Below are 123,455 nucleotides of genomic sequence, written 5' to 3'. Positions count from 1 at the left end.
CAATTGCGAAACAAGTTACATCAACTTATATTAATCACGCTTGTTGGCGCGGATGGAAGCGCGCGAGGGGTCTTACTGTGGGAGGAAACCGGAGTACCCGGGGAAAACCCACATGGTCGGGTAGGTGACCCCATACCTTTTCACGTCCTGTCGGGGAGCGTTTCTAATCTATCAGAACCCTTTGGTCACTGAAGGTCGCCAGAGCAGTTTTGTTTTCACGGTGCCTATTCCTACACTCGTGATTTGTGAACCGAGGCTTGTCGTCTTTGACGAGATCATTATTGTTCCTTTTATTAGGTAACCCATATGTCCGAGTACAATACCAAACTACAAAAAATGTCAACCATGTCGTCAACGTCACATTCTGATTTTGCGTTTATTTCACAAACCCGTGCTAAAGCCATTGCATTTTCTATTAATTTCGATTTAGTTAATTCACGCTTTCATCATCATTCGATTTGACGATTAATATCGCTTAAAATTCTAGACTAAGTATTTTTTATCCTGTACCCAATATTCGAAGTTTGCTATGTAATATACAATACAGAGGAGTGTGATCGGAAATGGTCGTGACAGAAAAGTCACGTAAATGACTAAAATGTCTGGTTTCTGCTTAAAAGCAGTCAATTGTACAGGTTCCGTTGTTACCACTAAACGTTATAGTATTCCCCTATGACTACCATTGATAATACAGAAATCAGAACCGATACACATAACTGTTGTCGATATTGTTAACATACCTTTACAAACTTCTGAGTGATATCACTAAATGAGAATAAATAGTAAAACGGGGTCAAACACAAACTTTAACATGTCATATTGATACTTACTCAAGATATGATACAAAACTAAAACCCCTATACTGACCTACTCGGCTATGAGTATTATATGTTATGTAGATAGTTCAAGGTCATGACATTCGGATATAACTTGATATTCGAAAATGCTTATATGTTTTTAAGTGATAAAATACAGCACAGGGACGTACATAATATGAATGTCCCTGATTATCATTATTAGAAATGTAATAACAGTAGAACTTATAATTTTTTCTAGTCGGCGATCAGAAAATATCCAAATGATAAGTTCATTGGGAGATCTGTTATCTATCATATATACAACTCTGTATTGAAGGTTATGTATTTCATTACAAAATGGCATTTAAACCTGATATTAGGAATATAAGTTTATGTAGATCCTATAATTAATATGTAAAGTGCAATTTAAGATATGTTTGGCCTAAGAAACAATGTTTATAGTCTAACACCTTTATTACACAAAAATCAACAATAATACATAAAATTCATTGATTGGTTCAGTAACGGACATAAATAAAATATATTGTATATAAATCAATGGTTCAGTTGGAAATCCATTTCAAATGACGACAGACACAGGGGATCATTCTGTTCTTACTTACAGACTTGGAGGACAACTGTAAACTGCAATTTAATGACAAATTCGTTTAGTTAATACACAGTGGTTACGTATCACAAACGCAAATGTTTTAACTTGCTATAACTAGTACTAGTGGGTTTACTCATCTTAAGGTGTTTTAACTTGCTATAACTAGTACGAGTGGTTTTACTCATTTTAAGGTGTTTTAACTTGCTATAACTAGTACGAGTGGTTTTACTCATTTTAAGGTGTTTTAACTTGCTATAACTAGTACGAGTGGTTTTACTCATTTTAAGGTGTTTTAACTTACTATAACTAGTACGAGTGGGTTTACTCATTTTAAGGTGTTTTAACTTGCTATAACTAGTACGAGTGGTTTTACTAATTTTAAGGTGCGACAATGAATGTCTTCAATTTAAAATGGTTTTTACTTTTCCGTAAAATTATATGTTTCGATTGATATTAATAAATGGCACTTAAATACGATAAACTAATTTGTATTTTGATAGTATCAATATTTAGTATTTCATATTAAAAACATGACCACAGGTAAACTCCAGCAAATAGTTAGGTCAGACAAAGAGGCTGAAATCACTGTAACGCCCCGCTGTGAATGAACCCCTGGGGTTAATTTCAAATACATGTACCAGTGTAAAAGTGGAGGGGAGGAGAAACAGTGTCCTAGGCTCGGTTATAACCGGAACAAGGACGTTAAGTCTATCAATTAATCAATCAAAGAGGAGAAACTGGCAGGTGTTACGACTGACACACCTGGTGACTGGTAACCGACACGATGGGTGGGTGGTGGGTTGTTGACTTAGACATACTACATACGGTACCGGTGACAAAAAGAAAAAAAGTGAAAATAAGTTAAAGAATTAATTACTTTGACTATGTATCCACTGCACACGAAAGCCGAGAGAGTAGACCTTTTAACCGTAAAAGTAGTTAAATATGTACCACACAATTTAAGACTGGTACCATAGGCCAAAAAGTGGTCGGTTATCCCCGAGGACGTAAACTGTTCACTAACAAAATATATGTTCCCGATCTTGCCTCAAACTGGTTGTGCACCCGAACAGTATTCCTCGGTAACATTTTGAACATGAATGACGAAATGTTTCTTGTGACAGTTCTTGGAGCAGACCAGTTAACATTCGATAGTGCCAATTGTAAATGTGAGTTCCTATCAAAGTGCCTAGACTTTCCGGACAAAGTATCCCAGGTTGCCATAGAATGAGAACTCCCAAGATGTGAAATTTATGCGACGCATCTTCATGCTTATTTCCATCAATTTAACTCTACCCGATAACTAATTATAAAACGTCCTTTATGCAGACTTTGAACCTGGCGTTTTTAAAGTTTAGATTTTACAACCCAAAATGACCGTCACAGAATGGTCAAAAAATGGAAGTTGATTATCTTTTATTTCAGCACGATAATACTGCACTGATAAGTCTAGGAAAGACATACACTGACATAAAAAAAAACCGCAACATGTCCGCTCGAAGATTTTAGTGAAGAATGAACATGTTTGTCATGTTTACAATATTGGATTGATAAAAACACAGACATAATAAAGAAGTAAAATTTAAAGAGAAAATAAATGTATTTATTAAATACCTTCAAATAATACGTACAGTGTACTGGTACAGGCATCATTACCTGTATGGGGTTTAACACACCTCATTGTCTTTGGTACACCTATGTAGAGTCTAGCTATGCTACCGGTCTATGTGTTAAAGTCTACACTCAACTGTTGATCACGAAATAGCTACTAATAAATTATGTAGAATATATATCACTTATAATTTGTAATTTCTCGGATCCCGGCCGAAACTTTTATTTTATACGGGCATATGTTAGCCGCCACTAGTATCACATGACTCATAATTTTGTAACGCATTCGCTGATTGGTCGTGGCAACTCTGGCTGCATAATTCACACAGCACTGAATAATCTCCGGAAACTGAAGGTTGGGGGAAACGCTGCAGGCCTACAATTGCTGTGTGTATAAGCCAAAGACACCTTGACGAATTCCTTAAAGAAGGTAGGTTGTAAGATAATCAGAAAATGAGGAATGTTCATCCATTATGTCAGTCGGAAACATGTTTCGTTGTTGGCTGCCGATCGAGATATCGAACGCACTCTGATTTGTTGTGTATTGCAATGCACGGGGGTTGTTGTGTATTACCCTGCCTCTGAGCGTATAGCGAGATCAACATAATTATCAGATGATACATTTTATTTCACTGTCAGTGTAATTAGGTCCATTGTTGATACGTGACAAGAATGACTATTTTTGAATTTTGTTATTTTGTTTTTATTGTGTTGACCTCTGGCTGCTAGTCGTACAGTGTGGAAAAAAAGACATTTCAAAAGGGTTTAGTCAAATGGTTCGTCACGATACGATTGTATCGTATTCCAGTGGCAAATGGAAAATGAGTTGACATCGTCTACTGACATATGATACCACATACTGTTATGTAGGCCTATATTATCAGGTTCCCATCTCAATGTAATGATGAATACAACAAATCCGTATGTTGTCTAAGCAACCGTTTCCCAGTTGATCAACTAAAATGTAAACAAACAAGGCAAGGACAGGCTGGGAGAACTGTGGCTTCATTTACCGATATTTGAATTTCATTTATTGCATTTTAAAATTTCGTTACACGGGCTTAATCCCTCCTTAACTGCAGTGTTATGACAGTCATGGTTTTAAATTTTCAAGTCAGTAAGATAATACTAAATACTAAATTATGGGTGTCAGGCTTGTGGAATTGTATAATTCTCCAATCTAGACATAGCATACCATGTGTATATGAAAAGTAGAACTGTGTATGCCAAGGTGGGTAGTGATATGATTCGTATCGTGATACATGGGTCACGATACAATAGTGAATACGTATCGCAATATATGAGAAGCTGATGACTTATCAGATATCTGGTGTAGCGGGACTGGACTGGGTCGATCATCGGTGACCAGGCAGCTCAATTGGTAGAGCATCTAGCTAGTGTTCGGAGGTCCCAGGTTCGAATCCCCGGTCTGGCCGCTACATTTTCTCCTCTCCTGTTACACTGGTATTCCATCATACAGTAGTCATGCTTTGTTTGTAGTATTTCCGGAATATTAGGGTCTTTGTCTACATTAGTTACAAAAAAATATGTTTTGTCCATTCCCCACAAAGCATTCTTGAATTAAGATAATTTGGATGTTCTAACTGAGCTTACTGGTGAAAATCCAGTAGCTGAAATTAGTAAGGAAAGTGTTTGGTGTATACGTTTGACACAATTTTGTAACTTAAGGGACATGCCTAGGAATTTTTTTTATTTTTTTTCTGTTACTATTGAAATTATAATTATAACTACACTGTATACATAGCATGTCGATAATTGGGGCTTTGCAAGCACCTGCTGGCAAATGATTCATTATAGTACTGCCTGTTGAATTGATCTGAAAATTAATCAATCTTTTGCTATAATAACCACTGGTTTTGTTTATAGTGTTGGTCTAGAAGTGTAAGTATTGCATTGGCTCAATTCATAAGCTGTGGTGACAGTGGTATGCCATAGGAATTGATGTAGACATCCATATAGCTGTCATAATCTAATGGACAAACCATCATCAAATGGTATGTGAGCTGCTTAAATGACCTGTTGTCTGTAGTTTCTCCTCCATCAATGCTGAAAAATTCTCGAAAGGGCTAGTTCTTGGAAAAATCTTAATCATATTTTGCTTTACTTACGCCATACTCACTATTTGTGTCTGGTCAAATGCTAAAAGACCTAGCTGACCCAACATTTCTTCGTACCTGTAGTTGCTGTGTCTGTTTCTTCAGGTTTCAGAGAGAAATAATTAGCACTAAAAATACATGTGGTAGTAAGCAACCACATGTTCAATGAGCACTTTACCAGGAAGACATTTTGTCTGAGAGAAAACAGCATGATCCGTATATGCGATGTGGAAATTTCTCCTTTGATGTAAAATTGTTCATTTATTTTTTGTGTGCCAAATTATCACATTCTAGTACAAAGACTTTACAAGTGTACCATAAAATACATAATTTATGCATGAACTCATTATTCACTATTATTCAAATATTCCTTGGCATACTTTACTTTTAACACAACAGATTTGTATCATAGACAATGCATAATCAATGTTACTGTTGACATATACATATGTAGCAGACCGGGTTTTAATTGTAAATACTGTACATAGTTGTATGGTCGCCTTCTAGCTTCGGGCTGGGGGGAATTTCCCTTTAGCTCAGTCGGTAGAGTGGCGGACCAGTAAGCCAAGGGTTGCGGGTTCGATCCCGGCTGGCTGCACACTTCTACTCCTTGAACTATTTAACAAAATTAGATCTAGATGTCAGATTGAACACTCTGAAACGTCCTAGACTCTGATATCTGAAATGCAAATGTAGCAAGTCGCCATATTGTTTACATTAACAACATATTGAGAAAATATCACCTATTACTCTAATGGAAAACACGTAACACAAACGAAATAAAAACGAATTTATCAACCAATATGTTTGTTTCTAAAGTTTTTAACGCATTTTATATGTCATTGCATTGGATAATTTTATATGTCGGTTGATGCTTTCTACAAATCAACACTTTAATAATGTCAACTTAGCCTGTCGACAGTGGGGAAGAGGGAGCCTGTCGACAGTGGGGAAGAGGGAGCTTGAAATTATGTCGACTATAGTCGACAACGGGGAAGAGGGAGCACATTTTTATGTCGACTATAGTCGACAACGGTACTGAAAGAGTTAATAGCAGCCTATATAGCAGTCAAGCATCTCTTTGACCCGAATTTTACAGATGGTAACATGGATGATTTGTACAATCATCCCAGTGCAAATTCTTCAAATGTTTGGCATTACTTTGGGTTCAACAGTTCTTTTATTTCTTGATATAACAAACAGACGTATTAGTGCATGAATTCAGGTATAAACCATTTTAGCTCACCTGGTCCGAAGGGCTTCCTTCTTAACCACTGATCAGAATTTAACCAAATACAGAGCAACCCGCTTATTTGCATAGCCCTTTTTCCATGACAAAATATGCAAATAACCGGAGTATTCGTATAGGCAGAGTTGGGTTTTGGCCCCTCTTATACACATGTAGATCGTCAGGTAGGTACTCAAAATGGCGCTATATGATTGTTTACGTTATTTGCATTAAAAATATATTTAAAAAAAACATTATTTAAAATATAAGAGTAAATACGAAATACATGGGTTGTTATTCTTTGTAAATCATAAAATGTACAAATACAAATATTTGCATACACTTCATTGTTTACTACTTGTCACTCTGGGTCCGATATCGGTCATACAGGCGTGGGTTGGCACTACGATGTACATTGTCATCGTTTCAACATTCATTGTCGTCTCGAGGTGCGTTGTGTTCCTGCTATGAGTATATTAGTTGTTTGATCATAGATGATGAACTGCTGAAGCAATAGACTGTCTTAAATGACCGTGATATGAGTATTGTTGTTTGGGTTTGTTTTGGGAAAATGGTGCACACACACAAAGAGTTGTCGTTCATTACACATATGCCCCACAATGCAACGCGCCTAGTAAACAATCATGGCGATCGCAACCTGCCTCAGCGAGTGTTCAAGTGCACAGAACACAGGTTTTGATCGATCCTATAATAAATAAACAAATCTCATCAAAAGATGAGGCATATAAATATTTTATTCGGTAATTCTTCTGCACAATGCTACTGATATGGTCTGGATAATAACTAAATGTCGATATCGATGCATCGAACGTAACCTGTAATGACGAAGTATGAACCAATGATTACATAACGTTGTACATCGTGTCAAATCAATATGTAAGTTAAAACACATTTCATAAAACTTTTATTACGGGAAAATCACAAAAATACCCTAAAATCAATTAAAATTTTTCAATTTTTTGGAATTTTTATATGCATATAAGCGGGGGTCAGTGTTTTAGTCGATGCAAATACACGGGATTAAAATACAAAGATGAAGAAGAAAATCGGGACCTGAGAATTTTATGCAAATAAGCGATATGCAAATAAGTGGGCTCCTCTGTATAGCAGGAAGCATCCCATGTGGCTGGGATTCAAATTCATACAAATGATGGTTCTGACCTCCCAGGGGCCTGAGGAGTGGGGCCAAAAGGGGTCCATCTTCTTCCCTCGAACAAAGCCATTTATGACATTGATATTTCAGTGGTTACATCCTTATAGATGACGGATTCAAATTCAGAGGGAGCAATTTGACTATATTGCTATAAACAACCTCTTGTATTTTTGAAACTGTTGAGATCCCCACCCCCTAACCATATATAGCATTGCTGAGCATCAAGGGATAAGCACAATCCTGATTAAAAATAGGCCCAGGGGTCTTTCCCCACCCCAAGGGACTTTATTTCTTTAAACACAATTCTGTTGTGTCTGGACTTCAATTCTGGGTTATATCTTTAAAGCAGTTGAGATCACCACCCCATAACCATATATATAACATTGTAAGACATAAAAAATTAAAGCTATTAGTGAATTGTAAATGAAAGTTACAGGCCCTGACCGGGCCTCTTGTTTTGTGTAACATAGCAGTTTTCACAAAATTTTACATCTGATATCAAAATCAGATTATATTCAATAATTGATCGGAAAAGCCTAAAGGTCATCTGATTGTTCAGATTAATCCATTACAAAAATCCTGTCCGATTCCCATCACTTATAAGTACATACTCTGTGATACAAATGAGTATCAACTGGTACTTGATACATTGATTCTTGCTGATCTGACTTGTTAATTCGCCTATATGTAGATGGGCACTTGTTGACAAAATTATCGTAGCAAAAATATGAAGGAATGTGCTGATGAATTTTTAACTGTTTCCTCTGTCATAAATTAAAATGATGAAATGGCTTTATATAAGATAAATGAAGGATTTGTTGGTTAACCAATCTTATTAACATTCCTGTAATTTTACAACTTGTGTAAGAGTGCATGTAAGTGTTAAAGAATTCAATATAGATGGAGTAGTTAGCCACTGATTACTACCAGACAAATGGTCTGAAATTCAATCTTTATAAGCTAATTACATTGAATCATGCTCATAAATAATTCAGATGTAGGTATACTCAACACATGTGAAATACTCAGTTCGGATTGACCAAGTATTTGTAGGAATACTATTTGATCCAAGGAACTGTTCAGTTTCTGCATCTACAATTTACTGAATAAATATGTAGACATCAGAATTGTCTGTCTCCATGTTTCCTTAGTGCAGGTAGACATTTGTTCAGCACAAAAGGTCAAGATAAATGGCTGAATTTAGCTTGACCCATGCATGGATCTGGGAGAATGGAAAAAAGAACATATTAGTCAAGTCATGTTACACAAAAAAGGGATCTGCCACACAATGATAAGAACCATTTTTTATAGCTCACCTGTTCTCATTATGCCATGGTGCAGCGTCTGTTGTCCCAGGTTTGTCGTCCGTCATCAGTCGTCAGTCCGTCCTGTCATCCGTCCTGAAAGCTTGGATGGATTTTGATGAAATTTGTTCTGGAACATTATTGGGCAAAGGAGATCAAACACTGTATAAATGGAAGGTGTGGCTCACCTGGGGAGGGAGGGGCGGAGCCCAATAGGGGAAATTGAGGTAAATTCTTTAAATCTCCACTAGTCCTGAACGCCTGAATGGATTTTGATGAAATTTAGTCTGGAGCACAATTTGGCAAAGGGGATCAAACTTTGTATAAACAGAGGGTCAGGCTACCCTGGGGCTGGAGGGGCGGGGCGGGGCCCAATAGGGGAAATTGAGGTTAATCCTTTAAATCCCTACTGGTCTTGAACAACTGAATGTATTTTGGTCTAGAGCATTACAGGGTAAAGAAAATCTTATGTTGTATAAGTGGAGGATGTGACCCTGCTGGGGTGGGACAAAGAGGGTCCAATAGGGGAATATAGCATAAAAATTTATTTTTCAAAAATCCTTTTCTTTTTCAAGAATAACAGGATTTGGTGCATCTATTGTTTGAACCCATTGTTGGCAGAGTCAGTTCAAAAGTAGGAAAATTTTTAAAATACTGGTATATAACTTAAATTATTTTATTTTGCCATAATTACTGAAATATCCAGGTGAGCAATGCAGGTCCTCTGGGCCTTTTGTTCCTGTTTCACATTAGGGAAAGAACACATGATAAGTCTGATGAATTACTGTTATCTAAGAAAAGAAACTAAGTATATTTCTGGGTAATAAACACTGACATTTTTTCCGGGTACTCCACAGTTACCTCCCGCAATAAGAACCATCGCATGATTTCATCCGAGCTAGCAAGCATGATTAATACAGATTGTTATAAGTTGTTTTGCAAGTGTTGTTAAAGTAAAAAAAAATTCATTTAAGCATTGGCACTAGCTGAAACTGATATCAAATCATTTCATTACTAAGAAAGTTGTAGAACAGATCTGGAAACACTGCCAGTGAAGATCTGATGTCTTGATTACAGTTTTATGTTGACAGTGTTACTGTATAGATTGTTGTGAAAACTGTCTGGTTTGAAAATTATTGGAAGAAATAATGATATTTAGAGTTGCTGAAACAATTGTCATTATAAAGCTTACAACAATTGTTGTATCAACTGACTGAAGCACATCAGAGACAGGGTGTCTACAACAATCTATAACGCTGATATAATGTACAAGTTATCTTCCAGAAGCAAAGCAATCATTTCTCTAATGTTATTTTCCACAAATAATGATGGATGGTGATTGCTATCAGTGGAAAGTTAAGTTTTTGATGATTTTATGGAAGGATGAGGGTCATTCAAATGCCTAATCAATACCCCAAGGGACTCTTACTTAATAGCATATGTATGGTAAACGATCACAAGCCAACTTTGTATTGTAATTGGTAATAGGAGAAGGTGTAGCAGGCTTACTTCTATAGGCAGTTTGAACAGTCTGCCAGACACTCCAACAAGACACGGCAATATTTATAAATGAAAGCCTACAGTACAATTGGATTATTACCAACTTCATTTTTATTTCCTAAATAAGACATTACGTTTTGAAGCATTCATGTCATTTGATTCATGTCTTACTCTTACAGAATATATACACATCTCCCTGAAGTTTTAAACATGACGGTATTGTTAGAGTGATGATGTCATTGCTTTGCATTTATTAGATGGATAAACTCAGTTACATTGAGATGTTGTTTTGTCGTTTTCCGGGGTTCTGAGTCATATCTTCCTCAACTAATGTTATCAAAGAATTTGATTTGATTAAGTGTTGCCATTTCAGCATAAATATCCCAAAGGGTTCCAGTAACATACTTAGTTAACTTGGAGGTCTTGCTTAGCTGTTCTTCGCGGTGACCTTGATGATGACTTTTGTTTGTTTTCACTCCATCATCTGTTTTTTTTTTCAGTAGAACTGCTGTCAGCTACCAATAATTTTATTTCCCCTCTGTTTCACTTTAGCTTCATAATCATATACGCCGGTCAACAGAAGTACTACTATTAATCATATGGCAGTGTACAACTTTTGTTTGTCTAGAGAATTGTCTTTGAAACTTGGTAGGAATTATAAACTTGATATATATTAAATTTTCCTTGAAAGGGACTTTGATTTGACCATTTTTGCAAAAGTTATTACCCTGTTTTTATTTCCGTATTTTAATTTTAGTCCGGAGATTTCAGTGTCTGCTACATTTTTCAACCAATTTCTTTGAATCTTGTTTACTGTCAATGAAACATAGTTAGTTGATTTGCTATCTATCCTCTGGTATCAAGCTAGGGCTCATTATAAAATTACCTATGTGTTTTAGAGCATATGGTGACTGGTCATGTTTATGGAGTATACAAATTGCCAGGTATGGTTTTAAATATTAGGTTCCCAGTGCAAAGATTTTTATCCTTGACAACTCACCATTCTTAATTGTACAGTTTTTGACATGTATTGCATTTTATTTAAATATTGGAATTTAATAACCCGCTTGAAATTGACTGATTTTGATTGTGTTGTCTTTCACCAGTTTAAGTTGTAGTGTTGCCGTAATACACTGAAAGTGACTATGCAATGATTTACACAAGATGGCCACACAAGGCTTGAATGCCAGCCAAAACGATTCAAGTAAAAATCAATGGCAAAAACTGATAAAGAGAAGCATAGTTATCAACTTTTGATTATTCAAGAGTGTAATTATATTTATAAAATTGATCATGTATTAGTAGAATTGATTTTCAAATCTGCCCATCAAGCTCACATTAATTGATATTTCCTATTATTATGAATGAATATCAACTCTGTTAACTAGCTACCAGGAAATGTGTCCGAGGTAGATATCAAAATAGAACCAGGAAGTATCAACACAGTGGTAACTAATACACAGCTTGAAGTGAAGGGTTTAAAAAAATGGCTTTTGAATATCAAACATCTGAATTATTTGTGCAAAAGGTTTCGTCGTATTATGATCTGCATTAATTAATGAAACTGTTGCAGTAATATATAATTAATCTGTTTCTGTCAAAATCCATCAGATTGGAATGTAGATATATATATATAAAGAATGAAGAATGAAAGAGTAAAAACAGTTAAATACAGATAAACTCACTATGTTAGTACAATCTTTTTATCATGTACGGCTAAGACATCTTGACACAGATAAATAGTCTACTGTCGGATTTACATAATGGTTGCTTGCATTGGTATCCAAATTTACTTGAAAAAAGTTTAGTGCTGAGATTGTCTGTTAATGTCTACAAATTTTCTTAACATGAAATTGCAGTTCAGATTGTCTAATGAGACACCTCATGGGACCAAGCAATAATGTGTCACAGGTGTTTAGATGTCATCATGTGGGACTGAGTGGGGTGGGGATGTTGTTGGAGGGCGAGGGCGAGGGGGAGGCAGGGTTTTAATTAATTCTATTATACAGAGGTCATCATATGGGACTGAGTGGGGTGGGGATGTTGTTTGAGGGGGAGGGGGAGGCAGGGTTTTAATTAATTCTACTATACAGAGGTCATCATATGGGACTGAGTGGGGTGGGGATGTTGTTGGAGGGCGAGGGGGAGGCAGGGTTTTAATTAATTCTACTATACAGAGGTCATCATATGGGACTGAGTGGGGTGGGGATGTTGTTGGAGGGGGAGGGGGAGGCAGGGTTTTAATTAATTCTACTATACAGAGGTCATCATATGGGACTGAGTGGGGTGGGGATGTTGTTTGAGGGGAGGAGGGATAGTAATTAATACAGAGGTCATCATGTGGGACTGAGTGGGATGGGGATGTGGTGTGAGGGGGAGGGGGATAGTAATTAATACAGAGGTCATCATGTGGGACTGAGTGGGGAGGGGATGTTGTTGGAGGGTGAGGGTGAGGCAGGGTTTTAATTAATTCTACTATACAGAGGTCATCATATGGGGAGGGGTGGGGTGGGGATGTGGTGTGAGGGGAGGAGGGATAGTAATTAATACAGAGGTCATCATGTGGGGAGGGGTGGGGTGGGGATGTGGTGTGAGGGGAGGAGGGATAGTAATTAATACAGAGGTCATCATGTGGGACCGAGTGGGGTGGGGATGTGGTGTGAGGGGAGGGGGTAGTAATTAATACAGAGGTCATCATGTGGGACCGAGTGGGGTGGGGATGTGAGGGAGGGGAGGGGGTAGTAATTAATACAGAGGTCATCATGTGGGACTGAGTGGGATGGGGATGTTGTTGGAGGGGGAGGGGGAGGCAGGGTTTTAATTAATTCTACTATACAGAGGTCATCATATGGGACTGAGTGGGGTGGGGATGTTGTTTGAGGGGAGGAGGGATAGTAATTAATACAGAGGTCATCATGTGGGACTGAGTGGGATGGGGATGTGGTGTGAGGGGAGGGGGATAGTAATTAATACAGAGGTCATCATGTGGGACTGAGTGGGGAGGGGATGTTGTTGGAGGGTGAGGGTGAGGCAGGGTTTTAATTAATTCTACTATACAGAGGTCATCATATGGGGAGGGGTGGGGTGGGGATGTGGTGTGAGGGGAGGAGGGATAGTAATTAATACAGAGGTCATCATGTGGGACCGAGTGGGGATGGGGATGTGGTGTGAGGGGAGGGGGTAGTAATTAATACAGAGGTCATCATGTGGGACCGAGTGGGGTGGGGATTTGGTGTGAGGGGAGGGGGATAGTAATTAATACAGAGGTCATCATGTGGGAGGAGTGGGGTGGGGATGTTGTTTGAGGGGAGGAGGGATAGTAATTAATACAGAGATCGTCATATGGGGAGGGGTGGGGTGGGGATGTGGTGTGTGGGGGAGGGCGGATATTAATTAATACAGAGGTCGTCATGTGAGAGGTAGGGTGATGTTAATAAATACAGAGGTTGTCATGTGGCAATGATAAGTAGAAATAGATTTCTGATACAATATCAATAAGTTTTGAATTTTAATAATTATCAAGAGAGTGTGTCTATGAGACCAGAGTTGTATGAAATGATTTTGACATAGGCCTGGATAGTTGTCCCCGTGGCAATTCAGGTTTCTTTTGGGAAGGTGGTTCTCCAGTGGTCATTGTCAACATCGACCAATCAGAAGACAGTTTTGAAGACAAATACCATTAAGCAATTTGTTGATGGACACACCCTTGGATGAATACATTAAATTTGATTAAGATTTTAATGACAATTAATGAGACTATGGCAGACAATGACATTGTCAACAATATTAGGCCAATCATAACACTTAAGACTGTAGTGACAGTTGTGTGTGAAACCAACAATCACTAATGTATGGGAGAGCTTAGACTGTTCTGACCTACCCTGATTGTACCCAGGATGTTCTAGATTCCTTATTTGCATGAGTAAGTTCAACATGTTCATGTTCCGATCTAAAATTATGCAATGAAAACAATCTAGTGTAAATTAAAGACTTTTTCTATTGTAAATAAAATCAAACAACATGAGAAATATTTGGGATTTTAAAGTAAATACTGTATATGACCTAATAAGGGCGCAGGGTGTGGGTAATTGACAGTGGGGGCGCCCTTATTAAGGTTTGTTATTCTGAAGTTTTATGAAACAGACTATACCTTATAGCAGAATACCCAAGGCTGTGGAAAGGGTAAAATATTCAATCATAAAAATATTCCAGATGAAGATATCTATTCATTATCATATATTAAGCTTAAACATCACTTGAATTTTCTTGTAAACTTGTAAACCATGCCAGCTGTTCTTCAGACCAGAGAACGTGTGTTCCACCATTTTTGTTCAAATGGAACTCTTTTGTGTTCTATTTATAGACACAGGTGATTTCCCAGATCATATATATCAGACATTGTTTTCTTTGATCTAATAATTGATTTACAATGTCTTTTACTAACTTTCTGTTCTGAACAACAGTTAGTTAATAACATTAATGAAGTCTTTTACTTTATCTTCAAATAAAGATGGTAAGTTATTATTTGTATGTGTGTTTAGTTTTGGGTGCACTTTGCACTGACATCTGTAGGAATAGACAAAATGTGGCGAAAACTTGTGTTCCAGTGACTTAATTTGCTGAAGAAAATTGAACACATAAAGTAGCAAAACATTTCACATTAATTATTACTTTGAACACCATTTTGACACTCAAAGATTTTTTTCTTGGAGAAAAGGTAGGGGTGCCCCTTATTAGGTCATATACAGTAGTTACTGAAGTTAAAATTTTGAATAACGTTGACTAAAGTAAACTGAAATGTAATGTCTAATTACGTAAACATATATCCTTACATGGATGGTACTCATGTATGTAGCAAATGTACTAGAAGTATGATGCAGACTAAATGAGAAGGCTAATAAAGCTCTTGTGTTGTTCCCTGGTTATATTAAAAACTAGTTAAATTTTGCTTTCCCTGAGGGTTTCAATGTAACTGGGTTTGACTGTACAAATTTGAAAATAAGATACAAATTTTGCTGTTGACTTTCATGTTCTCCACATCTAGTATGATCTAGTGTGATCAGTTATGTTAGAGGACTTTTTTGGCAATACTGTTATAGTAGAGATAAGATCAGCAAATGTGTGCTGATCAGAGTAAATAATTCACTGTCTGGAGGCTGCCTCAATGTAACATGTCTGCATTGCAGATCTTGATGCGGTAATACTAATACTTCATGTAAAGATTGAGCACAATATTGACCTGTCTGTACCACCAAAGTATGCTTTATGCGTGGGTGTGGGTTTGAAATTCAGATTTATTCATTAAAATCAGGAACATATGAAGCTCTAATGATAGATTGAAGAGGAAAGTGAAATGGTTTTGCAGTTCTGTTTGTAGTGATTTTATAAACAATGTGACATATTAGTATGTAACTGCATTGTTACTGCCATCGTATGCAGCCATTTTTGGAAGTGTGTGAAATTCTTGAATTTGAATCGATTCCAAAAGCTTTTATCAGTCATTGAAAAACTTATTTCTTGTCCAACCTTGTTGGTTGATGTGAATTGCAAGTTTTCAGCAAATCATGTGTATAAAAATCTGTATAATGCAGATACTGAGAAAAAAAAACTGGATCATCATTCACATTTGTAAGCTAGCTGTTTGCTGAATGAGTGTAGGTGTGGGAATGGTACACCATATACTGACCAAGATACCTGAGCTCAGCACACTGTATTGATTCTGTACCAGTTGACAACTCACACCAGAAATGATTGCTGCCCCACTGTACCATATACTTTTGTGAAGAAACCAGTACAATATTGATCAGTGCAAGCTAGCACTGGTGGAGATCTAATGACGCCTTTTACAGGCATAACTACAAAATGGTGTTAATGTATGTATGTTAAGTTATATCATGATCGGTTCATAGACCATAAAGACCAAATTACACGCCTGTATGAAAATATATCAGTCGGAAATTCAGTCCTTTTGGTTTCCCATGAGATCAATAAGAACACTCCTTCATTGTTGTGTTTATTGACCATATTTTCCATGGAATATTATGAGGCATAAACAGGATTGTAGAAACGATATTATTACACCATTACATAGTTGGCTGCTTTGTGAGCATTTATAGATATTATCAGGTATGGCAAATATAAAATATGTTATAAAGCTTGCAGATAAAAAAATGGAGCACATGTAAAAATCATTGGTTTTTTTTTTTGCTAAAGTTTCTATATATTGACTTTGGTTTGTTTGTTTTTGTTTAACGTCCTATTAACAGCCAGGGTCATTTAAGGACGTGCCAGGTTTTGGAGGTGGAGGAAAGCCGGGGTACCCGGAGAAAAACCACCGGCCTACGGTCAGTACCTGGCAACTGCCCCACGTAGGTTTCGAACTCGCAACCCAGAGGTGGAGGGCTAGTATTAAAGTGTCGGGACACCTTAACCACTCGGCCACCGCGGCCCCATATATATTGACACTAGAAATATCTTTGCTAAAGTCAACTATATATTGACACTAGAAATATCTCAACAGGCAAGGATTTCATCAAGTTATATTGAAAAATTCTCTTCACATAATTAATTCAGATAAACATTTTGTACATTATGGTTTTGCTGTTTCTCACTTAGACTAGTTGTTAGAGCCCTGTATCAGAATGCCATATAGTAATCACTGGCCATCTGTCTACAGATTTTGTTACTGGTTGATAACTTAAATACAGATCATGGTCACTGGGTCAAAGGGCTATAACATTGGGTGCAAAGGTCAAGGGCAAAGTGGATCTCTGTCTATGACCCTGGATCTTAGTGGGGGAGGTATTTAAGGTTCAATAAAGCAAATCAAAGCTAACAAATGAGTTTTATACTAGTTGTTTATCTCACCATCATCATTCATATCGTCTTGTGTCCATGGTCTATGGTCCATCAGTCTGTAAACAATCCTTCTTTAAGTCTTATCAATATTTCTTGAAAAGTACTGTAGGGATATTCCTCAAATTTCATGTGTAGGTTTCCCTTGGTCCCTAGTTGTGTCAATTCAATTTAGATTATTGATCAGTAAAATGTCTGACAGGTGGCCATCTTTGATTTTGATAATTGAAGTTTGTTATCACTATTTTTTAAAAACTACTGGGGGATATTCCTCAAATTTCATGTGTAGGTTCCCTTTGGTACCTAGTTTTGCCAATTTAAATTAGATTTTTATTATGGACAATTGGCCATCTTGGATTTTGAGAATTGAAGTTTATCACTATTTCTACTGGAGGGGTATTTCTCAAGACTTCACATGTAGATTCCACTTGTCCTTTTTATCAGTTCATCAAAAGGAAAAGAAGAAAGAGGGGAAAAGTAGATAGAAGATCAGTCTGAAATAGAACCAATAATGATATCATTCAATGGTGGGTGCCAAGATCTGGGATCTCTTTTCATTTTTGGTTAGCAAAGCAAGTATATGGTGGTAGATTGAAACAAGAGTCACATCATAGTACATGCATAATGTTTATTTCGCTTCCTTGTAACTGTTTCTATGTCCAAATGTCAAACTCAGAAGTATAAAATGCCACATGACTGGCTCCGTGGTGAAGTATTAGTGTTCTAGTTTCTTTTTCTAGCTTCCAAATAATTCCAGATAGCTAGTAAACATTCTGATTGCCTTAAATTTCATTTTGTGAAGGAATTATTTGATATCAAATTGGTTTAAAACATGTTTTCTCCCAATGACCAGACTGTTTGTAGGTGAATTATGGCCAATTGCAAGTGGTTCACATGCAGACAGCCTAGGGTTCCACTCCCATATCCACATTAAATGCTCAGAGAAAAGTCCAAACAGTGTTAAAAATTCAGGTAAAGTATGGTTCAATGTCTTGGGTAGATGTTATGTAAATATTTGCAATAGTATGATCTCCTTTTAAATCTATATTATCAGTGTAAATACCTGTGTACTATTCCTTCTGAAAATTTCTTGTTTTAGCTTGTGCTACATGAACAAGTAGGAGTACTTATAATGTTGTGTAAGAGTAAATAGATAAATGAAATGAAGTTGTTTGATATATATAAAATGTGTTTAAGATTTTAAGTTGCGATAAGAAAATAAGAAAAATATTTTACCAAGAGCACTTCTTCATTATATAATACATTCTATTATACCTAGGCCTGTTAATTTATGTCATTCAACTGCAACATATTTCATGTCCACTAGTTCAAATTTGATACATGTTAAATTAAATCCTGTTTTGAACTTTAGTAATAAACCTTAATATAGATTGTTTATGTTTCGCTGGCACTTTATATGCTTTTGATCAAGCATGGAGATGGAAATAAAAAGGAGGAGTCAAAATTTTCAGGAAACCCCTGGTATGCAACCCTTTCGTTATACTACCAACCTCGCATACCACAATACTTTTTGTGTCGCCTGAAAAAGGCGACATATAGGTATCACTATGTCTGTGTCGGCATCGTCGTCGTCCACACAATGGTTTACTTGTGATAACTTGAGTTCCCTTGGGCCAATCAAACTCAAACTTTGTGCAGTGCTTCCTTACCAAAAGTGCTTGCTTGGGATTGCTTTTCATGTTCAAAGGTCAAAGGTCAAGGTCACTGTTACTATTAATAAAACAATGGTTTCCATGCAATAACTTGAGTTCCCTTGGGCCAATTAAACTCAAACTTTGTATAGTGCTTCCTTATCAAAACTGGTTGCTTGGGATTGCTTTTCAGGTTTGAAGGTCAAAGGTCAAGGTCACTGTTACTATAAATAGAAAGTTTGTTTCAATTTCATAACTGGAATTTTCCTTAACCAATCAGTCTCAAACTTCATACAGTGCTTCCTTACCAAAAGTGCTTGCTTAGATTGCTTCTCAGGTTCGAAGGTCAAAGGTTATTGTTACTATAATTAGAAAAAAATGTTTGCTTGAGATAACTCGTGTTCCCTTGGGCCAATCAAACTCAAACTTTTTATCGTGCTTCCATATCAAAAGTGCGTGCATGGGATTGTTTTCCAGGTTCGAGGATTGTTTTCCAGGTTCGAAGGTCAAGGTCACTGTAAATAAATCGAAAATCTGTCCAGTTCCCTCTGGGTCAATCAACCTAAAACTTCATATAGTGCTTACTGGTTTCTGTATGAAAACCACTTAAATTTTGCATGAAACTTATTTTGATTTGCGGAGATTGAAACATCTTCATATATGTACATTTAATAGCTTACTTTTAGTTATGGAGATGGGAATGCATTAGATTTAGTGGAATAATGTTTCTCTTAACATCACATACCTCTTAATATCATGTTTCTGTCTGACAAATGCAACATGATATAAAGAGGAATGCACTCTATCATTCATGAGTTCATTCATTGCATGGGAATCCATCTGGCAAATCATACAAATTACACTTGGAATAGATACAATGAATATCCAAGCTGTTTTTTAAAATCATCCTTAGTGCTGACATCGGGAAATTAAGCTAATCATTTCACAATACTTAGGAATAGTACTGTAAAACAAATAACTGTTGGGGATATGAAATCACGAAAAAGACTACTCCATCTCTGGGACAATACTTCTGTCCCATTCCCTAATAGAAAACAACAACCTTCAGCGATGCATTAGAAAATGGAGGAGGCCTTGTGTACATGTGGTTTGTTAATACCAGATCACAGAATAGTCATGGATGAAATAGTCAAAGAAAAAGCTTGTTGATATGGCGATGATTTGAATATCAGGGATTTTCAGTGTTCAAGTAAATCACTTTAAATCCTGACATCTCAAGATCTCTGGAGAGAGTTTAGTTGTCAATTAAAATTTGATTAAAGATGGTAAGAAACATTTTACTGCATGATATCTGATTGTTCTTAAGCTACAGCAAATTCTACCAAGGGTATAAAAGTAAAAGACTGTATCCTTTCGCGCTCATGTTCAATGCTTACAGAATAGAAAAGTTAAAACCATTTATCATAGGTAGGATTGCGAACCCTATATACTTCAAATATAATGTTAAGCAGTAATACAGATTAGACAGCAGATAAAAAAACTTAGATGATCTTCATAGAGTACCTACAAAACTTAATGAGCAATGGACAGTCAAAAACAAAGTTCTGCTTATTATGGACAATGAGCCATCCCACACTATACCAAAGTAATCAAATGTCATTGTGCGTTTCCTTCCACCTACAAGCCATCTACAACCATTGGATGCCAGGATTATCGAAGCATTCAAAAACCAATACTGATGATTACAACTCGCTCACTAGGGTGACTGTATGGACAACAAACAATGTGTGAAGCTGGCATGGGACAAACATACTTTGTCAACAATAGTGTTGGCAACACAACCGCCTCGTGCCATGTGACAATGACAGCCAATTGCCTTCTGTGGCCAACGATATGTAGAAGGTCTTGGCAGGTTTTTTTTTTTCAAGTTCAAGTTCAAGTTCTTTATTACTTTAACACCCTTGTTCAATATGACCTAGATTTAGACCCTGACCTATGTTTGAGGATTCAGGAATTCATAAATCTTGATCAGGACATTGAACACAGTGACCATATGTCAGAATATGACATTGTGTATAATCCCCAAGGACAGTCTCTGATAATGCTATAAATGATGACAATGACACAGACACTGATACAGAGGAAAGAGTTCGCCCCCTTCTTGCTATAGTCAAAGCAGCTATATGGAAAAGGTTATCATGTTTTTTCAAATCGAAACATGATATTGCGGAATATGATATGAAATGTTTAAATGATTTTAAAGATAAGCTGACTTTCTATAGTTTCAAGATGAATTGACAATGCTGTGATGATCATGTGTTATATGGGCTGGCCATTCAAAACTAAAATAGATATTGTGGTTAGCTTGCTTCCTTTATAAGTCACATGATCACTAATTGATGGACAGACAGGCCGACATTTTGTCAATACCCAAGTGATTCGGCATGTGAACACTAAAAGCTTTCCATGATGGTTATTCAACATGAATGAGCCAACTTGAGCTTGCAGTTTCTAACCTGATATAAGAGCATCAGACAGGTCCAGCATTGTAACAGACTTGGTTGTAACAGTAATGATAATCACATGTTACATGTAGAGTACAACAGTATCCAGAAAGGTCAAATCTAGACACCAGTCGTGTAGCACAAATCCCTTGCCTGATGTGTATGTACAATATAATTCACAGTGAGGTTGACATCGGATATATTTTTAGCCAACCATCATCAGATGGTGGTTATTCGAATGTGGTCCATCAGTGATCAATCTATCCCTTGTCCCTTTGTCTGTGAACAATCCTTATCTTTTTTCCTTGAAGCACTGGGAGGGTACTTCTCAAAAAAATTGTGCCCATTCACAGAACGATGGTCATTTTCTGCTTATTCTGACCAAGGCCAATTACAGCCATAGTCTGAGCTAAAAATACAAATAAAATATCACATGACCTAAAGTACCAAAATAGAATGCAATGGCCCATTGGTACATTGTACATTGTGAACAAATTATGAAAACATTGCTTATATGTAGTTTGCAATCAATGCAATATGAACACAGTGAAATTGGCATATAAAGTAGTAATTTAACTCTACCCCTGATTTACACTACCCCTGATCGAGGTAAGTCTCTTGTTGAATCTGCAGTTTACATATATGATAATTTGGAAGTAAATTGGTTATTTTAATCTTACTTTTATCCAAGTGAAATTTTTATATCTCAAGATTTTGATTTTTTTTACAAAATACTTCATATTAGATATACTTTAAATGTTGAAAACATTTTTCAAATATGATAAAGAAAAATTAAATAGTATGAAGAAACAAAATATATGAAAAAGATACATCTTTTTATCAAATTATTCAAATTCTGTACCTTCAGGTTGCTAAGCCATGGCTTTACCATATAAGCTATGCAGACTTGTTAGAAAAATAAAGTTTATATTATCATTTATAGTCATTCTAGCCATAATGCTAAAATTAAAATATTTCATCAACAGCATTGTTTGAATTTTTAGATACCAGCACATGTCAGAGGACCACTTTTTGTAAATAGGATTTTAGTTGTCTTTTGGTGCATAGAATGAAATGACATTGTAAAAATTGATTTTGAATTTGGAAAAAAAAAAAAAATTAAAAGTTCTCTTCAACCGAAACTAGGGATATTAATTTGGGTCTGTCTGTCAGGCTTTGTTTCCGTGCAAAACTGCAACACATGTTAGCGTGTTAGCCTCGAACTTGGTAACAAGATTTAAAACCTTAAAGGCTCGAACAAATTTGATTGTCATGTACATTTGCAGTACTTTATTAGTCCCTACCAGTGAAACTTGGGAGACTTTCGGTTTCCTCAGGCCCCTGTGTCCGTCTTTCTGTCTGTCTGTCCGCCTACTTAGTTTCCTGCACTTTACTCAGCCAATGCTTCAAGGTATGTGGTGAAAGTTGGTATGTAACTTTAGTATGAGTTGCTTCAGATAAAGTTAGAGTTTCAAGGTTTTTTGGTCAAGGTCACTGTTACTATTTTTAACGGAGGCCGATAGGGGACATATTTAGGTGAAATTTGAGAAAGTGATTTTGGAAATCTTTGATCATCATATTTACACATGTTCCTAACTATAAGCTACACAGGGTGTTAACATACTACCTCTTTATGAACAGAGTATTTTTTTAGTTGTTTTTGGAAAATATACAGAGATTTAAGTGAATTTTTCAAAACGCAACAGGTGAGACAAACAAGTAATTGTTCAAAATATTTTTCAATGATGTATACTATGTAACATATATATTCATAAAAGAGTAGATGAATTAATCAGACCCAAAGGCATCTTCCAAAATATAATTGTTGTTCCGTCTCATCAGAATTCAGATGTTATATAGCTAGCTCAATGATATTCTAATTCAAAAGTACATAATCTTTGTAATTTAATAGTCATAATCCAATTGAACATTGATATCAAGGAAACAATTATTTAATAAAACCTTATTGATTTCTTGTGTGAAGCCAAAATCAGTGGTAGACTGCAGCTAATGTGGATTTGATTTTAAGATTTCCAATCACCTAAGGCTTAAACAATGTACAGATCAATGTTTTAGCAACAGCCATGCAATCAGTGGTCTCTTAACACAACTGTCAACATGGTTTAGAAAACATTGCTACATATCAGATTACAAGAACATTCTATAGGCTCCAGGCATACTAAGAAATTGCTTTTTGTAATTTTTGATAGTATTGCCTAGCCTTGCAGACTCTTTGAAGATACAGATCATTGCAAGGATTCACCATTTCATCTGAAGTATTTCTGTTTGTTTCATGCATGAATCATCAATAGTGTAAATAAGTTAATCTATAATAATCATTATTAGGGGGTCGATATGACATGAATAAGGTTGCGTATGATAATTATGATTATGAGCTGGGGTCAATATGACATGAATAAGGCTGCATATGAGGATTATGCTTATGATCCAGGGTCGATATGACATGAATAAGGCTGCATATGATAATCATGATTATGATCTGGGGTCAATATGACATAAATAAGGCTGCACATATGATATAGTAAAACACAGTTATAACGAATCCCAGGGGACCAACTGTATCTGTTCGTTATATTGATAGTTTGTAATATGTTATATTGATAGTTCGTATTACAAATTTTATAATTTTTTCCTAAAAACTTCACTGTATGAAAATATTAAAATAAAATTACAAGCAAGTACAAATTAAAAACGATGCAATTATTTTAAGTCAGTTATAACTTTCTGCTGAAAATTTTTCGCATGAGGCAAGTGTGTACAAAGTACTAAAAGCATCTGACGTAACATTTTGAGACTCCAGAAAACGGCTTATCCCGTGTAAATAATCACTTGCGGTAGCACCACTGATTACGGAATGTTCATCCTCCGTCTCTTTTTTCTCCTTGTCTTCACTGTCCGAAACGTTCATAACGTCTTTTACAACATCTGCATCAGTCATCTCCGTAGTTTTACTGACGAAATCGGTCGCAGTGACCTTTACCCCAGATGCCTCGTTTTCACTAGCTCTCAGTCACTTGATGATAAAGCCATTGCAAAACATACATGTACAGTGTACATACTAAGACATCTAAGAATGAATTAACCACTCGACATATACATCGATAAAACAACTCGCTTTATTCAGAAGTCATCGAAAACACAACTCACCTATTCAATAGCCATACAAATATATACCCTGAAATATGCCCTCGGGCGCCTCTCGGTGACGCGGTGGTGATCACCAGGGCAAGACTTTCCGACTTCGGAAGATTGGTTCGTACTATAGTGTTAAAATAACACAGAATTACAGCCGACGGGCCCGCTAAATTGGTTCGTTATAGACAATATTTTGCTATGTGAAATTCACAATAGAATTACAGAATTGCATAGAAGTAAGAGAGAGAATAGCTGGGGAATCGGAATCAGTTCGCAATATCTATAAAATCGCTATAAGCGTGTTCATACTAAATGTGTTTTACTGTAATTATGATTATGATCTGGGGTCGATATGACATGTATAGTTTGCATATGATAATTATAACTTTAATGATTAAGGGTTGATATGAATAAGGCTGCATATAAATATAAAGTGTTTTTTAGCCATTGTTACTGGCGACATATGTATGTGTAGGTTCAGGTACATCGATGATCATGCCTGGTGCTGCCAATTGTTTCAGGTAACAGACCACTTGTAGAGAGAATTGTTTGAGAACTCTTTGAAGTGTTAAAACTACAGGTCTTCTAAGAGGTAGGGAAGGGACAATTTACCAAATCACTCAGGAAAGTTTCCAAAAATGTCCAAATGATTAATGGGCAGTGACAGCACTGACCCTCAGTTTGACTCTGGTCAACAACTGTGATCAGCAACTGAAGTCTGATTACATTACGATCTGTAGGCCAAAACAATATCCTATTCTTACTGACTACAGTACTAGTGTCCAAAGAAGTCTGTCAGCAGTTCTCTTCAGTCAGAATATCTGCACTGAATAGTTAATGTATCAAATTGAAATACCTAGAAGTACAAACTCAAAAGTAGATTTGACAAAATGATAAATATATATGTGAACTACGAGTTGCCACATGCCATAGTATGTACCCAGAGTATGATAGTTGATACCATAAGGCATTTTTCATTGGCAGTGTGATTAGTGTTAATGTTGACATGGCGAGGAGACATTTTCACAAAAACTTGATAGACAAATGCTTTGATGCATTACGTTTTACTGTACCTATAGGCAGTGAAATATTTGATGTGTTACGGTATGTAGCAGGCTAATGTATATAAACAGCAGTGAAGTTTGGGGAAGCATTTGGATACATCTTGGAGCCATCATTATCCTCTGTCACCAGTGAGAGGCAGCCTTATTTCACCATTTTACTGGTCTTGATGCCCATTTATAAAGAAAGTACTTTGTCAAGACACATTTCATTTATGAGAATCCATATGTCATCACTAATACGGTTATCATGTTTTACATTCCAAAGCCTATATTATCCCATACAGTATAGCCTTTATATAGAAGTGTTATATGCCACTGTCTGCTGCTGCTTATACAATGATATTGGCTACAATAGTACACCTGCTGTGTCATTGAGCTGAAGAATTTTACTTAACATGCAGATTATCAGACTGATATGTTTCAATTGGTCAATTACATAAAATAGGTAGGCTTATCTTCCCGAGATGGACAGCTATCCATTACTCAGTCCTAAGCTTACCCATAACCCCCTTCTTTCATTCAGCTTCCTGCCTTTCTTTTACAACATAAAGAAAGTCCTGTATATCTTTTTTTCAGTTAGATTACTTTATTTAGATTCCCTATTGTTAAAGATGTACTTTATTGTGTATATGACTTCATCAGTTTTCATATGTACGTTCGTATTGGCCCTTAATTTTGAGTCTGATCAGAAAAACAAAATGGACAACAGGTAATTATAAACACAGCAAGATAAGACAAGGTTGCAGTGGAAATTGCCATCATTGAGAAAGCCATGAGGGATTTGGACAGTTTAAATCTGTTATCACTATTTCTCAAATGTACTCTTTTGGATCTATAATTTCATTTGTATATGCAGGTTCTTCCTTGCCCTTTAAGTTATAATTATGCATGTTAAGTTTTGAAACTGATCAGAGAAGAAAATACAGTACGGTCATATTCTGTCAATATAGCATGGCATTTGAAAAGGTTACATTCAGAGGAAAGACAAGAAAAGTAGCGAAATGCTCGAACTAATTACTTAAACATAGTGGGTGCCAAGTTTCCTTTGTGACGTACATGTCTTGCTGCAATTTCATAAGCATTTTCAAACAAACTCCTAGCTTTAGTTAAACAACAGAAATGTTCACTGCAATAAAAGCAACAGTATTGTATCAAATGCAGATGTGACATCAACAGGACTAGTATTGAGTTATAGATAAAGAATCACCTGTTTTATTGTCTCGCCTGCATCCAAGTCACGAAGTGGGTCTGTGGTGTTACTTGTCTGTCAGCAATGCTGATAAAAAAAATGCCTGATATCCTTATAAACATTTCATTTTTTAAAGTTTTGCATCTTGATCCATTGCTCAAGGAGTAGATACCTTCATTCCAACTTTAACCAGACTTTGTATATATAGTTAGATCACATAGACATCTGAATACATACTTTGTTTACGGAATATTGTGAAGAATTTATGGTCCAGAGGCTCTGGAAATAAGGGATGCTGGAAATAGGGACTTTCAAGATTTTGTGTTTAGGTTTTTCAAAAAGGATCAATGTTATTCCAACAAAATATATTCGTGTTGTTGTATGGACATCTCAACACACCCTACAGATTATGTGAATTTTATTTTTTTGTTTGTATTATATATTTAATGTATGTTCAGTTTGTGTTTTATCATGCAATGGTATTAATATTTTTCAAGTTCTATTTTTTTTTTATCAAGGTTTAAATTTTCAGTTTACATCAGGCCTATATGACTGAGGTCAGGTTTATGGAAAGGCATAATAAATTTTTGTTTTTATCAAACACAATGGAAAACTTTTCAGAAATAAACAGCAATAGCTTCAGTAATAGCCAAGGGATTTTCTAAAATTGTACAGCAAATGCCAAACCTGTAAGGAAGACTAGATTATCCACTGTTTATAGGTCTATAAAGTAACAAAGTGACTACAAAACTTCAGACCGATGCAAATGAAATGAGCCTTACAAGTTATTCCTAGCCGACATTTCATCGTGTAACCAGTTTTCATGGCTTATCTTTTTGGGACCAGCAAAGATTGTTCTCTATATAGTTTTCAATATTTTCTGATGTTAAAACCAATGAAGTCACAAATAAGATATTGAAATATATTCAGGATATACTTTTGATTTTAGCATTTAAATTGTTTATACTTAGAAACACATGGACGTAATCTGAGGAGAAACACAGATTAAATGGCATCATATGGGTCCTAGCATGCATTGAAAATCAGCAGAACAAAGAAATATTGTTCTTATTTTGTTGTATCATATCGTGGCAAGTTGCTAGACTATCGTCGTATCGACTATAAATAACAATTAGGTAATTCAGCTTGTTTATTAAGCCTACTGTGTGGCTTCAGTTCTTCCTTCAATATTTGCGGAGTGTGAAAGCGAGTCCTTCTTGTCTTAGCAATGTGACCACGAGCAAACGTAAGTTTCACTTCTACTTCAGATAATTAAATAAAGAAATGATTGAATAGGATTTCTTTTTGCTATAAGTACTATTGTTTGCACTCACGCAGTGTGTACGTCTCACTTTCATTCATTGCGAACTGAAATCAGATATAATATCTAGATACATTTGTTGTATCTTACAACATAAAGAAGAAAAATAGAATAATAAGCCAGTAATAGGTTTGTAAGGATAAAATTGATTTGATATTTTTGCACCTCTTTAACTGCGGACTGAATTGGGCTTATAGGTCATCAAAACAAAACAGCGACTCCTTGCATATACGAGGTTTGTGTCCAAATTTTATGACATCAGAATGCAAACAAAATACCTGGTATGCATGCCCTCTGAGTATTTTACTACTGGTCATTACGCGCGATGTAAACAAAAGACTTGTCTAGTAGATATACTGCTCTACGTGTGTCACCAGGTTATTTCATCACTGGCTACTCAATAATCTCCTTTTAGCAATAAGAACTATCAAGTGAAGGTTTTTTTGTATTGTTTTTGAATTATTACTTTGCTTAAAACTGAGCTATACTGACAAAGTGTGGCAGGCCAAAGGCAAGACATATAAATATATGTACTCCTTGTTTTCCTAATGAGTCAATATTATAAGATAATTACATGATCATTATCTAAACATTGAATTGTCTATTTATTTACTTGCTGCAAAACTTGCTGGTACTGCAGTTTGGTTTGCCTGCAGTTTGAACCATTTGACACTAATATGTACATGTAGTTGCACCATACACTGACTTGTAAAACAGTAATTTCATACATTTTCCTCTTGGGATAACCATTGATGGACATTTTGCATGTCAGCATTCAACTTCTGTGATGTGTTCATATAAAAATTTAGATAAATAAACAAATAAAAAATATTATGGTTGGAAAGATACCATTGGACATGTGCCAATTGCTCTGTTGTGTTTCTGTACACATTGTTTGATTAGTGCATAAAGCTACTCTAAGTGTCAACACAAGATCTTAATAGTCTTTTCCGTATGAAAAAATACACATCAAACTGAAAGGAAAGCAAGAAGTCGTGCAACTTGAAAATATAGACTAGTGTTAATAACTATGTCACGATTTGTGTGGTAGACATCATGAAACAGATAAGTGGAGCCTCAAACAGCATTTTTCTATTACAGGGAATGGAAAACTGATAATCAACAACAGATGGTATAGAACATTGGATCATTGTAAGTACAACTGGTTTATATTAAGATATTTCTGTAACATATTTACATCACTTAAGGATTTCAGCTACTGGCATCTATCAGAGTAATGCTCCAGATGTATATCATAACTGAGAGTGTCATTGTAAATTTCTAATTCCATTTGAAAGGGTTGACAAAGGTCTACCATGGTGTTGTCAAAACAAAAAAACACTGGATTAGTGTATAGCACTTACACTGGTATGGATGTCTGTAGACTTAGTGTAGCACTTACACTGGTATGGATGTCTATAGACTTAGTGTAGCAGTTACACTAGAACAGATGTTTGTAGACCTAGTGTAGCACTTACACTAGAACAGATGTCAGTAGACTTAGTGTAGCACTTACACTAGTACAAATGTCTATAGACCTTGTGTAGCACTTACACTAGAACAGATGTCTGTAGACTTAGTGTAGCACTTACACTAGAACAGATGTCAGTAGACCTAGTGTAGCACTTCCCACACCGAAATAAAGTACAAAAAAAGTATGGGAAAAAAGTACTAAAAAAGCATAGAAAAAGTATGCTTTTTTTGACTCAATTTGGAACCGATATTCCAACACGGTTCCAAATTGAGTCAAAAAAAGTACTAAAGTACAAAAAAAGTCTAACAAAAGTATACCTTTAGTACATTTTATTGTTTTCATTAAGTACAGAAAAAGCACAAATATAGTACAGAAAAAGTACATTAAAAGTACAATAATAGTATAAAGTGCACAGGGCCAAATTGATGGTGTACTTTTTTTGTGCTTTTATACTTTTTTAGTACTTTTACAGGTAAGTCCATAAAGTACAAAAAAAGTACAAAAGTACAAAAAAAGTATGAAAATGGTACAGAAAAAGCAGGAAATTAGTACTGAAAAAGTAGGAAAAAAGTACCAATAAGGTAGGAAATTAGTACTGAAAAAGTAGTGGAAAAGTAGGAAAAAAGTACTAGAAAAGTAGGAAAATAGTACTAAAAAAGTAGGAAATTTGTACTGAAAAAGTATCAAAAAAGTAGGGAAATGGTATTGAAAAGAAGGAAATTAGGACTGAAAAAGTAGGAAAAAAGTACCAATAAGGTAGGAAATTAGTACTGAAAAAGTAGTGTAAAAGTAGGAAAAAAGTACTAGAAAAGTAGGAAAATAGTACTAAAAAAGTAGGAAATTTGTACTGAAAAAGTATAAAAAAAGTACTGAAAAAGTAGGAAAAAATTACCAAAAAAAGGGACTTAATTTAATGGTGTAGGAAATTAGTTCTGAAAATATAGGAGATAAGCTTAAATGAGAATACTGCATGCTTAAACAATACATACATCAGTCCCATTCCTAAGAGAAATGCACAATTGTATCAAGTGAAAACAAACATTGAAATACAAGATTAGTTATCCAATCACAATTCCACTGAGTATAATTTCATGCCATAGCAAAGTCTTGATCTAATAAGCTCGAAATTTGTTTAAGGGTGAGGTTAAGGATTTACAGATGGACATCTATGTATAAGGGCAATAACTTTTGATAAATTATTCTAATATTTTTTTCAAGCAGGAAAACACAATTTTATATCATGTGTATGTAGGAGATCCAGACAAAAAAAATATACTATTCTAAATAAAAAGGGCAATAACATTTGTAAAAATTGTCGAATCATAATTCCTCTTGAGGAAACACAACAAAAAAATGTAAATAAAAAACAATGCATAAATGCATACTGAATACAATGAAGTATGGTATATGCATAATGTTGCTTGCTTAAACTGGTCAAATCCAAGTAAGTGTGAATTCGAAAAATAAAATGTCTGATTCTCTTCATTCCTTTTTTGCTTTATGCGAATCAGTGCCCTCAATTCGGACCACAATGCAATATCTTCAAGCTTTCGGTCACTTCAGAATGTACTGCATAATCTGTTGGAAGAAAGAGAAAATTTTAAGATATTTTTTATATCAAAACTTAGAATAATTGTGAAGATTTGTTCAATATAAAAATGTAGATAATTTTCCTTATATATGCACCTGATCACTTTACTGTCATTTATTACATGCATGTCTGCTTGGAAGTCTTTTTATCAAAAAAAGCTAGCCACAGGTATACAAGTTTAAAGCTACAACATAAAACTTTTAATTATAAGGATAAGTACTTTAATAAAAATCAAGCTACTCCAGAATTCTCTGACAGTTTGTTTCATCTTAAATTATGCAACTAACTATCAAAATACTCCAAAACACAGATTTTTTTTTATTCAATCATTTCTTGAGATCATTTTTTTGTGAATTGATCATGATCATGACATACAACAAATTTTCAATGGATTTTATTGACTTCGTTTTTGAAAGTATTTTCTTCAAATTCCATATACTATAGTAGACAATTATTAGCTCATTTACCGATATTTTTACATATATTCCCTAAAATAGATATACACATGTTGCCCAAAATGTGACGTTACTTTCGTTCTTAGGCTATATTCTAACTTAAAAATGTCATTGCTATTTTTTTAAAATTTTATGCAATATCTCTTGAAATCAACTACAAAAAATTCTGTAAATATAATCAGATGAATAAGCAAATAATTCTTTACATGTAAGTGAAATTTCAATAAATTCCATTGAAAAACGAAGTCATAAAAATTAAAAGATATTACGAATTTACCGTTACGTGACAGATAAAAATGCAATATAACTACGTCGAAGTTCGTCAATAAAGAAATAAAATTCTTCTTGTTCTCAATATTTGGGTGCTATCAATCAGGATGCTTATAAAATCCCAGGCGTATGGTAGCATAAATCTGTAAATTGAATACTTACGATTGAAACACACGTGGATCTAGCAGTTCTTTGTTAATTAAACTCGGGCCGTGTAAACTGTAATCGGTGATGAATTCATTATGAAAACCCTGAAACACGAAGTAATCAAGTATTAATACTAACATGTGTATGCCCCTATTCACCTATATAATGTGAAACGATGTAGGAACGTGCAGAAGACGAAATAGATTTAAATAATAAAATTGTAAACTTACCTGGTCGCGATATCTGTGATATTTTCGGGTGAAAATGAGCATTTGTCGCCAAAAACAACAAGAAAGCTGATATTCTTTGGCCACTTACTGACAGATAGTCGATCTTCTTCAGTTAGGCAAGAAAATGAATTTCGTTTTTAGGCTATTCTATATCAAAATCGTGTTTGTTTATGTTTCTTCCGTTGATAAACATCCGGTGAAATTCAAACATGGCTATCAGACTTCCCGCTAAAATCTCGCTGTTTGTTGCGGTGCATCATGGGATAAAAAAAAAGTTTTGTCGGAGATCTATTGTATCGATTTCATTCTTTTATTACTTGTTTTTTTTATATTCTACTTCCTTAACCTCTATTGTTTCATACTTTTGGTATTACTACTTCAGCATTTAAAGCTTGCACATTGCACAAAATGATCGCACGAAGCGAACTCGTCAAATCTCGGTAGATTCCGTAAACCGAAGTAAACAAACGAGATCACGGCCCCGAGGTCATAGGTGAACCGACCGATGGCAATCTGACACAGGTATAAGCCTCGTCAGTACCTGTTATGTAATCCGGATGTTTTGTTTAAATGAGGGTAGGCACCTGTGATCTGATCGTAGTGAAAGGCAGTCAAGCTTGACAATATAAATTGTTATAATTAACGCCGCGGGCATAAGACTTAGTCTAAGAGGGGCAATATGTGTACAGGTGAGACGGGAGGTACACAGGTAACTCCAATAAACAATAAAGCTAGGAGGTATGATTTGCCATTACAGTCGACTGTCGCTTATATTAATTAACACCACGGGTGAAATTAACTTTCGGTACATCGTTAAGCATATATCCTGATCGCTTTGTTAGCTTAACACACAGGTTTCAAGATTTAGTTTAAAACAGTTGAAATATTTTTGATCGATCTTGGTGTTGCAGTTATTCAAGCCGTCTACTATATCAATTAAAATATTTATGATAGATCTTGGTATTGATCTTGATTTCTGTATACAATAGAGTATTTTATTTGTACACACAACACTCCTACGAGATCATTCTACAACAGATTAGAGTACAGCTACATTGTGTCGTTGTCCGAATTATCGTACGATCTTGCTAAATAAATATCAGACAAATTAAAGTTTTCTTTTTGTGTTCACTTTCACCATTTCAATGAATGCGATGTAATTCTGATTTAAATACCGGAATATTGTTCCTTGATCATGCCTGTTTGTTGTCAGTCAAGCCATATCGAGATCGAGATCATCACAGCGCTTGACTTCAATATACGTTTTACAAAGAAGCGTCCGAGTGACTATATCAGTATTACACATGTTTATATGAGTATATCGGTGAATATTTTGACAGAACACGACGTGATTTCGGGTGCAATTATCAGATGTAATCTTAAAACCACGTATATCCAGCAAGTATATGATATGCAGACAAAGAGCAGGTGATTTTAATTTCATTTGAATGAATTAAAAGCGTATTACAGGCACGGGCACATGTGTGTTCGTAGAGTGATCCCCGATCTGGTAGAGGTTAACGTTTGGATAAACGAAATGTTTTAAACTCCGTTAAAGAGTTTATAATTAAAGCCAAAATACTGTAACTTCAAAGAACGATCTGGAACAAAATTTTTATAGAGCTAAGTTTTGACGTTCGTCACATGAACGTATAGTAACATTCATCAATGTGAAGTTTATTACTTCTGAGATGCATATGGAAATACAAACGAAAAGTGACAAAGAAATCACCGTTAAAATGTGTGAACCTTACTAACAAAGTACATTGAAGTGAAATACTTATGATAATAATTGTTGAATTTTAATTATTTTTAGATAAATTTCTGTGGTACTGATCAAAGTATGAAAAGTATTTTTTAGAACATAAAAAAGACCAAAAAAAAAACAACAAAAAACGAGATCAAAAACATTTAATATTACCAAATGATAATTTTCTGTATCTTATTTGATAGATATTTGTTGTGGTTAATCCTGGGTATTATTTTTTTAGTCTTAGATTTGTAGTCGACTGAAAAAGTCAGATTTAATTTTGAAAATATTAATATGCTATAACCCCTCGCAATGTCTGAAAATATTCTAAGTCCATAATAAGTACAAAAAAAGCACAATGGCATTAGCTGAAAAATTCTAAGTCCCAAAAAAGTAGGAAAAAAGTACATCCATATTTTCACAATCTTTCAAAAAAATTCTAAGTCAGATTTTAGCACAAAAAAAGTACTCTGAAAAATTTCAGAGTCCAAATAAAGTACAGAAAAAGTACCCTGAAAAATGTCAAAGTCCAGAATAAGTACAAAAAAAGTACTCTGAAAAATTTCAGAGTCCAAATAAAGTACAGAAAAAGTACCCTGAAAAGTTTCTAAGTCCAGAAAAGTACAAAAAAAGTACTCTGAGAAATTTCAGAGTCCAAATTTAGTACAGAAAAAGTACTCTGAAAAATTTCTAAGTCCAGAAAAGTACAAAAAAAGTATACTTTTTTGGTACTTTTTCAAAAAAGTAGGAAAAAGTGTATACTTAAAGTAGCATAAAAGTATACTTTAGTGTGCTTTATTTCGGTATGGGTTACACTAGTACAAATGTCTATAGACCTTGTGTAGCACTTACACTAGTACAGATGTCAGTAGACTTAGTGTAGCACTTACACTAGAACAGATGTCAGTAGACCTAGTGTAGCACTTACACTAGAACAGATGTCTGTAGACCTTGTGTAGCACTTACACTAGAACAGATGTCAGTAGACTTAGTGTAGCACTTACACTAGTACAGATGTATGTAGACCTAGTGTAGCACTTACACTAGTACAGATGTCAGTAGACTTAGTGTAGCACTTACACTGGTATGGATGTCTATAGACTTAGTGTAGCACTTACACTAGAACAGATGTCTATAGACTTAGTGTAGCACTTACACTAGAACAGATGTCAGTAGACCTTGTGTAGCACTTACACTAGAACAGATGTCAGTAGACTTAGTGTAGCACTTACACTAGTACAGATGTCAGTAGACTTAGTGTAGCACTTACACTAGAACAGATGTCTGTAGACCTAGTGTAGCACTTACACTAGTACAGATGTCTGTAGACTTAGTGTAGCACTTACACTAGTACAGATGTATGTAGACCTAGTGTAGCACTTACACTAGTACAGATGTCTGTAGACCTAGTGTAGCACTTACACTAGAACAGATGTATGTAGACCTAGTGTAGCACTTACACTAGAAAAGATGTCTATAGACTTAGTGTAGCACTTACACTAGAAAAGATGTCTATAGACTTAGTGTAGCACTTACACTTGAACAGATGTCTGTAGACCTAGTGTAGCACTTACACTAGTACAGATGTCTGCTGACCGTTTGCCATAGACATCAGCATAATCTAAATATGCCGAAATGATCCTTATGTAATCTGTAATCAGGGTTGTTTTATGTAAATCAGTGACAAAAAGTGGGCCAAGGGCATATACATAGTTAATCAACTTGGTAAGGCATAAAAAGTACATGTAATTAGACATTAATATCCTGTATACTTTGATATTTCTCCTGTGTTCGGGTTATATTGCTCTATTACTGCAGCTTGACTGTGTCCTTAGTCACCAATTTAACACATTACTACATAAAGCCGATCAACAGTTTCATGCCAGATATCATGGATTACTAATGTACTACTTGTTCACACAATTATGGTTAAAGGTTAAAGGGAGAGTCAACTTTTGATCATGAATGGGATTATAAAGATCATTCAGGATTCATGCAATAAGTTTCAAATTATCAAACATTACAACCTAGCTTTCACATTTATGGAATATTTAACTTTGTTGCCACTATCTTACTAGTTGGTATAGGTATAGTTTCCAGAAGATGATGAATTGAAGGTATGCTCTCACCATGTTTTCCAGATGATAATGAAGGTACTATGACCACTTTGTGCATTCTTACATAATAAACTTTTACCTTATATAAGCTCCCATAGAGTTTAATGCCAGTCAAGGTTTTTGAATAACTAATGAAACTGCTACAAACAAGTAGGTTTCTATACATCTTTTGAGGTTAATATCAAATTTTCAGGCAAATTATCTGCCATTAACTTTCCATCTGAGGTAGTTGATTGGACTAATTGCGGGATAAAAGTCATCATGTCCAATCATTTCCCTCGTCCCATCCCCCAATATTCCATGCAAACTTACTTGATTGGTGATATATAAAATTGTTTAACCAATCAACCATCTTATTAATAATACAAAAATAGGTAATACATTTTATTACCAGTACTAATTTCTTGCAAAAATCACAGTTTTAGCTATTATTCATTCTGAGTGGACTGGTGGCATATTTCTGTAAAATTCTTGTTAAAAGCAAGCAATAAATTATCTTGTCCTACGTTACATTCACGGGAGTAGAATGTGTTGAAAACATCCAATGATTTCTTGTAGAGTTCTTAGTTCATACATCATTAATACTGTGTTTAAAACTTCAATTGACTTCTAATGGACCGAAGGGTTTAGAGTGAGTATTTGGCCCATATAGATTGCAAATTTGCAAATTACCTTGAACGACATTGAAGGTCGCACAGACAAAAGGTGTTAAAGTTTTAAATAATATTTTCATATAAACAACAATGACTGTTTGGTTTAGAGCTTGGCATATGATGAAGACCTATGAGTTTAGAAACTTAGGCCTTGTGTAAAATTAGTCTGTAGCTTGGTAATTCATGGCCATGGGATAAAAGGCTGTCGTGTCCTTGGGGTAGATATTCACACAATTGTGCATTGCTCTGATTACATTTATTTGTTTTAGTAGATCAATATTATATATATTGCTGGGAGATGGAAGAGAGGGATTGTAAATAGATATATGTGTTAATATCATGTAGGTAGAACTGCCATTTATCAGCTGAGTAATTTTTATTGCAAAAGTCCTGTTTTTGCATTTCATTACTGCCATAAATGTCACAGTTCCACTTCATTAATCAATTATTTAACAACTCAAAACCATTAAAGTTGCAATGTCATGTTTCATGTACAAACCATTCAGGCAATATTGTTTAATTTTTACCACCGTTGTAACACAAGTTGAAACGGCTGAGGTTGACAAGTTCCCACGGATGTCCCTGATGTACCTTCGTTCAGTCAGTCGGTTCAGTCAGTCGGTACATACGCTAGTTGACGGTACCCAACTTCAGGCTCATCCCCTGATCTTTTATTAGACAATAAATACAAGTTCCAGTCCTCAGTTATATATATGTATTCAAGTCGATGGTTGGAGAACTGAGTTTCGTGCTTGTTCCTGATTGGCTTCTGAATTAATGCTCCAGGTGTTCTTGTATGTGCCACAATTGTCTGTAATTTGATAACTGACGTGTGTGCACGAAGTAAACTATCAATTTTTTCAAAACACAGCTGATTGCTGCTATTTATAGACTTTTCAAAACTCTTCTTTCTTAAACATGTTTCAAAAACTGTTGTCAGTCCTCTTTAAACTGAACTCATTGATTTTGAATGTTCCGCTGCAACTGTATATATAATACAGGTCAATGTCAAGGATATAGGATATATGTATCGGCAAAACAAGTATGTTTGCGTTGTCAAGTAAATATAAAGGGCCAAGCATAATATAATGTTGTTTCCATTTTTCAACAAATTTGGGTTGCTGAAAACCGAAGTAACAGTTCTGTCAATCATACAATTTTGCCGTTCTTTTGGCTTTCACATATCAGTCCTTTCATTGATAATCAAGGACGAACATGTTCCTTTTTCTGGCTTTTGTAACAATCACTTTGTGAATGTATTTTCTATTGATCATGCGAAAGAGACCATCTGTTCCATCTGTTCTGGTTGTATTGGTTTAATGTTTTTGTTTTTGTTTTTGTTTTTTGTTTGTTTTTTTTTCTATAGAACCATGCACTTCTCAGACTTTTCCAAGTCTTTGTACCTGAACTTTATAAATTACCGATATTCCATCGGTTATTAGAGTATCACACATCACAATTCAGAATCTCATTAAGGCAAAACTTATATGTTCAATGAAATATTGATAGCATTAACTTCTTTTAATTAATTTAATTTCCTTTGATTATTAAAATATTTGTCACCAGTTAACAGAGTGCTTTAAATGTTCATGACCTACTCAAGTGCACGGTCAGCATGACGTACATCTGTACCATGCATGAAAGATTAAACTAATTCCTTTTTTCAAATATCAAACTGTGGTCAAGTATTATGAAAATAAGAACAAGATATTTCTGATGTTGCTGATTTCATGTTATATTTTGAATGAATTTGATATTTGCAAAGTGTTCTTCCCGTTCTGGCAACACAAGTGTACAGGAAATGATATCGCCACGACTTGGATATGTTTCATAATACAATGTATTGAACTAAACCTTCATATTTTGCTGAATTATAAACATTGAAACAGCATTGTTAATGATGGCTGTCATTTTTTTCAGAATTTTTAATGATACAGTATTTTATGAAGACATTTAAACATTGTCATCTTATCGAACACAAACAGAGTAATATATTAAACGGGAAACCATTCAATTTTCTTTTTATTGCATTTTATATACTTAAAAACAATTTAAAAACATGGAAAAATTAATAGTGTCAAGAAGTGCGGGAATCAGTAACATAATTCATGATGTCATAGCTCTTTGTGACATTACTCCACATCAACTTGACAGCGCCATGTTGAAAGGACTTTTGCTTCAATTGGAAAAATCAGCAAGTTTCAATGAGGTGAATACAAAGGCTCGTTCTGATTGGTCAGAAAAGAAAAACTTATATTTTCACTGCCTACAGCTGCAATGAAAATTTAAGTTTTATTTTAAACTAATTTTTTTGATTTGTAGAAAGTGTAGAACTATCATCGGTTTTGATATCATTGAGCCGTGGTAATTAGTACACCCTCTCCTGCGGTGCCGGATCATTGATTTATTAGTTAGTTGCATTACCAGCTTGTTATATTAATTAGATAATTTCATTTAGAGCTTTCATTTCTAGCTGTTAAGCTTTGTTGAACTATTGCATTAGTGTATTTTCTCTCATAACCTATACCTGCAAAATGTATTTGAGAACATGTGTACTGGCTGTAGTATTCCAGAGCTGGAAGCCATACATTAATTAAGACTGTTCATTGGATGATAGCAAGGATATGATGGTAGAATGTACACAAAGTGACTTTGTTGGTGTCAAACCTCTGCCAGCTAGTGTTATAGGTAGTATTGCATGGTCTTATCCTCTCTTGAGATCACAGGCAAGTCTTAATGATTGGACAGGTTGTAAAAATGGCTAAGTACCCATTTCTATCAAGGTCCACTTATGAGTGTGCCTGTATTTATTGGCTGTGATATTCATGTCCCATATACACTGTAGTGTGCTGTACATCAAATCTGTACTGTCGGATGATCCACCTTGTGGCAGTTATATCATCCCGTTTATTATTGTTTATTAGTGCAATGCATGCCTACAATCCACAGGTCTGTTTTCAGTCACCTGGCATCAATATCTGTGTGAAAATCAGTTTTTTTTTCATCACCTGTCATAAGCTTTAATGAACGATGTATTATAAATAAATCAAAGTAGATAAATTTCATAAGCTTTTAGAATATTTGGAAGGAAAACTTGATGACAATGTGAACATGTATATTATCAACTTGAACCCAGTGTTTAGGACTTTGCTTTAGCTGATAATATTACCTTAGAAAGAAAATTTAAGTACATATAACCTGAGTTGTCATCTCAGAACACGATGATTATTATTGTTTTTTTATTGAAAACCTCTTTATTATTAAAATGGCCTTTTGGTTTCAGGGTTTGTTAAGACCATGAAAAGGCCCTAAAAACGAGCCTTAGCCTTGAAAATGGTGAAGTGGCCTTGAAATTTCACCAAGAGGCCTTGAACTTAAGAAAATGGGTCTTGAATTTGATGGAAAAGCCATTAAATATAGTTTTGGTATAACTTTTTGTTGCATTTTGTTATTAATTGGCCTATTAATTACGTTGAATTCAAAAGAAACTGTAACATTTGCCTATATGTGATTCCGGATATTCGCTCCTGTGTCCGATTTTAGTATATTAATGTAAATGTTAGTGGTGTTCCAAATATATATGTAATTCCAAATGCGAATGGCGCATCCATGTACATTGGACACATGGTGTACCAATACAGTTTGCTTAACTTCTACCAGTGGGTAATAAAGCACTGTGCTAGCACTACCAATTCGCCATATGCTAATTTTAAAACTATTTGGCGAGAAAAAAATCATTACGTATTGCATTCCAGAGTTTGGGTAATTATCACATAACACATCATTCCATCTAGATCACCACAATGCTTCAGTATACTGGCTGTGTATGTTAAACTTTTGATAGAAGATTGTGAAAACTGCGTTGCATATTCAACATGAAATAACTTCCGAGATTTTTGACAATTGTTGAAACAATTTTAATCTCGTATTTGATCATTGCCATTCTGCTTACTGATTAAATAAGATATTGATTCATGAGTTGATCCTGTGATGCCTTTGCTGTCAGATACAACCTGTCATTTTTTCTGTGAGAAAATATATTTGTAAATCACACTTCAGAAACATTTTATCTTTGGTATGTTTGAAATAACAAAATTAATTCACAGACACCATACTTTGTTTATTTGTTACTGTTTAAATTAAGTGCATTTTGTAGTAATTTGTTTGAGAAAAAAATATGTTTAATTAAAATATGTGCCAAAAGCTTTTGAAGTCCTAAATAGATTTCACTACTTGGATAGGCCCTAAAAAGACTTTAAAAAGATATTTACCCTGTCTACCCTTAAACAATTCATATTCAGGGGACCACATACCCTGACTACCCTTAAACAGTTTGTATTGAGGGGACCACATACCCTGCCTACCCTTAAACAGTTTGTATTGAGGGGACCACATACCCTGTCTACCCTTAAAATATTTGTATTGAGGGGACCTGCACATACCCTGTCTACCCTTAAACAATTTGTATTGAGGGGACCACATACCCTGTCTACCCTTAAAATATGTTTATTGAGGGGACCACATACCCTGTCTACCCTTAAACAGTTTGTATTGAGGGGACCACATACCCTGTCTACCTTTAAACAATTTGTATTGAGGGGACCACATACCCTGTCTACCCTTAAAATATTTGTATTGAGGGGACCACATACCCTGTCTATCCTTAAACAGTTTGTATTGAGGGGACCACATACCCTGTCTACCCTTAAAATATGTTTATTGAGGGGACCACATACCCTGTCTACCCTTAGACAGTTTGTATTGAGGGGACCACATACCCTGTCTACCCTTAAACAATTTGTATTGAGGGGACCACATACCTTGACTACCCTTAAACAATTTGTATTGAGGGGACCACATACCCTGTCTACCCTTAGACTGTTTGTATTGAGGGGACCACATACCCTGTCTGTCTTGCTGACTGTCTAAATCCAGAATATCTTCTCCAGAAGACCACCTCACCCAAGCTTATGGGCCAATTTTAATGAAATTCAAAATTAGGATGAAAGACCAGAGATTAAGAAAATATCAAGCTTACAATCCTCTGGAAACTTGTGCTTTGTGGTATGGACAACATTTCATGCTCCTTAAGAGTCGGTGTGACAGTTCATTGATCTAAAGTCACCAATATTTCAAAAAAAAAAGCTGAGAGGTACATGTTCATATTTAACACAAAATGGGTTTATTGCATTTTTGTAAACTGTGAGCAGCTGTTGTTTGGTAACCAGCTTATTGTCTGCTATTTTATGGTGACATTAACTTTTCAGCAGAGATGTTAATGAACCATAAGTGGCTATGCAAATAAATGGATATATTTCACATACAATTGATGTGTCTAGATGCTGAAACATACAGACGGACATCCTGTTTGCATATAGCTATCATGCAATTTTCAAATAAGCTAGCAATGTCTATTCTCTTTCAGAATGAGTTGTTAGGCTAGAGGGTATGCTTACTGACACCTGTGTATCAGAATGGATGATTTAGTGTCCAATATTAGCTCACCTGGTCCGAAGGACCAAGGTGAGCTTATGCCATACGCTAGCATCTGTCCCCCTGTCTGTCTGTCTGTCCGTCAACAATTGACTTCTTCTTCAAACTGCTGATTGGAATTTAACAAAATTTGACTGGTAGCATCATTATGGAGTGGGGATTAGAAATTGTAGAAATTGTGGGGCTGACCCCCTGGGGCCTGAGGGGTGGGGCTGAAAGGGGTGAGTTTGGCTTAAGACGGCCTCGTCTCTGAAACTAAGCAAGGCATATCGCTCATATTTGACTGGTAGCATCGTTATGGGGTAGGGATTCAAAATTTGAGAAAAGGTAGGGCTGACCCCCTAGGGGCCTGAGGGGCAGGGCCAAAAGTGGTCAATTTGGCTAAATTAATATAAACCACTTCTTCTCTGAAACTAATCTATGAATATTGCTCATATTTGTCTGGTAGCATCGTTATGAGGTGGGGATTCAAAGAAATATGAACGGTCCAGCTGAACCCCAGTGGACTGAGGGGTGACTTTGGCTAAAGACATATAAACGACTTCTCTAAAACTAAGTTATGTACATCGCTTATATTTGATTGGTAGCATCGTTATGGTAACCAAATTTATTTCCGCATTATTTACAGAGTTATGGCCCTTTGCAGATTTGCGGAAACAGTTTCCGCTGAATAACTTGAGTATTTTTTTAACGGGTTACTTCAAAACTTCATAGGAAGGTTTATTGTCATGAAACTTCAGATAAATTTAATAAATATTTTATTGGCATGTTATTTATAGAGTTATGGCCCATTGTAGACTTGCCAAAACAGTTTCCGCTCAATAGCTTCAACATAGACTGTATGGCAAATACTTCTTCACAGAGAAATCTGATGAGCTATCATGGCTTTCATCAATGTGTACAATCGCAAACCCATCAAAAAGGAGAGTTATTGGATCATATTTTAACATAAACCGACCACCACAAGGTATATGTTGTACACATTATTCATACATACTACAATGATAACTTTTTCATATCAGCTGTCATTCCATGGATAAATGTCGCTTATTAACAATTCAAATGTAAGTATTACGATTATAGTTCCCAAATTATCCACTCCCAAAAACATATAAAAGGATGGTCATATTTTGAACAACTAAGCTGAATATATATACCTCAGAAATCATGTTGATACAAGACATCTAGTTGTGCAAGGTGAAAGCTCAATTTTAACACACTGCTGATTGCTTGGGATTCATTTTTGGGGTCAAAGTTCAAGGTCACTTTTACTAGGAATATAAAATTAGGTTCCACACAATAACTTAAAGGTTAGTGGATCACTCCTATGGGATTGTCTATTTATGGCAATTGTTCTGGTTCCTCGCTATTCATGTTAGGAAGGTGAACTGTTCCAGCTTTTATGGTAGTGATTTATTTGGCTGTCTCTGTATTATATAATTCCCACATTACATGTGTGACTCGAGAGTCTGGGTATTCCTTACTACTTAGTGGCTTCTATTAAATAATTCCCTGTTGGCATATGAACAATAATACAAGGAGTTTTCTTCACAAGTTTTCTTAATATATATCTTCACCACCAAAATTGGTCATTATTCTTCAATCTTATAAGGTGTGTGTGCTTTGATTGGAGAAATGAATAGAATATGCTGAGTGAATTGAGCCACCAAAGCCACAGATAACAACAGTATATTGATATTATTTCTGATTAATATGGGCATTTGATCTGTTAATTTTTTTTGTTTTATTAAGAATATTTCTGATTTTCATGTAACAGTAATGTGTATTATGCCTTGGATAAGTTGATATATGGGAGTAATCAGTCATAAGTCAAGATCACTTTAATTAAGCGGACAGATCCTTGATGAATATTCATGAAGCCTAACATGTTTACCTTGAACATACTTTTAACAATTACCATCAATATCAGCCCAGCTATAAGTTTACTTGCTAAAAACATAACAGAAAGTTTTCAATGGTCTACGGTAAAGCAGAGATCATTGTGAACCTTTAAACCTTACTCTAGTAGTGCTGGTTTATCACTTAAATGATCAATTATCTGTCATTATTAATTTTATAGACCATGCAGTTTCGAACCCAGTGTATATCTGAAAGCAAACTAAATGTACTTAGAAATTTTATTTATTATGTGGTTTTTTTCATAATATGACGTATATAGTGATTCTTAAAACCTTGATTTCGGTAGACAATTCATTCAACCAACACTAAGTGGCACTGATATTTGAACTATCCTAGTTGCTTGTATGGCATATTGCAGAGTTTTTTTTTATAAAGATACTCATGGATGTCCTCCTGAAAACGTTCATGAATGTCCCTAATGCGTAATAATAGTTGCCCTAGACAGCAGTGTGAATAAGATAGCTGACATTACTGAGACAGTTCTGTTATTCAGTTTGATCAAATTGATACCACTGTTTACTTATAGAATTTTAAGTTGATTTGTTGAAGAATTGTTGATAACTTGATATCAGGTAAGTTTACATGGTTTCCTTTCAAGTGTTCTGCCCTATCACTAATGAATTGGTGATCAAAGGTGTATTGATTGGGATAGGCTTTTAGGGTCAAGTGAAGTCAAAGTATGAGGCTAGACCTGGTAATTACCTTGTAATGAAGACAATGCAAGTATTAAAATCAGGATTTGGTATTCAGCTGCAGGCATTTAACAATAGATTGTATGTTTTGGATGGATCATCAGTGAAATAAGATGCTTGCTGTATGTAAATATACATCTTAAAATGGAACAGCTTTGTGGCTGTATTGTATACAAATCATGGAACCACTTGTCCTTTCATAATAGGCCTAAGGCAACTTGGAATATTAACCAGTCAACAATCTAACAAAGAACTGGTGCTTGATATATTGTTTGCATTATAATTGAGGGTTGATGGATTATCACCAGTAAAATTTGGTCATTACTTGTATTGTGATAATGACACATAATGATGATCTATTAGCTTGCTTTACATTGCCCAGAACAACCCAACAAGTACACAGCTTTCCTGCTTCCTGTGGTGGTTTGGTCATTGGGATGTGGAAATAATATAGCAGTCATGCATCAAAATTAGAAGATAAAAGATTAAATGCTGGCATGCAGAATATATTCGTGAATTATTTTTTAGTGGAAAAGGAATAGGTTTGACATAGTGTAAATTAAGAGGTATTTCAACAGTGATCAATGACAATTCATTGGAGTTGAAAACCATGGAATTATCTCTGCATGGTTCCATTTCTGAAAGTTTAAGCTTCACTGCAGACTACCTGACTCCAAGTTAATTGTATCATTGTCGTCTATGCTCCAATTCAGACGCCCCATTCTTGAATTGCAAGTCTACATACTTAAAGAGGTCCCACTGGAATATTTGCTGATGCCTCTTTGCATTGTGTCCAATGTATATTGCCCTGCCCGGTGACTGGCTAGTCCTAAATGTCTTCTGTATAACTAGTTGATTTGAGATATAAAGTGTTGCAAGTCGTGAGAGGCAAGGTTAATAATGATGATACATTGAGTCTGATGTGAAGACAGCTTTCTGTTTCCAATGATGCTGATTCTAGCTCCTGGTGAATTAGATTTGGGAAATAATGACTATGGTTGCCTTAAATCTATAGATTGGGAGGTGTCTCTTTGATGACTCACCTTGAGACAGTTCCTGTCTAGATCGCCTGTAATATGATATGGACCCTTCCCGATCAAAAGGTTACACCACCTATAGTGACATTGGAGGCATTGACATCAGAAAAATGTACTTTTCTTTACTTTCTTCTTCTTCTTCTTCCTAGGAAATTGTTACAACTACCAGTAAATGAAACCATTACCCATATTTTCTGTTTTCTGGACAGTGTTCAACAAGAATCCTGGCCAGTATTCATAGATTCCTACTTCTAATGGAAGTCATGAATAGTGCGTAGCTGTAATTATAGTCTGAAGACCTTACAAGCTTAAAGTTAAACAAAGTTTGATACATGAATATACAATTTGGCATATATTGATACATGTATATGAATATGAAATTCAATATACAGAGGAGCCCACTTATTTGCATATCGGTTATTTGAATATCCCGCTTATTTGCATAAAATTCTCAGGTCCCGATTTTTTTCTTCTTTATCTTTGTATTTCAATCCCGTGTATTTGCATCGACTAAAACACCGACTCCCGCTTATATGCATATAAAAATTCCAAAAAATCGAAAAATTTAATTGATTTTAGGGTATTTTGTGATTTTCCCGTAATAAAAGTTTTATGAAATGTGTTTTAACTTACATTATTGATTCGACACGATGTACAACGTTATCTTATCATTGGTTCACACTTCGTCATTACAGGTTACGTTCGATGCATCGATATCGACATTGTAATTATTTAGACCATATCAGTAGCAATGTGCAGAAGAATTACTGAATAAAATATCTATATGCCTCATCTTTTGATGAGATTTGTTTATTTATTATAGCATCGATCCAAACCTGTGTTCTGTGCACTTGAACACTCGCTGAGGCAGGTTGCGATCGCCATGATTGTTTTCTAGGCGCGTTGCATTGTGGGGGCATATGTGTAATGAACGACAACTCTTTCTGTGTGTGCGCCATTTTCCAAAACAAACCCAAACGACAATACACATGTGACGGTCATTTAAGACAGTCTATTGCTTCAGCAGTTCATCATCTATGATCAAACAACTAATATACTCATAGCAGGAACACAACGCATCTCGAGACGATAATGAATGTTAATTGAAATGATGACATTGTACATCATAGTGCCAACCCACGCGTGTATGACCGATATCGGACCCAGAGACTCAGAGTGACCAGTAGTAAACGATGAAGTGTATGCAAATATTTGTACATTTACAAAGAATAACAACCCATGTATTTCGTATTTACTCTTATATTTTGAATAATGTATTTTTTTTAAATATATTTTTAATGCAAATAACGTAAACAATCATTATAGCGCCCATTTTGAGTACCTACCTGACGATCTAGACTACATGTGTATAAGAGGGGCCAAAACCCAACTCCGCCTATACGAATACTCCGGTTATTTGCATATTTTGTCATGGAAAAAGGGCTATGCAAATAAGCGGGTTGCTCTGTACATTGATAATTATGTGATTATAAAATTGGGCATACATCGATATACAGTGAATATGAAATTGGACATATATTGATATGTGAATATAAATGGAATTGGACATACGTTGATGTGTGAATATGAAACGAAATTAATCATACATTGATGTGTGAATATGTAATTGGACGTACATTGTTGTGTGAATATGAAATTGAAATTGGATATATAAATTGATATATGAATATGAAATTGACCATGCATTGGTATGACAATATAAAATTGGACATAGGTTGATATGTTCACAAGCTTGCAGAAGAAAGACATCATTTTGTACTTTAAATAAAAACTATGGCTTACCAGAATTGGCCAAGCTATCAAAAATGGCATGCTATTATTATAAGGAAGACCTAGAGAAAATACGAACATGATAACATATAGGCCCATAAATATTGTTCATAATTTTTTCTCCTTGGTGACAAAGTCACAAAGCAATACTATTGTGTTTATGGAGTGATGGCATAAACATCAACTTTTCACTCTAAAGTTTTGCATTTAGATCGATCTGTTGCTCAAAAAGTTTAACCTCACTTGGTATATTTAAGTTAGATCACATAGTGGACATTTTAGTGAATTTAGGAGATTAATTATAATTAACTATACTGACAAAGCAGGACAAGATATATATATAGTTATGTGTAATTCTTGTTCTTGTCTTAATTCCTTCATTAAAAACATCTTCAAGAAAAATATGTAGTTACAAGGAAAAAAATAATCATTATAATGTTATAAGGCACGTTTCCATGAATATTTAGCCCTCCATGTGAACTGTAGTAGAACAAGTTGTTTAACCTAAAATGTAGTTCTCTTCAAATGGATTTGACATTAACTGGGACTTGTCAATGTTAACATGTTTACAAGACTGAAATAAAAACTAAGTAAAGCTATTGCTTTGCTTTGTTTTAACCTCCTGAGTTTTAATATTAGTATCCTTTAGCACTGTCAGAGCCTGCCCCTGTAATTAAAGATAACTGAAGTCAAATGTGATCATGCTCAATAGGGTATAAATCTGTGATTTATGACTCCAGCTTAGGATGATAATAAAATAGTGATTTATTATCCAAATCCTTCAAATTTGTAGCTATGGATCAGTGTCTTAGTTTCAGTGAAGTACATGTCTTATCTTATTTATAGGCTTCTATAAATAAATTTACTGACACTGAAGATCTACAAGTGATATTAAATACACTTATGGAGTAATGAGGTTGGAAACCCCTCAAGAGCACAAGAATAAAATGATACCTGTATACTAAAGACTTTTAGAAATAACCTAATTATAAATGATCCTGCGATGAAAGTTTAGACTGTTACATTCGGTAATTAACATTACTATTTTATTAACTTTATGGAATAGCATTCTGTATTAAGAAATTAAAAATCCATTTGAAAATTAACATTTTATTCAATTAAGTATTCTATTCATTCCTTTGGGTCTCTAATCATGTATGCATTTGCCATTTCTAGAAATCAATATATAAAGCCACCCAGAATTTTTTTATAAACATTGAAAGTGGTTGTTTAGTTAAGGTCCATTTTAATGCAATTTAGACAAAATATTTAGATGAGATGCCAAATAAAAATACTTGTACAGTAATTTGCATTCCAACCATGGAAAGGTAAATGTGCCATGAAATGGTATTGCTATATATATATATTGATGTATCAGGGTAGTGAACGAACAGTTTATTATCTGTACAGATAATAGATGCTTAATATTACTACTTAGTATGGAGAATTGGTAAGTCACAAATCTGAGGTTTGAAAGTGTGATAAACTATCCGTCCCTCTTTCCCCACTTTTTAGCTTGTACAGACACTATCTCATACACTATATAGCTTCTTTTCACTGGAACTTCATACTTGGACCATGTGTTCCTCTATTCATCACTGGAACTTCATACTCATTGCCATAAGTGTAGGGCTTGTTGCCCTCATGGAGAGGGAAGACATGTAGAAATTGTTGCCATTATGGAGAGGGAAGGAGTGTAGAACATGTTGCCTTCTTGAAGAGGAATGAAATGTAGAAATTGTTGCCTCTTGAAGAGGGAAGAAGTGTAGAAGTTGTTGCCTTTTGGGAGAGGGAAGAAATGTAGAACTTGTTGCCATCTGGGAGAGGGAAGAAGTGTAGAAGTTGTTGCCTTTTGGGAGAGAGAAGAAATGTAGAACTTGTTGCCATCTGGGAGAGGGAAGAAGTATAGAACTTGTTGCCATCTGGGAGAGGGAAAAAGTGTAGAAGTTGTTGCCTTCTGGGAGAGGGAAGAAGTGTAGAAGTTGTTGCCTTTTGAGAGAGGGAAGGAGCATAGAACTTGTTGCCATCATGGAGAGGGAAGAAGTATAGAACTTTTTGCCATCTGGGAGAGGGAAAAAGTGTAGAAGTTGTTGCCTTCTGGGAGAGGGAAGAAGTGTAGAAGTTGTTGCCTTTTGAGAGAGGGAAGAAGTATAGAACTTGTTGCCTTCTGGGAGAGGGAAGAAGTATAGAACTTGTTGCCATCTGGGAGAGGGAAGAAGTATAGAACTTGTTGCCTTCTGGGAGAGGACAGAAGTGTAGAAGTTGTTGCCTTTTGAGAGAGAGAAGAAGTATAGAACTTGTTGCCTTCTGGGAGAAGGAAGAAGTATAGAACTTGTTGCCATCTGGGAGAGGGAAAAAGTGTAGAAGTTGTTGCCTTCTGGGAGAGGGAAGAAGTGTAGAAGTTGTTGCCTTTTGAGAGAGGGAAGGAGCATAGAACTTGTTGCCATCATGGAGAGGGAAGAAGTATAGAACTTGTTGCCATCATGGAGAGGGAAGAAGTGTAAAAGTTGTTGCCATCTGGGAGAGGGAAGAAGTGTAGAATTTGTTGCCTTTGGGAAGAGGGAAGAAGTGTAGAACTTGTTGCTGTCAGGGACAGAAGTGTAGAACTTGTTGCCGTCTGGGAGAGGGAAGAAATGTAGAACTTGTTGCTGTCAGGGACAGAAGTATAGAACTTGTTGCCATCTTGGAAAGGGAACAAGTGTAGAACTTGTTGCCGTCTGGGAAAGGGAAGAAATGTAGAACTTGTTGCTGTCAGGGACAGAAGTGTCGAACTTGTTGCTATCTGGGAGAGGGAAGAAGTGTCAAACTTGTTGCCTTCTAGGAGAGGAAAGAATTGTCGAACTTGTTGCCTTTTAGGAGAGGGAAGAACTGTAGAAGTTGTTGCCATCTGGGAGAGGGAAGAAGTGTCGAACTTGTTGCCGTCTGGGTCAGAAGTGTCAAACTTGTTGCTATCTGGAAGAGGGAAGAAGTGTCAAACTTGTTGCCGTCTGGGACAGAAGTGTCGAACTTGTTGCTATCTGGGAGAGGGAAGAACTGTAGAAGTTGTTGCCATCTGGGAGAGGGAAGAAGTGTAGAAGTTGTTGCCATCTGGGAGAGGGAAGAACTGTAGAAGTTGTTGCCACCTGGGAGAGGGAAGAAGTGTAGAAGTTGTTGCCACCTGGGAGAGGGAAGAAGTGTAGAAGTTGTTTGCTGTCAGGGACAGAAGTGTAGTCTTGTTATATTTGTAATAGTTGAATGTTAGCCAAATATTGAGTGAGCCCTGGCTTAGTCAACTTTCTGTATGTAATCTGTGTACAGACATTCTCACAGTGGGGCATCTAGTTCTACCACATGGTAAAAACGTCACTGTTACAGGCATATTGTATGGACCTAATTACATAGTAACCTTGACATGCTAACAAACATCACCAGGCTTTTACTATCTCTTCTACATAACCATTTACAAAGGGAAAAAAAAAAAATTTCCGCAGACATAGCATTTCATGACAGCACTGTAATAAAATAGACGCTGTTGAATGAAATGTGATTGAGGTGATTTGATCAATATCATCAATGCCAGTATAGGATACACTAAGGAAGTCACAATATTATAGGGCTCCACCTGAGAACATCTTTAATGTGGTCACCCTGATAGCCTGTCTGTTCAGATTTTATCATTATTTTGCATTATTTAAAGTATTTATAAAGTTTTCCTCCTTGCTTAGCTGTATTGCCTGCCTCTTGATATAAACAAATAATCAACAAAAGAATTTGATATTGAAGGCAGTATTTATCCTGAACCCAATAAAAGCTTGCCTGTAGATTAAATTGATGTTGCCACAAACATATTTTACCCAGTTGCCACAACAATTTTATGCTGTTGATTTTCCTGGTGTCATTTTCATTTCCTGGTATACAACACTGAAGCACATATTGTTTGTAATCAAGGATGTTTAGTTATGCAGTGAATGGTTAGTTTTTGTCCTTATAAATGACAATATCTTATGAAAGACTTGTCAAACTATTGGACAGCTGCACGCTGGAAACCATATATAGTTTGAAAATGTATGAATGCTAACTGAAAGATGTTCATTACATTGATCTGGCATGGTTGACCTTTTGCTTTGACCTAATATAATATGTCACTAACAAAGGCTCAAGCATTTACAATATGATGTAATGGTAGTGTTTACTAATAAGACTTCTAGGTTCTGACAGTTCTGGTAATGTATACAATATAGGTGAAACCCCTGGTGTTTGAAGCTGATTGAAATTACAAAAATAGGTTTGAGCAAATTACAGACAAAAAGTTTGATGTTAATAATTTGATGTTCAGAAACACAATCCCATTGTTCTTGTAAACTAAATTAAACACAAACTGATACTGAGGAGAAGAGATGTAGTAAAGATGGCCTGCCTTTCTAATCAAACATCAATAGAGCTCAGAGCTTATACAGAAACGTGTTAATTAAATGTTGGCCCTGTACTCTTAAAATTCTTGCTGCCACCATTCTTATTCTCCTTTGAAGAAACCAATTACAATATTACATGTATATATATATATGATTATGTGTGTAAGCAAGGACAATGGATAGTTTTTCTCTTGAACAGGGATTGTCAATCTAAATATTAAATTTTTTAGACTTTAAGTTCAGCATATCGATCAAATGGATATTAATTTCCTGCTTTCCAGCTTTCAGGTGCAGCAGATATTGAATTTCATTACGTCAGTCTCAGAATAAACCTCCAGGATGGTATAAAGCAAGATATTGTACATAAACATGTTTTTAAATGGGTTCAATGCATGTGTCTAGTACACCATAATAATGTAATCATTTATATCAGCCGAATTCACACACACAATAGATTACTGAGTAACTGAGGAAGTAGGGGCTTCTATGGACGACATTGTTATATATAACACAATGGTATAACAGTTAGAAATACTTCTAATATCATATGCCAAAGTAAACAATGTAAACAACCAATGTATTGTCATATATACCTGGTATGTTTCTACTGACATTTATTTCCTGTACAAAGCCAACCTCTATGTGTTTTTTTGCTATGTATATGGAGTAATAAAAAATCAATAGGAGATTGGCTATATATTTTATGAGCATTACATTTTGTGTGTAGTAGGTAGTGGTGACAGTAGACCATGGTGTATTGGCTAGGTAGGTTCTAAACAGTGACTGTTGTTGGTAGTGGTGGCATCCTTAGCTTATCACTGTCATCATCATCAAGTCATTCAAGATTGCCTGTTATTGATTATTTTCTGGTGTTTGATGTAGTACTACTGAGGGCACCATTGTGAAAGTGGGTATGTCTGAACTGACTATCGCCTTCAAATATCACTCCAGTGTAGTCATGTACACACTGGCTTGAATTTATGTGTGCTGGTATTTTTATATTGAGACTATATACACGATACAGAGCAGGTAATTATGAAGGTATAGCACAGCTAATAATGTGGATTATAGACACTACAGGTACATGTTCATGGACTACTGCCGATCTACTCTTGTTTTGTTTGTGATTTACAAACGCTATAAATAGAACTTAAAGTGCATAAATTTATATTTTACCTATGAGGAGGAAAATCACAAAAATGGTTGTTACCTCAGGAGAATTGGATACAAGCTGTGCCATGGTGATGTGTTGCAGTTCTTTTTATGATTTTGGTTCCTATGACAAATCAAAACAGCTCTGTAGGTTGTGTTTAGTATAGACTCCCTTGTAAAATGAGCAAGATATGTTGTTATATTACGTTGTTGTCAAAAGGAATACATTATTTTCTATTCTGTTCCAGGTTTGACAGGCCCACTGGAGTGCTAGGAGTTTAGTATACAGCCAGTACATACATGCATCTTCGTGAATGTAGTCCATATTGGATGAGGAATTCTACATTTCTCTGTGGGTGACATCAGTGATATTTTCTATACCATACTATACTGAAGGATTCTAATCATTCTCATATTTGTGCATTGGATTTAAAGTTTTCAGACCAAGGTATGTGGAAAATCTTCTTAAGATTTAAAGTGAATCCTATTAAAACCAGAAAGGCTGGTCTATTTTACTACCATTGGGTTTTATATATGTTGTTGTTTCTAATCTACATGAATCACATTAGACCTGAGAGTAAGGGTTATTATGTGACAGTGAGCTATAATCCATTGTATGATGTAATCTAGTTTAGGCAAGCTGAGAAACTTTTTAGGATGATCCATTCTAAAATTTTGTTCCTGTAATGAGCCATCTTTATTCTTTCTAAGTATTCTGGTTACAAATCTATACTGCTGTGGGACTGCACATTGTTACACCATGTGTAATATGCACACAAAGTCTGCACAATGTGTACATGATGTGTGATTGTAACGTTCAGGTGAATGTGCTCACGATGGAAAATCAAAATGAAGTGTCGGTGATAGCTATCATGGTTGATATGAATACTTAAAACATTAAGAATGGCTTTGATAAAAAGATGAGATAGATGTAATTATATGGAATTATATGTGAGCTTATCCATCTTGGATTCTGTTTTAGAAAATATAATGGGTTTTTTTCAACTAGATAGCAGTGGCTGTGATCAAACAGGGTTATGGTTTGTGGCTTTATTTATTTATCACTCACCTTCCAAGTGTGAAATGTCAGATGTCACATAGGGAATATTATCAATGCAACACACGACAAAATTATATAATGCCTGCCATGTTGTGTTGATGAAAAAATGATAATATAGCTTTGAATCGGTTGATTCTGTGATCATTCCCTGACCTTCGGTAAACATACGGAGAGATATGGTGTTCCAAGGATTAAAATATATTTCAAATAAATTTACCTATATCTTTACCTTGTTTTACCTGTGGTAAGTAAAAAACTGACTCAACTGGTTTGCATTAGTCTTACAAATCCATCCCATTTCTTTGTTCTCCAAAACGTGGGGAAACACCCATACAACTACAGGTATGCATGATATATTAGACCTATTGACATTAAATATGAATGTATGTATTATCTGTATAGATCTGTGCAGATAATTAAAGCTTCATTTTTTATCCCATAGGAACACAGATTTGACTTACAATTTAAATTGAGATTGTTATCTAGATGTGAATGTCTCTGATACGACATGTTCCGTATTTTTGTCATTTCGTAATTTTTATCGATTGACCTAAAGTTTAAACCACACATTTGTAATTCATGTAATTGCAAGATGTGTGGATGATGTAGGAACCATGTTTTGATTGCATTTTGAGATCCCACAGCTGTACCTATAAAGTAAAGGTCAATACAAGCAATTTTAAATAATATTATAAAAAAATAAACCCATATTCCGTTTGCACTCAGAAATCTGTGATAGTTTGAAAGTTAAGATTCTTACATTTCATGGGCAGAAATGGATGTAATACAGCTGTAAATTAGTCCATTCTATTTAAAGGGAGATAAATCATCACTTCAGTGTGACTGTTGTCAAATAATGCCTGCAACAATGTACTGATGTTCGTTTACTAAACAGCATTTTTTCCTTCTTTAAACAATCTAACTTGTGATGTAATAACTCATTCTGTTAGAAGATTTCATCATGGGATTCATGAAACCCCTTGACCCTGTTTCTGGTATCAGTTGTTTCCTATTTCAAAATGTTCCATCACAGTGGTATTTGGTCTTGATTTCGAAATGGTTGAAAGAGCCAGCCACTCAAAACATTATCAAAGAAATATCTTCAAAACCAAGCAGGATGAAGCCATTATTTACTCTAAATCATCTTTCATTTTGTTTCCAAAGGATGATATTGTTTTCAGTTTTGTAGCTAGAGTACTGTAGGAAGAATCTTTATGTACCACACTGGTGGATGTGCCTCTGTATGGGGATTTGGGATTGAGTGTGATATAACAGGTGGGATATAATCAAATTACCACTGTTGGGTTCTCCAGATCATTTCTGAATGGAACTAGGAATAGCAATGAAATCGATCAATGTTAATTGAGTTTACAGCTATATTGAGTGGAGAGAAACAAAACATCCTGCCAGCTGTACATTTGTCATTAACATACAATTGTATCAAAGATCCTTGGAGATAGTAAAGAATTGTATCTGGAAAATTAAATGGCTACCCTTGCTCAAGCAGACAACATACTTTATGTTTTGAAATGTAACATCTATCAATAAAGTAATAGTTTACTTACAGTGTAAATGCTTGGTAATATGACACAAAGAATATAAAACACTTTGTATTCTCCTTGCAATTTTTCGTTGACAAGTTTTGAATTTTTCAGCACCCTCCAAACATTTTCAATAATATTAATATCAGGGCTCTGTTGGGGCCAAACAAAGTGTTCACATAATTTTGTTTCCAATGATTTGAGCAGGACAATACATGACATGGTGCAATGTCCTTCTGAAAAAATCCACTGACAGTTTTCAACATGATGGGTGATTACTGGCCAAAGACATTCATCAATAATAGAAATGTATTTGTCGCTATTAAAGTCATATTCCCATCCAGAGTTTTGAGGGATAGGAAATACAACCCCAAAACATAGCGGATGTAGGGCAGTTTGTCTTCCAGTCACCTCTCAAGTCGATATATTCAGGCCGTAACCTCTGATCAGATTTCCTCCATTCATACACTTTCCTGTCGCTTTCCATCATTATTTTAATTTCATTACTAAATATAAGAGATGGCTTACTGTCCAGTGTATATAAAATTTCTGTCTGCAAAATCCAGTTCTCTTCTCTCTATTCACCAGAGATTGATTTGTCATAACCCTCCTGACAACAGTCACCTGTGAACAGTTCTTTTGAATAAATTATCCTGTTCTATCATTAAATATCAGTTACGACATCCAGACTCTGGTGACGGTTGTTGTCAATGCTCCAAAACCAATCATCACACAGAGATGTCTTCAATATGCTTCCATTATGACATGACTTCTCTATGTCACTCCTTTTCCAAACATACTTCAGAAATGACTGAATCGTTTGAGTGTTATAATCCTTGTTAACTTTTCAGTTTTGTAGCTTGACAAACCTTCTTTTGCCATCCTTACAAGTATAACATTTATTCTACAATCAATTCTTTACCATGCAGTGATGTGCTGTTTAGCAGATGACAGGTTGTTAATCAAAGGACTAACAAGAAAATGTATTTTGTACACATCATCATATTGTAATTGTAAGCAAAGTAACAATGAATAGTGTTATAACTTTAACAAAGTCTAAACAGTAAGATGGTCATTTGGTGAACTCATTACAGTCTACTACTGTACATTACATGCTGGTATCAAAGACCCTTGGATATTGAATATACATGCCAGTATCATAGATCCCTGGGTTACTATGACATGTGAATATGTAGTTATACATTACACGGTATTACACAGCCACATGTTATAGTAACCCTGTATAACCACAGCCATTCTACATCACACAGCCACATGTTATAGTAACCCTGTATAACCACAGCCATTCTACATCACACAGCCACATGTTATAGTAACCCTGTATAACCACAGCCATCCTACATCACACAGCCACATGTTATAGTAACCCTGTATAGCCACATGTCATCCTACATCACACAGCCACATGTTATAGTAACCCTGTATAACCACAGCCATCCTACATCACACAGCCACATGTTATAGTAACCCTGTATTACTAACAGCCATCCTACATCACACAGCCACATGTTATAGTAACCCTGTATAACCACAGCCATCCTACATCACACAGCCACATGTTATAGTAACCCTGTATAGCCACATGTCATCCTACATCACACAGTCACATGTTATAGTAACCCTGTATAGCCACAGCTATCCTACATCACACAGCCACATGTTATAGTAACCCTGTATAACCACAGCCATCCTACATTACACAGCCACATGTTATAGTTACCCTGTTACAACCACAGCCATCCTACATCACACAGCCACATGTTATAGTTACCCTGTATAACCACAGCCATCCTACATCACACAGCCACATGTTATAGTAACCCTGTATTAAACCACAGCCATCCTACATCACACAGTCACATGTTATAGTAACCCTGTATTACTAACAGCCATCCTACATCACACAGCCACATGTTATAGTAACCCTGTACAGCCACAGCCATCCTACATCACACAGCCACATGTTTATAGTAACCCTGTATTACTAACAGCCATCCTACATCACACAGCCACATGTTATAGTAACCCTGTACAGCCACAGCCATCCTACATCACACAGCCACATGTTTATAGTAACCCTGTATTACTAACAGCCATCCTACATCACACAGCCACATGTTATAGTAACCCTGTATTAAACCACAGCCATCCTACATCACACAGCCACATGTTATAGTAACCCTGTATAACCACAGCCATCCTACATCACAGTCACATGTTATAGTAACCCTGTATAACCACAGCCATCCTACATCACACAGCCACTTGTTATAGTTACCCTGTATAACCACAGCCATTCTACATCACACAGCCACATGTTATAGTAACCCTGTATAGCCACAGCCATCCTACATCACACAGTCACATGTCATCCTACATCACACAGTCACATGTTATAGTAACCCTGTATTACTAACAGCCATCCTACATCACACAGCCACATGTTATAGTAAACCTGTACAGCCACAGCCATCCTACATCACACAGCCACATGTTTATAGTAACCCTGTATTACTAACAGTCATCCTACATCACACAGTCACATGTTATAGTAACCCTGTATAGCCACAGCCATCCTACATCACACAGCCACATGTTTATAGTAATCCTGTATTACTAACAGCCATCCTACATCACACAGCCACATGTTTATAGTAACCCTGTATTACTAACAGTCATCCTACATCACACAGTCACATGTTATAGTAACCCTGTATAGCCACAGCCATCCTACATCACACAGCCACATGTTATAGTAACCCTGTATAACCACAGCCATCCTACATTACACAGCCACATGTTATAGTAACCCTGTATTACTAACAGCCATCCTACATCACACAGCCACATGTTATAGTAACCCTGTATTAGTAACAGCCATCCTACATCACAGTCACATGTTTATAGTAACCCTGTATTAGTAACAGCCATCCTACATCACACAGCCACATGTTTATAGTAACCCTGTATTACTAACAGCCATCCTACATCACACAGTCACATGTTATAGTAACCCTGTATAGCCACAGCCATCCTACATCACACAGTCACATGTTATAGTAACCCTGTATAACCACAGCCATCCTACATCACACAGCCACATGTTATAGTAACCCTGTATTACTAACAGCCATCCTATATCACACAGCCACATGTTATAGTAACCCTGTATAACCACAGCCATCCTGCATCACACAGCCACATGTTATAGTAACCCTGTATTACTAACAGCCATCCTACATCACACAGCCACATGTTATAGTAACCCTGTATAACCACAGCCATCCTACATCACACAGTCACATGTCATCCTACATCACACAGCCACATGTTATAGTAACCCTGTATTACTAACAGCCATCCTACATCACACAGCCACATGTTATAGTAACCCTGTACTACTAACAGCCATTCTACATCACACAGCCACATGTTATAGTAACCCTGTATTACTAACAGCCATCCTACATCACACAGTCACATGTTATAGTAACCCTGTACTACTAACAGCCATTCTACATCACACAGCCACATGTTATAGTAACCCTGTATAAGCACAGCCATCCTACATCACACAGCCACATGTTATAGTAACCCTGTATAACCACAGCCATCCTACATCACACAGCCACATGTTATAGTAACCCTGTATTACTTACAGCCATCCTACATCACACAGCCACATGTTATAGTAACCCTGTATAACCACAGCCATCTTACATCACACAGCCACATGTTATAGTAACCCTGTATAAGCACAGCCATCCTACATCACACAGCCACATGTTATAGTAACCCTGTATAAGCACAGCCATCCTACATCACACAGCCACATGTTATAGTAACCCTGTATAGCCACAGCCATTCTACATCACACAGCCACATGTTATAGTAACCCTGTATAGCCACAGCCATCCTACATCACACAGCCACATGTTTTAGTAACCCTGTATTACTAACAGCCATCCTACATCACACAGCCACATGTTATAGTAACCCTGTATAGCCACAGCCATTCTATATCACACAGCCACATGTTATAGTAACCCTGTATAGCCACAGCCATCCTACATCACACAGCCACATGTTATAGTAACCCTGTATTACTAACAGCCATCCTACATCACACAGCCACATGTTATAGTAACCCTGTATAGCCACAGCCATCCTACATCACACAGCCACATGTTTTAGTAACCCTGTATTACTAACAGCCATCCTACATCACACAGCCACATGTTATAGTAACCCTGTATAACCACAGCCATCCTACATCACACAGCCACATGTTATAGTAACCCTGTATAACCACAGCCATCCTACATCACACAGCCACATGTTATAGTAACCCTGTATAACCACAGCCATTCTACATCACACAGCCACATGTTATAGTAACCCTGTATAACCACAGCCATTCTACATCACACAGCCACATGTTATAGTAACCCTGTATAACCACAGCCATCCTACATCACACAGCCACATGTTATAGTAACCCTGTATAACCACAGCCATCCTACATCACACAGCCACATGTTATAGTAACCCTGTATTACTAACAGCCATCCTGTATCACACAGTCACATGTTATAGTAACCCTGTATAACCACAGCCATCCTACATCACACAGCCACATGTTATAGTAACCCTGTATAACCACAGCCATCCTACATCACACAGCCACATGTTATAGTAACCCTGTATAACCACAGCCATCCTACATCACACAGCCACATGTTATAGTAACCCTGTATAACCACAGCCATCCTACATCACACAGCCACATGTTTATAGTAACCCTGTATTACTAACAGCCATCCTACATCACACAGCCACATGTTTATAGTAACCCTGTATTACTTACAGCCATCCTACATCACACAGCCACATGTTATAGTAACCCTGTATAGCCACAGCCATCCTACATCACACAGTCACATGTTATAGTAACCCTGTATTACTAACAGCCATTCTACATCACACAGCCACATGTTTTAGTAACCCTGTATAACCACAGCCATTCTACATCACACAGCCACATGTTTTAGTAACCCTGTATAACCACAGCCATTCTACATCACACAGCCACATGTTATAGTAACCCTGTATAGCCACAGCCATCCTACATCACACAGCCACATGTTATAGTAACCCTGTATAACCACAGCCATTCTACATCACACAGCCAGATGTTTTAGTAACCCTGTATTACTAACAGCCATCCTACATCACACAGCCACATGTTATAGTAACCCTGTATAACCACAGCCATTCTACATCACACAGCCACATGTTATAGTAACCCTGTATTACTAACAGCCATTCTACATCACACAGCCACATGTTATAGTAACCCTGTATAGCCACAGCCATCCTACATCACACAGCCACATGTTATAGTAACCCTGTATAACCACAGCCATCCTACATCACACAGCCACATGTTATAGTAACCCTGTATAACCACAGCCATCCTACATCACACAGCCACATGTTATAGTAACCCTGTATAACCACAGCCATTCTATATCACACAGCCAGATGTTATAGTAACCCTGTATTACTAACAGCCATCCTACATCACACAGCCACATGTTTATAGTAACCCTGTATTACTAACAGCCATCCTACATCACACAGCCACATGTTATAGTAACCCTGTATAACCACAGCCATTCTACATCACACAGCCACATGTTTTAGTAACCCTGTATTACTAACAGCCATCCTACATCACACAGCCACATGTTATAGTAACCCTGTATAACCACAGCCATCCTACATCACACAGCCACATGTTATAGTAACCCTGTATTACTTACAGCCATCTTACATCACACAGCCACATGTTATAGTAACCCTGTATAGCCACAGCCATCCTACATCACACAGCCACATGTTTTAGTAACCCTGTATTACTAACAGCCATCCTACATCACACAGTCACATGTTATAGTAACCCTGTATTACTAACAGCCATCCTACATCACACAGCCACATGTTTATAGTAACCCTGTATAAGCACAGCCATTCTACATCACACAGCCACATGTTATAGTAACCCTGTATAGCCACAGCCATTCTATATCACACAGCCAGATGTTGTAGCCATGTTTTTATTACTAAGCCACAGCCATCCTTTGTACATAGCTGTTGAACACCCATCTGTGTTGGGACACAAATTGTGGTGTGGTGTTGGCAGGCACCCACAACTTCTTTTCTATTTCCCCTTCATTCATTAAAATTGCAATAATGTGTATCTCAGGGAAACTGATGGTCATGGACTACTCAAGATTGGCCAATTTGCAAATACAGTTTATTTTTAAAATCCTTCTTCTTTCATGCAGGTAACACTTTGATCAAAGCATGTTTTGCGCATCTTTCTTGTCCCCTAGATAGGCCACATAAAGGGAGGATCACTAAATTGTCTGTGTCTGGTGTCTTTTGCATCATTTGAACAAGTTCCCTTCTCGAAAAGGGTGTCCTGACTGCTTGGGATTACTTCAGATGGAAAAAGCATCATGCTTCTAATAGTTTATCCACTGTTAGCCACATAGGTGACAAATTCACCTTTATGGATTCATGTATCATTTTCACCAAATTTAATCTTGAAAAATATCTTCAATTTGATGTGAAAAAAAAGGTCAGTGTTTTTTTAATTATATGAAGAAAAGGTGTGGTCTTCTTGAGATGAGAAAGATCATGAATTTTTGAAACTTTTTTGGAAATCAAAATTTGTGGAAAGGAAGGATATATTGGTACTGAAAAGGAAGTTTGATAAGTTTGAAGTGGAAATAGAACGATATGTGTCAGCGGAAACTGAGGTTAAAGGGAGATGAGCTAGGATTGATGAATAAAGACAACACTGTACTACCTATGTTAGCGAAATGAGTGTGGAGAATGTTATGGTTCCAAGATATATAGATCTAGATTGAGACATTTTATTGTGTTATCTAGTGTCATTGAATATCCACCTGTACACAGGATTTATAGACAGGAGATCCAATTACAAATCAATATAGGATTTCGTACCTTGCCACACGTGTGTTATGGTGTGGGGCTGATCCATTTTAAAATTTTAGGTAGTTATGGTACTGGAACCTATCTAAGTAGCAGATATGGAGTGAAGGTGTCTGTATTTTGATAAGGTGTTGATCATGAATTATATATATTTTATATTTTGATATGGTCCGGCAGTATAGGTATATAAGTTTATACATGTAGCTTCATATATATGTACTTTTTTAATTAACATGGAGAAGAGGCCTGGTAATTACTAAATCAACATAATTTTGTTGGTTAACCACAAGTTATCTATGGTTTGAGGTTTATGATGGCAACAACACTGGCTTCCAGTGTAGCCATGCATGACATGAATTTATTGCCATACCAACTAGGAAATTTAATTTCTCATAAAGATGTCAGCATCACCCAGTATATCATCCTACACCAGGGTCATTATCTGTTGTGTTTTACCTTCTATATGTATGTAGTGGTAGTTTGGGGTTTACCTCTGTGCTGTTTGGTGATGTAAAATGTTATTACTCACTGAATTAATTTTATTCTGTAAGTTCTTTCATTTGATCCAAAACAGGTGGCTGTTAAGGGAAGCTATAACTGATGTGTACATATAGCCCTAGAGTCCCGGTGTAGCACATGTACTTGTAAAACCAAAACCACAAGTAAAAAAGATGTCCTCACATAGACATGGTACCAATCTTATCCCGTGTAGATTGATGGTCCATTTCTCTTTACAATATCCTACCTGTTTTGAGACAAGCCCATAATGAACTTATGTCATTGCTCATCAGTCTGCCATCAACTTAACTCTTGTTTCTAATTACAATCAACAAGCCTCTAAATGTTGTGTTATTTTACAAAGATTTTGTTGATGATGAGGACCTGTGTACCTACTGTTTTAAAACTATGACCTGGACCTTTGATGCTATATTTTTTTGTCACAAGGAAAAATTTCTATCGGTTATATCTTAATGGCAAATGAGATTAAAAGCAATATTATTATGGTTGTGGCTACTTAGGCAATGGAATTGTTCCACTATATTACCTTAATCCACATTCCAGGTGGGATTTGTCACTTTATATGGCTTTAAGTGGATTATGTATGGGGTCTAAAATACACAGGGTTTTCACTACCTATTTTGTCAGTGAATATGTATCTTTTTTTTAATTTAAATGGGTTCCTTCCCCAAAGTTTGAATGGAATTCCTGAAAATAAATGGGGTCGCTTTCAATTTTTGGCTCATATGCCAAAAGGGTTAACAGGAAAATAAATGTTCATGAAATTTATAGAAATTTGGTTGGACTCTAATTTCATTGGACTTAGTTAATACCATGACAATGTAAATACAATATCACAACTGCAATGTTTTGTTTTAGGTCACCTGAGCAAAGTTAGGTGACCTTTTCTGATTTGTCTTCGTCCATTTTAGTCTGCCGTACATTTAACATTTAACATTTACTGCTTCTCAAAAACTCCTGCACTATTTTTGATGAAATTTTGCAGAAACCTTCCTTGGCTAAAGGTTGACCAAAAGTGTAATTTACATGGTCCTGGCATTTTGAGGGAAAAAAATTCCAGCAAAAATTCAAAAATCACCCAAAACTGCACATAAAAAATTACTGCTCTTTTATCTATGCACATGAAGGCTGGATGTTTGGCACACAGATATTATTTGTGACTGGCTACCACTATTATGTTTATCTTTGACCTTGACCTTCCTTCAATGTCAAGGGTCAAATGGTAAAAAAATAAAATAATTCAAAATTCTTTCAAAATGATTTGTTTGGGTCACATTTTAATGAACCTGCTCTTATGAAGGTGCCCGCAATGTTTCTAGGTCAAATCATCAAAAATGATGCAGATATGGCATTTTGAAGAGTGTTTTCCTGTCAAAATTCAAAATTATCTAAAAAGTGCAATGCAATTTTTTTTTTTCATTACTGTGAAACATATACACTTGATGATTAGCATATCTACAGCATAAGTTCTTGCTGCATTAGTTATGCAAATAGTTGACCTTGACCAACAAAGTTCAAGGTCACAGTAATCAAATGACCTGTTAAAGAACGGAAATGAAGAGAAAACATTGGTATAGCATATGAATGTGACTATCAGATCGATTACATATCTTAGATCATTTCCTGGATGTAAATTCTATGTTTTGGGTCAAATACTCTTCATGGATGGAATGGTCTTCAGGTGATTTATCAAAATTGTAAATTTCATGGCCCTGAGTTTCATGTTTCTCCCTGAAGAGGTGCTAAATTTTACTATTGTTTTATTGCAGAGAAATCACATTTTGAGGGAAATTATTTAAAAAAATTAGAATTATGAGGGCGAAACTATACGACTACATATATATATATTTATGAACTGTTTAGAAATACATTGTAAATTATATAGAAGATAGTTATATGTTTAAGTCTCCGGTGACCGTTAAGGCCCATGGGCCTCTTGTGTGTGGTTTTTTTTTTTTTTTTTTTTTGCTGTCTTGTTTGTGGAAAAAGCCTTTTGTCTGGGCAGAAAGTGTTCCCAAGTGCAAAATGTATAGAAAGGAATCCATGATTGGCATGCAATGGTTTCAGTATAGAGTTTGGTCTGTGGGAGTAAGGTATAGATGAACCACTGATGATGAGTAAAACATGTTTACAAGGTCATCTGAGCTAGTGATACATATAGATGAATGGTAATTATGGGGAGAAGTAGAAAATCAATGTAGCCCTGGTGTAAGCAGTAACAGGCCACAATGATGGGCCCTTTAATCATCAGTGTGGCATGTTTAATATTTAATGAATGTTTACTGTTTTATTCTGGGTCCTCATAATTACTGAACACACCAGAGTAGAGAAGTTTACCTCACATTGACCTAACTCTAGTTGTTCGCCTATAACAATTGCTATGTTGTGGTTTTTGGTTCATCGATCCGGTACGTGTTAAGTGTAGTATGATATGATATTGAACTGCAGCTCTAAAAGTCTGATTTTATATCCTGATGTACCAAACACATGTTTAAACAACTAATCCTTTGATGGCTTTTTTGAACAGGGGCGGGACAAAAAAAGGGTCAAATTGACTAAAATTTCAAAATCTTCTCCTTAACTCAAAGATATGGTAGAATCAAATGCTCTTCACAGATAGAAATGTTTTAAAGTCTTCTACCAAAAGTGTGAATTTCATGACCCTGGGGCCTCATGTTTCCCCCTGGGGAGGGGGTAAACTTTACTTAAGTTTATATAGGGAAATCACATTTTTTACCTTTGTTGTTTTGCTACCAAAACTATGAATTTTATGACCCTGCGGTTTCACGTTTGCCAGTGGGGAAGGAGTACACTATACTGGAGTTTATACAGGGAAATCACATATTTAACTATCGTTTGTTTGATTTCTTTTGGAATTCATTCTAATTTTGTTAACATTATCAGCATGGCATGATAGCTAATGGTATGCAATTGTAATGGCCCTGACTGACCCCCTGGTCTAATGAGCGGGGCCAAAAAGGGTCAAATACTCCGAAATATTTCAAATCTCAGGTGCTTGTTCATTACCTTATAAGAAAGGCGTGATATTATTTCTTAGAATAAGGAATAAGGAAATGCTAAAAAAGTGTAAGTCTAACTTTAAGTTCAACACACCCTGCAGATTACATCAATTTGAATATTTTGCTGTTTTTTGTTGTTGTTAAAAACCTTAGATTTTGAGAAGTAATTGATATAAAACCTTTGTTTCTCCAATTGATTTACAAATACACTTATAGCCAAATTGGAATGATTTCTATAATATATCAGATGTATTTTCTTTTTACTTTTCAGAAAAATGTGAATTTTGGGGTAGAAATGACATATCTAGGTGAATTTTGAGTATTACTGATTTCACGAAGTTTTATATTTATTTTGCACAATGCATCAATATTAGTGTAATTTTTATCTTTGTATTACAGAGATTTTGACAAGGAACTTCTGCCTGTAATTCAGAAAGCATGGGAAAGCAGAATAGTAAGCTAAAGCCTGATGCCTTGGAGGACTTACGGCAAGAAACAGAGTTCAGCGATCATGAGCTACAGGAATGGTATAAGGGTTTCTTAAAGGACTGCCCAAGTGGCCATTTGACTGTTGAAGAGTTCAAGAAAATTTATGGAAATTTCTTTCCATATGGAGATGCATCTAAATTTGCAGAACATGTTTTCAGGACCTTCGACACAAATGGTGATGGTACAATAGACTTCAGGGAATTCATCTGTGCATTGAGTGTAACAAGTCGTGGGAAGTTAGAACAGAAACTACAGTGGGCTTTCAACATGTATGATTTGGACGGCAATGGATATATCTCAAGGGAAGAGATGTTGGAAATAGTTAAAGTGAGTATGGCTGTTAAAAAGTATTGATGATCTAACAAACATTGTAGAGATGGTTTAGGGTTTTTTGGTCAGATGACAGAACAGTGTTCCATTCCTCCACAAAAAAAAAACCCATTGGCTGCATGTCATTGTAAATGTGGTTTCAAATTCTAGTGCTGATGGACTACAACAGAATTTGAGAAAAAAGACTTCCCATTTCCATGTTTTATTGCATAATTGTCAAGTGATATTGAAATCCTGACGTCCAGACATGTATTTCATCTTACTTTAAGTCATGTCATACATGAAAGAAAGACATGCAAATACACCCAGACTACAGGCTCAAAATACTCAGAGTGTTAGCTGTGAAATTTGGAATATTACATGATTTCTTGTCGATCACATGTACAATAGTCATACCATCCTCATATATGTTTCAAGATTATGACTGAAAAGCTGATATCATCTGTGACAGATTGTAGAGTGCTTGTTGGCCTTAAGCTTTATATCATTGAGGTCGGAACCATTTTTAACAAGCTGCATTCAGTGGTAAAGTTATTATGCCCCCTCTATGAAATTGGGGGGGGGGGGGGGTATAGTAGTCTGACCCATGTCCGTCCTGTCCCATCATGATGCAAGTAACTAGTTCATCTCAGAGCTGCTGAGATTTCAGGGTGTCCCGAGTGGCAGCGGGGTATTCATGTCTTACAGACATTTTCTAGTTTAGTATGTATTTCCAATGACTACATATGTAAATGTTTGTATATATATATATATAGTCTTTACTTTTGTATGTATCAATAGAAATGATAGGGCTTGATGCTGACATTTACAATTGTACAGTAAGCCACTGTGTAGCTAAATTATTGGATCTTGTATTCCAATAGGGGCAATATGATATAAGACATAAAATAATGTGATGCAGAACAGATTTGTGTTGAACCCCTGTGGGATATCTACTACTAAACCTCTAGCCAGTCCCTTACATCAGCCTCAAACACTTTGTCACATGATCTGTCACATGATATTGTCTTAATAACTTACATGTTTTTTGTTTATATTCATATAATAACTTACATGTTTTTTGTTTATATTCATATATTAATTGCCACTAGAAAAAGAATGTTTAAATCCGATTATGGGTTAGCTTTAATTGATCTTATTTGTCTGACCTTAGGCTATATACAAGATGGTTGGCACAGTGATGAAAATGCCAGAGGACGAATCTACACCTGAAAAGCGGACTGACAAAATTTTCAAACAAATGGACAAGAATTTTGATGGAAAGCTGTCTTTAACAGAATTTATTGAAGGAGCAAAAAGTGACCCCTCCATTGTGCGACTACTACAGTGTGACGGCAGTAACCAACCACTCTGAGCCTGGTGTTTTCTTCTGTTTGTTTTAAACTGTTTATATACTGAATGATACATATGATGATTTATATATTTACAACTTTTATGGTTAAATTTTAAGGATTACATTCAGTGTTGAATGTTAATCTGTATTAGCTGAAGAGGAAGAATATGAGGTAATGAAAGTAAAAGTGGTCAGAGTTTTGACTCAGTGTGACTTCCTCCGTGTAGTCCAAGCTGTCCTTTATTGCTTCCAGATTCGCCATTCTTGGTTGTGCCTATAAAGCAATATATTGTGGGGACACTACTGTGGTGAGCTGTGTGACAGATACTCCATGTCATTATTGTGCCTGCTCATCAGGCCACTTTCTAAATGATGATACCACTGTTATCTGGTATAAAGAAGTTGTTGTGTTAATTGCTAAGCCTGATCTCAATTAGAAGTAACAGTAATACCAATCCACAGTAACAGAGGACAGCAGGCATAATAAGGTGGAATACTGGTCATCATTAATGTCATAACCCGAGATAATTTACTAATAACTAAATATCCTATTAAAACACTTCTCCTTAAGTCTTTGATTGTGTGGATTTATTCAAAAAAGCTTTAAAGTTTTATATATTGTTACCTCAGCAAAATTTGCTCAACACTCATAAATGTAAAGCATTTTCAATAAGATTTCATGTAAAAATGGTAAGATTTTCTCTATCTATTGTGGTAATCTTTTGATGTAACTTGGCAGTGACATGGATCTATGTAAAGCTCCACAGTAATGCTACAGGAGGGGTCTGAAATGTGATTCCCAGATTAGGATCATCATACATAGGCGTCTGGAATAGGAGAAATGCCTTGATGAATAGCATCAGATATTAGTTTTGTCACTATTTTTTGTTAATGCAAAATTCGATTGTACTGTATATATTTGATATTTTGATTTTTTTACTTCAGTAATTTCCAAGATGTTGATTCATTTAGTTTTTGTAACAACACTTAATGTTTATAAAATATCTCATAATTGTGGGGATAAATGTGAAATAATGGCAAATATTGCATGTTATGTTAAAACATTTACTGCATTTTCTTATTGCAAATGTGTTTGTAAAAATCTATATTTATAGACAATTGGCCTCACAAATAGGTCTTTGTAGGAAAAAATCCCAAGTTTGTTTTTTTTTTTTTTTGCTTTTCATTACTTTTTAGCTAAAAGAAATATTCATCTTGCTAATTTTAATTTTTGAAATGTTATTTTCATGCAGTTAAATTTAGGCATTTTGCATGATTCATGTTTGAAGCCTCTGATGGCTTCTTGACATGAAAACTGGACAAAATGTTAGTTATTTATGAGATTAAAACATAGCAGTCATATAAATGTTAAATGGGTAATTTCAGATAACGAAAAGTCAGTGTTGATATGAAAGCCAGAAGGGAGTAATGAAGACATTGGTGTTGTAATGATTGTATAAAAGTACTAAAAACAAAGCTGTGATGATCTAGATAGGGAAATCATGTAACCATAGAAAATGTACCATTTCATTATATTCCAATCTGTGATAGGGTTTTAGCAACAAACTGTTGATAGCATTTGGGATCAGTCCTAATGAAATCCTCATTGTGGTTAGATTGATGAATAATCAAACTTGTACTAGACTGCAGGGACACTCGTGTTTACTGTAGGTTGTGTAGACCCACTTGTCATCAGTATATAAGAATAGCAGTAATTTTTGTATACCTGTGGCATGATGCCATTTATCATTAACACCTTAATCTGCTTCTCATTGCTCCACTGTTGGATTATTTTCCTGTTTAATTCTTTTGTTTCCAAGCCCCAACATGATACATTTGGGATTTGTGTTAATTAATTGTAGGCATGGAGTTTGATTTTTGTTCTTCTTTAATCTTCTATTCAGTACTAAAATCACATTAAAGCTGTATTGTCGGAAAATAGCTAAAACTAGAGGTACGGCTCTTACCCGCTTTGGTATATATCTTCTCAAGTACACCATAAAAGATGTAGCCTGAATTTTGGTCTAATCTTTGTAACGATAGATGATTTTGCCACCACCTAATAACTGTATACCTAAGCTAGAATTGTCTTTATCCCATTAATTACCTCCTCAGACAACATTGATCTTCTGGCCGCTTTAGTCGATCCTCGCTGTCCAGTATAAATATTGGTTTTAAGCCATATTTCCCCATCATGTATACATCAATATTCAATGATTTGGGGGCCGATTGGTACCATTACTACTATTAGCTAGTCTGATGTCTTTGTACCAGAGAGATTACTTGATAAAATAAGGCAATCCTTTTTTCAGTATGTAGTCACTAAGCGGAGTGTGTTGCATTTGGCTTTGAGGAAAATGTATTTGAAATGATTGTTGCATTTCCAAAATGGTGTATTTTCAGTGATGTATTGCTGTATCACTTTTGTAAAGCTATAAAATCAGTTCCTAAATATGTACAAGCAAGATATTTATGACAGATTTGTTGGATAAGGTAAAAATAATATATTTTTCTGGGGAAGTTCAACCCTGCGTTGGTGTGTGTTGTATATGGTACTTGTGTCAGTGTGATACCTGTGTACACCAGATATCTGACCTGTTATCCTGTCGCTGGCTGATTGGCAGCTGTTGGTGAGGAGGTAAACTGGATCAATCCCAAACAGATGGAGGACATGGCATTCATTAGTCTGTGTCACATCATGTTACTGTACTTATCCTAGGTCTCAAGAAAAGGTTATAAAGTTAGTGTGTTATCATCATACTTTTGTAACTAAATTATTTCTGTCTCAGATGATAGAATGAACAAAATGGAAACAGACTTATAAATGACTTAGTGCCAGGAAAAGGTTTGATGCTGTTAGGTTTGTGGAAGGGTGTTATTTTGGTTGACTAGTCCAGAACACACTGTACTGAAGTGTGTGGAGGGGTGTTGTTTTGGTAGACTAGTCCAGAACACACTGTACTGAAGTGTGTGGAGGGGTGTTGTTTTGGTAGACTAGTCCAGAACACACTGAACTGAAGTGTGTGGAGGGGTGTTGTTTTGGTAGACTAGTCCAGAACACACTGTACTGAAGTGTGTGGAGGGGTGTTGTTTTGGTAGGCTAGTCCAGAACACACTGAACTGAAGTGTGTTGAGGGGTGTTATTTTGATAGACTAGTCCAGAACACACTGTACTGAAGTGTGTGGAGGGGTGTTGTTTTGGTAGACTAGTCCAGAACACACTGTACTGAAGTGTGTGGAGGGGTGTTGTTTTGGTAGACTAGTCCAGAACACACTGTACTGAAGTGTGTGGAGAGGTGTTGTTTTGGTAGACTAGTCCAGAACACACTGAACTGAAGTGTGTGGAGGGGTGTTGTTTTGGTAGACTAGTCCAGAACACACTGTACTGAAGTGTGTGGAGGGGTGTTGTTTTGGTAGACTAGTCCAGAACACACTGTACTGAAGTGTGTGGAGGGGTGTTGTTTTGGTAGACTAGTCCAGAACACACTGTACTGAAGTGTGTGGAGGGGTGTTGTTTTGGTAGACTAGTCCAGAACACACTGAACTGAACACCTTTCTTTCTGTGCCTACAAGGTGAGGCCTGATCAACTGTACTTCAAAAAACGGCTTTTCATTTAGATCAGGACCCAGTTGTTCAAAAGGTGATTAGCTTAATCACTTGATTAGAGAAAATCTCATTTCTCCTTAACTTCAAAATCTGTTTATAATGTATATTCCTTAAAAACAGGTGGGAAGGGACTGATGAGTACTATTGTTTCATAAATTTTTGTCAAGTTAGCTTTACCACAAATTATTTTATTGGGATTTTAAAATTGTTGTTAAACTGTGATTAGCCTAATTTTCCTTTGAACAACTGGGCCCTGATGATTAAAGGAACTAACTTTTCAAACAAATTTTATTGTTTGAAATTATGTCTTATCAAATCTTATAAAAACCTTCAAATGATGAATAACATTCCAATTCAATAAAGTATGGCATTTTGGTAAAACTGGCAGATTGTTAGGGTTAGTTGTCTGGTCAGGTGTTATTGTAGGTGTCATTAACAACATCCTGTTATTGTTTGTACATTGTATAGAGTATCTGTATGTACAGACATAGAGATGTCTCTCACGTACTTAATATGTAGATCTGAACTAACATGGACAAATCTCACCTATACCAATGTTATGATAATGGACTTGCCTGATGTAACAAAACTCTACATGGATTTCACTAGGTTGTGTGTGATGTAAATCTTTGTGACCTCAACTGTACATGTGAGTACAGCTGATATATATAACTATCGCAACCCTACTTGTATATACAATTTTTCAGTGTTATATTTGCCCAATGCATATTTTTTGTGTTTTCCTTTTCAAACTGTTGTTAAATATAGTAAAATGTTTTTTGTTTTTTTTTATGACTGGGAATTGTGTCTCGCTTGTAGCATGAGATTCCTTTCTGTAGGATAAGTGATTAGTGAAACTAAGGTATTTTGAACCCAGATTTTTTAACACATTATTTAATTAGTTTGACTTGTACAAAATTCAATGAAGCATTCTAATAGTTAACATGAAAAAATGAAAATTGGTAGGCAGTTTAGTACAAGCCATGCATATAAGCTTGGACATCACAAGTAGTACCCATTGGTAGCTTAGATGTGAACACTTTGAATATAAGTCAAATGTTTTGGCAAATTTTATTTGATTACCATTAGGTATCCATGACAACATGTAAATATTGATATTTGACTTTGTTCACCAATCATTGCTGTTTGTTGTTCATTAACTCCACACATTTCACCAATCACCCTGTATCTGTATCAGTATATATATATATATACATACATACATGTATATATACGGTAATCCAAGGAGTGACAATTAAGATGTACATTTCTTTGTGTTTAATATCATTGAAAAATGTTCAAAATTAAATGTCTTGATCTTAATGTATTTTATGAATTAAAGAACTTCCTTCCCAAGCTCTAGTTTTGTTTGATAATTAACACTACACACACAGTTGTGTTTGGATCGTGACACTAGCAGATACCTCACCATGACAGCCTCAAGATTGTGACATAATAATTCCTCTATAATAACATTGTAAAGGATTGTGACATTAGTTATATCTACAGCAACATTTCAACATTGTGACATTATTAATATCTTTATACTACAGATCTGTTTCCTGTGATATTATTAGTTTCTATAAATCATGACAACCTAAGGATTGTGAGGTAAGTTTCTCTATAATACTACTTAAGAGTTGTGATGTTCTATTCCTGTTAATTTCTCTATAATGACTTAGTGTTCTGACTTTAATTTCTCTATAACAACTTCAGGATTGTTACATAAGTTTTTCTGTATGACAACCTAAAAGTTGTGACATTACTAGTTTTTAGCCCACCATCATCAGATTGTGGCCTACATGTAGCTATTTAAATTACCCTGTGTCCGAGGTCCGTCCGTCTGTCCGTAACAAATTCTTCTTATCACTCTTTCTCACAAAGAACTAACAGGATCTTTCTCAAATTCCATATTTAAGTACCCCTTGGTCCCTTATTGTGCATATTGTATTTTGGGACCAATAGGAAAACAACATGGCTGACAGGCAGGCGTCTTGGATTTTGACAATAAAAGTTTATCGCTATTTCTCAGAAAGTACTAATGGGATCTTTCTCTTTGAATATAGAGGTTCCGCTTGGCCTTCCATTGTGCATGCAAGTCTGATTGAAAAATAGTATGGCCATCCTTGATTTTCACAATTGAAGGTTGCTCCTGCTATATAATGTTATATAAGTTTAAATTAAATGTTTTGAAGGAAGAGTGAAAGAAGAGGTAAAATCAGTCTTTCATTTGACTGATATGGATCATTCAATGGTATTCTATTATGAAAACCTAAGGAGTGTGACATTACCAGTTTCTCAGTAATGACAATTTAAGGGTTGTGACATTATTAGTTTCTCTATTTAGGGTTGTGACATTAGTTTTTAGCTCGTCTCTTCGAAGAAGAGTGAGAGCTTATGTCGTCACTCCGGCGTTGGCGTCGGCGTTGGTTTTCCAAATGTTAAATTTTTGGTGCATGTGTTGAAAGGCATAGTAATTTATGGTAATATGGTCCCTGTGGGGGTCAAACTATTCCCTGCCGGAGTTAAACTAAAAGATTTTTGGGGAAAAAAAACAGATTTTTGAAAATTTTTGGACTTAGAAAATTTTTGCGTTAAGTTTTTGGTGCAAGTGTTGAAAGGTATTAATACATCACTTCATAATTGTACTAGGGTGCTGATAATTGGCAATAGAGTCCCTCTGGGGTTAGACTATCCCCTGCCAGAGTTAAACTAAAAGATTTTTTTGGGAAAAAACCAGAATTTTCAAATTTTTGGACTTAGAATATTTCTGCGTTAAGTTTTTGGTGCAAGTGTTGAAAGGTATTAATACATCACTTTATAATTGTACTAGGGTGCTGATAGTTGGTTATAGACTCCCTCTTTGGTTAAGCTATCCCCTGCCAGAGTTAAACTAAAAGATTTTTTTGGGAATAAACCAGAATTTTCAAATTTTTGGACTTAGAATATTTCTGCGTTAAGTTTTTGGTGCAAGTGTTAAGAGGTTTTAATACATCACTTTATAATTGTACTAGGGTGCTGATATTTGGCAATAGAGTCCCTATGGAGTAAGACAATCCCTTCCTGGAGTAAAACTTAAAAAAAAAAAATTGGATTTTTTCTTTTTGAATCTGTGTTTTTAGCTCACCTGGCCCGAAGGGCCGGTGAGCTTATGCCATGGTGCAGCGTCCGTCGTCCGTCAACTTTTTCTTTAAATCGCTACTAGTCATAAAGTATTGAATGGATTTTCACCAAATTTGGTCAGGAACATCCTTGGCAGAAGGGGAACAGAGTTTGTATCAATTTTTACTCTGAACCCCAAGGGACCTGAGGGCGGGGCCAAATAGGGGAAATAGGGTTACTCCTTTAAATCGCTACTAGTCATAAAGTTATGAATGAATTTGAACCAAATTTGGTCAGTGACATCCTTGGCAGAAAGGGAACAGAGTTTGTATAAATTTTTACTCTGAACCCCCAGGGGCCTGAGGGGTGGGGCCAAATAGGGGAAATAGGGTTACTCCTTTAAATCGCTACTAGTCATAAAGTTATGAATGAATTTGAACCAAATTTGGTCAGGAACATCCTTGGCAGAAGGGGAACAGAGTTTGTATAAATTTTTACTCTTAACCCCTAGGGACCTGAGAGGCGGGGCCAAATAGGGGAAATAGGGTTACTCCTTTAAATCGCTACTAGTCATAAAGTTATGAATGAATTTGAACCAAATTTGGTCAGGAACATCCTTGGCAGAAGGGGAACAGAGTTTGTATAAATTTTTACTCTTAACCCCTAGGGACCTGAGAGGCGGGGCCAAATAGGGGAAATAGGGTTACTCCTTTAAATCGCTACTAGTCATAAAGTTATTAATGAATTTGAACCAAATTTGGTCAGGAACATTCTTGGCAGAAGGTGAACAGAGTTTGTATAAATTTTTACTCTGAACCCCAAGGGGCCTGAGGGGCGGGGCCAAATAGGGGAAATAGGGTTACTCCTTTAAATCGCTACTAGTCATAAAGTTATGAATGAATTTGAACCAAATTCGGTCAGTAACATCCTTGGCAGAAGGGGAACAGAGTTTGTATAAATTTTTACACTGAACCCCCAGGGGCCTGAGGGGCGGGGCCAAATAGGGGAAATAGGGTTACTCCTTTAAATCGTTACTAGTCATAAAGTTATGAATGAATTTGAACCAAATTTGGTCAGGAACATCCTTGGCAGAAGGGGAACAGAGTTTGCATAAATTTTTACTCTGAACCCCTAGGGACCTGAGGGGCGGGGCCAAATAGGGGAAATAGGGTTACTCCTTTAAATCGCTACTAGTCATAAAGTTATGAATGAATTTGAACCAGATTTGGTCAGGAACATCCTTGGCAGAAGGGGAACAGAGTTTGTATAAATTTTTACTCTGAACCCCCAGGGGCCTGAGGGGCGGGGCCAAATAGGGAAATAGGGTTACTCCTTTAAATCGCTACTAGTCATCAAGTTATGAATGAATTTGAATCAAATTTGGTCAGGAACATCCTTGGCAGAAAGGGAACAGAGTTTGTATAAAGTTTTACTCTGAACCCGCAGGGGCCTGAGGGGCGGGGCCAAATAGGGGAAATAGAGTTATTCCTTTAAATCGTTACTAGTCATAAAGTTATGAATGAATTTGAACCAAATTTGGTCAGTAACATCCTTGGCAGAAAGGAAACAGAGTTTGTATAAATTTTTACTCTGAACCCCCAGGGGCCTGAGGGGTGGGGCCAAATAGGGGAAATAGGGTTACTCCTTTAAATCGCTACTAGTCATAAAGTTATGAATGAATTTGAACCAAATTTGGTCAGGAACATCCTTGGCAGAAGGGGAACAGAGTTTGTATAAATTTTTACTCTTAACCCCTAGGGACCTGAGAGGCGGGGCCAAATAGGGGAAATAGGGTTACTCCTTTAAATCGCTACTAGTCATAAAGTTATTAATGAATTTGAACCAAATTTGGTCAGGAACATTCTTGGCAGAAGGTGAACAGAGTTTGTATAAATTTTTACTCTGAACCCCAAGGGGCCTGAGGGGCGGGGCCAAATAGGGGAAATAGGGTTACTCCTTTAAATCGCTACTAGTCATAAAGTTATGAATGAATTTGAACCAAATTCGGTCAGTAACATCCTTGGCAGAAGGGGAACAGAGTTTGTATAAATTTTTACACTGAACCCCCAGGGGCCTGAGGGGCGGGGCCAAATAGGGGAAATAGGGTTACTCCTTTAAATCGTTACTAGTCATAAAGTTATGAATGAATTTGAACCAAATTTGGTCAGGAACATCCTTGGCAGAAGATGAACAGAGTTTGCATAAATTTTTACTCTGAACCCCTAGGGACCTGAGGGGCGGGGCCAAATAGGGGAAATAGGGTTACTCCTTTAAATCGCTACTAGTCATAAAGTTATGAATGAATTTGAACCAGATTTGGTCAGGAACATCCTTGGCAGAAGGGGAACAGAGTTTGTATAAATTTTTACTCTGAACCCCCAGGGGCCTGAGGGGCGGGGCCAAATAGGGAAATAGGGTTACTCCTTTAAATCGCTACTAGTCATCAAGTTATGAATGAATTTGAATCAAATTTGGTCAGGAACATCCTTGGCAGAAAGGGAACAGAGTTTGTATAAAGTTTTACTCTGAACCCGCAGGGGCCTGAGGGGCGGGGCCAAATAGGGGAAATAGAGTTATTCCTTTAAATCGTTACTAGTCATAAAGTTATGAATGAATTTGAACCAAATTTGGTCAGTAACATCCTTGGCAGAAAGGAAACAGAGTTTGTATAAATTTTTACTTTGAACCCCCAGGGGCCTGAGGGGCAGGGCCAAATAGGGGAAATAGGGTTAATCCTTTAAATCGTTACTAGTCATAAAGTTATGAATGAATTTGAACCAAATTTGGTCAGTAACTTCCTTGGCAGAAAGGAAACAGAGTTTGTATACATTTTTACTTTGAACCCCCAGGGGCCTGAGGGCAGGGCCAAATAGGGGAAATAGGGTTAATCCTTTAAATCATTACTAGTCATAAAGTTATTAATGAATTTGAACCAGATTTGGTCAGGAACATCCTTGGAGGAAGAGGAACAGAGTTTGTTTAAATCTTTATTCTCAACCCCCAGGGGCCTGAGGGGCGGGGGGAAATAGGGTCACTCCTTTAAATCGCTACTACTCCTGAAGTATTGAATAGCTTTTCACCAAATTTGGTCAGGAACATCCTTGAGGGGAGGGGGAACAGAGTTTATATGAATTTTTACTCTGTACCCCTAGGGGCCTAAGGGGCGGGGCCAAGTAGGGGAAATAGAGATTAGTCTTTTAATTGCTACTAGTCATAAAGTTTTAAATGGACTTAAACCAAATATGGTCAGGAATATTCATTGGAGAAGGGGAACCGAGTTGGTATAATGTTTTACTCTGAATCTCCAGGGGACTGAGGAGTGGGGTCTGATAGGGAAAATAGGGGTTAATCCTTTAAATCGCTATTAATTATTAAGTTACGAATGGATTTTAACTAAATTTGGTCAGGAACATCCAGAGAGGAAGGGGGGGAAAGAGTTTGTCTGAGGGGCTGGGCCAAATTGGGAAATAGGGGTTACTCCTTTAAATCGTTATTTTCATAAAGTTATGAATGGATTTGAACCAAATTTGGTCTGGAATATCCTTAGGGGAAGGGGGAAAGGGAGTTTATATAAATATTGACTCTGACCCCCAAGGGGCCTGAAGGGAGGGGCCAAATAGGGGAAATAGAGATTTGAGTTTTAAATGGATTTGAACCGAATTTGGTCAGAAACATCCCTGGTGATGGGGGAACAGATTTTGCATAAATGGTTACTGTGACCCTCAATCCCATAACTATGTATAGTATCGCTGGGCATTAAGGGATAAACACAATTTTTATGTAAAAATAGGCCAAAGGGTTTTCCCCACCCTAAGGGACTTAGTTTCTTTAAACACCATTATTGTGTAAAAATAATCCATATGGTCTTTCAGAGAGTACATTTTTGTATATGTATTGACAAATTGAACATGTACATTATTTTGACATTTGGTCAAATCCAACCAGGTGAGCGATACAGGCCCCATGGGCCTCTTGTTGTTTTTAAATCTTTGGACTTTGTGTTAAGTTTATATTGTGAGTGTTGAAAGGCATAGTAATACATGGTATTAGGTTCCCTGTGGGGGTTAAACTATCCCTTGCCGGAGTTAAACTGAAATATTTTTTTGGGGAAAAACACATTTTTAAAAAAATTTTGTGCAAATGTTGAAAGCTATTTAACACATCACTTTATGATTGTACTAGGGTGCTGATATTTGGTAAAAGAGTCCCTATGTAGTTACACTATCCCTTCTTGGGGCGAAACTGAAAATAAAACATTGTGAAAATGCTCACAATTAATAGACAATTTATACGTCCACATTTTTCAAGGGAGACAACTCTCATTAGGATAATATTTTGTCAAAAAATTGAAGAAATATGTCCAAAAGCAATTACATTTGTATTTAATATATTCATTTAATCTTCAACAGCATAGCTTGTCTCCCGAATGTTTGTCAATAAGTAATTTATATATATATAAATTGGTATGGTTTTGAAAATTGCATGAACTCACAAAGCATAATCTGATCAAGTAAACAATATAAATATTATTAATGCAATTTGCGAAACCATTCCAATTAATATATTTTAATTATTTATCAACAAACATTTGCGAGACGAGCTATGCTGTTCTCCAACAGCTCTTGTTACATCTGATGATGGTGAGCTGTTCAAATTGCCTTTTATTGTCTGACCATCCATTTTCTGTCATCAGTCCATAAACAGTTCTTGTTAACGCTATTTCTTGAGATGTTCTAGACAGATCTTTCTCAAATTTTATATAAAGCCTCCCCTTGGTCTATAGTTGTGCCCTTTTTATTTTGGGACTTATCAGGAAAACAAAATGGCTGACAGGTGGCCATCCTGCCCGAAGGGCAAGTGAGCTTATGCCGTGGCGCAGCGTCCGTCGTCCGGCTGTCCGTCCGGCGTCAACTTTTCCATTCAAGCAACTTCTTCTCAATAACCAAAAGGCCCAGAGACCTAATATTGGGCCTGTAGCATGCTGGGGTGAAGGGCTACCAAGTTTGTACAAATGAATAACGTTGACCTTCATTCAAGGTCACAAGGGTCAAAAAGGCTAAAATCTTTAAACAACTTCTTCTCAATAACCAAGAGTCCCAGGGAGTTGATATTGGGTCTGTAGCATGCTGGGGTGAAGGGCTACCAAGTTTGTTCAAATGAATGACCTTTACTTTCATTCAAGGTCACAGGGGTCAAATATGCTAAATAAAAATTAAACGACTTCTCAATAACCAAGAGTCCCAGAGACCTAATATTTGGCATGTAGCATGCTGGGGTGAAGGGCTCTCAAGTTTGATCAAATGAATGACCTTGACCTTCATTCAAGGTCACAGGAGTCAAAAAGGCTAAAATCTTTAAACGACTTCTCAATAACCAAGAGTCCCAGAGACCTAATATTTGGCATGTAGCATGCTGGGGTGAAGGGCTCTCAAGTTTGATCAAATGAATGACCCTGACTCACATTCAAGGTCACGTCGATCAAGTATGCTTAAATCTTTAAATGACTTTTAGTGAAAAGCCAAAGTGCAGAGAGACATTATATTGGTCCTGTAGCATGCTTTCAAATAACTGCAGGATCCATATATGAAAAGATCACTGCATTGCAGGTGAGCGATTTGGGCCCACTGGGCCCTTGTTTTAGATTCCCTTGGTCCCAAATTGTGCGCATTCAAGTGGCCAAGTTTGTTCGTGACACTAGAAATTTGTTAATATGTATATAAGTTGTATATTTATGTTGTACTTAAGATGCCTATACGTATTAGTTTACATTAAGATTTACCGACATATGTTGATTACTTAGTGATAGATGGCCATCGCCTCTGATAACTGCCCACTTATATCTGTTACTGATGCTGCAATCCCTACTCATTACTGACAGTGCTAATGCAAGCTGTCTTAATTGTGGTACCAAGACCATTAGTGTGGTGCCAGTTTATCAGTAATCAGCTCTACAGTACATGCATTTGACCACTAATAAGCTGGCAGGTGTGTTAGGGTGAGTTAACAGTGTAAATATACTATATATACATGTTAGTAGTAGTATTGGGTGTACGCATCATTGGTAGTATAGAGTCAACATGTCTGTGGTAGTAAAGGGCCAACATGTCTGTGGTAGTATAGGGTCTATGTGTCTGGTAGTATAGGGTCTATGTGTCTGTGGTAGTATAGGGTCTATGTGTCTGTGGTAGTATAGGGTCTATGTGTCTGTGGTAGTAAAGGGTCAACATGTCTGTGGTATAGTAAAGGGCCAACATGTCTGGTAGTATAGGGTCTATGTGTCTGGTAGTATAGGGTCTATGTGTCGTTGGTAGTATAGAGTCTATGTGTCTGTGGTAGTATAGGGTCTATGTGTCAGTGGTAGTATAGGGTCTATGTGTCTGTGGTAGTATAGGGTCTATGTGTCTGTGGTAGTATAGAGTCTATGTGTCAGTGGTAGTATAGGGTCTATGTGTCTGGTAGTATAGGGTCTATGTGTCAGTGGTAGTATAGGGTCTATGTGTCAGTGGTAGTATAGGGTCTATGTGTCAGTGGTAGTATAGAGTCTATGTGTCTGTGGTAGTATAGGGTCTATGTGTCTGGTAGTATAGGGTCTATGTGTCAGTGGTAGTATAGGGTCTATGTGTCTGTGGTAGTATAGGGTCTATGTGTCAGTGGTAGTATAGGGTCTATGTGTCAGTGGTAGTATAGGGTCTATGTGTCAGTGGTAGTATAGAGTCTATGTGTCTGTGGTAGTATAGGGTCTGTGTCTGTGGTAGTATAGGGTCTATGTGTCAGTGGTAGTATAGGGTATATGTGTCTGTGGTAGTATAGGGTCTATGTGTCTGTGGTAGTATAGGGTTTGTGTCTATGGTAGTATAGGGTCTATGTGTCAGTGGTAGTATAGGGTCTATGTGTCTGTGGTAGTATAGGGTCTATGTGTCTGTGGTAGTATAGGGTCTATGTGTCTGGTAGTATAGGGTCTATGTGTCAGTGGTGGTATAGGGTCTATGTGTCAGTGGTAGTATAGAGTCTATGTGTCTGGTAGTATAGGGTCTATGTGTGGTAGTATAGGGTCTATGTGTCTGTGGTAGTATAGGGTCTATGTGTCTGTGGTAGTAAAGGGTCAACATGTCTGTGGTAGTAAAGGGCCAACATGTCTGTGGTAGTATAGGGTCTATGTGTCTGGTAGTATAGGGTCTATGTGTCTGTGGTAGTATAGAGTCTATGTGTCAGTGGTAGTATAGGGTCTATGTGTCTGTGATAGTATAGATTCTATGTGTCTGTGGTAGTATAGAGTCTATGTGTCTGTGGTAGTATAGGGTCTATGTGTCTGTGGTAGTATAGGGTCTATGTGTCTGAGGTAGTATAGAGTCTATGTGTCAGTGGTAGTATAGGGTCTATGTGTCAGTGGTAGTATAGGGTCTATGTGTCTGGTAGTATAGGGTCTATGTGTCTGTAGTATAGGGTATATGTGTCTGGTAGTATAGGGTCTATGTGTCTGTGGTAGTATAGGGTCTATGTGTCAGTGGTAGTATAGGGTCTATGTGTCTGTGGTAGTATAAGGTCTATGTGTCTGTGGTAGTATAGGGTCTATGTGTCTGGTAGTATAGGGTCTATGTGTCAGTGGTAGTATAGGGTCTATGTGTCAGTGGTGGTATAGGGTATATGTGTCTGTGGTAGTATAGGGTCTATGTGTCTGGTAGTATAGGGTCTATGTGTCAGTGGTAGTATAGGGTATATGTGTCAGTGGTGGTATAGGGTCTATGTGTCAGTGGTAGTATAGGGTCTGTGTGTCTGGTAGTATAGGGTCTATGTGTCAGTGGTAGTATAGGGTCTGTGTCTGTGGTAGTATAGGGTCTATGTGTCAGTGGTAGTATAGGGTCTATGTGTCTGGTAGTATAGGGTCTATGTGTCTGTGGTAGTATAGGGTTTGTGTCTGTGGTAGTATAGGGTCTATGTGTCAGTGGTAGTATAGGGTCTATGTGTCTGTGGTAGTATAGGGTCTATGTGTCTGTGGTAGTATAGGGTCTATGTGTCTGGTAGTATAGGGTCTATGTGTCAGTGGTGGTATAGGGTCTATGTGTCAGTGGTAGTATAGAGTCTATGTGTCTGGTAGTATAGGGTCTATGTGTGGTAGTATAGGGTCTATGTGTCTGTGGTAGTATAGGGTCTATGTGTCTGTGGTAGTAAAGGGTCAACATGTCTGTGGTAGTAAAGGGCCAACATGTCTGTGGTAGTATAGGGTCTATGTGTTTGTGGTAGTATAGGGTCTATGTGTCTGTGGTAGTATAGGGTCTATGTGTCTGGTAGTATAGGGTCTATGTGTCTGGTAGTATAGGGTCTATGTGTCTGTGGTAGTATAGAGTCTATGTGTCAGTGGTAGTATAGGGTCTATGTGTCTGTGGTAGTATAGGGTCTATGTGTCTGGTAGTATAGGGTCTATGTGTCTGGTAGTATAGGGTCTATGTGTCTGTGGTAGTATAGAGTCTATGTGTCGGTGGTAGTATAGGGTCTATGTGTCTGTGATAGTATAGAGTCTATGTGTCTGTGGTAGTGTAGGGTGTATGTGTCTGTGGTAGTATAGGGTCTATGTGTCTGTGGTAGTATAGAGTCTATGTGTCTGTGGTAGTATAGGGTCTATGTGTCTGTGGTAGTAAAGAGTCTATGTGTCTGTGGTAGTATAGGGTTTATGTGTCTGTGGTAGTATAGGGTCTATGTGTCTGTGGTAGTATAGGGTCTATGTGTCTGTGGTAGTATAGGGTCTATGTGTCTGTGGTAGTATAGGATCTATGTGTCTGTGGTAGTATAGGGTCTATGTGTCTGGTAGTATAGGGTATATGTGTCTGTAGTATAGGGTATATGTGTCTGGTAGTATAGGGTCTATGTGTCTGGTAGTATAGGGTCTATGTGTCTGTGGTAGTATAGAGTCTATGTGTCTGTGGTAGTATAGGGTCTATGTGTCTGTGGTAGTATAGGGTCTATGTGTCTGGTAGTATAGGGTCTATGTGTCAGTGGTAGTATAGGGTCTATGTGTCTGTGGTAGTATAGAGTCTATGTGTCAGTGGTAGTATAGGGTCTATGTGTCAGTGGTAGTATAGGGTCTATGTGTCTGTGGTAGTATAGGGTCTATGTGTCTGTGGTAGTATAGGGTCTATGTGTCTGTGGTAGTATAGAGTCTATGTGTCTGTGGTAGTATAGAGTCTATGTGTCAGTGGTAGTATAGGGTCTATGTGTCTGTGGTGGTATAGGGTCTATGTGTCTGTGGTGGTATAGGGTCTATGTGTCTGTGGTAGTATAGGGTCTATGTGTCTGTGGTAGTATAGGGTCTATGTGTCTGGTAGTATAGGGTCTATGTGTCTGTGGTAGTATAGGGTCTATGTGTCTGTGGTAGTATAGGGTCTATGTGTCTGGTAGTATAGGGTCTATGTGTCTGGTAGTATAGGGTCTATGTGTCTGTGGTAGTATAGGGTCTATGTGTCAGTGGTGGGAGTACTACCAGGACATCCAAACAGATCTCACTACTGATGATCAGGACACTTACATAGATATCAGTACTATCTGTACACCCACACAGATATCAATACTATCCGGACACCCAAACAGATATCAGTACACCCACACAGATATCAATACTATACAGACACCCACACAGATATCCGTAGTATCAGGACACCCACACAGATATCTGGAAACCCACACAGATATCAGGACACCCACACAGATATCAATACTATACGTACACCCACACAGATATCTGTAGTATCAGGACAACCACACATATACCAGGACACCAACACAGATATCTGGAAACCCACACAGATATCAGGACACCCACAGATATCAGGACACCTACACAGATATCAGGACACCTACACCGATATCCTGACACGTATATAGATATTAGTTCTATCAGGACACCCACACAGATATCAATACTATCCCGACACCCACACAGATATCTGTACTACCAGGACACCCACACAGATATCTGTAGTATCAGAACACCCACACAGATATTGGTACTATCCGCACACTGACATATATCAGGACACCTACACTGATAACCGGACACGCATACAGATATCAGGACACCCACATATATCAGGACATCCACACAGATATCAGGACATACACACAGATATCAGGACACCCACACAGATATCAAGACACGCATACAGATATCAGGACACCCACATATATCAGGACACACACACAGATATCAGGACACCCACAGATATCAGGACACCAACACAGATATCAATACTATGCGGACACCTACACAGATATCTGGACATGCATACAGATATCAATTCTATCAGAAAAACCACACGAATATCAGGACACCCACACAGATATCAATACGATAAGGACATCCACACAGATATCAATACTATCAGGACACCCACACAGATATCAGTACTATCAGGACATCCATACAGCTACCAGGACACCCACACAGCTACCAGGACACCCACACAGATATCAGGACACCCACATAGATATCAGGACACCCACATAGATATCAGGACACCCATACAGATATCTGGACATGCACACAGATATCAGGACACCCAGACAGATATCAGTACTATCAAGAATCCTTCACACATATTAGGACATCCACACTGATATCAGGACATCCACACAGATATCCATACATGCATACAGATATCAGGACACCCACACAGATATCAGTACTATCAAGAATCCTTCACAGATATCGGGACATCCACACTGATATCAGGACACCCATACAGATATCAGGACACCCACACAGATATTAATACTATTCGGACACCCACACATATATCAGTACTATCATGACATCCACATAGATATCAGGACACCCACACAGATATCAGGACACCTACACCGATATCCGGACCAGCATACAGATATCAGTTCTATTAGGACACCCACAGATATCAGGACACCCACACATATGTCTGTTCTATCAGGAAAATCACACCGATATCAATACTATCTGGACAACCACACAGATTTCAGGACACTCACACAGATATCAGGACATCTACACAGATATCAGGACACCGACACATATGTCAGGACATCTACACAGATATCAGGACACTCACAGATATCAGGAGACCCACAAAGATATCTGGACACCCACACATATATCTGTACTACCAGGACACCCACACAGATATCTGTAGTATCAGGACAACCACACAGATATCAGTACTATCCGCACACTGAGATATCAGGACACCTACACAGATATCTGGACACTCATACAGATATTAGTTCTATCAGGGCACCCACACAGATATCGGGACACCCACATAGATATTAGGACACCCACACAGATATCAGGACACCTACACAGATATCAGGACACCCACACAGATATCAGGACACCTACACCGATATCCGGACCAGCATACAGATATCAGTTCTATTAGGACACCTACAGATATCAGAACACCCACACAGATATCGATACTTTCAGGACACCCACACATATATCAATACTATCCGGACAACCAAACAGATACCAGGACACTCGCACAGATATCAGAACACCCACACAGATATCGATACTTTCAGGACACCCACACATATATCGGTACTATCCAGACACCCACACAGATATCAGGACACTCACACAGATATCAGAACACCCACACATATATCAGAACTATCCGGACACCCACACAGATATCCGGACACCAACACAGATATCAGGACACCAACATATATATTAATTTTATCCTGACACCCACACATATATCTGTAGTATCAGGTCATCAACAGATATCAGGACACCCACAAAGATATCAGGACACCCACACAGATATCTGGACACCCACACAGAAATCAGTAGTATCAGGAAATCCACACATATCTGTAGTATCAGGACATCCATACAGATATCAGTAATACCAGGACACCCACATAGATATCAGTACTATCAGGACACCCACACAGATATCAGTACTATCAGGACACCCACACAGATATCTGTAGTATCAGGACATCCATACAGATACCAGGACACCCACACAGATATCAGTACTATCCGCACACTGAGATACATGTATCTGGACACTTACACAGATATCCGGACACGCATACAGATATCAGCACTATCCCGACACCCACACAGATATCTGGATACCCACACAGATACTAGGACACACACACAGAAATCAGTACTATCAAGACTCCACAGATATCGGTACTACCAGGACACCAACACAGATATCAGTACTATCAGGACACCCACACAGATATCAGTACTATCTGGACACCCACACAGATATCAGTACTATCAGGACACCCACACAGATATCAGTACTATCTGGACACCCACACAGATATCAGTACTATCTGGACACCCTCACAGATATCAGTACTATCTGGACACCCACACAGATATCAGTACTATCTGGACAACCACACAGATATCAGTACTATCTGGACACACACACAGATATCAGTACTATCTGGACACACACAGATATCAGGACACCCACAAAGATATCAGGACCCCCACACAGATATCAGAACACCCACAGATATCAAGACAACCACACTGATATCAGAACACCCACACAGATATCAGGACACCCACATAGATATCAGTACTATCAGGACACCCACACAGATATCTGGACACCCACACAGATATCAGTACTATCAGGACACCCACACAGATATCAGGACGCACACACAGATATCAGGACACCCATACAGATATCAAGACAACCACACAGATATCAGGACACCCACACAGACATCAGGACACCCACAAAGATATCAGAACACCCACAGATATCAAGACAACCACACAGATCTCAGAACACCCACACAGATATCAGGACACCCACACATATATCAGGACACTCATACATATATCAAGACAACCACACAGATATCAGGACACTCATACAGATATCAGGACACCCACACAGATATCAGTACTATCTGGACACCCACACAGATATCAGTACTATCTGGACACCCACACAGATATCTGTAGTATCAGGACACCCACACAGATATCAGTACTATCAGGACACCCACACATATATCAATACTATCAGGACACCCACACAGATATCTGGACACCCACACAGATATCAGTACTATCTGGACACCCACACAGATATCAGTACTATCTGGACACCCACACAGATATCTGGACACCCACACAGATATCTGGACACCCACACAGATATCAGTACTATCAGGACACCCACACAGATATCAGTACTATCTGGACACCCCCACAGGTATCAGTACTATCTGGACACCCACACAGATATCAGTACTATCTGGACACCCACACAGATATCAGGACACCCACACAGATATCAGTACTATCTGGACACCCACACAGATATCAGGACGCACACACAGATATCAGGACACCCATACAGATATCAAGACAACCACACAGATATCAGGACACCCACACAGATATCAGGACACTCACACAGATATCAGAACACCCACACATATATCAGAACTATCCGGACACCCACACAGATATCCGGACACCAACACAGATATCAGGACACCAACATATATATTAATTTTATCCTGACACCCACACATATATCTGTAGTATCAGGTCATCAACAGATATCAGGACACCCACAAAGATATCAGGACACCCACACAGATATCTGGACACCCACACAGAAATCAGTAGTATCAGGAAATCCACACATATCTGTAGTATCAGGACATCCATACAGATATCAGTAATACCAGGACACCCACATAGATATCAGTACTATCAGGACACCCACACAGATATCAGTACTATCAGGACACCCACACAGATATCTGTAGTATCAGGACATCCATACAGATACCAGGACACCCACACAGATATCAGTACTATCCGCACACTGAGATACATGTATCTGGACACTTACACAGATATCCGGACACGCATACAGATATCAGCACTATCCCGACACCCACACAGATATCTGGATACCCACACAGATACTAGGACACACACACAGAAATCAGTACTATCAAGACTCCACAGATATCGGTACTACCAGGACACCAACACAGATATCAGTACTATCAGGACACCCACACAGATATCAGTACTATCTGGACACCCACACAGATATCAGTACTATCAGGACACCCACACAGATATCAGTACTATCTGGACACCCACACAGATATCAGTACTATCTGGACACCCTCACAGATATCAGTACTATCTGGACACCCACACAGATATCAGTACTATCTGGACACCCACACAGATATCAGTACTATCTGGACACACACAGATATCAGGACACCCACACAGATATCAGGACCCCCACACAGATATCAGAACACCCACAGATATCAAGACAACCACACTGATATCAGAACACCCACACAGATATCAGGACACCCACATAGATATCAGTACTATCAGGACACCCACACAGATATCTGGACACCCACACAGATATCAGTACTATCAGGACACCCACACAGATATCAGGACGCACACACAGATATCAGGACACCCATACAGATATCAAGACAACCACACAGATATCAGGACACCCACACAGACATCAGGACACCCACAAAGATATCAGAACACCCACAGATATCAAGACAACCACACAGATCTCAGAACACCCACACAGATATCAGGACACCCACACATATATCAGGACACTCGTACATATATCAAGACAACCACACAGATATCAGGACACTCATACAGATATCAGGACACCCACACAGATATCAGTACTATCTGGACACCCACACAGATATCAGTACTATCTGGACACCCACACAGATATCTGTAGTATCAGGACACCCACACAGATATCAGTACTATCAGGACACCCACACATATATCAATACTATCAGGACACCCACACAGATATCTGGACACCCACACAGATATCAGTACTATCTGGACACCCACACAGATATCAGTACTATCTGGACACCCACACAGATATCTGGACACCCACACAGATATCTGGACACCCACACAGATATCAGTACTATCAGGACACCCACACAGATATCAGTACTATCTGGACACCCCCACAGGTATCAGTACTATCTGGACACCCACACAGATATCAGTACTATCTGGACACCCACACAGATATCAGGACACCCACACAGATATCAGTACTATCTGGACACCCACACAGATATCAGGACGCACACACAGATATCAGGACACCCATACAGATATCAAGACAACCACACAGATATCAGGACACCCACACAGACATCAGGACACCCACAAAGATATCAGAACACTCACAGATATCAAGACAACCACACAGATATCAGAACACCCACACAGATATCAGGACACCCACACATATATCAGGACACCCACACATATATCAGGACACTCATACATATATCAAGACAACCACACAGATATCAGGACACTCATACAGATATCAGGATACCCACACAGATATCAGTACTATCTGGACACCCACACAGATATCAGTACTATCTGGACACCCACACAGATATCTGTAGTATCAGGACACCCACACAGATATCAGTACTATCAGGACACCCACACATATATCAATACTATCAGGACACCCACACAGATATCTGGACACCCACACAGATATCAGTACTATGTGGACACCCACACAGATATCAGTACTATCTGGACACCCACACAGATATCTGGACACCCACACAGATATCTGGACACCCACACAGATATCTGGACACCCACACAGATATCAGTACTATCTGGACACCCCCACAGGTATCAGTACTATCTGGACACCCACACAGATATCAGTACTATCTGGACACACACACAGATATCAGGACACCCACACAGATATCAGTACTATCTGGACACACACACAGATATCAGTACTATCTGGACACCCACACAGATATCAGTACTATCAGGACACCCACACAGATATCAGTACTATCAGGACACCCACACAGATATCAGGACACACACACAGATATCAGGATACCCATACAGATATCAAGACAACCACACAGATATCAGGACACCCACACAGACATCAGGACACCCACACAGATATCAGAACACCCACAGATATCAAGACAACCACACAGATATCAGTACTTTCAAGAATCCTTCACAGATATTAGGACATCCACACTGATATCAGGACATCCACACTGATATCAGGACATCCACACTGATATCAGGACATCCACACTGATATCAGGACATCCACACTGATATCAGGACATCCACACAGATATCCGTACACGCATACAGATATCAGGACACCCACACAGATATCAGTACTATCAAGAATCCTTCACAGATATCGGGACATCCACACTGATATCAGGACACCCATACAGATATCAGGTCACCCATACAGATATCAGGACACCCACACAGATATTAATACTATTCGGACACCCACACATATATCAGTACTATCAGGACATCCACACAGATATCAGGACACCTACACAGATATCAGGACACCCACACAGATATCAGGACACCCACATAGATATCAGGACACCCACACAGATATCAGGACACCTACACCGATATCCGGACCAGCATACAGATATCAGTTCTATAAGGACACCCACAGATATCAGGACACCCACACAGATACCAGGCACTCGCACAGATATCAGAACACCCACACAGATATCGATACTTTCAGGACACCCACACATATATCAGTATTATCCGGACACCCACACAGATACCAGGACACTCGCACAGATATCAGAACACCCACACAGATATCAGTACTATCTGGACACCCACACAGATATCAGTACTATCTGGACACACACACAGATATCAGTACTATCTGGACACACACACAGATATCAGAACACCCACACAGATATCAGGACACCCACACAGATATCAGAACACCCACAGATATCAAGACAACCACACTGATATCAGAACACCCACACAGATATCAGGACACCCACATAGATATCAGTACTATCAGGACACCCACACAGATATCTGGACACCCACACAGATATCAGTACTATCAGGACACCCACACAGATATCAGGACACACACACAGATATCAGGACACCCATACAGATATCAAGACAACCACACAGATATCAGGACACCCACACAGACATCAGGACACCCACAAAGATATCAGAACACCCACAGATATCAAGACAACCACACAGATATCAGAACACCCACACAGATATCAGGACACCCACACATATATCAGGACACTCATACATATATCAAGACAACCACACAGATATCAGGACACTCATACAGATATCAGGACACCCACACAGATATCAGTACTATCTGGACACCCACACAGATATCAGTACTATCTGGACACCCACACAGATATCTGTAGTATCAGGACACCCACACAGATATCAGTACTATCAGGACACCCACACATATATCAATACTATCTGGACACCCACACAGATATCTGGACACCCACACAGATATCAGTACTATCTGGACACCCACACAGATATCAGTACTATCTGGACACACACACAGATATCAGGACACCCACACAGATATCAGAACACCCACAGATATCAACACAACCACACAGATATCAGAACACCCACACAGATATCAGGACACCCACACAGATATCAGGACAAACACACAGATATCAGGACAAACACACAGATATCAGGACAAACACAGATATCAGGACACCCACATAGATATCAGTACTATCAGGACACCCACACAGATATCTGGACACCCACACAGATATCAGTACTATCTGGACACCCACACATATATCTGTCCAGATCTGGACAGCCACACAGATATCAGTACTATCTGGACAGCCACACAGATATCAGTACTATCAGGACACCCACACAGATATCAGTACTATCAGGACACCCCCACAGATATCAGTACTATCTGGACACCCACACAGATATCAGTACTATCTGGACACCCTCACAGATATCAGTACTATCAGGACACCAACACAGATATCAGGACACTCACACAGATATCTGGACACCCACACAGATATCAGTACTATCTGGACACCCACATAGATATCAGTACTATCTGGACACCAACATAGATATCAGTACTATCTAGACACCCTCACAGATATCAGTACTATCTGGACACCCACACAGATATCAGTACTATCAGGATACCCACACAGATATCTGGATACCCACACAGATATCTGGATACCCACACAGATATCAGTACTATCTGGACACCCACACAGATATCAGTACTATCAGGACATCCACAGATAGCAGGACACCCACACATATATCAGGACACTCAAACAGATATCAGGACACCCACAAGCACCAGTGGTGTGAATATGTAAAGCTGGAACATTATGTATGTGATTAGCTCAATGATGTACCGATATACCAAGATTACATGTAAAATAATTACTTTAAACCAGAATGATAGCCTAAGATCGAAATACAACACACTGACGGATAACTGATAGCCAGTGATCGCCTAAACGAATGTGTCAAATGTCTGTTGAAAATCTGCAATAATTGAGCGAAAATCGCGTATCGATTTCTTACCTGTTTGCTGAAGACTCGTTAACGAGTCTATCTGTCCTGCCCGACACTGAATGTCAGCGTCAATACCGAGATTAAAGAGTGCTTTCTCAAATATCCCTCAAAGTCTATATACCATTAAATAACCTGCGGTACCTGACAGTTCGATTATCGCTCCTTATTGCGTAGCAACCACTCGGTAAGCCTGACTCTTTCAGAAAACAAGCGTTCACCTGAGACGTTGAAGGATTACAGCTTCATAGATTATCTGTATCACCAGCCGGTTTAGGTGTTTTTTGTTTGTAATCATAAATAATCAACGCGGCCAAGCGGATTACCCAAATATTTACAAAATGAAGGAAATCAACAATATGGTAAGTCTGCATTTGGATTATTTTAGAAAAATACCCAATGATATTCGCCATTATATTCTACATAATTGTGTAGTATCATCGTGTGTGTGTGTTTTAATGGAAGTGATTGGTGCTCTTGTGTCATATAGTACGGGACTGTGTGGGTCCAGTGGTATTTAGTCTGTTAGCACCTCATTCTGTCCAAAGTCAAATTAGTCCAGGTAATCATGTTGTATTGAAGAATGGACGTATATCAGGTAAGCTAAAAATGACATGTCAACAAATGTCAACTTGAGCGTGGAAGCAAAAGAGATACCAGTCGGAGTGCGGGGTTAATGAGATGCAGCTAGAATATGGAGGCAAAAGTGATGGTCGTAGTGTTCAGGTGAAAGAGATGGGCGTAGTGTTCAGGTGAAAGAGATGGTCGTAGTGTTCAGGTGAAAGAGATGGGCGTAGTGTTCAGGTGAAAGAGATGGTCGTAGTGTTCAGGTGAAAGAGATGATCGTAGTGTTCAGGTGAAAGAGATGGGCGTAGTGTTCAGGTGAAAGAGATGGACGTAGTGTTCAGGTGAAAGAGATGGTCGTAGTGTTCAGGTGAAAGAGATGGTCGTAGTGTTCAGGTGAAAGAGATGGTCGTAGTGTTTTGGTGAAAGAGATGATCGTAGTGTTCAGGTGAAAGAGATGGACGTAGTGTTCAGGTGAAAGAGATGGTCGTAGTGTTTTGGTGAAAGAGATGCCGGTGTGTAACATTGAAAATGGACCCCCGTTGAAAATTGACCCTAGGTCAGTTTTCAACGTTGAATATGGACCCTGGGTCAGTTTTCAACGTTGAATATGGACCCTAAATGCCGTTGAAAATGGGTCGTGTCGTTGAAAAATGATAGCTTAAAAGTCAATTCTCAACGGACGGTCTGTTGAAAATAGACCCTTGAAAATAGACTGTTCAACACAAGCTTCACTTATCTACTCCATTTAACATAAAATGCACGGGTTAAAGTTTTATCAACCCTCTCCCTTCCCTGTAAGCGCCCTCTTCTGAGTAGGTATAGGCTCCAAATACATTGTCCTTCAATAATGTTTTGTCCGTTCGTCCACATATTTTGTTCCGACGGATAATTTTGATATTGTTTAAGCACACTATCAGGCCATCGGATATTCGGGCTTGGTTGCTTGATACAGGAGTTTCGAAATTGTGAAAATGACGTAAAATGACTTGATTTGAGTACGATACTCCAATCAAAATATGACGTCACAATCACCGGATCGTGGGACAATTCGGAAAAACCGTACTCTAACCACACATCATTACGTTATTTTCATAATCTGGAAGCTCCCGTATTCTTTGTGGTAAACTCCCGTTATTTGTAACCTTGAAGCCATATGGCATATTTCTGCCATCGATTTGCCGACTTACGACTTAAAGATGTCGACATATTTCCGAGAAGATGTCAAGATCATAAACAAATATATGGATGTACACTGTATGAGGGGTACCTTTCGGAGTGTGGATGTATGAGAGATACCAGTCGGAGTGTGGATATATGAGGGATACCAGTCGGTGTGTGGATGTATGAGGGACATGAGTCGATGTGTGGATGTATGAGGGATACCAGTCGGAGTGTGGATGTATGAGGGATACCAGTCGGTGTGTGGATGTATGAGGGATACCAGTCGGAGTGTGGATGTATGAGGGATACCAGTCGGTGTGTGGATGTATGAGGGATACCAGTCGGAGTGTGGATGTATGAGGGATACCAGTCGGAGTGTGGATGTATGAGGGATACCAGTCGGTGTGTTGATGTATGAGGGATACCAGTCGGTGTGTGGATGTATGAGAGATACCAGTCGGAGTGTGGATGTATGAGGGATACCAGTCGGAGTGTGGATGTATGAGGGATACCAGTCGGTGTGTGGATGTATGAGGGATACCAGTCGGCGTGTGGATGTTTGAGGGATACCAGTCGGCGTGTGGATGTATGAGAGATACCAGTCGGTGTGTGGATGTATGAGGGATACCAGTCGGAGTGTGTATGTTTGAGGGATACCAGTCGGTGTGTGGATGTATGAGGGATACCAGTCGGCGTGTGGATGTATGAGAGATACCAGTCGGTGTGTGGATGTAGGAGGGATACCAGTCGGAGTGTGGATGTATGAGGGATACCAGTCGGCGTGTGGATGTATGAGAGATACCAGTCGGTGTGTGGATGTATGAGGGATACCAGTCGGAGTGTGTATGTTTGAGGGATACCAGTCGGTGTGTGGATGTATGAGGGATACCAGTCGGCGTGTGGATGTATGAGAGATACCAGTCGGTGTGTGGATGTAGGAGGGATACCAGTCGGAGTGTGGATGTATGAGGGATACCAGTCGGTGTGTGGATGTATGAGGGATACCAGTCGGTGTGTGGATGTATGAGGGATACCAGTCGGAGTGTGGATGTATGAGAGATACCAGTCGGCGTGTGGATGTATGAGAGATACCAGTCGGAGTGTGGATGTATGAGGGATACCAGTCGGTGTGTGGATGTATGAGGGAGATACCAGTCGGTGTGTTGATGTATGAGGGATACCAGTCGGAGTGTGGATGTATGAGGGATACCAGTCGGAGTGTGGATGTATGAGAGATACCAGTCGGTGTGTGGATGTATGAGGGATATCAGTCGGTGTGTGGATGTATGAGGGATACCAGTCGGTGTATGGATGTACATTTATGAGAGATACCAGTCGGAGTGTGGATGTATGAGGGATACCAGTCGGTGTGTGGATATATGAGGGATACCAGTCGGAGTGTGGATGTATGAGGGATACCAGTCGGAGTGTGTATGTTTGAGAGATACCAGTCGGTGTGTGGATGTATGAGAGATACCAGTCGGTGTGTGGATATATGAGGGAGATACCAGTCGGTGTATGAATGTATGAGGGATATCAGTCGGTGTGTGGATGTATGAGGGATACCAGTCGGTGTATGGATGTACATGTATGAGAGATAACAGTCGGTGTGTGGATGTATTAGGGAGATACCAGTCGGTGTGTGGATGTATGAGAGAGATACCAGTCGGTGTGTGGATGTATGAGATATACCAGTCGGTGTGTGGATGTATGAGGGGTACCTTTCGGAGTGTGGATGTAGGAGGGATACCAGTCGGTGTGTGGATGTATGAGGGATACCAGTCGGTGTGTGGATGTATGAGGGATACCAGTCGGTGTGTGGATGTATTAGGGAGATACCAGTCGGTGTGTGGATGTATGAGAGAGATACCAGTCGGTGTGTGGATGTATGAGAGATACCAGTCGGTGTGTGGATGTATGAGCGATACCAGTCAAAGGAGAGGGAAATGCCTATATCTATACTTATTCGCTTATTGGCCCGGATGGACTTACTGTGGGAGGAAAGCGGAGTACCTGGGTAAAACCCATTCGGTCGGGCAGTTGACCCTATACCTTTTCATGTCAGATCGGGAATCGAACCCCGGCCGTCTAGGTGAAAGGCAAGTGTGTTACCACTGTGCCACCTGACCACCCTGTCGGAGTGTGGAGATGTGAGAGAGACGACATCGGGAGTATGAAGGTGTGAGATGCCAGTCAGTGTGTGGAGTTGAGAGTGATGCCAGAAGGAGTGTCGGGGCGAGTGTAAATTTAGAAGGAGTGTGGAGGCGAGAGTGAATCTAGAGGGAGTGTGGAGGCGATTGTAAATTTAGAAGGAGTGTGGAGGCGAGAGTGAATCTAGAGGGAGTGTGGAGGCGAGTGTGAATCTAGAGGAGTGTGGAGGCGAGAATGAATCTAGAGGGAGTGTGGAGGCGAGAATGATAACAGAAGGAGTGTGGAGGCGAGAGTGAATCTAGAGGGAGTGTGGAGGCGAGAATGATGACAGATGGAGTATTGAGGCGAGAGTGATGACAGATGGAGTGTGGAGGCGAGAGTGAATCTAGAGGGAGTGTGGAGGCGTGAATGATGCCAGATGGACTGTGGGGCGAGAATGATGCCAGATGGAGTGTGGAGGCGAGAATGAATCTAGAGGGAGTGTGGAGGCAAGAATGATGCCAGAGGGAGTGTTGAGTCGAGAATGATGCCAGAAGGTGTTAAGGCGTGAGTGATGCCAGAAGGAGTGTTGAGGCGAAAATGATGCCAGAATGCGTTAAGGCGAGAGTGATGTCATAAGGAGTGTGGAGGCATGAGTGATGGCATAAGGAGTGTTGATGAGAGAATGATGTCAGAAGACGTTAAGGCGAGAGTGATGTCATAAGGAGTGTGGAGTTGAGAGTGAATCTAGAGAAAGTGTTGAGGCGTGAGTGAATCCAGAAGGAGTGTTGAGGCGTGAGTGATGTCATAAGGAGTGTGGAGTCGAGAGTGAATCTAGAGAAAGTGTGGAGGCGAGAGTGATGTCATAAGGAGTGTTGAGGCGTGAGTGAATCCAGAAGGAGTGTGGAGACGAGAGTGAATCTAGAGAAAGTGTGGAGGCGAGAGTGATGTCATAAGGAGTGTTGAGGCGTGAGTGAATCCAGAAGGAGTGTGGAGACGAGAGTGAATCTAGAGAAAGTGTTGAGGCGTGAGTGATGCCAGAAGGAGTGTTGAGGCGTGAGTGATGCCAGAAGTTGAGTTAATGTAAGGTACATCGGTCGATGTGTGTAGATGTGAAGAATTCAAGTCGGAGTGGTGGGGAGTGAGAACTGCCAATCAGAATCTTCAGGTGAGAAACATGCCAGTAATTAGAGTGTGGAGGTATGAGAGATGCCAGTCGGAATGTTGAGAGTTTTGAGGTGAGTGGATGTTAACTTCAGAATTGTTCAGACGAATGATGATTTAAAGAATCGCTGCCAAACACAAAATCCGCATCAGAACCCAACAAATCGCACAATACCGCAATGTAACGCAAATACACAGTGATCGCAACGGAATAACAGTCCTGTAACGTAACGGCATAAAATACACAGTCCTGTAACGCAACGGCATAAAATACACAGTCCTGTAACGCAACGGAATAAAATACACAGTCCTGTAACGCAACGGAATAAAATACACAGTCCTGTAACGCAACGGCATAAAATACACAGTCCTGTAACGCAACAGCATAAAATACACAGTCCTGTAACGCAACGGAATTAAACACAATCTTGTAATGGTAATGGAACACAATCCTGTACCGTAACACAAGAAATCGCAAACTTGTAACGTAACACGGCAAATCACAATACTTTAATCTATCGCATGAAGTTGCATTCCTGTAATTTAACATAATTTATACCACATTATAACTGTTGAATAACATTCAGTTTATACCACGCATGGAATAAACCATAAACGCGTTTTGATTGGTTGACGCGGTGACCTTTGACCCGAACTGCAATTGTTATTAACGTCATCAATAATCGAAATTAGACCTGGCCACGTTCCCCTTTGATTCATGCCGATATCATTGTGGTAGAAACAGGTCTCACGACTCGTGATTTTGGGATATGGAATTTATTTCACACTCGTAAGTTATTTTTTAAAAGTTACAAAAGACACTCGCTAAAGCTCGTGCCTTTTGTAACTTTAAAAAAATAACTTACTCGAGTGAAATAAATTCCATATCCAACAACCACTCGTGTAACCTCTATAAATTACACAAGCCCGGAACCTAACGCAACGGAACACACATTTTCGCAACGTAACTCTATTTCTCAAAAACTTTGTAGAACGTGACGCATTTCGCCATGCCTAATATTCATATATCAACATCAAGATGTGTATTTTCATGAAATACTACAGCTTGCAATAAATCAGATACTGCTATATGAAGAGAATTAAATAATTGAAAGGGGGGGGGGGGGGGGGGGGGGGGGGGGCTTTTTTCGTCTGTTGTCACAGGAAAATGTGGGCACGGTTAAGCTGTTGGTCAACGGCTTTTGCAAACGCGTGTGTTGTTTGTGCATGGATTTTGACGTCAAAGATAGTTTTATGCATCTGACTTTTTGAACGCCGTTATTGTTAAAAGAAAGTAGATATTAACTAAATTCGTTAACCTTTTATTTTGTTTAGTTAATGAGATGATACATCCAATGGAACAGGCGGTAAATTATTTGTAATTCGCGTTTTCGTAACTTCCTTCATGACTAATCTAAATACAATGTAATCTTGAAGTACACAACGTACGGCAACACGACACGACTGAACAAGATGTAATATATATACGGTATCATCTGGCAGTGGTAGACAACACCCCAGACAATCGTGTACAACCACTACTTCTTATACATTGCGAATGGTAGCGTGACGTAATGGTTGGTTTGGTTTGATTTATTTCGTTTAACGTGCTATTAAAAGCCAATGCCATTTAAGGAAGGGCCAGGATTCCGAGGTGGAGGAAAGCCGGAGTACCGGACAGAGAAAAACCATCGGCCTACAGTCAGTACCAGAGAACATCCCCTAACGGTTCCAGATGTGGAGGGCTAGTATTAAAGTGTTGGGACACCACTCGGTCACCCCGGCCCTATACTGGGTTAGCATCACAAGTAACAAGTCGTCATAACGATCGTACAAGGCTAAGATGTCGGTGGAAGTCGTGTTGAGAAATTAGCCGCAGTGAAATAACTAAAATTAGTGCCATTATCGCGAGAGAGGAAATCCTAGCAATGTTTAATGCGGATTTTCAAAAACAGAATTTCCATGGTATTGGAAGGATACAAAGCCAGCTAACGTGTAAATGAAACCCACGAGGATGCGGGGAAAATTGTCTCAGAATACCAATCACATCTAATGTCATTTTCAAATGCGTTGCATCACGGCGTCTTGAGAATTCAGAGACATTCACAATCTGATCTTGTAACGATGGAATTCGAGCTCGGATATAATTAGAGGAACAACTGTCGTTAAATTCAATCTAAATATAAAATTCAGTGATACGTTTGATTTGATATTTCAAACATGTTGTTCTTTAATAACAAACAAACACAACACTTAATCAGTTTCTGTGTAGATAACAAGGTCTTACAAACAACCCCCGATGTCTACGTACCAAATTTAGCCATAATCCGATATGTTTTTTTTTTAAGTCATCGCCTGTCATTTTGAGAGACGTCATATTAAATGCGCGATGCACATTTACTTTCGGCCCTTCTATCACAAACTGTATGCATTAAATAAAAGGCATACTATTATAACAGGCAAGCTACAAACTATATCACACAACATCAGATACGACTGAAAGATATGATAATCACAGAACAGTAGATATGGTTAAACATTCTCACAGAACAGTTGGTATGGTTAAAGATTGTCACAGAACAGTTGGTATGGTTAAAGATTGTCACAGAACAGTAGTTATGGTTAAAGATTGTCACAGAACAGTAGATATGGTTAAATATTGTCACAGAACAGTAGTTATGGTTAAAGATTGTCACAGAACAGTAGATATGGTTAAAGATTGTCACAGAACAGTAGATATGGTTAAAGATTGTCACAGAACAGTAGATATGGTTAAAGATTATCACAGAACAGTAGATATGGTTAAAGATTATCACAGAACAGTAGATATGGTTAAAGATTGTCACAGAACAGTAGATATGGTTAAAGATTGTCACAGAACAGTAGATATGGTTAAAGATTGTCAAAGAACAGTAGATATGGTTAAAGATTCTAACAGAACAGTAGATATGGTTAAAGATTGTCACAGAACAGTAGATATGGTTAAAGATTGTAACAGAACAGTAGATATGGTTAAAGATTGTCAAAGAACAGTAGATATGGTTAAAGATTCTAACAGAACAGTAGATATGGTTAAAGATTGTCACAGAACAGTAGATATGGTTAAAGATTCTAACAGAACAGTTGGTGTGGTTAAAGATTGTCACAGAACAGTAGATATGGTTAAAGATTGTCACAGAACAGTAGGTATGGTTAAAGATTGTCACAGAACAGTAGGTATGGTTAAAGATTGTCACAGAACAGTAGATATGGTTAAAGATTGTCACAGAACAGTAGATATGGTTAAAGATTGTCACAGAACAGTAGATATGGTTAAAGATTATCACAGAACAGTAGGTATGGTTAAAGATTGTCACAGAACAGTAGGTATGGTTAAAGATTGTCACAGAACTGTAGGTATGGTTAAAGATTGTCACAGAACAGTAGATATGGTTAAAGATTCTAACAGAACAGTAGGTATGGTTAAAGATTGTCACAGAACAGTAGGTATGGTTAAAGATTGTCACAGAACAGTAGATATGGTTAAAGATTGTCACAGAACAGTAGGTATGGTTAAAGATTGTCACAGAACAGTAGATATAGTTAAAGATTCTAACAGAACAGTAGATATGGTTAAAGATTCTAACAGAACAGTAGATATGGTTTAAGATTTTCACAGAACAGTAGATATGGTTAAAGATTGTCACAGAACAGTTGGTATGGTTAAAGATTGTCACAGAACAGTAGATATGGTTAAAGATTGCCACATAACAGTAGATATGGTTAAATATTATCACAGAACAGTAGATATGGTTAAAGATTATCACAGAACAGTAGATATGGTTAAATATTATCACAGAACAGTAGGTATGGTTAAAGATTGTCACAGAACAGTAGATATGGTTAAAGATTGTCACAGAACAGTTGGTATGGTTAAAGATTATCACAGAACAGTAGGTATGGTTAAAGATTGTCACAGAACAGTAGATATGGTTAAAGATTGTCACAGAACAGTAGTAATGGTTAAAGATTGTCACAGAACAGTAGATATGGTTAAAGATTCTAACAGAACAGTAGATATGGTTAAAGATTATCACAGAACAGTAGGTATAGTTAAAGATTGTCACAGAACAGTAGGTATGGTTAAAGATTCTAACAGAACAGTAGATATGGTTAAAGATTGTCACAGAACAGTAGGTATGGTTAAAGATTGTCACAGAACAGTAGATATGGTTAAAGATTGTCACAGAACAGTAGATATGGTTAAAGATTGTCACAGAACAGTAGGTATGGTTAAAGATTCTAACAGAACAGTAGATATGGTTAAAGATTGTCACAGAACCGTTGGTATGGTTAAAGATTGTCACAGAACAGTAGGTATGGTTAAAGATTATCACAGAACAGTAGATATGGTTAAAGATTGTCACAGAACAGTAGATATGGTTAAAGATTGTCACAGAACAGTAGGTATGGTTAAAGATTGTCACAAAACAGTAGATATGGTTAAAGATGGTCACAGAACAGTAGGTATAGTTAAAGATTGTCACAGAACAGTTGGTATGGTTAAAGATTGTCACAGAACAGTAGGTATGGTTAAAGATTGTCACAGAACAGTAGGTATAGTTAAAGATTGTCACAGAACAGTTGGTATGGTTAAAGATGGTCACAGAACAGTAGGTATGGTTAAAGATTATCACAGAACAGTAGATATGGTTAAAGATTGTCACAGAACAGTAGATATGGTTAAAGATTGTCACAGAACAGTAGGTATGGTTAAAGATTGTCACAGAACAGTAGATATGGTTAAAGATGGTCACAGAACAGTTGGTATGGTTAAAGATTGTCACAGAACAGTAGGTATGGTTAAAGATTATCACAGAACAGTAGATATGGTTAAAGATTGTCACAGAACAGTTGGTATGGTTAAAGATTGTCACAGAACAGTAGATATGATTAAAGATTGTCACAGAACAGTTGGTATGGTTAAAGATTATCACAGAACAGTTGGTGTGGTTAAAGATTATCACAGAACAGTAGATATGGTTAAAGATTGTCACAGAACAGTAGATATGGTTAAAGATTGTCACAGAACAGTAGATATGGTTAAAGATTGTCACAGAACAGTAGATATGGTTAAAGATTGTCACAGAACAGTAGATATGGTTAAAGATTGTCACAGAACAGTAGATATGGTTAAAGATTCTAACAGAACAGTAGATATGGCTAAAGATTCTAACAGAACAGTAGATATGGTTAAAGATTGTCACAGAACAGTTGGTATGGTTAAAGATTGTCACAGAACAGTAGGTATGGTTAAAGATTGTCACAGAACAGTAGTTATGGTTAAAGATTATCACAGAACAGTAGATATGGTTAAAGATTGTCACAGAACAGTAGATATGGTTAAAGATTGTCACAGAACAGTAGATATGGTTAAAGATTCTAACAGAACAGTAGATATGGCTAAAGATTCTAACAGAACAGTAGATATGGTTAAAGATTGTCACAGAACAGTAGGTATGGTTAAAGATTGTCACAGAACAGTAGTTATGGTTAAAGATTATCACAGAACAGTAGATATGGTTAAAGATTGTCACAGAACAGTAGATATGGTTAAAGATTGTCACAGAACAGTAGATATGGTTAAAGATTGTCACAGAACAGTAGGTATGGTTAAAGATTGTCACAGAACAGTAGATATGGTTTAAGATTGTCACAGAACAGTAGGTATGGTTAAAGACTCTCACAAAGTAAACCGGTAGGTATTGTTAAAGATTTTCCTCAGAACAGTTGGTATGGTTAAATCATATAGCACAGCACAGTACAGTAGGTCCATCGACCGTCAATGTTATCTTGTATCTTTTCTACACTTTTATTTGGCCAAACCGTGATGAAATCACCGGGCTCATATCGACATGGACAACAAAGATACATTGCCACCACATATAAAACATCTGGATAACATCAGTGTTGATGAATGATGTGGACCGTGATTTTGAAGTACCCAGGAGGGAAAACTCTTCCTTATTTACCCTGCCTGGTATAATAGACCTTAGCTGTTGGGAACTATTATGTATTTAGTCTTGTTTTAAATCAATTCCTGTTGTTATGGTAATATCTGACCATACACTGATTGTACCTAGTCCTGTTTTAGTAGACTTCCCTGTTGTTATGGTGATATCTGACCATACACTGACTGTAACTAGTCCTGTTTTAGTAGACTTCCCGTTGTTATGGGGATATCTGACCATACACTGACTGTAACTAGTCCTGTTTTAGTAGACTTCCTGTTGTTATGGGGATATCTGACCATACACTGACTGTAACTAGTCCTGTTTTAGTAGACTTCCCGTTGTTATGGGGATATCTGACCATACACTGACTGTAACTAGTCCTGTTTTAGTAGACTTCCCGTTGTTATGGGGATATCTGACCATACACTGACTGTAACTAGTCCTGTTTTAGTAGACTTCCTGTTGTTATGGGGATATCTGACCATACACTGACTGTACCTAGTCCTGTTTTAGTAGACTTCCTGTTGTTATTGGGATATCTGGCCATACACTGACTGTACCTAGTCCTGTTTTAGTAGACTTCCTGTTGTTATGGGGATATCTGGCCATACACTGACTGTACCTAGTCCTGTTTTAGTAGACTTCCCGTTGTTATGGTGATATCTGACCATACACTGACTGTACCTAGTCCTGTTTTAGTAGACTTCCTGTTGTTATGGGGATATCTGACCATACACTGACTGTAACTAGTCCTGTTTTAGTAGACTTCCTGTTGTTATGGGGATATCTGACCATACACTGACTGTAACTAGTCCTGTTTTAGTAGACTTCTCATTGTTATGGGGATATCTGACCATACACTGACAGTAACTAGTCCTGTTTTAGTAGACTTCCTATTGTTATGGGGATATCTGACCATACACTGACTGTAACTAGTCCTGTTTTAGTAGACTTCCTGTTGTTATGGGGATATCTGACCATACACTGACAGTAACTAGTCCTGTTTTAGAAGTCTTTTATCATGCCCGAAAATTTGCGTATGTCAGACCTGCTGTATTTCGATACTTGTACTTGTTAACTTGATATCACCTTATTCCGGCTCATGATGATACTACTATTTTAATCCTTATCCATTTCATTCACAGGAGGATTTCAATCAAATCTTGCGGGAGGCAGGCAACAAGCTGGTGGTAGTGGACTTCAATGCCACCTGGTGTGGCCCATGCAAGGCCATTCGACCTGTATTTAAGGTATGAAGACAAGCATTAACTATAGGTAGTTTAAAATGGGTCTTATAGTGACCAGCTTTGACCTGGTGCTGATGGGAAAAAACTAAATAGAAGTATATATATGAAATATATCAGCAAGGTGACGTGGTTGATGTATCAGTCATGGTGATGAGATCGATTGATGTTGCCATGGTAATGAGATTGGTATTTGTTTCCTTGGTGACGGGATAGATATGTTGTCACGGTGATGAGATTGGTGTGTATTTCATTGTTGATGGGACTGGTACATATATTGTATTTCCAAGGTGATGAGATCGGTGTACATGCATGTTACCAAGGTGATGAGATCGGTGTACATGTATGTTGCCATGGTGATGAGATTGTTGAACATGTATGTTTCCATGGTGATGAGACTGGTGAACATGTATGTTGCCATGGTGATGAGACTGGTGAACATGTATGTTGCCATAGTGATGAGATTTGTGAACATGTATGTTGCCATGGTGAACATGTATGTTGCCATGGTGATGAGACTGGTGAACATGTATGTTGCCATGGTGATGAGACTGGTGAACATGTATGTTGCCATGGTGATGAGACTGGTGAACATGTATGTTGCCATTGTGATGAGACTGGTGAACATGTATGTTGCCATGGTGATGAGACTGGTGAACATGTATGTTGCCATGGTGATGAGACTGGTGAACATGTATGTTGCCATGGTGATGAGACTGGTGAACATGTATGTTGCCATGGCGATGAGATTGGTGAACATGTATGTTGCCATGGTGATGAGACTGGTGAACATGTATGTTGCCATGGCGATGAGATTGGTGAACATGTATGTTGCCATGGTGATGAGACTGGTGAACATGTATGGTGTATGAGATGGATTGGTCACCAGTTAATATCTGTAACGATGTATGGTGATAAGGCTGATGTTTGTAACTCGATCTTACTGTTGAAGTTGACTTTTACGGTATTTCTTTGCACAAGTGTTAAATTAATATGTATAACTGAAGGGCAAAAACTGGCATAGTGATAACAAAATAGCCCCCAGTTTGGTGTTATAGATCACCCATGTAGCAGAGACCGGTAACAACCTCCGTTGTATATAGTATATGATATTACATCATTTATAGAGTTTACTTATAATCATTTTATTTTCAAATTTCTAGCAAATGGAAAGTACTGAGGAGTTTAAGAATGTGGTATTTTGTGAGGTGGACGTTGACGAGGCTCCGGTAAGTAGGTCAAAGTCATCGCCGTATAATCTTCGTACAGTCGAAATCCTATCATAATTAATCCGCAAGTTTATGTTAATTGGTTCGCCACTCAATGAAATCCCAAAAACCAATACATACTCTTTAAATGTGTCATAATTATATTATAGGAGTATATATAAGGCATAAAATACTGTAATTAGATTAGCGATACTAAGTCTGGCTCTTTTTCGGTTTTCGCTGCCCCTACCCTACCCCTCCCATAAAAGCTCCATTAAAATTTAAACCGAAAACATTGCCAGGTCTATGTAGTTATGTATGAAATATATCCAAGGACACGCCCTGTCACTTGACATGTACAGTTTAACTGCCTATATTACTCTATACGAGGGATGGCCCAGACCTGTCCTGTCACGTGACATGTTCAGTGTACGTGCTTATGTTACTCTATACGAGGAATGGTCCATATATGTCCTGTCACGTGACATGTGCAGTGTACGTGCGTATATTACTCTATACGAGAGATTGCCCTGTCGCGTGACATGTAGAGTGTACTTGTCTATACTAATCTATATGAGGGATTGCCTAGACATACCCTGTCACGTGACATCTACTTTGTACGTGCCTATAACACTATATATGAGGGATGGCCCAGACATGCCCTGTCACGTGATATGTACAGTGCACGTGCCTATATTACTCAATACGAGGGATGGCCAAGACATGTCCTGTCACGTGACATGTACAACGTACGTGCATATATTACTCTATGCGAGGGACGGCCAAGACATGCCCTGTCACGTGATATGTACAGTGCACGTGTCTATATTGCTCTATACGAGGGATGGCCCAGACATGCCCTGTCACGTGACATGTAGAGTGTACTTGTCTATACTAATCTATATGAGGGATTGCCTAGACATACCCTGTCACATGGCATCTACAATGTACGTGCCTATATTACTCTATACGAGGGACGGTCCAGACATGTCCTGTCACGTGACATCTATAATGTACGTGCCTATATTTCTCTATACGAGGGATGGCCCCAAATGAACCTGAAACGTGGTATCTCATTTTTTATCAACAGGAGGTGGCGGAGGATTGCGATGTACAGATGATGCCAGCCTTTATGTTCTTCAAAAATGGTGAAAAGGTAAACTGATATGTTATTTTGCCAATGATGTACACGTCATAAGAGGCGTCTTACGTCACACAATCCAAATGTTCAGCTACGTCATTGTATCGCATACTACAGTTCTCGGATCGTATAACACCTCAAACACTTTTTGTTCCCTCACATTACGTTGTGCTATCGAACAATAAAGGACTATAATAATTATTATCAGACCGAAATTGTTATCAGTGTAGTTAAGTTTCTGAAGATGTGAATACTGAAAAAACTTTTAAAATGTTTGTCAAATTCATAAATAAGACCCGAAACTGATATGAAATGCTGTACTGGATATACACTCTGTGCTAAGGGAGACAACTCCTAAAGTATTAAAGACTCTTGCGTTTCCATTTCAGATAAAAGAAGTACTTGGAGCCAATAAAGACAAGCTCAAGGCCTCCATTATAGAAATTATGTAGATAGTCGTGTACAATTTTGTATGTGTCTCTGGTAGAACCCTATACTCTTACTTATATAAGATTCTCTTCTAGATAGAATGTAGATTATCTAAAAAGCGGAATGTACTAGTGTCACCTGTATTTTTTTTAAGATATCCGTAACCCACATGTATTTGACGACATGTCCGTACCCCACGTGTATTTGACGACATGTCCGTACCCCACGTGTATTTGACGACATGTCCGTACCCCACGTGTATTTGACGACATGTCCGTACTCCACGTGTATTTGACGACATGTCAGTTCCCCACGTGTATTTGACAATATGTCCGTACACCACGTGTATTTAACGACATGTCCGTACCCCACGTGTATTTGACAACATATCCGTACCCCACGAGTATTTGACAACATATCCGTACCCCACGTGTTTCTAACAACATGTCCGTACCCCACGTGTTTCTAACAACATGTCCGTACCCCACGTGTTTCTAACAACATGTCCGTTTCCCTCGTGTATTTAATAACATGTCCATACCGCACGTGTATGTGATTGTGTGATTTCGGCTATGGTTAAAATTTTGTCACTTTTGTATTGAAAAGTGTAGCGTTTTGATAGCCTTTACCGGTCTGACGAGATTTACCTCTGGCCTTATTCGTTTGGAATGAAATATTATCACAGCAACAAGAGATGACAGTTAATATTTGTACACGAAACGTTTATCATTTTGTGATTAAGTGTCACGTGGTCGTTTTCAGCCGTTAGGTACAGTACACATTTACATACAGCAAATGAAGTCAAAAATGTTGCAGCGCGATACATAAATGGAAGTCAAATGTGAACCACATAAGTGTGTACTATATAGCCAAATCTGTACATTAATGTGTACTATGTACCCAAATCTAAAGTGTACATAAGTGAGACCATTATGTCTGTATTGACCCGTATTGGATTATGTTCGTATTGTACATGTATTAATGTACAGTGTAACTATGGGATTGTTGTCGTATTGTACATGTATTAATGTACAGTGTAACTATGGGATTGTTGTCGTATTGTACATGTATTAATGTACAGTGTAACTATGGGATTGTTGTCGTAATGTACATGTATTAATGTACAGTGTAACTATGGGATTGTTGTCGTATTGTACATGTATTAATGTACAGTGTAACTATGGGATTGTTGTCGTAATGTACATGTATTAATGTACAGTGTAACTATGGGATTGTTGTCGTATCGTACATGTATTAATGTACAATGTAACTATGGGATTGTGTTCGTATTGTACATGTATTAATGTACAGTGTAACTATGGGATTGTTGTCGTATTGTACATGTATAATGTAACGTGTATAATGTAACTTTGGGATTGTGTCCGTATCGTACATGTATAATGTAACTTTGGGATTGTGTTCGTATCGTACATGTATAATGTAACTTTGGGATTGTGTCCGTATCGTACATGTATAATGTAACTTTGGGATTGTGTTTGTATTGTACATGTATCAATTTAACTATGGCATTATGTATACTTAGCTATGTGTTGGAAGGTTGATCACATTCTGTTTTGACTGACAAAACCACGTGTTGGAAGGTTGATGATATTCTGTTTAGACAAAACTATGTGTTGGAAGGTTGATCATATTCTGTTTAGACAAAACTATGTGTTGGAAGGTTGATCACATTCTGTTTAGACAAAACTACGTGTTGGAAGGTTGATCACATTCTGTTTAGACAAAACTACATGTTGGAAGGTTGATCACATTCTGTTTTGACTGACAAAACCACGTGTTGGAAGGTTGATCACATTCTGCTTTGACTGACAAAACCACGTGTTGGAAGGTTGATCATATTCTGTTTAGACAAAACTATGTGTTGGAAGGTTGATCATATTCTGTTTAGACAAAACTATGTGTTGGAAGGTTGATCACATTCTGTTTAGACAAAACTACGTGTTGGAAGGTTGATCACATTCTGTTTAGACAAAACTACATGTTGGAAGGTTGATCACATTCTGTTTTGACTGACAAAACCACGTGTTGGAAGGTTGATCACATTCTGTTTTGACTGACAAAACCACGTGTTGGAAGGTTGATCACATTCTGTTTTGACTGACAAAACCACGTGTTGGAAGGTTGATCATATTCTGTTTAGACAAAACTATGTGTTGGAAGGTTGATCACATTCTGTTTAGAGACAAAACTACGTGTTGGAAGGTTGATCACATTATGTTTAGACAAAACTACGTGTTGGAAGGTTGATCACATTCTGTTTAGACAAAGCTATGTGTTGGAAGGTTGATCACATTCTGTTTAGACAAAGCTATGTGTTGGAAGGTTGATCACATTCTGTTTAGACAAAACTACCCCAGATACTGATAGTGTTAGTACATGTATCACTATGACAGCCATAACAACCATTCAAGTACAAGACGGCAGCACGTATGGAGCGCCACAGCGACACCTAGTGGACAGAATTTATGATAAACTGAACGGGCCATACCCGACTGAAACTGTACACGTATGTTACAACACCTGGTCTGGTTTGTACTATAAATTCCACTTGAAACAGATGTGGTAACTTCCCTACGTTATTTAATGACAAGTTAGACTGGTCTCGAGTTACATTAATATATATCACAATCACCTGTTACACAAGTTCTTCATGATCTTCACGATATTCTAGTCTGGTGGATGTCTATTCTCTAATAGTCATGTTCCCTTCATATGTCTCTTCGTGTTCAACAACGTGTTAATATGTTAAAATCAATGCTTACAATTTTTTGTTTTCAAGTTCCGTTGCGGGTGAAAATAAAATATACACTTTATGTAATTTAAGAGAAATAGCGAACCAATTTCATTATTTATTTAACTGTGATCAGCAACTTATACTCAATAGCAGACGGAAATATATGTCTAGATATTATCATAATAGACCAAATGCATTTAAATTTCATACATTATTCAATTACTTACCTCAAAATGAACTTATTTCATTGTTCAAATATAATATTTAGATAAATGAGATAATTAATTCACAATACTAATGTCCATCCTGTTTTACCATGTATCATTGTTATCCATTTGTTAATGTTTATATTCTCTGCACTGTTTATGAGAATAAACAATTTTCATTGTCATTGCTTCTTAAACTTGTACGTACATTACCTTTGAGTAAATAATAAAACAGTGAAGAGAAATGTGTGTCGCCTCGTGATGTGTAATGAAGACGTTCCTGTTCATATCACATGAATAGTCTTCAGGGCAATATCATTACATATGACGTCATAAAATTATGATAATGAAATAGACTCCCAGATTAAATCACGACGAGGAAAGATTTGTACTGTGACGGTGGTGCCTTCTTACATACTCCTGACAAAAATCATAATAAGGTACTATCACATAGGATTGATAAAAGCGAAAAGTTTGGTCAGAGCGTTGATTGCACCGTGCATCACAGGTATGCGTGACGTCACTCTCCCGATGTCTCCACGTAACCAATGACGTAGAGCCGACATTAAGAATGTGGGTCTTCGTACATTGTATATAGCTATGTCATATTAACATTTAATCAAATTCAAATTCTTACTTAAATGTATTTTGTTGTTTCCATAGAAACAAGGATTAAACAGATTTTCTATTATATTAACATACAAAAATGTATCATTAAACACAAATCCTAACTTATAGCAGTTATTATTGTAATTTACAAAAGTAAAATTTTAATATACCCAGTTTTGTTACCTTGTAGTCTGTTTTTGTCGTGGTCGCTGTGGCAGCAATGGACAAGTTATAACAGGTTCTGACTTGGATGAACAGATAGACAGTTAACAATAGAAAACGTAACAATAGACAAGATTCAATATCTTTATTACACTTTTCAAATTTTCAAACTTCATTTCATTTCTCTTCACAAAATTAGATTACAGAGAAAAACATCTTTACAACAATGTATACGTACAAACAAAGCAAATTTGATGATGTTGAGGACAGATCATGGGACCTTTTGAAACATATTTTTTTTTATAAATCTACATAAATTTCTAACTTTTTGACATTTTTTGTGTTCATTTATATTATGTTTTATAATTTTATAACATTTGGTTGGTCATATAATACTTATCTAGATATAGTTTTCTTTCCGTATTCAAATAAGGACATTTCAATAAAAAGTGGAATTCATCTCCGATTTCATGTGTATTGCAATAATGACAAATTCTATTTTGATATTCTATATTTTCCCATCTCCCAGTTTCCACCGTAAGTTTATGATAACAAGCTCTAAATGTACACAATGACATTCGACATTCGCTCATTGTGGTCGAGTGGTTAAGGTGTACCGACACTTTAACACTAGCCCTCCACCACTGGGTTGCGAGTTCGAAACCTACGTGGGGCAGTTGCTATGTACTGACCGTAGGCCGGTGGTTTTTCTCCGGGAACTCCGGCTTTCCTTTACCTCCAAAACCTGGTACGTCCTTAAATGATCCTGGCTGTTAATAGGACGTTAAACAAAAACAAACAAACAAACAAACAAATCGCTCATTGTCATCTAATAATTCTAAATAATTTTCAAAATCTCAATTATTTTTGTATATATTCTGTAACAAACATATTAAGAGGGAAAACAACTTCACTGCTAAATTCTTGTAAAAACTGGTCATGTAATATTTGTTTTACAGATAGTTTTACCAATGTTGTGGGTTACCTATTCCCAAACATTGGAATTTCCATACATTTGTCAATCCACATTCATTTTAAACAGTTTGTATGTTGGTTGATATTATAAACGCTATAATTTGAATGAACACTACTTCTACAGCAGTTGTGTTCCATTATCGCGGTTTCCTCTTTTCGATTAATCCTCTAATTGGTTTATGCCAGCAGCAGCAGTTTGCTTTTGTTTTATTGGAGCTGCCGTGAGAGAGGGGGATCCCCCTGGAAGTGATGGAGGTGACGTGAGAGAGGGGGAGGTGCCGTGAGAGAGGGGGATCCCCCCGGAAGTGATGGAGGTGACGTGAGAGAGGGGGATCCCCCCGGAAGTGTTGTCGCGTTGGCGTGTTGCGTTTTTTTAACATAAGACACGTCGAGTTGTCACGCGCCAAGCGCTAAAATGAAATCTCGAGTAAGGAATTGTTTTTTTTTCAACAACAAAAACATGATACATTATATAACATGCTATAGATGACATAATTCAATTTACTTCTTTTCGATTGTAGCATTCGTGACTAATAACATATCATTCTTGATGTTACTTCTACTGAAAGGGGACATATATCAAGTTTACCATGCCATACAATTGGGTGTACTTTTTTTCCACCCAACAGTAATTTATACAATTTCAAATGGAAATATTCAATAGTCTTGATATTTGTGTAACCTCACACTTTACGGTCATTAATGAACAAACAAACAAATTTTTCGCAAATAAGACTTTTTATATGTTATAGATTTTTAGTTTGTATTCAAAAACTAAGTTTTTAATATTTATTTCAAGTCGAAACAGGCCAATATGCGCCATACATTCTTTAAAATGTCATACATAGCATTTTTTGTTTTCTTTTGTTATAATTATTTTTAGCATCATTAAAAGAGCACGTGCACTGTTCCCAGGTACGTATATTTTTCTACATATTCTATGTTTTCACCATCTAAATTGAAAACATTTCCATTTAAAAATCTATCTTCGCAAAAAACATACATTTTGTGTTACCAGTATTTACTTTTAACTTCTATATTTTACAATAATCGCTAAAATCATATTCAGTTGATTTTGTAAATCACCTGGATTATCTGAAATAAGATTGTGTCGTCAGCATACAGGAGGATAAAAAGTAAAAATACATGTTAAAAGTTCACATTCAAATTCACCATGAGATACTCTACACTGTTATCATTATTCTTCGACATCATAAATACACAATTTGAAGAATAAATCTATATCTCTCAAACACATCGACACCACTTTATCAGGCACGTAGATGTTGTATCAAATATAACAAAATTTCATTTCTAAGACATAAAAAGCCGAACATTAAAACACATAACAGATTCCTCCATTCCTAAAATTGTTTTCCCTGTACACAAAGCAATGTTTGAATCTGAAAATCGTTGCTATGTAACGAACCTCTGTCATTATGATGACCCTTTGTTCTATTTCTTTAAACATTACTTCAATATGTGTTAAGACATTGTAAATATTATTAGGAAGGTCATTTTGCACTTTAGCAAGTTCCAATATCTGGACATTTGGGCAAAATTCTTCTTAGTGCTAACGTCATTGGGAAAGTTATAGGCAAATGATCTATCACATTACTTTTTATTTAAGTACGATACCTGGGTATCGATAATAATTATACGTACAAGTGGACCCTACATATACGTGTTAAATAGTTCTCGTAGTTGTCCTAATACGCCACAGGGTATTACAAAATAGTTTTAATTAAAATGTCGGTATCCTTTGATAAGCGTTTACATACGAAACCAAGTTTCATAAACATTCCTTAAAGTTTGCCACCAAAAAAACCATTAAGTTCCGAAATTTCCTTACGTACATTATTTACTAGTAAAGAAACGTTCCTGGATCCATGGCCCATATGTTTCAGTGTTACTGAAATGACGTAGTGATATAAACATCTCTACCCGGTCGTGCCTCGGGGGTCATGACGTCACCGTATTTGAAAGGTTCGAATATGATCATTGGACAGGCATCCCGAATGACGGTAGACCACCTGATCCGTCATAACTGTCACGGCAGTGTCACTTTCCTACGCATCTAACTTCCGTTATACAAACACCCCTTCAATACTTATATATCAAACCTACCCGAACACCACTACACAGATCCCAGTAGGGCGCCCGTGTGGAAATTTCAAACACTTTCTGTGACCATCAGGACCGTTGAGGACAATCTTAATTGGCGTGCCTTGTACCCAACTTACCCATCTGAAATTCTGAATTCCAGATATGTTACTGGCAGTGTATTTGTGTCTAACTTTGGTTCAACTGACCATTGGTCAGTTTCAGCCACCTTTCGTTGGACCTAACATAAATAATAGAATTCCCGGTCAGAACTTTCGTAAGTACAGAATAAGTAACATTCGTGTTATATAAAAAATCAACAGAAAATGCTTTAAGACTTCTAATGTCGTTTTCAACGTCTATATTATTTATTTATTTTATTTATTTATCTATTTCTACTTTTGATACATTATTATCATTTGTTATCTTAATATAATGCCACGCGACTTTTCCCATTTTCATAATAACAACGATCATCCTAATCAGTTAAGCCTAGAAACATTTTCGATATTTCTACAATGATTACATCACCAAAATGCTGAAGTTTACGAAACTCGGTTTCTACGGAATGCCGTAATCTCATTTCCTTTATGTTAATTTTGCGTTTTTATTTATGTATTTTTTATAAAAAAAAAATCGAATAATTACATAAACAATATAATTGCTAAGCGATTGTGCATCATAACTTAAAAAGGTAAAACAAATTACTAATGCAAATACAATGGATTATAAATTCCTAACTTGAAATCCTTTATCATGTAGAGCCGATTCCGGTAGGACCGATAGAGGACGTCGGTCAAAACGGCCGACAACCCCCAGTATTCCAGCAAAACGGGATTCTGGCAGGAGCAGACTTGTTTGTATACGGCACCTGTTACTTCAACGAGACGGGCTCGAACATCAGGGGACGAGTTGACTTTCAACAGGCAGTAAGTACAATGAACCAAGCCTATCTTAAAACCCCGTTTGTCCTAAACAATAACAGACCATGTGCATGTAGCTAAGAGTTTCCAAGAAACCATTGCGCGTAACTTATAAAACACATGGAACTTAGTAATATGAAAAACGCGTTAATTCACATTTTATCTTAAAAATCATTGTCGCGTGCCCAATGTTACGTATTGTCCCATTCCTTAATATAAACACATTTTTTTGCAGAAACAAAAGTTGTATACCTTGAGTATAATATGTTAGGACTATGCAGTAAATAACGAAATGTGATGAGAGTTTCTGGACGTAATTATATATGCCCGTGAATACTTATTTAATGTATGGTATTTACAGTGATTTAAGTATTAGTTATTGTTATTGTGCGCCGGGCATAGGCATTTTTGCTTTCTCTGCGAAATCACATTTTACGTAAATCACAATATAATTGGTAACATTTGATCAGGGTGACATGACTCCCTAGTCGAGTCGGTAGGAGGTGGGTAACATTTTATAAGAGTGACATAACTCCCTAGCGGAGTCGGGTAGGAGGTGGGTAACATTTTATCAGGGTGACATGACTCCCTAGTCGGGTCGGTAGGAGGTGGGTAACATTTTATCAGGGTGACATGACTCCCTAATCGGGTCGGTAGGAGATGGGTAACATTTTATCAGGGTGACATGACTCCCTAGTCGAGTCAGTAGGAGGTGGGTAACATTTTATCAGGGTGACATGACTCCCTAGCCGGGTGGGTAACATTTTATCAGAGTGACATGACTCCCTAGCCGAGTCGGTAGGAGGTGGGTAACATTTTATCAGAGTGACATGACTCCCTAGTCGGGTCGGTAGGAGGTGGGTAACATTTTATCAGAGTGACATGGCTCCCTAGTCGAGTCAGTAGGAGGTGGGTAACATTTTATCAGGGTGACATGACTCCCTAGCCGAGTCGGTAGGAGGTGGGTAACATTGTATCAGGGTGACATGACTCCCTAGTCGAGTCGGTAGGAGGTGGGTAACATTTGATCAGGGTGACATGACTCCCTAGCCGAGTCGGTAGGAGGTGGGTAACATTTTATCAGGGTGACATGACTCCCTAGTCGGGTCGGTAGGAGGTGGGTAACATTTTATCAGGGTGACATGACTCCCTAGTCGAGTCGGTAGGAGGTGGGTAACATTTTTAAGGTACATGATTTTGGTAGGTGAGCAGAGGTGGTACATGATCAGGTGAATGACTCCCTAGTCGAGTCGGTAGGAGGTGGGTAACATTTTATCAGGGTGACATGACTCCCTAGTCGGGTCGGTAGGAGTTGGGTAACATTTTATCAGGGTGACATGACTCCCTAGTCGAGTCGGTAGGAGGTGGGTAACATTTTATCAGCGTGACATGATTCCCTAGTCGAGTCGGTAGAGGGTGGGTAACATTTGATCAGGGTGACATGACTCCCTAGCCGAGTCGGTAGGAGGTGGGTAACATTTAATCAGGGTGACATGACTCCCTAGTCGAGTGGGTAGGATGTGGGTAACATTTTATCAGGGTGACATGACTCCCTAGTCGAGTCTGTAGAGGGTGGGTAACATTTTATCAGGGTGACATGACTCCCTAGCCGAGTTGGTAGGATGTGGGTAACATTTTATCAGGGTGACATGACTCCCTAATCGGGTCGGTAGGAGATGGGTAACATTTTATCAGGGTGACATAACTCCCTAGCCGAGTCGGTAGGAGGTGGGTAACATTTTATCAGAGTGACATGACTCCCTAGTCCGAGTCGGTAGGAGGTGGGTAACATTTTATCAGGGTGACATGACTCCCTAATCGGGTCGGTAGGAGATGGGTAACATTTTATCAGAGTGACATGACTCCCTAGCCGAGTCGGTAGAGGGTGGGTAACATTTTATCAGGGTGACATACAGTGTGTAAAGTAATATTAATCTGCGTTTTCACTCCATCACAGTGATGGCATGTTAAATCACTCCATCATATTGATACATGCGTGTGTAGCTAGTCGGGGATGTCAATCATCCACACTTCACTTTAGTATGCACGACACGAAGTAAAATTATATTTGTTTATTTATTTGGTTACATTGTTTGCAGTCCGATAAATGATGAGTTCTGTGTGGATATAAAATGCAAGAAAGTTGAATTGTATTTATATCAATATCTATCTGTATTTATATCAATATTTATCTGTATTTATATAAATATTTATTTGTATTTATATAAGTATTTATCTGTATTTATATCAATATTTATATCAATATTTGTCTGTATTTATATCAATATTTATTTGTATTTATATAAGTATTTATCTGTATTTATATCAATATTTATTTGTATTTATATTAGCATTTATCTATATTTATATCAATCGTTATCTGTATTTATCTGTTGATATTTATCTGTATTTATATAAATATTTATCTGTATTTATCTGTTGATATTTATCTGTATTTATATAAATATGTATCTGTATTTATATCAATATTTATCTGTATTTATATCAACAGAGAACGGGAGGTCCGACACGGGTTCGCGTCCAGGTTGTGGGTTTACCGCCAAGTCTGATGAGCGATACAGAACACGGGATCCACATCCACGAGTATGGCGATGTCGGACGTGGCTGCTACGCGACTGGTCCACATTTCGACTCGGATACGTTTTCTTTTCACGGATCCCCAAATAATCTTGGAACGTAAGTTGTGTCAAAACATAGATATTCAGTGCGACTTCTCTGACCATAGCATTCCACACATACTTCAATTGGTTTCCCAGTTATTAGTCATAACAAACCGTAATTGGGACAATTATTGAGATGTTATACTGAATTTTAATCGATAACAGCTGTTATATTAAGTTTTGTCGCCTACATGACTTCGCCAGTTGCTAGGTTGTTTCGTTTACCATAGTCGGTCTGTCGGCCTGGACAGTTATTTAGAATGTTTATGTAAGGGATTCCAATTAGAGGTTGACATCTGTAACACATCAAATGATTCAGTAAAACGTAACCAAGCCTTATATATATAGGATATAGATATCTATACAGTTAATTATACTTAATCTACAGTGTATGTAATTGTCGATGTTTTATTCGTTTAAACGTATTGGTGAGTGTATCGTATCGTTTTAGGTTTCCTTCTCTTTGTTAGCAATATAGTAACCTGTATAACCCTCTCTATAAGGTGTTTTAGTACAGTAAAGAAGTTGGCATCTCGAATGTATGTAGACTCTAGAGATAGGATGAACACCTACAATGAGCATCCCATATCTCCCTCTTACCTAACCGATAAAGCGCAGATTTCAAACAATCTTAGAATCAAAATTGAAGCCATTGCACACTTCGAGAAATCAATTCCCTATGTTGTCTCCGTCTTGGAAAGTCGTCAATTCATCAAAATTGAGTGACGGATGCATGTATATGTGGTTATTTTGACTAATCTATGAGTGTCTTGATTACAGAGGGAACGCTCACGAGGGTGACATGGGAAACCTTCGTCAATCTAACGCTGGAGTCATAGACTCGGACATGGTGTTCCCGCTGATGAACCTCCTCGGGGATACGGGCGTCTTAGGCAGGGCGGTGGTGGTAAGTTACCCCGGGGTCAAAACGTTGGTCGATAAAATGTTCACAGTAATAATGATAACATCGATAGGGCACACTTTTCATAATCATGTAGTATCTGCATGATCTATGTCCTAACTTTACTTCCGGTAAACTCTTTAGTCAATTGGCTACAAATAATAAACACAGGATACAATACAGTCAAACCTCGATGATTCGAACTTCGTTGATTCGAAGTTCTCGATGTATCGAACTTTTTGCTTGGTCCCGAATTTTTTCACTATATAACACTACTAAAGAACCTATGTATGATTCGAATTTTTATAAATCGAAGTTTTCGATGTATCGAACTTTTTTCATGGCCCGTTAGCTATGTAATTATAGGTAATTGACATCTCTTGACGAACAAAAAATTTACCTGTACTGACCACTGGACAGGTGTTTGTCGTGACCCCCGCGGCAAGATTTCACACATCTCCCACAAAAGCCCCGACTGACAATAGGGATAACGATAGCGTGTGTTGTCTACTCCTGACCATAGGATTAATTAATAATCAGACCAAATTTAAAAATGATTTATGGATGAAAAGTATCTTTTATTTTGTTGGTCATTATCATAAAAAAGTCGACCTATTGTCAACCATGAATAATTCGAAGTCCCGCTCTATCGAAGTTTTTCTGCAAGTCCCTTGAACTTCGAAACATCGAAGTTTGACTGTAGTAGACTGGTCATCTATCGATAAATCTGTTCTGTTGGCAGCGTGTGTCGTATTGATCTATGGAAACAGACATATGATCGACGACTTCTCCTGAGATTTCCCCAGAAAACACAATGTTAAAGATCAATATGTTTGTTGGGTTTCAGTTGCACGAGGGTCGGGATGATCTCGGAAGAGGCGGAAATTCCATGAGCTTACAGACCGGAAATGCCGGAGCACCTTTGTCCTGTTGTGTCATTGCTTGGTCAGACTCGACCAATTGGAACAATGCTTTTATCGCGCGCAGCGGAAATACCTTCAATCCAAACCAAGGAGGCAACCAGAATTTCCAAAATGGCGGTTTCCAGCAGAATGGACAACAACAGCGCCAAGGAAACAGATTCACTAACAGCAATTTCGCCGGATAAACGTGCAATTTTAAACTGATAAACCCATGTTGTATATTATTCCGGTAAACTGCCTTGAATTAAGTTTTTTATACGAATTAATCTTATTGTTCATGTATAATATACAGTATTGTAGTATCGAGTTGAAATATTAAGTATAGAGAAAACGTAGCTTTAAAACGGTACAGACAAGTGTAACTACATGGGAGTGAAGCCGGCATATTTAAATACTTTGGCTCGGTACCTCAATAAGACAGCAGTGTCCATATTTGTATTCCCTTGAGTATCACGCAAAGCCTGGCAGTTAACAAAAAAAGGAACTATTTTCTTGGGAACCAATCTTTCAGAAAAAGAAGAAACTCTAATGACTGTTGGTGGATTATCGTAATCGTTGGGCAACGTCTGTTTATAGACTCAAATACAGCCACTTTTATTCACTAGCTTGGCAGTATCAACGTTCAGATCAAGCTTGGCAGTATCAACGTTCAGATCAGGCTTGGTAATATCAACGTTCAGATCAGGCTTGGTAATATCAAGGTAGTGCAAGCCACATGTACCTTTTCTGTATGTTTTACATACAGTTTACTCGGGATCTACATACCTGTGACCTGTATCATGTCGTAGTGTAATCTGAACAGACGTCCAAACAAGAGTTCCTGATTCCATCTACTATAGCTGAACCGTTAGTGCCACTGACACGACCTGCAGATACCCGCACCTGAATTCTGACGTTAAACTGGGGTTACTTCTCTGATAACTTCTGAATTATGACGTTAAACGTTCCGGGGTTACTTCTCGGATAACTTCTGAATTATGACGTTAAACGTTCTGGGGTTACTTCTCTGATAACTTATGGTTAATCCTCGTTACATGGATAAGAAGACAGGCGCTTTAATTGATATGTTAAATGCTTTTGTTAATGTATATATATTATATCTGATACTGGCAGTATAATGAACGCGCATCTTTGTTAACATGCAATCATTGTCTAATTATGATCTATATAATAACCCTTGTCTTTTGCATTTTGTATTAATATTAACATAATAAATATTTTTTATAAAAGAGTAAATGCCGTGTCATTTTTTTCTTATCTGAACACGAGTGTAACCATTATGGCGTAAAACTGATTAATTGTGACATCATCAAAGAAAGAGGGACAGACGGTAGTTTTATGATGACAGTTTGAAAACTGTTTCTTTAAGATCCTTGTAAGGATGACACGTGTGTAAGATCGCGTACTAGCATATATGACACGCGTATAAGATCCTGTACTAGTATATATGACACGCGTATAAGATCCTTTACTAGTATATATGACACGCTTATAAGATCCTGTACTAGTATATATGACACGCGTATAAGATCCTGTACTAGTATATATGACACGCTTATAAGATCCTGTACTAGTATATATGACACACGTATAAGATCCTGTACTAGTATATATGACACGCTTATAAGATCCTGTTCTAGTATATATGACACGCGTATAAGATCCTGTTCTAGTATATATGACACACGTATAAGATCCTGTACTAGTATATATGACACGCGTATAAGATCATGTACTAGTATATATGACACGCGTATAAGATCCTGTACTAGTATATATGACACGCGTATAAGATCCTGTACTAGTATATATGACACGCGTATAAGATCATGTACTAGTATATATGACACGCGTATAAGATCCTGTACTAGTATATATGACACGCGTATAAGATCCTGTACTAGTATATATGACACACGTATAAGATCCTGTACTAGTATATATGACACGCTTATAAGATCCTGTACTAGTATATATGACACACGTATAAGATTCTGTACTAGTATATATGACACACGTATAAGATCCTGTACTAGTATATATGACACACGTATAAGATCCTGTACTAGTATATATGACACACGTATAAGATCCTGTACTAGTATATATGACACGCGTATAAGATCCTATACTAGTATATATGACACACGTATAAGATCCTGTACTAGTATATATGACACGCGTATAAGATCCTGTACTAGTATATATGACACACGTATAAGATCCTGTACTAGTATATATGACACACGTATAAGATCCTATACTAGTATATATGACACGCGTATAAGATCCTGTACTAGTATATATGACACGCGTATAAGATCCTGTCTGTGACACGTGTGTCAGATATAGTGTGTGTGACATGTGTGTAAGATCCTGTATATGTGAAACACGTGTAGAGATCATATATGTATG

The 123,455-nt window shown here is 37.5% G+C and overlaps 3 protein-coding genes across 5 annotated transcripts; all 3 read left to right on the top strand.

The window, feature by feature from the left end:
* The first annotated feature begins 3,321 nt into the window (after positions 1–3,321).
* LOC117325276 (neurocalcin homolog) lies at positions 3,322–73,505 on the top strand. Of its 3 annotated transcripts, XM_033881387.1 has the most exons (5): positions 3,322–3,448; positions 29,145–29,195; positions 53,455–53,654; positions 66,790–67,206; positions 68,363–73,505. In XM_033881387.1, the coding sequence occupies exons 4-5, from the start codon at positions 66,829–66,831 to the stop codon at positions 68,561–68,563; spliced, it is 579 nt and encodes a 192-aa protein (XP_033737278.1). In that variant the 5' UTR covers positions 3,322–3,448; positions 29,145–29,195; positions 53,455–53,654; positions 66,790–66,828; the 3' UTR covers positions 68,564–73,505. The 3 variants fall into 3 exon arrangements, with proteins under 3 accessions (XP_033737278.1, XP_033737279.1, XP_033737280.1); XM_033881388.1 differs by lacking the exon at positions 29,145–29,195 and having other exon boundaries at positions 3,324–3,448; XM_033881389.1 differs by lacking the exons at positions 3,322–3,448; positions 29,145–29,195 and adding an exon at positions 53,062–53,083.
* A 20,345-nt stretch (positions 73,506–93,850) lies between these two features.
* On the top strand, positions 93,851–109,868 carry LOC117325275 (thioredoxin-like). The gene is made up of 5 exons (XM_033881386.1): positions 93,851–94,127; positions 105,926–106,030; positions 107,188–107,253; positions 108,323–108,388; positions 108,763–109,868. The coding sequence occupies exons 1-5, from the start codon at positions 94,107–94,109 to the stop codon at positions 108,823–108,825; spliced, it is 321 nt and encodes a 106-aa protein (XP_033737277.1). The 5' UTR covers positions 93,851–94,106; the 3' UTR covers positions 108,826–109,868.
* A 5,665-nt stretch (positions 109,869–115,533) lies between these two features.
* On the top strand, positions 115,534–122,269 carry LOC117325274. Its single transcript, XM_033881385.1, has 5 exons — positions 115,534–115,889; positions 116,375–116,541; positions 119,048–119,232; positions 119,997–120,123; positions 120,965–122,269. Exons 1-5 carry the CDS (start codon positions 115,778–115,780, stop codon positions 121,223–121,225), a joined length of 852 nt encoding a protein of 283 aa, XP_033737276.1. The 5' UTR covers positions 115,534–115,777; the 3' UTR covers positions 121,226–122,269.
* The last annotated feature ends 1,186 nt before the right edge of the window (positions 122,270–123,455 follow it).

The sequence above is a fragment of the Pecten maximus genome, chromosome 4 (assembly GCF_902652985.1).
Source record: "Pecten maximus chromosome 4, xPecMax1.1, whole genome shotgun sequence".
Lineage (NCBI taxonomy): Eukaryota > Metazoa > Mollusca > Bivalvia > Pectinida > Pectinidae > Pecten > Pecten maximus.
This window is presented reverse-complemented; position numbering and strand designations above follow the sequence as displayed.

Bases quoted from the DNA above. Each gene is read 5' to 3' on its own strand.
- LOC117325274 (XM_033881385.1), top strand. From the start codon at position 115,778: ATGTTACTGGCAGTGTATTTGTGTCTAACTTTGGTTCAACTGACCATT. The intron at 115,890-116,374 runs GTAAGTACAGAA...TTTATCATGTAG, and splicing joins AATTCCCGGTCAGAACTTTC to AGCCGATTCCGGTAGGACCG. The intron at 119,233-119,996 runs GTAAGTTGTGTC...TCTTGATTACAG, and splicing joins TCCCCAAATAATCTTGGAAC to AGGGAACGCTCACGAGGGTG.
- LOC117325276 (XM_033881387.1), top strand. From the start codon at position 66,829: ATGGGAAAGCAGAATAGTAAGCTAAAGCCTGATGCCTTGGAGGACTTA. The intron at 67,207-68,362 runs GTGAGTATGGCT...GTCTGACCTTAG, and splicing joins AGATGTTGGAAATAGTTAAA to GCTATATACAAGATGGTTGG.
- LOC117325275 (XM_033881386.1), top strand. From the start codon at position 94,107: ATGAAGGAAATCAACAATATG. The intron at 94,128-105,925 runs GTAAGTCTGCAT...TTTCATTCACAG, and splicing joins TGAAGGAAATCAACAATATG to GAGGATTTCAATCAAATCTT. The intron at 108,389-108,762 runs GTAAACTGATAT...TTTCCATTTCAG, and splicing joins TCTTCAAAAATGGTGAAAAG to ATAAAAGAAGTACTTGGAGC.